The sequence below is a fragment of the Callithrix jacchus genome, chromosome 5 (genome assembly GCF_049354715.1).
Source record: "Callithrix jacchus isolate 240 chromosome 5, calJac240_pri, whole genome shotgun sequence".
Classification (NCBI taxonomy): Eukaryota; Metazoa; Chordata; class Mammalia; order Primates; family Cebidae; genus Callithrix; species Callithrix jacchus.
The window spans coordinates 71,626,254-71,753,549 of record NC_133506.1 but is presented as its reverse complement, the minus strand read 5'-3'; the positions used below and the strand labels follow the sequence as shown (position 1 = coordinate 71,753,549).

The 127,296-nt window shown below is 51.2% G+C and overlaps 4 protein-coding genes, 2 long non-coding RNA genes, 1 other non-coding gene and 1 pseudogene across 10 annotated transcripts; 6 read left to right on the top strand and 2 right to left on the bottom strand.

The window, feature by feature from the left end:
- Positions 1 to 3,346: 3,346 nt before the first annotated feature.
- MSL1 (MSL complex subunit 1) lies at positions 3,347 to 19,060 on the bottom strand. 3 transcript variants are annotated; one of them, XM_035299689.3, is made up of 10 exons: positions 18,292 to 19,060; positions 17,672 to 17,767; positions 14,653 to 14,876; positions 11,748 to 12,130; positions 9,794 to 9,841; positions 9,277 to 9,341; positions 7,957 to 8,024; positions 7,412 to 7,536; positions 6,870 to 6,942; positions 3,347 to 5,864 (listed from the first exon to the last, which is right to left on the bottom strand). In XM_035299689.3, exons 3-10 carry the CDS (start codon positions 14,853 to 14,855, stop codon positions 5,774 to 5,776), a joined length of 1,056 nt encoding a protein of 351 aa, XP_035155580.1. In that variant the 5' UTR covers positions 14,856 to 14,876; positions 17,672 to 17,767; positions 18,292 to 19,060; the 3' UTR covers positions 3,347 to 5,773. The 3 variants fall into 3 exon arrangements, with proteins under 3 accessions (XP_035155580.1, XP_035155578.1, XP_035155579.1); XM_035299687.3 differs by having other exon boundaries at positions 17,672 to 19,060; XM_035299688.3 differs by lacking the exon at positions 9,794 to 9,841 and having other exon boundaries at positions 17,672 to 19,060.
- A 14,258-nt stretch (positions 19,061 to 33,318) lies between these two features.
- Positions 33,319 to 35,224, top strand: LOC144582555 (uncharacterized). Its single transcript, XR_013535491.1, has 2 exons — positions 33,319 to 33,772; positions 34,604 to 35,224. It is a non-coding gene; the product is annotated as an uncharacterized LOC144582555 (long non-coding RNA).
- A 6,564-nt stretch (positions 35,225 to 41,788) lies between these two features.
- Positions 41,789 to 49,568, top strand: NR1D1 (nuclear receptor subfamily 1 group D member 1). Its single transcript, XM_035299684.2, has 8 exons — positions 41,789 to 42,355; positions 45,019 to 45,357; positions 45,632 to 45,720; positions 45,824 to 45,968; positions 46,322 to 46,965; positions 47,267 to 47,452; positions 48,240 to 48,450; positions 49,079 to 49,568. Exons 1-8 carry the CDS (start codon positions 42,325 to 42,327, stop codon positions 49,276 to 49,278), a joined length of 1,845 nt encoding a protein of 614 aa, XP_035155575.1. The 5' UTR covers positions 41,789 to 42,324; the 3' UTR covers positions 49,279 to 49,568.
- On the bottom strand, positions 48,495 to 81,219 carry THRA (thyroid hormone receptor alpha). The gene is made up of 9 exons (XM_035299685.3): positions 81,088 to 81,219; positions 68,920 to 69,272; positions 66,174 to 66,241; positions 65,504 to 65,604; positions 58,664 to 58,811; positions 57,824 to 58,029; positions 55,525 to 55,671; positions 53,825 to 54,083; positions 48,495 to 53,165 (listed from the first exon to the last, which is right to left on the bottom strand). The coding sequence occupies exons 2-9, from the start codon at positions 68,970 to 68,972 to the stop codon at positions 52,915 to 52,917; spliced, it is 1,233 nt and encodes a 410-aa protein (XP_035155576.1). The 5' UTR covers positions 68,973 to 69,272; positions 81,088 to 81,219; the 3' UTR covers positions 48,495 to 52,914.
- Positions 56,433 to 56,993, top strand: LOC118153695 (large ribosomal subunit protein eL21 pseudogene; annotated as a pseudogene). Its single transcript, XR_013535486.1, has one exon. The product of XR_013535486.1 is annotated as a large ribosomal subunit protein eL21 pseudogene (transcript).
- LOC144582556 (uncharacterized) lies at positions 72,090 to 76,619 on the top strand. The gene is made up of 2 exons (XR_013535492.1): positions 72,090 to 72,312; positions 75,410 to 76,619. It is a non-coding gene; the product is annotated as an uncharacterized LOC144582556 (long non-coding RNA).
- An 8,703-nt stretch (positions 81,220 to 89,922) lies between the features above and the next one.
- On the top strand, positions 89,923 to 121,974 carry LOC128931980 (mediator of RNA polymerase II transcription subunit 24). The gene is given in 28 exon segments (XM_078372742.1): positions 89,923 to 89,970; positions 90,677 to 90,857; positions 90,946 to 91,028; positions 102,768 to 102,806; positions 103,127 to 103,200; positions 103,562 to 103,794; positions 103,939 to 103,995; positions 105,457 to 105,568; positions 105,709 to 105,859; positions 106,138 to 106,251; positions 107,121 to 107,159; positions 108,821 to 108,903; positions 109,196 to 109,282; positions 110,587 to 110,698; positions 111,480 to 111,622; positions 112,476 to 112,513; positions 112,961 to 113,043; positions 113,393 to 113,571; positions 113,684 to 113,783; positions 114,396 to 114,571; positions 117,557 to 117,821; positions 118,125 to 118,306; positions 118,428 to 118,518; positions 118,800 to 118,818; positions 118,821 to 118,898; positions 120,814 to 120,894; positions 121,168 to 121,316; positions 121,453 to 121,974. Coding segments are annotated over 27 exon segments (3,015 nt in total). The 5' UTR covers positions 89,923 to 89,970; positions 90,677 to 90,727; the 3' UTR covers positions 121,570 to 121,974.
- On the top strand, positions 112,792 to 112,895 carry LOC128932304 (small nucleolar RNA SNORD124). The gene has a single exon (XR_008481948.1). It is a non-coding gene; the product is annotated as a small nucleolar RNA SNORD124 (small nucleolar RNA).
- Positions 121,975 to 127,296: the final 5,322 nt, after the last annotated feature.

Sequence of the window (127,296 nt, the reverse complement as noted above, 5' to 3'; positions counted from 1 at the left end):
TTTTGTTTCGTTTTGTTTTTTGAGACGGTCTCTGTTGCACAGGCTGGAGTGCAGTGGCGCGATCACGGCTCACTGCAGCCATGACCTCCCAGGTTCAGGTGACCTCCCTGCCTCAGCTGCCTTAGTAGCTGGGACTACAGGCACACACTACCACACTGGCTAATTTTTCTATTTTTTTGGAGCGTTAGGGATCTCACTCTTGCCCAGGCCGGTCTCGAGCTCCTTACTGGGCTCAAGCGATCTTCTCGTCTCAGCCTCCCAAAATGCTGGGATTGATTACAGGCATGAGCTACTGCTCTTGACCCTTAACAGAATTTTAGAACCTATTTATTTATTTATTTTTGAGACGGAGTTTCGCTCTTGTTACCCAGGCTGGAGTGCAATGGCGCAATCTCGGCTAATGGCAACCTCCGCCTCCTGGGTTCAGGCAATTCTCCTGCCTCAGCCTCCTGAGTAGCTGGGATTACAGGCGCGCGCCACCATGCCCAGCTAATTTTTTGTATTTTTAGTAGAGACGGGGTTTCACCATGTTGACCAGAATGGTCTCGATCTTGTGATCCACCCGCCTCGGCCTCCCAAAGTGCTGGGATTACAGGTTTGAGCCACCGCGCCCAGCCTAGAACCTATTTAAAAAGAAATGGTCAGTAGGAACCGATGCTGATTCAAAATCCTGACATTTCATTCTTAAGGTTTATGGCAGTGCTTTTATTTTGGCAAGGAATTTGTCACCAACGAAAAGAATCAGTATATTTTCTTTGGATCATTATAAGGATATACAAAGTGCATGAGTTTTTAGTGCACCTACAGGAGTGCACCTTAATAATATATGTATCAAACAAAGGCCACTAGCCAGGCACGGTGGCTCACGCTGTAATCCCAGCACTTTGGGAGGCTGAGGTAGGTGGATCACAAGGTCAGGAGTTCGAGACCAGGCTGGCCAACATATCAAAACCCCAACTAAAAATACCAAAATACTAAAATTAGCCAGGCATGGTGGTGCGTGCCTGTAGTCCCAGCTACTCAGGAGGCTGAGGCAAGAGACTCGCTTGAACCCGGGATGCAGAGGTTGTGGTGAGTCGAGATCATATTGCACTCCAGCCTGGGCAACAGAGCAAGACTCTGTCTCAAAAAAAAAAAAGGCCACTATGGCATAGGATTCTTTACTGAGTAAAATTTTTATGAACAACATGGTTAAGGATTCTGATGTTTATCAGATTTATAGACAACATGAAACTGGAATTATTTACAAATGCCTTCAGAGATTAAATGAGAATTCAGACAATCTCAGGTAATTAGACAGGTAGTCAAACATGACAACTTATAAGTCCAGCTCCAAAAGCCAACTGCCTGACTTCAAAATGGAGGATATATGATTTAATAAGTGTTAAAGAAAAAGACCTGGAGGATCTTATTGATCATGAGCTAAATTGGTCAAATAAGGCTGCCAAGTTCAGTGTCTAAATAAGGAAAATGATAGTCTGCCACTTTGTCCTTCAGTTGTTTGGTCTGGGTCCAATTTTTAAATGGAAATGGGTAAATTGTTCACTCCTCTAGAGGGAACTGAAAAACCAGAATATTTTCTTTCAAGGAACAATTGTAAGATCGCTGAATGTTTAGCATGAAGAGAAGACTTGGGATACCCACAGCAGTCTTTAACCAGGGACTATGAACAAAAGGAGGGATTTGTCTTTTTGTCATCATCCTAGAAGGCAAAGCAAAACCATTCAGTTTGAGTTACAAGAAGTTAGATTTTGTCAACAAGCAAGAATTTTCAAACACTTAGGGGAAAAATGTATGTAGAAAAACAGTGTTGAAGCAGAAGCTGGAATTCACTTGTCTGGAATGTTATCAAGGGAAAATCACGTACCAGGGGTCACACTAGATGACCTCTAAGGTCTTTCGAACTCTAACTTAGACATCTTAACTTATAGGGACCACATATCCTATAATCTCGTTTCTAAAATTGTTAATTATGCTTTTTTTTTTTTTTTTGAGATAGAGTCTTCCTCTGTCACCCAGGCTGGAGTGCAATGATGTGATCTCGGCTGACTGCAACCTCCCAAGTTCAAGTGATTCTCCTGCCTTAGCCTCCCGAGTAGCTTGGATTTTTTATTTTTAGTAGAGACAGGGTTTCACCATGTTGGCCAGGCTGGTCCTGAATTCCTGACCTCAGGTGATCCACCCACCTCAGCCTCCCAGAGTGCTGGGATTACAGGTGTGAGCCACGAGACTAGCCCCCTTTTCTTTTTTTTGAATCGGAGTTCCGCTGTTATTACCCAGACTGGAGTGCAATGGCACGATCTCAGCTCAACACAACCTCCGTCTCCTGGGTTCAAGCAATTCTCCTGCCTCAGTCTCCCGAGTAGCTGGGACTACAGGCGCACACCACCATGCCCAGCTAATTTTTGTATTTTTAGTAGAGACGGGTTTTCACCTTGCTGACCAGGATGGTCTCGATCTCTTGACCTCGTGATCCACCCACCCCAGCCTCCCAAAGTGTTGGGATTATAGGCGTGAGCCACCGCGCCCGGCCTTTTTTTTTAAAAAAAAAACACGAGTCTTACTGTCACCAAGGGTGGATGTAGTGGCTTGATCTCAGCTCACTGCAACTTCCACTTCCCAGGTTCAAGAGATTTTCCTACCTCAGCCTCCCAAGCAGCTGTGAATACAGGTGCCTGCCACCACACCTGGCTAATTTTTTGTATTTTTAGTAGAGATGGGCTTTCATGATGTTGGCCAGGCTGGTCTCAAACTCCTGACCTCAGGTGATCCTCCTGCCTCAGCCTCCCAAAGTGCTGGGATTACAGGTAGGAGCCACCGTGCCTGGCTTTTTTTTTTTTTTTTTTTGAGACAGAGTCTTGCTGTAACCCAGGCTGGATGCAGTGGCTTGAGCTCAATTTACTGCAACTTCTACTTCCCAGGTTCAAAAGATTCTCCTGCCTCAGCCTCCCAAGTAGCTGGGATTACAGGTATGTGCCACCATGCCTGGCTAATTTTTGTATTTTTAGTAGAGACAGGGTTTTACCTTGTTGGCTAGCCTGGTCCTGAACTTCTAACCTCAAGTGATCTGCCCGCCTCAGCCTCCCAAAGTGTTGGGATTACAGGCATGAGCCACTGCAACCAGCCAAGTTGCTAATTATACTTAAGGAAGCACACTGGATAAAGAAGGATGAAACATACATTCTACTTATACACAAATGGAAGTGAGTACCTTATATAAAAGGGAAAATAATGTTATTCTTTATTATTATGAAAATGGATTTCTTTTTCCAATGGTTCAAATATACAAGCAGAATTGTTTAACGTTTGCTAATAAATATAATAAATTGAAGCAGAAGTTCAAAAATTAACAGCCACAATAGTTTATTTACAATTGAACTCTTTATAAGATATTTACAAGACAACCAATTTTACACATCAGAAATGGTATCAAAAGTTATGAATTACAACACAGACAATATGAAATGGGCATAAAACAAAGTTGAAGTAGACAGACAAGCAATTTCTTTTTTTTTTTTTAATTTATTAACACTAGCTTAAACTTTGTTAAAGAAAAACAAACAACTATGTTTTAGGAGAACTGCAGGGCCTTCAGTTGAAGATTGAATTCACAGTGTTGTATCCCATGTAGGGAAAAATAAGACTAATTTTCCCCCCACACTCTAACACACTGTAATTTTGCTCTTGGAACATTACTAATCTACTCTCCAACCTCCTTCTCAACAAAGTCAAATCAAAGGAGAATTAACCTAGAAGAGGGGGCAATAAAGTAAGAGGTCCTCAGGGAGAGGGAGAACCAAGGAAATAGAATCTCCTTCAGTCTGGCCAGATAGCACCTCGTAGATTCCTCTCAGTCTAGTTCAAGTCAGAAATTGGGGAGTCCCCTGGGTAGGGTACAAATATAATGGTTAAATTTGCTAACTCGTATCCAAAATTAGGAATCTAATACATGCTGAAATCAAGAAGAAACCGAGAGGGATCAAAAAACAAAGTCGAGAAACACTGATTGGGTGGGTCTTTTTTCTTTTTGGACACGTTATGAAGAAATATAACATAGGTCAGAATAAGAAAACTGAACAGCCTGCCACATTAAAATGATGAACAAAGAAAATCTGGCCTAGTTTTTCTAGAAATCTCCTTCTCCTTAAGGTGTGGGATGACAGCCCCTACTGGAATTAAGTCCTACTTCTCTCTACATCCTTGCTGCAACGAAGTTTACAACAGGTTCCCTTATAGAGAGCCCACTCTCCTAAGCAGATGGAGTTACAAATGAAAACCCATAGCCACACACACATACACAAAAGGAGAAATAAGAGCAGCAAGATCATCCAAGAATACTCCATGTGCTGCCAGAATAATTCCTTTAAAAGTCAAATCCAGGAAGCACAGATCAATATCTCACAAAAAGCTTTAGCAGTGGGAGGCCCCTGAGGAACTTTTCTTCTCTTCCCACAATGGTATCCCATTCTCTCTCATGCTCCACTGATGGGCCGGCCACACACCCTACATACCTTGGCTTCTCCTCTAAAAGTGCTAATAATCTGGGGACATATTCTCTTCAATGATAAAAGTCCCTACTGTCTAGGAGATTAGACCCCTACTTGTTTTCACACAATAGTCCTGAAGACTAAAGAAAGGCAATTCCTATATATTTGAGACCAGAGGTCTTGGCTCTATTTTCCTTTCAGATAGTTAATAGGGATCTTACACTGAGACCAAAGTGGCCTGAGAGTGCTAGCCTGATATTTTAACAAAACAGGGGAGGGGAGAGGACCAAGATGGCACACATACAAATCTCTTTTTACAAAGTGAATGGAGAAGCTCATTAGATACATCTGTTTGTTTCAAGATGTAGACATTTGCCAGCCAAAGGAAGGACCTATTTCCACTCTCCTCCTATCCTCCCTAAGTCTCTACTTGATCATCAAGAGCTCAACTAGCAGGATGAAGCCCAATCAAGGAATACTTGAGAAGTGATGTGATACAAGGACATCTATACAGGTTTGGGCATGCCATCCAAAATGTTAACTGCTTTTGTTTACAGCTGTAACTTGTTCTGAAACTAACCACCCCCATTTTCTTTTCTAAAGATTTTGTTTTTTTGAGGGGTAGGGAAACAAATTCAGTACCCATTCACTGAGAAAACAATCACAGTCAAACATCCCTTCCCACATGGCTATATCACAGAATAGTTTCAAGAAAACAACTATCTTTTCAGACAGTTATCTACCAGCTCTTCGATGTCTTTTCTACTCTGTGAAGATGACCTGCTTCATCGCTTCACTTGTCATTACTTATCTGGTCCTAAAGCTCATGGTGAGGTTTTCTGTTTTATTTTCGGGTAAAAACCACTATACCCACTATAAGGAGGGTGTACCAGGGAGAGGAGAGTGCCATGCAGGCACAGCTCTAAAGGAAGGGGTTGCTTCATCTTCCACATGTCTAATGAAGAAAGCCCTTTTACCCCATTAACATAGGCAAATGTATGGAAACAGACACCTGAAACTTCTGAATCTGCCATCCTATAGATTTAGCTTGAGAGTCCATTTCCCAAAAAAGGGAAAAGAAATCCCAGTCACCCTCCATAACTCACAATTAGCTGAATGCAAGTCTTTTTGTGAAATCAGAGTGATGAAAACAAAGTCAAGGGAGTATGAAAGGGTATTATCAGCGAGTGATAACATGTGAGGACAAAGGTCACATATACAGGTCTCTGCCACTCTCTGGAATGGCATGCTACAACTATCTGAGGACAGGGTTCTTGCCAGCACAGCTATTTCCTACACGTCCGGTGAGGCGTTTGCTTCTTCTGGATCTCCAACCTGCATCTGCTACGCTCATCCAACCAGGGTAGCTCAAAATTCCTGGCAAAAAAAAAAAGCGAGGAAATCAACTTGGAAGACTAGAAAGGATTCAGTGTGGATGTGATAGCAACTACAAAAGTCACTATGCCCCTTACCACTCCTATCCCTGACTAGTTTGGAGTATCTTTTCTGTCTCAAAGCCAGAGCAAGTGTGTACCATTAAAGTGATGGAATCATCTATTTCTTTCTTTTTTTTTTTTGAGACGGAGTTTCGCTTTTGTTACCCAGGCTGGAGTGCAATGGTGCAATCTCGGCTCACCGCAACCTCCGCCTCCTGGGTTCAGGCAACTCTCCTGCCTCAGCCTCCTCAGTAGCTGGGATTACAGGCATGCGCCACCATGCCCAGCTAATTTTTTGTATCTTTAGTAGAGACAGGGTTTCACCATTTTGACCAGGATGGTCTTGATCTCTTGACCTCGTGATCCACCTGCCTCGGCCTCCCAAAGTGCTGGGATTACAGGCTTGAACCACCGCGCCCGGCCGGAATCATCTATTTCTAATTCAAAAAGCAATCCTTTCAATTATTGGCGTGGGAATCTTTATTTATTTATTTATTTTAGATGGAGACTCGCTCTGTTGCCCAGGCTGGAGTGCAGTGGCGTGATTCTTGGCTCACTGCAACCTCCACCTCCCGAGTTCAAGCGATTCTTCTGCCTCAGCCTCCTGAGTAGCTGGGACTACAGGCACATGCCACACCTGGCTAATTTTTGCATTTTTAGTAGAGACGAGGTTTCACCATATTGGCCAGGCTGGTCTCCAACTCCTGACCTCATGATTCACCTGCCTCAGCCTCCCAGTGTACTAGAATTACAGGCAAGAGTTACCGGGCCCAGCCTTCTTGGGAGTCTTATCATTGCAAAAGCCAGTTGTCCAGGTAGCCTCATTTTTGTCAGAGACCCATTGCTATCCCTAAGCCACCTGGTTCCACCTCATATCTAGGCTTCCATGAAGTCTGAAAGGGATGTGCAAGTTACTTGGAAAGGGAGAAAAAAAAGTTATACTTACTGTGGAATTAATTTTGGTAATGGTCGTCCAAATGCTACAACAGGCAAGAAGGGGGTAATCATCAGACTTTCAACTATGGGAGAAAGTCAAATGGGAGCTTATTAGTAATCCAGATGAGAAATGTCTAGAAACTATATCTGCTCTAAAATACACTTCATTCATTCTGAGCAAGTTGTACCCTGGAGCCTTGCACCCTCCTTCTTCTTTGAAAAACCTACTTTTTTTTTTTGAGACGGAGTTTCGCTCTTGTTACCCAGGCTGGAGTGCAATGGCGCGACCTCGGATCACCACAACCTCCGCCTCCTGGGTTCAGGCAATTCTCCTGCCTCAGCCTCCTGAGTAGCTGGGATTACAGGCACGCGCCACCATGCCCAGCTAATTTTTTATATTTTTAGTAGAAACAGGGTTTCACCGTGTTGACCAGAATGGTCTCGATCTCTTGACCTTGTGATCCACCTGCCCCGGCCTCCCAAAGTGCTGGGATTACAGGCGTGAGCCACTGCGCCCGGCCAAACCTACTCTTTTAGATGGACAAAACTTACCATCATCTGGCTCAGGGAAAAATGAGGTAACCTCAGGCTCAGATTCCTGAATTCCTTTCTTTTTATACATTCTGAGCTGCAGTCGCTGTAAAATTCTTTGTTCCCTGATCCTCTGAATATCCCATCTGGGAAAAACAAGACAAACAAACCCAACATTACTGTTTACCCAAAACCTGCTCTGTAAAAGCAACTCACACAATCCAGATGCTAGGAAGACCCTTGCTGACTCCTCTTGACAGAGTAAAGAGAAACGACTGCCTGGTTAAGGGAGAGCTGTTTAGGTCTACCATGTAGATCATGTGTTGGTGTTCCACAGAAAGTAGAGCTGAGGAAGGTCATACACAAAGAAAAAGAGGCCAAATATGTTTACCTACAACAACTACCATTTCCAACTAAGATATTCAACCAACCGGTGAGCCAGTAATGTTAAGAGTCTTAAGCATTCCAAGATTCTCCATAGCATGAAAGAAGGAGGTCAGGTTCCCTGATCTCTGTCCTAGGTCCTAGGGCTCAGTTGTTCCCAGGATGGACATCTCTGGCCTTACCTTTTCCTTCTCTTCTCATCCAGCTCCAGTTTTGCATGCCGCTTTGAAAACACACTGTCATCCAGGTTCTGTGTAAAGTAAAGCAGCTGATAAGCTATTTATCACCATATATTAGTTACACACATATACTAATTTCCAGCTTCCAGGAATGTATAACATCCTTCACCTTCCAGTTCTACTTGAGTCTGTGGGTTCCATGGATAGCATGGGAACCTCCTGGTAACAGAATCCACAAAACACATACTCCTTTCCCCATCTACACCCTTTTAGAATCTCCAAATTTCAAAATCATTTCCATAACTTTCCAAGGTAAACATCATATCAAACCCCTAGACTGCCATAAACCCTCCCCGCCTCCATACTTTGTAAAAGTCTGACTTTAATCAAAACTTTAGGCCAGGTGAGGTGGCTCACACCTGTAATCTCAATACTTTGAAAGGCCGAGGCAGGGGGATCACTTGAGGTCTGGAGCTCGAGACCAGCCTGACCACCATGGAGAAACCCCATATTTACTGAAAAATACAAAATTAACTGGACATGGTGGTGCATGCCTGTAGGCTAGCTACTTGGGAGGCTGAGGCAGAATTGCTTGAACCTGGGAGGCAAGGTTGCAGTGAGCCAAGATCACACCATTGCATCCCAGCCTGGGCAACAAGAGAGAGACTCTGTCTCAAAAAAAAAAAAAAAAAATCAAAACTTCACGAGTCAAATAAGCTTGGAATACATAATTTTATGGCGGAGGCGTATATGCTTTCTTTCCTTTTTTTTTTTTTTTTTTGCAATGGAGTTTCGCTGTGTTGCCCAGGCTGGAGTGCAGTGGCGCCATCTTGGCTCACCGCAACCTCTGGCTCCCAGGTTCAAGCAATTCTCCCTGTCTCAGCCTCCCAAGTAGCTGGGATTACAGGCATGTGCCACCACGCCTGGCTAAATTTTGTATTTTTAGTAGAGATGGGGTTTCACTATGTTGGCCAGGCTGATCTCTAATTCCTGACCTCAGGTGATCCGCCTGCCTTAGCCTCCCAAAGTGTTAGGATTATAGGTGTGAGCCACCTCACCCAGCCCTAACCTTTGTACTTAGCATAAACTCTGCCTTTGTTTTGAACATTACCTGGCTATTTCTTTTTTAAAAATCACTTAACGACTCTGGACTTCGGTTTTTTTATCTATAAAATGAAGGAGCTGGACTAGATAATTTCTCAAGTTCCCATCTGGCCTTAAAATTCTATTAATTCATGCATAGTACTATGACATTTTCAAAATTATACCCTCATTTTTATTTAATCTCTAACTCTCTTCAATTGACTGCTCTTGGTTACCTACCTCCAAAAGGTCTGAAGGATTTGGGTCCCTTAGAGGCTCTACTGAGTGGTCCCTCCAAGAAGGAACTGGAAAAAAAAAAGAGAGAAAAAGAAAGGGAGGAGGGGTGGAACCACCCTTAAATCCAAAGTTGCACAACTATTCACTAGGATAAGAGGTCTCTTCCCAGATGAGACAAAGTTACCAAGTGATAGGAATCCATTCTATGGCCTCCCTGAAGCCATATTCAGTGTGCTTGCTATGGTATAAAAGAACCTAAAATGCCATTGCAGTCTGCCAAATGCAGGATCACAAAAAACCCTAAGCCAATACCTGACAATTCATATAATGGATGCTATTGCAGTTCCTGAAAAACAACTGAAATGTGTTGTCATTTTGAAGTCTATAGTAATGTAATCAGTCATACGCCAAGAAATCTCACTCTCCCACATCCAGCTGCTGGGGAACATAGCTCCCAACCATCCACCACCCCACCAACCCCCACCCCAGGCCCAGCCAGCACAAGTCCTATTCTACTCACCAGCCAAGACTGAAGTTTCTCCTGCAACACTTGATGGCATCAGACACCCTAAATAATGCAGGAAAGAAGAATAATCTCAGTGTAAAAAGAAAAAAAGCCCATACCCCAAATGGAGGAAAGGATCATCACTGAAGTTCTCACTAGGAAGCCATTTTGTTTTTTGAGTTGTTCTTTTGAGAATTTCTCTCTGGGGGAGGGGAAGAGGGAACAACAGACAAAAGAAAAGAAAATAAGCCCACCACTTTTTTTTTTTACACTGAGACGACTTCTTTTCTTCATTATTTAGGGTGGTTTCCCTGCAACAGTTGATGGCCAAGGATATCAAACCTTAAACTCAGAACATGGCAGGTGAGTAAAAGTTGACCCTATTTTTCAAATACAAGATCAGTGTTCTCAAAACTTACATATTTAGTCTTCTTAAACAGCTCCCTCCTCCCTCCAAACAAACTACCTTGCTGGTCCAGCCTGAACAACATGCACAAAGACTTTGGCTCCCCTAGAACAAGCCATTGAGCCTTCCTCTTGAGATAGGGGCATCAAGAATAAGGATTCCCACGTTTATTCACAACTCAGGCTCCTCAAGGGGCTGGGGTCTCCCCAGTCAGACTCCTTTGTTTCACTATGCCCACAATCTCAGAGGTGTTTGAAATTGTCTGTACTAGGGAAGACAGGATTTTCAAAAATAGCCAGTCACACAGAACAGCTCTGGACCAAGCCATTACCCAATCCCAGATGGGAAGTTGCTTCATGGTTTCAAGTTGTTACGCAGCATTGCCATGGCAGCAAAAAGGTTAACCATTAAGGAAGAACCTGTTCAACTGACTGAACCAACAAAAAATCTGAACCTAGATCAGGATCCTGATCTATCTCATGTACTTAAGTGTGAGGCCTAATAGATTTTCGATAATTAAGACGACTAATCTAGCTTTCCCACTTAATTTTGTCACCAAAACAGCCAAACAAAGCCTGGAGAACGCACTTGTATCACGGAATGGATTTCTATCCCAATCCTGCTAGGCAAGACACAGTGGTAGAAACTTGGGACTACGGCTCTATCCTAGAAGGCCTCCCCAACCATTACCCCAGAGTAACCGCAGTGACTGACATAGACTACTAATATTACATGATTGAAGGCACATTCCAGTTACTGGTTGATGTAGAAGATAGGGGAGCGTCTCTGTGTGGAAGCCATAAAGAAAAAAAGGGAATGAAGACCAAGGTCCCACACCCCATACCATCCCCAAGCAGCTCAGATATCCCAAGATAGTCCTTATTGTTTGAAAAATAGTTTGTAGACCATTTTATTTAAATATATGAACAACCAATGGGCTACTGCAATCCAAGTAAACTCTTCACATTTTAGAACCTTTGTGAAGTATAGTAAGATAAAGAAAGAATGTTGGTCTTTGGCAGATTCCTCCTGCCCCCCAGACCGGGACATAGAGATACAGATAAATGTTTATATAGTTAAAGATCGGAGGCCCAGGTGAAAATTCCCCACCCCAAGCTGGCTCCCCAACCCAAAAATTACCATTGGCCCCTGAGAACACCCAAAGACCACCCTCCCAGATTTCACACAATATCAATTGCAGGAACAGTCGTGCATGGCAAAGTATAAGTTCTATGCATTTCACAGCACAGAAAACCCTTCTTTCAGAGGGCATGCAAGTTGCCGGAGATTACACCCCCAAGTCTGGTGCTCTTGTGATGAGCAACTTACTGGCAAACACATCTCCCAGTGTTGTAAGCAGGCAAATACATTGAGCACATTTTGCTGTAATTCCATCTATTTGCAATGCCTGCACAGTGTCTGTCTCTGGCTGTTAACTTACTCATTCTTGACAGAACTCTGCTTTATTGATTGCACTTTTTAAAAAATGCCAAAGGCATTTTCACACTTGTTAGCTTGACCGCCACCACTAGGGTATAAGAGCAAGTGTTCTCTATGCCTTACTTGCTACAGTCTCCTCCTTCTTTGGAGAGGATTCCCGTAATGGTAACGGTGATGGGGGAGGCTGGTGCCAACGACACAAATACATTTCTGTGGTGGAAAGGTACGGCAAATCTTCTATCTCACTTGAGAAGGCTTTCTCCTTGGGATGGGCGCTGGGTCCCTTTTGGGGAGTGGAGAGTCTTGGTGGGGTGTCCACTGAAGACCGGGGCTTTTCTGGGGTTTCTTGGCTCCTCAATTCACGTTTATAAACAGTTTCAGATAAGGAACCACAGGGTTCCTCTTTAATAGGTGAGTGCTTAGGAGTTTTTGTTTTGACTTTTGAAAATTCAGGAGCCAGCTTTTTAACAGGAGTCTTTCTTTCTGTACTTCCAAATGGGGATTTCCTATTAGATAGGGAAGAAAACATTATAAAATTTATTGACACTTGAATAAAATCTAATTTGAACACATTCTGGAGCAAAAGAATAAGCTGGTTCTTTTGCCCCAAAATGACCAGGTACCTAAATCTCTGGTGCTCATTTGGCAGTCATGAGCAGGAACAGCCCTGGTTTAATAGGATATATAATGGGCCCTTAGTAAATGTTGTTTTGTTTTGTTTTGAGTTTCACTCTTGTTGCCCAGGCTGGAGTGCAGTGGCACGATCTTGGCTCACCGCAACCTCCACCTCCCAGGTTCAAGCGATTCTCCTGCCTCAGCCTCCCAAGTAGCTGGGATTACAGGCATGCACCACCATGCCCGGCTAATTTTTTATTTTTAGTAACGATGGGGTTTCACCATGTTGTTCAGGCTGGGCTCAAACCCCCAACCTTAGGTGATCCACTCACCTCAGCTTCCCAAAGTGCTGGGATTACAGGTGTGAGCCACTGTGCCCAGCCAGTAAATGTTTGTTGAACAAGTGAGTTTCCATGCTTAAGAATGTTCAAGCTCCGCCAGGTGCAGTGGCTCACACCTGTAATCCAAGTACTTTGGGAGGCCGAGGCAGGCAGATCACTTGAGGTCAGGAGTTTCAGACCAGCCTCGCCAACATGGTGAAACCCCATCTCTATTAAAAAAAATACAAAAATTAGCCAGGTGTGGTGGCACATGCCTGTAATCCCAGCTACTTGGGAGGCTGAAGCAGGAGAATCACTTGAACCCAGGAGGCGGTGGTTGCAGTAAACTGAGATCACGCCACTGCACTCCAGCCTGGGTGACAAAGTGAGACTCTGTCTCATAAAAAAAAAGACTATTCAAGGTCTTTTAGCCAACATTAGGTACTACATTAGGTGCCACTCATTAGGTAATACCTATTTCCTGTAGCTCAGAAATCAGTCTCTTTCCTTTTCCCCCAACTCTGAACCATGTTAATTACAATCTTTATTTCCTTTTTCTTGCTGTCTGCTGGCATTCTCTAACCTCTTTCTTCCTCCCTTCTTCTCCTACCACATCCCAAGAAAGTCATCTCCTTTCTAAATTTTATATTTCTTTTTCAAGATTGATTTCCTACTTAGAGTTTCACAATGCTAACCCAGAATAATCTTTAATATCCCTGAATCTTACAAAACTTAGTTTAATGTCTGTAATCCCAGCACTCTGGGAGGCTGATGTGGGAAGATAGCTTGTGCCCAGAAGTTTGAGACCAACCTGGGCAAAGTGAGAGCCTGTCTCTACAAAAAGAAAAAGAAAGCCAGGCATGGTGGTGAGTACCTATGGTTCCAGCTACGTGGGAGGCTGAAGTAAGAGGATCACTTGAGCCAAGGAGGTGGAAGCTGCAGTGAGCCATGTTTGTGCCACTTGCACTTCAGCCTGGGTGACAGAGAGAGACCCTATCTCAAACAAATGAACAAACAAAAAGCCTTAGTTTTTATCAGGTGTTGTACATCTACATATTTTACCACATTTGAATTCCGAGTTTTCAAAATTTATGCCCATCCTTACAGTTGGACTTAATTTGAGTCCAAAGACAGTTCTATTTTACCTTTTTTAAAAAAATTGAAACAGGGTTTTACTTTGTCACCCAGGCTGGAGTGCAGTGGTGCAATAACAGCTCACTGTAGCCTCAACCTCCTGGGCTCAAGGCATCCTCCCACCTCAACCTCTTGAGTAGCTGAGACTACAGGTGCCTAACTCCAGACCCAGATAACTTTTGGATTTTTTGTAAAAATGCTGCCCACTATGTTCCCCAGGCTCATCTCAAACTCTTGGGCACAAGCGATTCCTCCCTCCCCACCTTTTCCTCTCAAAGGGATTATAGGCATGAGCCACGACACCTGGACTCTATTTTACTTTCTTATGTCTACCAGTGCCCAGCACAATAAAGGAGTTTAACACTTCCTAACTTGAAGTGAATTGCTATAGTTTTCTTTAAGAAACCCAGCTGTTACACTTGTTGCCCATTCTCTTTATGATATAAGCTGCATTTGGTAATTATTACTGTGACCAAAATATTCCTAAACAGACATTTATAGTCTGCATAAGAATGTTTCAAGATAGTTTCTCAGCATAGAAGACTTCTTGTTTTTTTTGAGACAGAATCTCGCTCTGTCACCCAGGCTAGAGTACAATGGCATGATCAAGGCTCACTACAATCTCTGCCTCCTAGGTTCAAGTGATTCTTGTGCCTCAGCCTCCCGAGTAGCTGGGACTACAGGCATTGGCCACCAGGTCTGGCTGATTTTTTTTTGTATTTTTAGTAGAGACAGGGTTTCACCAAGTTGGCCAGGCTGGTCTCAAACTCCTGACCTCAAGTGATCCGCCCACCTTGGCCTCCCAAAGTGCTAGGATTACAGGAGTGAGCCACCTTGCCCAGCCAGCATAGAAGACTTCTAAAGCAAGTTATGATTGCTATAATCAATTCATAAATCCCAATCCCCTATTCTCAATCACTAGTAACAAATGTCCTCATCAAACAAAGTTACCAGCACACCTTTTGTGTCCCTTTCCACTCCGCCCACATGAGAAAGGCTTGGGAGGCAAAGTCTGGGATGTCTCGGAAAGCTCCGGCTGGCACTCCAGTTTAATTTTCTCAGATAGCTCTGTTTCCTCTCTCTCTTCTGTTTCATAGCCCTGAAACAGCTTGTGCCTTTCTTTCTCATTATCCTTCTTTACCAGCTGCATCCGCCTTTCCATACGTTCAATCCGAGCAAGGAGCTAAAAGAGAGAGTAGCAAAATGCAGACTTAACACACAAAAAATTAAACACACAGATACTTAGCCCCATTTAGGAAACAGTAGTCTTCTGCCTCTTTCTGTGGACCACATCACATCAACTCAACTTTTTAAATAGGCAGACAGTAATCTGAACAGTTTTCCTTAAACAAAATAGAGAAAACAAGGTATATGGTTTAATTTTAAGGGCTAATCTAGATGGGAAGAGGCATGGGGGAATTTGTAATTCATTCTTCTGTAAGGAGATCCTCTCCACCGGGAGGGGCCATAACATGTCTTTTAATGGCATGGTGTCTGCTACTGCTACCCATGTGGCTCCAAGTTGGTTTGGGAATTTCTAGAATTAACTGTATACATGTTTTTTTAACTGTATACATTTTTTTTTTTTTTTTTTTTTTTTGAGACAGAGTTTCACTCTTGTAGCCCAGACTGGAGAGCAATGGCTCATTGCAACATCTGCCTCCCAGGTTCAAGCAATTCCCCTGCCTCAGCCTCCTGCCACCATGCCTGGCTAATGTTTGTATTTTTAGTAGAGAGGGGTTTCACCATGTTGGTCAGGCTGCTCTTTAACTGCTGACCTCAAGCGATCCGCCCATCTCAGCCTCCCAAAGTGCTTGGATTACAGGAATGAGCCACCTTGCCCAGCCTACATGTCCTTTTAAGAAGCCCTAAGATTGTCCAAATTCTATCCTCTCTACTTCTACTCTAAAACTCTATATACAACAGCAAAGTGCAAACAGTACATTGGGAAGGAATTAAGAGCTCATACAGTGCCACTCGGGATGGTGGTGTTATTTGAAAGGGGTGTGTGTGGGGGGTACTTTTAAAGCAATGAACATTTCATTTGGAAAACAGAAATCAGTATCCATAAATTCCAACAATCATGACATATACACATTGCTTTATATCTGAGGTGACACCAAAAATACCTATTCATCTAAGTATTTATTAAAATCAAAGTTCCTTTTAGTTAAAAGGAAGGACTATAAAACTAAACAGAAAATGGAAGTCTATTATTATTGAAAACTTTGTATTAGTTTTGAGAAAAGGTGTTGTGCTCCTTATACTCTATATTTCAAGAATTTTACCTGGGTTAGACAGTGATATGAATGCTGCCTTCATTACACTCATTGCATAGATTTCAGACAAGGCCAAACAACAACTGGAATAAGTGAAACAAGCTTAAACAACATTAAAATTGCAATATACAACAGAAGCAGTGAGTACCAAGTTCAGACTGACACTCTATCCTTAACTCACCCCACTTTTCCTGACTAGGAAAGCCTGCAAAGGGGCCATTACTTCAGGAACTGAGCAGAAACCTCCACAATCAGCAGAGAACCCTTCTGTCAGCCATACTCTCATTTCATCTCCTTACATATATTTTGATTCACAGCCCTTAACCACCGTTTGTGGGTGACATTTCCTTGATTTCTTCTCCTTCACTGGTTCTTCTCTTCCCACCCCCCCAATACAAGGATATGATGTGTTGTAATTACGGTACCATCACACCCCTAGACTGCAGTACAGTAGCTGAGCAGTGCCACCTCCATGTTGAGTAACTTCCACAAATCAACACCATGAGATATTTTAATGAGACCTGCCCCAGCTCCCAATCCACCTTGCAGAATGCATTCTCCAATAAAACAGCCATTCGATGCGATTCATTTGGAAAGCAAACAAAATGAATAGCCCTCTGCTCCCTTGCTCAGCTCTTAGTGCACACGACGCCAGAGAGAGAGAAAGAGGAGAGAGAGAGAGATGGAGATGGGGGGGGGAGAGAGAGAGGGAAAGGGAGGGAGGGAAGAGGGGGGAGAGAGAGAGAGGGAGGGAGAGACTGCTGCAGCCTGAACACAACAATTGTAGAAACCATGTTTATTTTTAGGCAGCTGTAAGGTATGCTAGCACAGTAACACCCCCACCGCAGCTTCCCTCATATCTGAAGGAATATGTTTTAACGCGGAGGTGCCCTTAACTACTGCTGCAGTAAAAACAAGCCTGTGTCCTCAAGCTCCTCAGAAGTAAAGAAATAATAAACGACTTTCCTACTTCCTAAGATTCTAAAATAAGGATGGGGAGGTCTAATTAATACATTTAATAAGCTTACTTTTCCCTGATGCCCTCAAATCTTCCAGCTTCAAACACCATGCTTATACAAGGGACCTGGTCAGTGTGTCATGTATTAGAACTCAGGTTCCTATTAAAAACTGTCTGAAATCAAAGGCAATGATTCTCTTAATATCATTTAAGAAAACTAAAATAGGATTCCATGTAAATCACCTCTACCCCTGTCCCCACTAAAAGGCCTACTGCCCTCCTATCTAAAGATGCTGCAGCCGTGGTGGGAGCAACAGCTGCTCGCTACAGCCCTCTCCTCCGCCGTGCATTTCTATAACGCAATCGCTCTTTAATTTAACCCTTCCATAAGTTAGGCCACAACACCTACTCCCCACCCTTTCATTTTTAACCCCTCACAAATCAGGTCTTTTCCCACTCTAAACGTCTTTCCCACACGTCTGGGGCTGTCATTTTAAATTAACCCTTTGGCAACTGAAACCCCTCCCCCTCCCCCGGGAGGTTGCTCTTTAGCCCTTCCTTCCAACCCAATGTGTCTGTGAGCCTGGCTCCCGGAGACACAACGCCTAAGATACTCCTTTGCTGGTGGCCAACCTCCTTTACCCCTAACCCGGGGGTGCCTTAACCTCCTACAGCCCCCTTCCCCCCGAGCATGCGCACAACTCGCTCCTCAGCCCGAAAGCGGATTAACCCCTCCCGTACCGTGTCTCTCTCAGACTTCAGCTCCTCTATCTCCTTTTCCTTGGCCTGCAGCTGCTGCTGTTGCTGTTCGATGAGGTCCAATTGCAGCAGAAGGATCTGTTTGAGGCAGGCGGCCTGACTGGAGGCTCCCGAGCCACCACCACCCCCGAGAGGGCTCTTCCTCATACTCTTCCATCTGCCCTCGCTGGCCGCCAGGGTCCCGGCGGTGGCGGTGGGCGCGAGGGGTGGCGGCCCGGGTAGAGGTAGTGGTGGGGGTCCCGCCGGGTCCGAGGCGGTGGCAGCGGGGGAGGCCGCCCCACCCTTGTCCCCAGCCCAGGGCGTAGGCTCTTTGGCCGCCGCCACGAGAGAGCCCGTCTGAATGGGTAGCACTGCCTGATACTTGGGCCGGGGGCTGCAGCCGGCTCCGGCAGCGGCGGGCTCCCCCCCAATGCCGGCTTGCTTGGTGGCTGGGGGCGGACAGGGCAAGGGCACCGAACCGCCCCAGCTCTCTTCCTGCTGCCCCGGGGCCGCCCCGGCCGGGAGTAACAAGCCCCGGCCCTTGCCGCCGCAGCCGGCTGGGGAAGGTGCGGGGCTCCCGCCCTGGGAGGAGGCCAGCGGGGGCCCCGGCTCCTTGAGCTTACGGTGCCGGGGGAGGAAGTGGGCTTCGGCCGCCCCGGGCTCGTCCTCGGGCCCGCCCAGCGCCGCAGCCCGCTCGTAGTCCAGTCGCTGCTCAGGGTTGCCGCCGGCAGGGGCCGCGGCCGCCTTGAACACCGCGGATCTCATGGTCATAGTGGTCCGGAGCAGGAGGGGGTGGGGAAGGGGCGAGGTGCGGGGGGTCGAGGACGGAGCGGGGGAGGGGAGTTTGGCGGGCTCGCCTCAGCAGAGCTGCAGCAGGCCTCCGCTAGCGCGGCTCCTCCGGGGCCCGGGCGCCATCCCGCCGGCGTGCGGAGACGTGGAGGCCGCGGCTGAGGCCCGCCGCCGGCCCATGGGGGCCTCGCCGCCGCCTCTGCTGCCGCCGCCGCCGCCTTCGCCTCAGAGGCAGGAGCTCGCACCCAGACGCCCCCGAGCTCATCCCCGGAGCTCGCTTCGGCCCCCCCTGGCCCGGCCGGGCCCGCCTCGTCTCCCCACCCTGCACCCCCCTTCCCCGCCCCGGCCCCCCGCCCCGGAGCTCGCCTCAGCCGCCCCGAGCCTCCATTTTCCCCCCCTCCTCCTCAGGAGGGGGTGGAGGGCTGGGTCCGCCCAAAGCCCTCCTACTCCGGGAGGGGGGGGTCTGTCGCCTCCCCTGGGGGTCTCCGCGGCTCGGGGTCCCCCTCCCCCACAGTCACCCCCGGCGCCTCAGCGTTTCCCTTTAAAAAAACGGAGCCGCTGGTAGCCGCCACCGCCGCAGCCGCCGCCGACCGGAGGACGCATGCGCGGGGAGGGGAGCGGGTGGGAGTGCACCGGGAGCCTAGAGAAGGGAGGCGGGCTGCGCTATTGTGAAAGGGGCTGCAGCCGCCTAGAGGGGGGCAGGGAAGGGGCGCGGGGGCCGGGGGCCGGCGAAGGGAGGCCGGGGCTGAGGGGCGAGGACGGAGGAGCGCGCGGAGGAGCGCGGCGAAGGTGGGCTGCCGAGGGAGGGGCAAGCCGGGGAGGGTCATGAGGGGGAAGAAGGGCGAGGGCGGCCGCGGGGAGAAGGGGAAAGCGGAGGCTCCCCGGGATAAAGAAGCGAGAGAGAATGGAGTTGAGAGGAAGGAAGGGGGGTGCAGGCGGCCTATGTGGCCTCTGTGGGAGCGTCCAGAGTGCTCCAAGTCCCCGGCCTGCTCCGGGCGGCCCCTTCCCTGGGCACCTTGGCAATGTGCCTGACCCACGCCGGAGGGGGCCCCGCGGCCCTGCACCCTCCTGGACCAGTCAGGATCCGGGCTCCTCTTTGAGCCCGCGGGTGTTTGATGGGGATAGAAGTCTAATCCCTCTACCCCCTCTCCTCCCCAGCAGTCCCACGCGGGTATAGAAGAGAATGAAGTTCTTTGTCTCTAAGGAATCCAAACCAGAAACGGAGGGACCTCTTCTTCCCAGAGGGAGGAAAATCCATGATGTCTGCTGCCTAGGGAGCTATTGCCACCGCCTCCTTGGGATGAAGTATTGCCAGCTACCGACAGTTTCTTCCCAACGGCCATCTTCCCAGCCTTCTTAAAGGACTCCTAGCATCTTCGGGAGGCTGCTGAAGGACTGAAGCAAAGGAAATCTCTGAAGGAATTTAGCCCTTGAAAGGGAGTAGGGATACTTAGGGTGTTCTATGTTGAGCGCTTCTATCTCTCCAAGTTCATGTATGTGTGTCTTTACGTCCAAGCAATTGAGCCAACAAGTCTTCAAAGAACTCCTCGTTTAAAAAAAAAAAAAAATTTTTTTTTTTTCTGATGCAGAGTCTCGGTCTGACGCCCAGGCTGGAGTGCAGTGATGCAATCTTGGCTCACTGCAACCTCCGCCTCCCGGGGTCAAGCGAATCTCCTGCCTCAGCCTCCTGAGTAGAGTAGTTGGGATTACAGGTGCCTATCACCACACTGTACTAATTTTTTGTATTTTTAGTAGAGACCAGGTTTTACCATGTTGGCCAGGCTAGTCTCCAACGCCTGACCTCAAGTGATCTGCCTGCGTCAGCCTCCCAAAGTCCTAGGATTACAGATCTGAGCCACCGAGGCCGACCCAAAAAACTTTGAAATAGTCTTTTTTTTTTTTAGACTAAATTTTGCTCTTGTTGCCCAGGCTAGGGTGCACTGGCGTGATCTTGACTCACCACACCTCTGCCTCCTAGTTTCAAGTTATTCTTGAGCTGCCTCAGCCTCCAGCTTCCAGAGCAGCTGAGATTACAGGCATGTGTCACCATGTCCAGCTAATTTTGTATTTTTAGTAAATACGGGGTTTCACCATGTTCATCAAGCTGGTCTCAAACACCCAACCTCTGGTGATCTGCCTGCCCCGATCTCCCAAAGTGCTGGGATTACAGGTGTGAGCCACTGTACCTGGCCCTGAAATGGTCTTAATTGCTTGTTTTTCTTTTCTGGCTGAGGTGTGCTTTTTAAAATATGGAGATGGAGAAGACTGACATCCTCTGGCCTGATGTGAAAACCTCTCATTAAAACTGTGTCTCTGCTTTGTGGGCCCAATGCATGAAACACTGGAAATTTTATTTATTTTATTTTTTTGAGATGGAGTTCCGCTTGTTACCCAGGCTGGAGTGCAATGGTGCGATCTCGGCTCACCGCAACCTCCGCCTCCTGGGTTCAAGCAATTCTCCTGCCTCAGCCTCCCGAGTAGCTGGGACTACAGGCGCGCACCACCATGCCCAGCTAATTTTTTTGTTGTATTTTTAGTAGAGACGGGGTTTCATCATGTTGACCAGGATGGTCTCGATCTCTTGACCTCGTGATCCACCCGCCTCGGCCTCCCAACGTGCTGGGATTATAGGCATGAGCCACCGCGCCCGGCCGATACTGGAAATTTTAAACAAATGGGTATGAGTGTATTGAAGCCAAGAGAGCCCAGCCCTCTTCCACCAGACTGTGGCCTCAGATCAGCAAGGGAAGTATTGAGCTTAGGGATACCAAGGAATGGAGTAGGCAGGGATGAGAGGGCACATGGAATATGGTGAGCTTTTTCCATGCCAAGGCTTTCTCGTGTATTTGTGGCACTTAGTCTTGCTGCGTCACCAAGGCTAGCGTATGGTGGCACAATTATGGTTCACTGCAGCCTCAACCTCCTGGGCTGAAGCAGTCCTTCCATCTCAGTGTCCTGAGTAGCTGGGACAACAGGCATGGGCTGCCACATGACTAACTTATTATTTTTTGTAGAGACAGGGTCTCCTTTGTTGCCCAGGCTGGTCTTGAACTCCTGGGCTCAAAGTGATCCTCCCACCTTGGACTCCCACGGTGGTGGGATTATAGGAGGGAGCCACTGTGCCCAGCCCTCAGTGTCAAGACTTTCTGCACCATCTCTATACTGACAGCTCCCTAATTTATATTTCTTTCTGATCTCATTCCCTAACTCTAGAATCATATATCCAATTATCTAATATACATATACAATTATCTAATATACATAATATACAGTTGGAGGTCTAATAGGCATTTCAAACTTATATCTAAGAATCAAGCTCCCGAATTCCTTCCACCCAAATCCCATTTCTACAGTCTTCCTCTCTTTGTCACCCCATATGTGATTAGTCAGCCAATCCTATTGCCTTTCAAAATACATGTCCCAAATCCCACACCTTCTCAACACGTCCACAACTTCCACTTCGACTGACGCCATATAATCCTATCTCACTTTTTTTCTTTCTTTCTTTTTCTTTTTTCTTTTTTCTTTTTTTTTTTTTTTTTGAGACGGAGTTTCGCTCTTGTTACCCAGGCTGGAGTGCAATGGCGCTATCTCGGCTCACCGCAACCTCCGCCTCCTGGGTTCAGGCAATTCTCCTGCCTCAGCCTCCTGAGTTGCTGGGATTACAAGCATGTGCCACTATGTCCAGCTAATTTTTTGTATTTTTAGTAGAGACGGGGTTTCACCATGTTGACCAGGATGGTCTCGATCTCTTGACCTCGTGATCCACCCACCTCAGCCTCCCAAAGTGCTGGGATTACAGGCTTGAGCCACTGTGCCCGGCCTATCTCACTTTTTTAAATTGCAGTAACTTTGTAATTGATTTCTCAGTTTCAATCTTTGTCTTCCCCCACTTAAGTCTACTCAGCAGCCACAGTGATCCTGGTAAGATGGGAGTGAGATCGGATTTTTCTCCACTCAGAACTCTCTGGTGGCCTCCATCTCACTTGGAGTAAAAGTAAAATCATAAGGCTTGTAGGACCTGGTTCTCAGTACTGCTCTCTGACTTCAGCTCCTACTGTAACTCTGTTGGCTATTCCTTCTACTTAGATCCCTCCTCCTCCAGATATCTACATGGCTTCCTCACTTACCTCCTTCAGCTCTTGACTGTATGTCAGCTGAGACCTCTGGCCACCCTGTGTATACTGTATACACACAGCCTTTTCCAAACTGCCGCTTCCCTTTTTCTGCTTAATTTTTCTCCTTAGCACTTATTACCTGTAATTTACCTTATTACCTTATCCTTCCCCACTGCAATGTAAATTTCATGGTTTTGGGGGCTTTGCGTTTTGAGATGGAGTCTCACTCTGTTACCCAGGCTGGAGTGCAGTGGTGCGATCTTGGCTCACCGCAAACTTTGCCTCCCAGGTTCTAGTGATTCTCCTGCCTCAGATGCCCGAGTAGCTGGAATCACAGGTGTGCACCATTACACCTGGTTAATTTCTGTATTTTTAGTAGAGATGGGGTTTCACCATGTTGGCCAGGCTGGTCTCAAACTCTTGACTTCAAGTGATCTGCATGCCTCGACCTCTCAAAGTCCTGGTTTTATAGGCGTGAGCCACCACGCCTGGCTGCTTCATGTTTTGTTACTGCTGTATCCTCAGCACCTAGAACCATACCTGCCACAAAGTAGCATTTAATAAACATTGGTTAAATTAGTAAATAAGCTGTTTAGATATATTAAGAGAAAGCATCTACCTTTGACCTTTAGCTTGACTGAGAGTGGCAGTTATATTAAAAAAAATAGGGCAGGGTGTGGTGGCTCACACCTGTAATCTCAACACTGGGAGACCAAGGCAGGAGGATCACCTGTGGCCAGGAGTTTGGGACCAGCCTGGGAAACAGTGAGACCCTGTCTCTGCCAAAAATTTTAAAATTATTTCTGGGCACTGTGGCTCACCTGTAATCTTAGCACTTTGGGAGGCTAAGGCACACAGATTACTTGAGGTCAGAAGTTTGAGACCAGCCTGGCCAACACAGTAAAAACCCCCCATCTCTACTAAAAATATAAAAATTAGCCAGGCGTAGTGGCACGTGCCTGTAATCCCAGCTATTCGGGAGGCTGAGATAGGTGAATCACTTGAACCCGGGAGGCAGAAGTTGCAGCAAGCCAAGATCAAGCCACTGCACTCCAGCATGAGTAACAGAGTGAGACTCAGTCTGGAAAAAAAAAAAAAAAAAAAAGCCAAGCATAGTGGTGCATGCCTGTAGTCCTAGCTACTTAAGAGGCTAAGGTGGGGGGACTATTTGAGCCCAGGAGGCTGAGGTTATAGTGAGCTATGATCACACTACTGATCTCCAGGCTGGTTGATAGAGCAACACTCTATCTCTTAAAAAAAAAAAAGTGAAATCTAGAGAAGAATAAATTTGGGAACAAATGTGAACATACTATCTGGAGGAAATTAAGGAGGAAGTGATAACTAGGTGGGCCTTGGAGGTTGAGATCATAGGCCATTTCAGGCAGAGGTAAGAACATTGCAAAGGCATGGCATGAAAGGATGTAATTGGGCCGGGCTGGGTGTATGATAGCTCATGCCTATAATCGCAGGATGTTGGGAGGCCGAGACAGGCGGATCACCTGAGGTCAGGAGTTCGGGACCAGCCTGGCCAACATGGTGAAACCCCGTCTCTACTGAAAATACAAAAATTAGCTGGGTGCAGTGGTGTGCACCTGTAGTCCCTGCTACTAGGGAGGCTGAGGCAGGAAAATCACTTGAACCCAGAAGGTGGAGGTTGCAGTGAGCCAAGACTGCACCACTGCACTCCAGCCTGGATGACAAGAGTGTAACTCCATTTCAAAAAAAAAAAAGGATGTAATTGTAGAAAACGAGAGAAGTTCGCTGGAGTGTAGTTCTAGATAGTGGGGGATATAAGGGATAAGACACATTGAGGCCAGATTATGAAGGTCTGAAGGCCCAGTTAAGGAGTGTATTTTTTTTTTTTTTTTTTGAGATGCAGTTTTGCTCTTGTTGCCCACCTAGAGTGCAATGGCATGATCTCAGCTCACTGCAACCTCTGCCTCCTGGGTTCAAGCGATTCTCCTGCCTCAGCCTCCTGAGTAGCTGGAATTACAGGCATGCACCACCACACTCCACTAATTTTGTATTTTTAGTAGAGATGGGGTTTCTCCATGTTGGTCAGGCTGTTCTTGAAATCCCGACCTCAGGTGATCCACCCACTTCAGCCTCCCAAAGTGCTGGGATTGTGGGCGTGAGCCACTGCACCCGGCAAGGAATGTATAATTTATCAGCCTTGGTGAAACATCAGAGGATTTCCACCAAAGCATAGAATGATTAGGTTTGTGTATCTGGAAAGGTAACTTCAATATTTGTGTCTCTGCAACAAAAGCAGGAGGCCAACTTAAAGACTGTTAGTGCAGGTGTGAGATGATGAGTAGTAAAGATACTAGTGGCATGGAGATATAGAGGGAATAACAGGAGGAAATTCAGCTGTTAAGAGCAAAGGTTCTGATGTGAAACTGCAAACAGCAATCACAGTTCTCCCATTTAGTGGCTGTCTGTTATTTAATTTCTACTTCAGTTTGCTTATCTGTTAAATGACTATACTGATACCTTACTTCACAGGGTTATTGTGAGGATTAAATGAGATAATCCATGTAAAATGTTTATCATAGCATGTGGCATCTGGTAATGCTTGATAATGTAGTTATCACATTATTACTAATTGGCAGGATTTGTTGATCAATATAAAGGGCACTGAGGGAGAAGGAGGGCTTTCCCATTAAATTTCTAAGATTAACCAGATGGCAATTCCATGAATAAATCACATGTTTTCTTCTTCTCTAGCCCAACTGTGGTTCCAGACCAGCACCTTCAGTATCACCTGGAAACTTGTTAGATATGCAAATTATTGGCTTCCCACCCTAGACCTAATGAATAAGAAACTTTGGGGTGAGATATAGTAGGTGGTGTTTCAATAAACTCTCCAGGTGATTCTGATGCACTTTAAGTTTGAGAACCACTGCTTGGGACTCTACAACAGGGATTGGCTGACTTTTTTTTTTTTTTTTTAATCTGGGTATGGCTATGTTGCCCAGGCTGGAGTGCAGCAGCTATTCACAGACATGATCATACTGAACTGCAGCCTTGAACTCCCAGGCTCAAGTGATGCTCCCACCTCAGCGTCTTGAGTCACAGGGACTACAAGTATACGCCACAATGCCTGGCTAATTTTTACTTTTTTTTTTAGCCAGAGTTTCACTCTTGTTGCCCAGGATGGAGTGCAGTCCCACGATCTCAGCTCGTCACAACCTCCACCTCCTTGGTTCAAGCAATTCTGCTGACTTCAGCCTCCCGAGTAGCTGGGCTTACAGGTGCCCACCACCACGCCTGGCTAATTTTGTATTTTTAACAGAAGCGGGGCTTCTCCACATTGGTCAGGTTGGTCTCAGATTCCTGACCTCAGGTGATCCGCCCGCCTTGGCCTCCCAAAATGCTGGGATTACAGGTGTGAGCCACGGCGCCCAGCCTCGTTTTGTATAGATGGGGGCTCACCATGTTGCTCAGGCTGGTCTCAAACTCATGGGCTCAAGTGATCTGTTCACTTTGGCCTATCAAAGTGCTGGGACAGGCATGAGCCACTGGCCTTGGCCCTAACTTTTTTTTTTCCTGGAAACTTTACAGCTCTAAAATCCAAAGTCTAGGATTTCACTGCTCCAGACTAAGTAAACATGCTTTTCCCTACCAAAGCCAAGGCTGGAATTTTTGGATTGGAAGTCTGGTCTTGATCTCAGGTCATAGGATGACCTGGCTAAACCACCAGAAAAGTGAAACCTGAGAAGACGTCTTCTAAGAAGAAAAAGAATTCTTGCTTCCAAACCATTAGGTTTTAAGCTGTGGTGATCCCTGAACTAAGAAATACAAAGAAGGGGTGGGTGTGGTGGCTCAAGCCTGTAATCCCAGCACTTTGGGAGGCCAAGGCAGGCGGATCACCTGAGGTCAGGAGTTTGAGCCCAGCCTGACCAACATGGAGAAACCCCATCTCTACTAAAAATACAAACTTAGCCAGTGTGATGGTGCATGCCTGTAATCCCAGCTACTCAGGAGGCTAAGGCAGGAGAATTGCTTGAACCCTGGAGGCAGAGGTTGCAGTGAGCTGAGATTGTGCCATTGCACTCCAGCCTGGGCAGCAAGAGTGAAACTCCATCTCAAAAAAAAAAAAAAAGAAATACAAAGAAGAGAGCTCTCAAAGGCCTTCGGGGGCAAATTGGAGTTGCCAACTGTGAAGGAGCCTAGGAAAACTGTTTAGGACCTGTAAATCAAGTCCTTAAGTCTTTTTTTTTTTTTTCTTTTTTGAGCCGAAGCCTTGCTCTGTCACCCAGCTTGGAGTACAGTGGTGCAGTCTCGGCTCACTGCAACCTCCGCCTCCCAAGGAGCTGGGATTACAGGTGCCTGACACAATGCCTGGCTAATTCTTTCTTATATTTTTAATAGAAATGGGATTTCACTATTTTGGCCAGGTTGGTCTTGAACTCCTGACCTCAGATGATCTGCCCGCCTTGGCCTCCCAAAGTGCTGGTATATTACAGTCACTATGTCGGGATTTAGCCACTGTATCGGCCTCCCTAAGCAATTCTGTCCCTAATGAGATAACCATTCTTTTTGCCCTCTGCCTAGGATATGGAAAGAGTTAAAGCCAACACTTTCACCGTCCCTCTAAGGCCTATAGAATGGCAGATTTCCACTTCTATGACCTACATTCTTTGAAGGGAATGCCTATGTTGTGGAAAGAAGATGCAGCAAACCTTTTTACTTGACTGGGCTTGGTTTTCTCAGACCAAAAAAGAAAATGGAAATAGATCATCTCTAAGGTCCTTTGCAGCTTTATGACTGTATCAAGCTATGTTTTCCAGCCAACAGTGGGGCAGAACTAGGTAGTAAAAGGAGGAGACTCGTTTTGGCTTCTCCCCAGGGAAAGAGGGTTCATCTGGACGGTTTCCTGAAGCTCTCAGAAAGGTAAATAGAAACTGTAGTTGCGTGGCTGGTATTAACCCAGTCCTGTGCACCAAAAGGACACCACGGTTGGAGAGGCCACCTTTGCCTTCTCTGAGATGATACGGGATGGGAAACCAGTATGAAGCCACAGAGGCTTCCAACTCTGCAGCCCGGCCTGGCTCAGCTCTTTCAGGGAGAAACCCTGCCCTGCGTTGTGCAAGCAGGATGCTAGTGTGCTGCTCTCCTGCTCCCTGTCTCAGGGGCCTCTCAGAGTGTAGGATACACCCTCCTTGCCTTCCCTCCTGCCCCCCCCCCCTTAAAAATCACAACTCAAATTTGGGTATTTTTCTCCTGCTAGCCCCGCCAAAATTTTCAGCACGTTCCGCCCACTCCACGTGGATCTCCCTTCCCTGTCCCAGCAGCCCCTGCGAGAACCCTCACCCCCAACATGTGACCAATTGTTATGTTTCCTTCCTGAGGCACCCTTTGAGCTGGCACCAGCTAACGACTGAACAAAAGTGCCCCCTTCAGGGTGACTGGGGCAGCAGTTTGAGGGGAGGAAAGCTGATGAGGGCTTAAGTACAATAGGGAATGCAGCTGCCTCTGCTTAAAATGATTTAATATCCATATAGTTCCCTGGCTAATAACTAAAGATTACACAGTCAAACGATGAGACGATTGCAAGAGAAGAGTGTCATCAAAGAAAACTACCTTGGGATGGAGTTGGATAAAGTTTTCATTTCCAGCTGCAAAGTTGGTTACCTCTACTCCAACTCCATTTCCGTGGAGTTCTTCATGATGTTGGCAGAGTGCTCAGATCCTCTCATTCCAGACAAGAGCCAAGAATACCCTAATTATGGACTGGGTGATGGGAACAGGGCCTCCTCTGGGTGGGTGAGCTGCTTTTGCTCACTACCACCACCCTCTTCCCCAGCAACACTCTAGTTGTCTATGAGCTCGGATTCCTCGAGCTGACATAAATTGTTTCCAAAATGGAATATCTCCCTCTCTTCCCATTGGGGAACATTTTCCCTGGATGGGAAGAGCCCCAGGAGATCATGCTGGAGGAAGGAGTAGGGCAGGCAGCAAAAATTAGTCCAGTGGGAAGCCTTGGCACATGGAACAAGGGGGCTAACCAGGGAAAGTTAGAAAATAGGTCAAAGGAAGCCACACTAATTTCCTTGAAAAAAAGTCTAACCTAAGCTTTGTCCGTTTCTCACCTCCCTCCTATTCCCTACAGGACATGAAGGGTTGGAGGATTGGGTAGGGAACTGAGGGTGAGGAAACATTCAAGGTTGGAGGCTAACTTGGGGAAGGAGTTATGGGCAAGGCTCAGAGAAGGAAGAGTAAGACTAAGTAGTGCAGGTAGGGAAGGGTATATTTAATATCAGAATTATTGTGGGGCTGTTTTTCCAAGGTCATATGGGTCGTGAATAGTGGATTGTCCAGAAGCTACAAGCCTGGGAGCCCTAGAAGAGGGACCTCGTTGTAGCCAAGAAGCACACTACCCAGGGGCATGTTAAACAGTAATTTGTGGAAGAGAATGGGAGGAGTCCTGGGGCACCTATTTTCTTTTTCTTTTGTGTGTGTTTGTATGTGTGTGAATTTCAACTTTTATTTTAGATTCAGGGAGTACCTATGCAGGTTTGTTACAAGGGTATATTGTGTAATGCTGAAGTTTGGGGTATGACTGAACCTGTCACCCAGGTAGTGAGCATAGTAGCCAATAGGTAGTTTTTCAATCCTTGCTAGGGCACCTGTTTTCAAGGGAAACAGCCCAAAAGCGATCGAACTAGAATGTTGAGGACTCTAGCCAGGACATTTGCTCTCCTATAACTCAGCTTCTGTCAGTACTCCCATTACCAGGTGCTATTTCCAGAGTCCTGGGCTTAGGGAGAAGGCAAGGGAGGGGCAGAGGTGGAGAGGCAGAGGGAGACCAGATGGGCTCCTCCCCCAGCACAACTGCAATTCCAACTTTTAGCCACTCAGGGGCTCCCAAGCTCAACCACAACCCCAGAGTAAGGGAGGGAGATGGAGTTAACAAGCCTCCAGAGGACAGCTTGGGTCATCAGGGATGACCCTGAGCAGAGGGGTGACCCAGGAGTCATCTGCTCTGAGGCTGCAAGCCCTTCACAAGCCAATGAGAAGGCCTCTAGCCTCAACCTTTCTCTCTAAAAGGGACTTAGAGCACTGAGAAATCACTCCCCACCTCTTACTCTCACCCCCTTCTCTGTGGTCATTTCCTTCTCTGGTGTTTCCTTCCCCTACCCCATCCTCATGGTAGGAACCATCCCCCAGCCTGTCAGAGTCCTGAGGAATGTTTTCGCCTTGGCTGAGTGCCAAGCTGTGGACTTCCTGGGCTTTGGGGTGGGGCTTGGCCAAGGGGAAGCCCTCAGGACCCAAGAGCCACTCAGTTCTGCACGGTCTGCCCGCTTTCTCTCTCTCTCTCTGTTAAGCAAAAGGCTCATCCATCACTCTGTGTCACCACCGCCTCATTTCCTCCCCCGACAATAGGATTTCCTTGCCAGGGCAAAACACACAATCTGGAAGCAGTGGTCATCCTAAACACTGTGGCTTATAGTGGGAGAAAGGGAAAGCACCTATTTCAGAAACTGCCTTCCCCGTTCCAGAAGGCCGATAGCTGGAAGAGGGGATTCAGTTGCCAGGGTCCTGAGGTAAGGACTTTATAAATGGTAATTAATCTCAGGAGCTCCTTCTGGATCCTTCTCAGAACCCTGAGTCTAAAGAAGTACAGGGTCTCTATATAGTTAAGCCTGGGATTAAGTGGATTTCTGCATATCTTACCTTATACAACCTTCATTTCCCTGAAATAAATCAGCTGAAATCTGAACTCACTCGTCCACATCATCTTTCCAATCCCCTGCAGCAGACTGGTGTAGCAAGAATAGGGAGCAGGCAGAAACCACTCCCAAATCTCATAAATAGAGACTGGGCCTGTCGGGGACCACTGGCTCCTTTCCAAGGGGTCACTGCTCAGGTGTACATTTGAGAGATGACAGTCTTCTGATCTATTGCCCACAAAAAGCCCTCAAATGACAACGTGAGAACATATAGTCCTGTGGCATCCCCTGCCTCAGGGTCCAGTCCCTCAACGCCACTTTTGCAGCCTGTCTGCCTGATGTCATCATCTGTAGACCTGTGCTAGATTCCCAAGTTCCTATCTTGAAACCTCAGCCCCCGCACCCAGGGCCTAGGGGAGAGCCAATGTGGGTCACTGCAGCTGAGCCTGCAGGGCTGTCTGCTCCTTGAGCCTAGAGCCTTTCAGACACAGAGAGAAAGCCTTGAAGAGAAACAAAAGAAAGGGCTCTGTGAGAATCAGAAGAAAGCTTATTCCTCAAAAAATGAAGCAGGGAGAGCTCGGGAGTCAACTGCTAGACTGAGACAGTAACAGGAGTTCTGCTCCTGAGAACTGCCTGTGATGGAGAGAAGGCCTGAGGAGAGGGGTGGGGCATGGCTCCCATCCCTCCCCACCCCCACCCCCCATTTGCCTGTGTAAGGGAACCCTTTGGATCTGGTGTCTGTCCCTCATTCTCCACTCTCTTTCCAGACTCAGGTTACATTCTCAGGAGCCTTTGTGATTTGCCTTAGGGACCCTTTGTTTCCTCTGGTCACAGTTTCTGGGTCTCAGGAAGGTGGAGTAGATCAGGGATGACCCCGCCCTCCTCCCCTATTGAAAGACTTTTCCTGCTTGTTATCTGCTAAACTCATTTTACCCAGGGAACTTCCAACCTTCTGGGACCTCATTCCTTCTCTTGGTCTCCCTACCCTGGCATCTGAGATCTCAAGGAGTGAGTATTTGTGTGTGCCTGTGTGCATGGTCCTCATATTCTTTTAGTTACTCATAGGGAGTCAAGAGCCTATGGCTGTAACTAACTTGGGGTCCCCATGGCCAGCAAAAATAGGTAAGGGCCTAATTTCTACCTCCAGCCTCAAACAAAGCCACAATCATTTGTTCAAATAGGAGCCTTGGGACAGGAAAAGAAGTAAGATGGAGGAAGGATAAACAAATATAATTCTAACCTTTTCTTTCATTCTTCCCTCACCCAGTACCTTCCACTCCTCTTTGAGATCTCAGCTACTCATTATTCTACTACTCTTGTGCCATGTGCCTGCATTTCCAGAATCTGCACACAGGAAGCACTCAATAAATCCTTTTTATGTTGGGTCAAACTAAATCTGATTATGCTCTATGGCTGGACTTTGAGATGAAGCAGCACAAAGGGGGAAGGCTGATATGTCCCATACTTTTTTTTTTTGACACGGAGTTTCGCTCTTGTTACCCAGGCTAGAGTGCAATGGCGCAATCTCGGCTCACCACAACCTCCGCCTCCTGGGTTCAGACAATTCTCCTACCTCAGCCTCCTGAGTAGCTGGGATTACAGGCACGCGCCGCCATGCCCAGCTAATTTTTTTGTATTTTTAGTTGAGAAGGGGTTTCGATCTGTTGACCTCGGGATCCACCCGCCTCGGCCTCCCAAAGTGCTGGGATTACAGGCTTGAGCCATCGCGCCCGGCCTTTTTTTTTTTTTTTTTTTTGATACAGGGTCTTACTCTGTCACCCAGGCTGGAGTGCAGTGGTGCAACCTTGGCTAACTGTAACCTCCACCTCCCAGTTCAAGCAATTCTCCTGCCTCAGCCTCCCGAATAGCTGAGATTACAGGCACATACCCCACCTGGCTGATTTTTGTATATTTTGGTAGAGACGGGGTTTCACCATGTTGACTAGGCTGGTCTCAAACTCCTGGCCTCAAGTAATCCACCTGCCTTGGCCTCCCAAAGTGCTGGGATTACAGACATGAGCCACCACACCCAGCCTACATGTCCGCAGATCTTGGGCTAGATTCTCCTAGAGGACTGATTGCTAGGTACCAAAGACCTAGAACAGTAGGTCTCAGGCTTCCCAGAATCCCAAGGGCCTTGTTAAAACTCAGATTGCTGGGCATTGCTCCCAGAGCTTCTGATTCAATTGGCCTGGGAATTTGCATTTCTAACAGGTTCCCAGGTGATCCTGACCCCTTTGCTGTTCTTGAGAACCACTGTCTTAGAGAACCCCAGTTCACTGTGAGGACCTGATTGGTTCTTTTTTTTTTTTTTTTTTTTCTGTTTCACTCTGTTGCCCAGGCTGGAGTGCAGTGGCCTGATCTTGGCTCACTACAACCTCCGCCTCCAGGGTTCAAGGGATTCTCATGCCTCAGCCTCCCAAGTAGCTGGGATTACAGACGACCGCTGCCATGCCTGGCTAATATTTTTGTATTTTCAGTAGAGACAGCGTTTCACCATTTTGGTCAGGCTAGTCTCAAATGCCTGACCTCAAATGATCTGCCCGCCTTGGCCTCCCAAAGTGTTGGGATGACATGGTTCCAATTTTATGTAGTTTAGGTGGAAGGAATGGGTGAGGACTGTGAGAACCTGGCTCAGCTCTCCACCCTAAGGGGTACACAGATCTTAGAAAGAGAGGGCAAGGGCAAGTGTAAGTTGGACTCGAACTGATTATCCATTCTGTCTCTTTTTAAATAGTCCACTGATTCCATCCTTATTGAAAGTCACTTCCCCAAAACATGTTTTGCAGCAGCAACAGGAGCACCAGGAATTTCCTGTGACTAGGCAGCGCCAGTGCCGGGAGGGGTGGAGGCTCTCTGAGCGAGCGCCTTCCCTTGGCTCGGGCAGGGCCACGTGCCCCACCCCCTCGCTCGCACATGTCTCCACCGCCACCGCCGCAGCAGCCGGGCTGTTTATGAGCGAGTTGTTGTGGTAGAAATGGAGCAGGCTGCACATGCTCAGGCCATGTGACCCGGCAGCCCGCGTGAGCCTCGAGCCGGCACAAATACACTGGGCCCCTTCCTCCATGGGCCAGAAAAACAGGCTGCAAGATGAGGAAGGAGGGAAAGGGCTCGGGCCTCCCTTCTTGTCTCCTTGCGCTTTATCCTGCTTCTGTCTCCTTTTGTCTCTCCTGAGCCACCAGCGGAGCAAACACCCAGGAAGGAAACATGGTCTCCCCAGGCAGCCCCTTGGTGTTTACACAACTGGGAACCCTAAGCCTCAAAAGAACAAAGGACCTTCGCAATCCAAGAACACAGAACGGCCCACCTCAGCCTCATGGTGATGTGTTGATGTCAGCCCAGAGTCAAGACTTGGCTTCCCCTGGGCTCCCCCAATTAGACTACCCTGTTCCCTCTTTCTAGGAAGGAGGATGCCACACACACACGCAGCAACTGCCCACTCCAGGATTAGAACAAGGACAATTCAGAGATTTGTGTGTTTGGGGACATGAAGCAAAGGTTCTGCAGCAATGGTCTTTGAGGTTAGTGGACAGGAAAGGGAAAGTCCCTCTGCTACTTGGGGATGGGGAAGAGCAGAGGGCTGGAGGAAACCTATAAGGGCTTTCCCACTAACCCCTGTGCAGCTGGAGGACAAACAAACTGTGCAAAAGGCATATTCGGCCTCCATCCTTCATTGAAGTGCCCCATTCAATCTGCCTGACCCTCTAAATCCCACGGGTCCTTCTCTGGGCACTCTAACCACAGACCCCCATTTCTGGCCCGCTGCTCCTGCCCCGAGTCGTGACCCCATTTCTAAGCTGTGGTGCCTCTTGCTGGGATATGAGGCTCTGCTGGAGTCAGGGGGACAGTAGGTTAGCAGGAACAAGCAAATGAAATGAGCACGACCCACATTTCCTCATCGCACCAAAACTTCGCAGATCCTGCATTGCAGAGCTAGCGCTTTTTTTTTTTTAATCTCCACTGGGCCCTACACACGTCTGCATTTTTGCAACCAGCACAGATTTTTTTTTCCAGGGTGCAAACTGCGCATTCTAATGAGCCAAAGCTCCTTCCTGTGGCATTGAAAATCTCTTTGGCAAATTGCTTCTTCCCCGATTACCCTCCCCCAATTTAGAAGAGGGGGAGGGATCCCAAATTTGTGAAGTCGCATCCTCTCTCTCTCCTTCTCCTGACCCCCTCCCCCAAGATACCGCAGTCTTTCCAGCCCAACTAACAGCTGCAGACCAGGGGAGAGGAGTGGGAGGAGGGAAAGTGAGCCTTGTTCCTTCTTTCCACTCAGGCTGAGCTGGCGGGGCGGGGGTTGCTTTTTTCCTGGGCAGCCCACTGCAACCCCCCTTTTCTCCCCATCCCAGCCAGTGTTTATGTAAGCCTCCCAGAAGCTACACAAGGCCCCTAATGCCTGCCCAGGCCGAAGCTCCTCCGAGGTCCATCCTGTTCACGAGGACTGTCATGAGCCTCTGGCCTCCCCAGGCAGCTGCATGGTGATCTGCAGAGGCCCAAAGAATGGAGAGACACTGGATAAGGAGAGGGTTTGAGATGGAGGCAAACCTGGAAAACCACCTCTCCTTTGCCCCACCCTCCCCCCATTCTCCCTGCATCTGAGTTCTACAGAGGCTCAAGGACAGCCAATGGGCAGGTGCAGGGGCCTGGAAGATGATACCACTGTGGCTCCAGCAGCATGGCAAAGATCGAACAGGAGGCCTTGGCATAGCATGTACTGGATGCCAGAAAAAGGGTCATCTGGGGCTTAGTCTCCATTGCCAAGGACAATCCATGCCGCCTCTAGGATCCTGTGATGTGGGTGGGATCCTGGGCTCTGAGTGGGGGACCTTCCTTCAGGTTCTCCAAAGCATCTGCCGAAGAAGCATTGGCCCAGGACAGTGGCTTTCGGAAAGGCTGGTTTTAGAGGCACATATTGTTCAAGCAGGTAAATGGGGAAGTGGGATGCTGTTTCCTTAAAGCTTTGGATACAACTTTTGTCAGTCCTTGGTGGCCTTCCACCCTCTCTCTCAACCAATCCCTTTTTTTTTTTTTCTTTTCTGAGACGGAGTTTTGCTCTTGTTATCCAGGCTTGAGTGCAATGGCACGATCTCGGCTCACTGTAACCTCCACTTCCCGGGTTCAAGTGATTCTCCCGCCTCAGCCTCCTGAGTAGCTGGGATTACGGGCATGAACCACCAAACCTGGCTAATTTTGTATTTAGAGACAGGGTTTCTCCATGTTGGTCAGGTTGGTCTCGAACTCCCAACCTCAGGTGATCCACCTGCCTCGGCCTCTCAAAGTGCTGGGATTACAGATGTGAGCCACCGAGCCTGGCCAATCAATCTTCTTAATACAACCCCTGGAAGGAAGCACCATGGGACTTCAAAGGGCCCTCACCTACCTGCCCCACTCTCCTCACCACCACCAGCAGCAGACGGCAGAGTCAGAGGGTTTGGGTAGAGAAGAGTTTTCAGATGCCTGCTTCTGCTAGTCACCTCTATAGCAGTCTGTGGTTTGTGCACCCTGTTCCTGCCCCTTCTACTTTTAGAACCAGATGAGGGAAATGTAGGATGGGAAGTGGGAAGAGTTTAGGGGAAGAGGAAATGTGACTGGGGTTAAAAGAGAGATTCTGGAAGGCTGAGGTACTCTCCGGGACAAGAACAAGGGGTGCTTCGGGCTTCTGTTCTTGGTGATACATCCCACTTCCAAGCATCACCATTGCTTGGGAAACACCAGGATCAGTTTGCTGCTCAGATATTCCCTGAGGGCACTAGTAATCACTCTCTAGGAGGGGCAGTCTTGCTAGTAGAATTTCATCTTCAGGCCTGGGGTTGACTCTCCAGCATTGCCATTTCTTTTTTTAAAATTTTTTGAGACAGAGTCTTGCTCTGTCACCCAGGCTGGAGTGCACTGGTGCTATCTTGGCTCACTGCAACCCCTGCTTCCCAGGTTCAAGCGATTCTCCTGCCTCAGCTTCCCGAGTAGCTGGGAGTACAGGCACGTGCCACCACACCCAGCTAATTTTTGTATTTTTAGTAGAGACGGGGTTTCACCATATTAACCAGATTGGTCTGGAATCCCTGACCTTGTGATCCGCCCGCCTCAGCCTTTCAAAGCCACGATTACAGGCGTGAGCCACTTGGAGGTCGCATTGCCATTTTCACTGTGACATTGATAGTGGTAGTTCCAAGAGATAGTCGGAGGAGGGCTTTAGCCCCTCCAGTAATCTCCATCAGTGCCATCATCCTTTTTTTTTTTTTTTTTTTGAGATGGAGTTTCGCTCTTATTACCCAGGCTGGAGTGCAATGGCGCAATCCCGACTCACCACAACCTCCGCCTCCTGGGTTAAGGCAATTCTCTTACCTCAGCCTCCCGAGTAGCCGGGACCACAGGCACGCGCTACCGTGCCCAGATAATTTTTTGTATTTTTAGTAGAGATGAGGTTTCACCAGGTTGACCAGGATGGTCTCGATCTCCTGACCTCGTGATCCGCCCGCCTCGGCCTCCCAAGGTGCTGGGATTACAGGCTTGAGCCACCACGCCCGGCCCAGTGCCATTATTCTTTGATGTGACATCTTCTTAGTCTTAAGTGCTATGCAAATACAGCTTCAAGACTAAACACTAGACTTTCTGGCACCCTGGACAAGTTAATAAACTTCTCTACGTCTCAGTTTCCCCATCTCTAAAATAAGAATGATACCTACAGCATAGGGTTGTTGCGAATTTTTTTTTTTTTTTTTTTTGAGACAGAGTTTCGCTTTTGTTACCCAGGCAGGAGTGCAATGGCACGATCTCGGCTCACCGCAACCTCCGCCTCCTGGGTTCAGGCAGTTCTCCTGCCTCAGCCTCCTGAGTAGCTGGGATTACAGGCACGCGCCACCCTGCCCAGCTAATTTTTTGTATCTTTAGTAGAGACGGGGTTTCACCATTTTGACCAGGATGGTCTCGATCTCTTGACCTTGTGATCTGCCCGCCTCGGCCTCCCAAAGTGCTGGGATTACAGGCGTGAGCCACCGAGCCCGGCTGTTGCGAATATTAAATGAGATAATGTGTATAAAGCACTTTGCACAGTGCCTGGCATACGGTTGCTACTTAATACATATTTATGGCTTCCTTTCCTTAGAAAAAGCCGTAGTGAGGCAAAGATAGAAACTGAGGCAAAACATATCCATGGAACCCAGCCCTGGCTCATGCCTTGCCTTTTCTTTCTCCATTCCCCTCCCCCACCCAAAAGCAAGTTAGCTCGGACATTGTCCTTCCTGTGGCATGTTCTTGAAGCTCTCCCCAACACATTGAGGCTTTGGGTGGGGTAGGGAAAGAGAGCTGCCTTTTAGAGACAAGGAAAAGGATTTAGGAGGACAGGGCATGAGTCTCTCCTGGGCACATGGCTGGTTCCCTGACTCAGGGGCATCCCCAGTATTTCTGTACCAGGGTTTCAGGGTTGCATCACCTGGGCAGACAGGTTTCTACTCTGGGCAATGGTTCCTTGGTGAGAAAGGAGGGGGATGGGAAGGCACCTACAGAAGTCTGACCTGTTTCCAGCAAGGACCCACCCTCAGTCAGTCAGTCAGTCAGTCAAACAGTTGCCCAAGATAGAGCCACCCAGAATTTGCACAGGGTGTTGCCCTGTTACCCAGAACCACCTACTGGCAGAGAGAAAAGATCTCAGATCAAACACGCACACCCACACACAAACATGCAGTCTCACAGTCATACAGTCACACACACACGTGCACACATACAGAACTCTGACCAGAGCTTAATGTTCTCAATACCTTTCCTTCCTCTCCTCTGTGTCTGCTGTCCTCTGTAGCCCAAAGAAATCAAGGAAAATTAAAGACATGGAAACACACAGGCAGGATCCAACACTGCCCCTGATGGGAATCTTCGTCCCCAGAATCCCAGAGTCAGGAATCCATGTGGAAGTGTGTGCAGAACCAGGGTAGTGCCTTGCTGTACCAGGCTGTGAATATGTATTTATTTTACCTGGATCCAATCTGAGTACCATTTATAAAGAGTTCAGGCCGGGCGCAGTGGCTCAAGCCTGTAATCCCAGCACTTTGGGAGGCCGAGGAGGGTGGATCACGAGGTCAAGAGATCGAGACCATCCTGGTCAACATGGTGAAACCCCGTCTCTACTAAAAGTACAAAAGATTAGCTGGGCACGGTGGTGCGTGCCTGTAATCCCAGCAACTTGGGAGAGAAAGGTTGTGTTGAGATGCACCTGTTGTCTTAAGGTCAAGGTTGAGGTCAAAGAGAAGCCAAGATTCTTCTTGGTGGCTTTGGGTCTGATAGTTTCTGCCTTTTTCCCAGCAGCTGCTGACAGAGAAAGGAGCAGGGTACACAGACTGACTAGAAGCTTCTGGAGCCAAGGGAGAACCTGCCTTTTCCTTCTGTACCCCTCTCACCAGCTGAGAAGAAAGACCCCCGAATTACTTCTTAGTCAGAGAGAAAAGGAGGGGTCCTATAAAAAGTGTAGAGGTACTCCAGCCTGGGCAACAAGAGCAAAACTCTGTCTCAAAAAACAAAAAAAAAAAAAAGTGCAGAGGAAGGAAGGAGTGGGGGAGTAAGGTGCCCTCTCCCTCCCAGCCTCTGCCTTCATACCACACACAGACTGCAGAAAAAAAACAGCTTTTTGCCAAGAGTAGGGTCAGGCTGACTGAATTTCAGCTCTCTCTACCTCCTCTCCCTCTTCCTTCTGACTGGTTGCAGCAGGGAAGGAGTTTTGACCCGGCCCCACCTCCTAGAGGAACAAACACCCAGCAAGTACACAGGGGTAGGCAGGACCACCATAGCAGCAAACAGAGCTGTGTGAGTTGAGGACGACCCAGGGCAAGTAAAGGGAGGGTGCTAGTGGTGGTGCTGGTCTGTGGGGAGCTAGATGCATGCGGGGGGTCCTGATTTTGAGTCCAGCCCTGACAGATGCCTGGGCTCTGGCCCTGGCTTTGATGGAGTTAAGGTCACAGAGAGCAGGCAAGAGCAGGACATGGCAACTCACCTCTTAGCTTTCCCTCCGGAGCCCAGAGGGCAGAGGGAGAGGGGGTGGAAGCCGAAACCAAGTTTTCCTGAAAAGCCTCTTTCTTTCTTTGTTTTAGCCCCTCCCAGTCCCTCCTACGCTCTGCTGCAGCTTCCTAACTCTGAGCCAAAGGGCCAGAGAAGAGCCCACTGCCCTCTCTCTCCCACTTTTCTTGGGCACAGGGGAATAAAGCTAAAGCCTAGCCTGTTCTAGGAAGCTCATCTTCTACAGGGAGTCAGAGGCTGAGTGGTCAAGCTCTTGTAGTCAACCTCACTGTCCTCACTACCCAGTTTACTCCTGTGCCCATATTCTTTTTTTTTTTTGAGACAGAGTTTTGCCCTTGTTGCCCAGGCTGGAGTGCATTGGCGTAATCTCGGCTCACTATAATCCCTGCCTCCCTGATTCAAGTGATTCTTCTGCCTCAGCCTCCTGAGTAGCTAGGAGTACAGGCGTGTGCCACCAAGCCCAGGTAATTTTGTATTTGTAGTAGAGATGGGATTTCTCCATGTTGGTCAGTCTGGTCTTAACCTCAGGTTATCTGCCTGCCTTGGCCTCCCAAAGTGTTGGGATTACAGGTGTGAGCCACCACACCCGGCCTTTTATTTTTTTTTTTGAAATGGAGTCTCACTCTGTTGCCCAGGCTGGAGTGCAGGGGCAGCGATCTTGACTCACTGCAACTTCTCCCTCCTAGGTTCAAGCGATTCTCCTGCTTCAGCTTCTGAGTAGCTGGGACTACAGACATGCACCACCACACCCAGCTAATTTTTTTTGCATTTTTAGTAGAGGGGGGGGTTTCATCATGTTGGTCAGGCTGGTCTTGAACTCCTAACCTCAGGTGATCTGCCCACCTCAGCCTTGCAAAATGCCGGAATTACAGGAGTGAGTCACCATGCCTGGCCTCCCATATTCTTTTTCTCTACTTTTTTGGTGGAGTTCATGTTTCCCAGGCATCCATCAGTACCATCACAGGAGCTGCTTGTGGAGAAGGGCTTCCTATTTGAAGAAAACCCTCCCTAGAAGCACTGGGACTGGGAAGGAATTAGCAGGAGCAGCAGGTGGCTCAGGCTCCCTCTCCCTTAGCTGCTTGAAGAAGCTTCCATCCCCCCCATGCCCCAAGCCCTCTAACATGATAGACATCCTCTACTTGAGATCTGTTATTACTCATAGGACAGTTGCTGCTCTGAAGGGAAATGCTGGCTGTTTCTTTTCTTTTGGAGATGGAGTCTCACTCTGTGCCCCAGGCTGGAGTGCAATGGCGCAATCTTGGCTCACTGCAACCTTGATCTCCTGAGTTCTAGTGATTCTCATGCCTCAACCTCCCCAGTAGCTGGGATTACAGACACCCGCCACCATGTCTGGCTAATTTTTGTATTTTTAGTAGAGGTGGGAGTTCATCATGTTGATCAGGCTGGTCTGGATCTCTTGACCTTAGGTGATCCACCTGCCTCAGCCTCCCAAAGTGCTGGGATTACAGGCATGAGCCACCATGCCTGGCAATACTGGCTGTTTCTAACCCCTGTTCAGTGTTTCGCTTATTTTTATCTACCCACCTCCCTATTCAGGGTGGGCAGATGAAACTAGCAAGGGACTTCTGACCTTGGGCCAGTCACTTCTCCTAAGTCTCATGTTCCCCACTCATAAAAAGAGGGAGGCTTAAAATGATCCTCATGTTCTCCTCTGAGTGGTAATCTTCCGTGGAATTCAAATTCTACCCTCCAGCACGGAGGGGCGGGAGTGTCACTCTGCCCCCAGCCCCTACCTTCTCTCTTTCCCATTACTTTAGGACCTCAAAGCACTTTCACTATTAAGTTCCCCCGTTGCCCTTTTTATTTCCCAAAGGGAAATGACTCACCCCAAAGTCAACTGGAGTGGGTGGAGTGGTGTCATACAAGCAAACAGGGAGTCCCTACAGACGTCCCTACCTCTGTGGCAGCTCCTTCCCCCAGAGGTGTTCTCTCTAAGGGGAACAGAAGGGAAAAGGGGTCATATTTCCTTTCCTTCTCTGAACTTTGTCCCGAAGCAGACAGCAGCCTGAACTCCTGGCTCCAGGAAAATCTCCCTCCCCGGCTTCTCTCTCCTCAGTCACCAGTAACCTCAGGACGAGGTCAGTCCCGCAATCACGTGAAGCCCTCACGTTTGCAAGGTTTGCAGAAAGGGCCTCTTAGCTTTGATCTCCCAGAGAGCAGCCAAGCTTGCCAGTCCCTCCCCAGAAATTCACATGCCCCTGCCATACAGGCTTTCTAAACACGCCACCCTGACTCTTCAGCGCACCCCACCCTACTCCACTCTCAGCTCCTCCCCGGTCCCGGCAAACGCTGTGCAAGGCAGAAAGGGGAAAGCATGCAGTCCGCCCACTTTGTCAGTGGACTACAAATCCCGACAGTCTTGTCGCTGCGCAGGCGCACGGAGCTCAACGTGCCGGCTGTTGGAAAAGTGTGTCACTGGGGCACGAGGCGCTCCCTAGGATCACATGGTACCTGCTCCAGTGCCGCGTGCGGCCCGGGAACCCTGGGCTGCTGGCGCCTGCGCAGAGCCCTCTGTCCCAGGGAAAGGCTCGGGCAAAAGGCGGCTGAGATTGGCAGAGTGAAATATTACTGCCGAGGGAACGTAGCAGGGCACACGTCTCGCCTCTTTGCGAATCGGTGCCCCGTTTCTCCTCATCACCTACTTACTTCCTGGTTGCAACCTCACTCCCTCTGGGACTTTTGCACCGGGAGCTCCAGATTCGCTACCCCGCAGTGCTGCGGAGCCGCCAGGCAGAGGCACCCCGTGCACTGCAGAGACCTGACCCTCCTTGCTACCTTCTAGCCAGAACTACTGCAGGCTGATTCCCCCTACACACTCTCTCTGCTCTTCCCATGCAAAGCAGAACTCGGTTGCCTCAACGTCCAACCCTTCTGCAGGGCTGCAGTTCGGCCGCCCCAAGACCTTGCTGCAGGGTGCTTCAGATCCTGATCTTGAGTTGCGGGGTCGGCTCTCCGCCCTTAGCCAGTGCCCAGCGGGCAACAGCGGCGATCGCAACCTCTAGTTTGACTCAAGGTCCAGTTTGAATGACCGCTCTCAGCCGGTGAAGACATGACGACCCTGGACTCCAACAACAACACAGGTACTGAGATTCCTTTACTATCCATCTTCTTTTCTCTGTCACTGTCTTCCCATCTGCATCTACGCCTTATAACAAGAGGAACTTTGTGAAGGACCGGGGACTCCCTCGGCCCAGAGATTTGCTAACATGCTGCGGGGCTTTAGTGTGGGATTTCCAAAGCGGGTTGTTCGGGCTGGGAATGCTCCCAGAAACGCCCCATCACCACCCCTCAGAGTCCCAAAGCTCCCTTGAGCCTCGAATCCCGTGGTGGGAGGAAATGGAGAAGGGGTACGGTGGTGAAGCGAAGAATTTAGGGAGACTGGGAGCTTTAGGACAGTGCCCCGAAATGGCTCCATCTGTCCACTACCTGCAGCTGTGGTATGCCTGGCCTCAGAAAACGGACCCCCTTCCCTCTTGTCTTCCCCTTCCTCTAGTTCCTGCAGGCGCGAGGTAATCTGAGAAGCAGTGGCGCGATCAGGGCTCAGGGAAGGAGGGGCTAGGGGAATCGGTCGGATCTCACTGGGGAATCCTCAGTGACAGGAGAGAGCGACACTTGAGGAGTCCGGAGCGTGGTGCCCAGCCCGAGGGAGGGCACCTACAGGGCCCCGGCCGCTGGGAGGGCTCACATGGCTCTAGAGCCGGGCCCACGTGCTGCGTTTGTTTTCATTCAGCAGAAGCTGTAGCCGCCACCCCATTGGTCGTTGCCTCCCGGCCTCGTTACATAATGAGCTCCGCCCCCCCGGTCGCCTCGGCAACGCGTGTTCCCTTCTGTCCTCCCCTAGGTTGTCCCAGCCCTGCTAGCGTTCGGGGTCCTGCCCAAGACCGGGTCGCCGGGGAGGGGCGGGGAGGAGGGGGGGTTACTGCTCTCGATTGACGGGAAGCGGGGAGGGCGGGGCCTCGAGTTCCGGGGTTCCTCGTTGGGGAGCCACGTGCGAGAGGCACACGTGGAGCGGGGACGTGAGGCCGGCTGAGGGCCCAGCTCCCGCCCTGCCCCGCCCCGCCGGGATCTGGGTGAAGCTGGGCTGACTCACCGCCCCCGCCTGCCTCCTTTTCCGGTCCGCCTGCCCGGCCGGCTCCCCACCATGACCAAATCAGAGTAACATGGAGCCATCCCTGACCTTTCATGGCCTTGTGCTTACCTTCCTTAAGGAGACCTCACCCCAACCATTGTCACTCCTTTCCTCTTCACTGTATTTGCACCTACTTCACTGTACTGCATTTAGACTCAGCTTCCCCACATTCCAAATTCTCAGTTCCCCAAGATTCTCTTTCCTTAGTTCTGCGAGCACTGTCTTACCCTGATCTCCACCAAAAAAGCTGCAGTTTGCCTACTAAGGGCTCCCCAAAGCAGTTGCACCCCACAATCATAGCTGAATTGATGCTGTCCTCTCTCTTCTCACAAAAAGGAAAACTGAGACCCAAAGAGGGGAGTTGATGTCCTCTAGGTCACAAAACAAATTGATAGTGATGGGTCTAGACCTAGACTCTTTTGAGTGTGCCCCTCACTTTCAAGTTGGAAGCGGAAGCCTCTGCATGAAGGTCTCACTCCCTTTTGGGGGATGGGTGAACTAGGTCAACTTCATTTACCACCAACTAATGATTCCATCCCCCACCTCGGCCCTGAAACTGTGGGAGCTGGTGTGTTGTGCAACTATTTTCCAAGGAGCTGGGTTCACCCTGACCAACCTTGAGCTATTTTAGGGCCACCCTGCCCAGTTTAGTGTGTGTCAGTGGGTGAGCAAGACATGTGCCTCTGCAGACAGTGGCATGGTGTGTGTCAGCTCACACGTGTCCTGGAATCCTCCCTTCTCCCACCCCGCCCATGGCAGGCCAATCTAGGTGTTTGGCAGAGGTGTGGCAGGCAGGTCACCTTTTTCTCCTGCTAATACCACGGGAGCACAGCCACCTGGTTGGCAATGTAACCAGAGGGTCAAAGTCCCTGAGTGGCTAGAGAGCCAAAGTCATTACCAGGCTGAGGTCTGAAGGGGGAATTTTAGAGCCCTAGGCTGGACAACTTGTACTTCCACCTCCTGGAACTCGCACCGCTAAGTCCTTTCTGGACACAGAGATAGAGTCCACTGTGACTCACTCTCTTACAGGCCAGGGGAACCAGGCTGGGCAGATTCCTTCCCTTCAGTTCCCTCAGAGAATATATCTCCCAGACTAGGGGGAATGTGACCGTCTTTCTTTTGTAAGACCTCCACTGTCTTTACTGTTGACTAGATATTCCTCCATGGTCCATGGTCTCATCCCAGGAATGATCTTAGTGTTAAAATCAGCAGCTGGGTTTTTGTTTTTTTGTTTTTGGAGGACTGGGCACTGTGAATGGTGCTCAGCTGCTCATCCCATCCCCTGATCTTCCACTGACAACTAAGTCATTAGCTGCAGTCGATATCCCAAGGAAGGCATATAGGGAAGTTGGGCAAGTATGGGAGATGCCATAGGGGTCAAGCCTCACACTCAAAGCAGGAGCTGCACGTGTCCTGCAAAGGGTCATGGGTGTTGCTTTGCCATGCTGTGTCTACTGTGTGTTGGGAAATTGCTTATTAACTTCAAGATTAGGGGCTCTATATGGTGAACTGAGTGGCCAGCAGTTTTGGGGAGACAGGTGGGGATGAGCCCAGTGGCACCCTAGGTCCGAGACATGGCAGCTGACACCCCCTTTCCTTTTGTTCTCCCTCCAGGTGGTGTCATCAGCTACATCGGTTCCAGTGGCTCCTCCCCGAGCCGAACCAGCCCTGAATCCCTATATAGTGACAACTCCAATGGCAGCTTCCAGCCCCTGACTCAAGGCTGCCCCACCTACTTCCCACCGTCCCCCACTGGCTCCCTCACCCATGACCCAGCTCGCTCCTTTGGGTCGGTTCCACCCAGCCTGAGTGATGAGGGCTCCCCTTCTTCCTCATCTTCCTCGTCATCCTCCTCCTCCTCCTTCTATAATGGGAGCCCCCCAGGGAGTCTACAAGTGGCCATGGAGGACAGCAGCCGAGTGTCCCCCAGCAAGAGCACCAGCAACATCACCAGTGAGTACCTTTCCAGCTGACTCGTAAGGGAAGCAGGCCCAGGTAGATTGGGAATGGGTTTTCCCGTGACACAGGTCTCACCAGGGCCTACTGTGGCTTTAGGGATTTCTCCTAGAGTAGCACCAGCCCCTCTTCAGTCCAGTCTAGTCACTCTCTTGACACTGGAGTTCCTCCTTAGCTTTTCCCTCTTGGGATCTCCCACCCAGAAAGCCTCCATACCTCTGGCCGTTCAGCCTGGCCTCTCCTGCTCACCTGCTGCCTGTCTCTTCCACAGAGCTGAATGGCATGGTGCTACTGTGTAAAGTGTGTGGGGATGTTGCCTCGGGCTTCCACTACGGAGTGCATGCCTGTGAGGGCTGCAAGGTGAGGCGGGCTGGGGGTAAGGGCAGGGGCAGGTGGCCCCCTTCCCCAGAACACAGAGGTGCAGCCATGATGGAGGTGGTGACTAACCACCCCTGCCCTCCAGGGCTTTTTCCGTCGGAGCATCCAGCAGAACATCCAGTACAAGAGGTGTCTGAAGAATGAGAATTGCTCCATCGTCCGCATCAATCGCAACCGCTGCCAGCAGTGTCGCTTCAAGAAGTGTCTCTCCGTGGGCATGTCTCGAGATGGTAAGGCAGCATCCCCACATCCTCCCGCTTCCTTCCACCCAAAGTTTCTGAATTAGTCCCTCCCTTTTAAAAAGTCCCAAATGGAGACACATCATACTATGAATCACATTTGCACGGGGGATGTCCATCCTTCATCTGCTTGGGTCAACATAAACTTCTATCCCATTGGTCCCTTGGGTCACCTCCTACCAGCAATCCCTCCTTGGGAAACCCCCTTGTTGGGTGCGGCCTTGCTGGTTTTAGTTTTGCTGTGAAACCCCAAGCCTTCAGGGCCTTGCCCTTTCAGGAGGAAGGAAGGAAGAGAAACACGTGAGTGTGGTTGAGAACTTCCTGACACTGTTATCCTGTCTCAGCTGTGCGTTTTGGGCGCATCCCCAAACGAGAGAAGCAGCGGATGCTTGCTGAGATGCAGAGTGCCATGAACCTGGCCAACAACCAGTTGAGCAGCCAGTGCCCGCTGGAGACTTCACCCACCCAGCACCCCACCACAGGCCCCATGGGCCCCTCACCACCCCCTGCTCCGGTCCCCTCATCCCTGGTGGGCTTCTCTCAGTTCCCACAACAGCTGACGCCTCCCAGATCCCCCAGCCCTGAGCCCACAGTGGAGGATGTGATATCCCAGGTGGCCCGGGCCCATCGAGAGATCTTCACCTATGCCCACGACAAGCTGGGCAGCTCTCCTGGCAACTTCAATGCCAACCATGCATCAGGTAGCTCTCCAGCCACCACCCCACATCACTGGGAAAGTCAAGGCTGTCCACCTGCCCCCGATGACAATAACACCTTGGCCACCCAGCGTCATAATGAGGCCCTAAATGGTCTACGCCAGGCCCCCTCCTCCTACCCTCCCACCTGGCCTCCTGGCCCTGCACACCACAGCTGCCACCAGTCCAATAGCAATGGGCACCGTCTATGCCCCACCCACGTGTATGCAGCCCCAGAAGGCAAGGCACCTGCCAACAATCCTCGGCAGGGCAACTCCAAGAATGTTCTTCTGGTAAGAGCATGGGGGCGGGTGGGCGAATTAAGAAGGTCGGGAGGACCTGGCAGAACGGACTTAGCACAGGGCAGTTGCGTGTTCCTGGAGGCTGAGTGTGGGGACTTCCTCTTCCCAGGAGAGAATGTCTTGTCTTGCATGGGCTCTGCCTGGGAACCCCTGATCACTGCTTTATCTGAAAGACCCATCCTCCAGGGCCAAGCCCCTAGTCCAGGCAGAATCTGGGGTCCAGCTCAGCTTGGGGAGTCCAACTCACCCAGCCTGGCTGACACTCCCTTCCCTCAATCCCTTCCTCCCCCAGGCATGTCCCATGAACATGTACCCACATGGACGCAGTGGGCGAACGGTACAGGAGATCTGGGAGGATTTCTCCATGAGCTTCACGCCTGCTGTACGGGAGGTGGTAGAGTTTGCCAAGCACATCCCTGGCTTCCGTGACCTTTCTCAGCATGACCAAGTCACTCTGCTTAAGGCTGGCACCTTCGAGGTGAGTGACCGTTTATGCTTCCTGCTCTTGTTTGTTTTGAGATGGAGTTTGGCTCTTGTCACCCAGGCTGAGCGCAATAGTGCAATCTCCACCTCCTGGGTTCAAGTGATTCTCCTGCCTCAGCCTTCCGAGGAGCTGGGATTACAGGTGCCCGCCACTGTGCCTGGCTAATTTTTGTCTTTTTGGTAGAGACAGGGTTTCGCCATGTTGGCCAGGCTGGACTTGAGCTTCTGACCTCGTGATCCACCCACCCTGCCCTCCCAAAGTGCTGGGATTACAGGCATGAGCCACTGTGCCTGGCCACTTCCTGCTTTTGACCTTGGGAAGGATCCAGCAGAAAGCCTTGGTTTCTGGGGTGGGCTGGACCTCTGAAAGGTTTTGGAACCCAGTATCTTTGTCCTTATAGCCTCTGATTGGTGGAAGGGGCTGAGCTGCTGCTGCTGCTGCTGCTGCTGCTGCTGCCTCTGGATAGCTGGGACTTCTGTCATCTCAGCTGGAATTTAATCACAATCCATTACACTGAAGCACCCATTCTAGACAAGAGCAGGTTAATGTTGGTGAATGCCTTGCAATGTCACAGGTAGTGACAAAGTTGACACTCAGATTCAGGCTGATTAGATCCCAAAGCCATCCACTTGGGCTCCCTCATTGCCCATTCAGAAACAAGCCCCACTCTACTGAGAAATGGAAGGCAGCACCACTAATAAACCCTTTGGCAAACTACAGGGGCGATTTGGTCAGCGTTCCTCCCACTCTACCCAGGATGACTGTTCCTCCACCCCACCAGGTGCTGATGGTGCGCTTTGCATCATTGTTCAACGTGAAGGACCAGACAGTGATGTTCTTAAGCCGCACCACCTACAGCCTGCAGGAGCTCGGTGCCATGGGCATGGGAGACCTGCTCAATGCCATGTTCGACTTCAGCGAGAAGCTCAACTCCCTGGCGCTTACTGAGGAGGAGCTGGGCCTCTTCACCGCGGTGGTGCTTGTCTCTGCAGGTAGGTCAAGCTCTCACCTGACCCGGGGGAGGAGGCAGACGCAGTTCAATTCAACACACCTTTTATGGAGTACCTACTCTATGCCAGGCCCTGCACCGGGCACTGGGGATACAGACATGATTCAGACACAGTCTAGCTTGGGAAACAGACTCATGCCCGACTAATTATAAAACAGTGAGATAAGTGTCACAGTAGAAGCATGAACCAAGGAAGCACAGACAACTATTTCTGCCTGGGGGAGCTGGAGAAGGAGGTGACACTTGAGTGGGGCCTCAAAGGACAAGTAAGATGTTGCCAGGCAGAGAAAGGGGGAAGGGCATCCCAGGCAGAGGGAACTACAGAGCAAAAAGCAAGGGAGCCGGGCCATGTTCGGCCTGTTCGGGAAGGGAAGGTGCTCTTACGGGATGGGAGGTGACCAGCCCTCCTGAGCCCACACTCCCAGCATTTGGGCCCCTCCTGCTCTTGGGGCAGAGGCCTGGGAGAAGGTGTGGCGCTCCTCCTCCTTCCCCATCGGCCCTCTGGGGGGCTTCAGGGAGAGGCTGCATTGCCTGCCAGGTCCTCGCAGACCTCCGGTTCCTCCTCCGAGGAGCTCGGGGAGTCCGCCTCACTGCTGTCGTCTTCCCCACAGACCGCTCGGGCATGGAGAATTCCGCTTCGGTGGAGCAGCTCCAGGAGACGCTGCTGCGGGCTCTTCGGGCTCTGGTGCTGAAGAACCGGCCCTTGGAGACTTCCCGCTTCACCAAGCTGCTGCTCAAGCTGCCGGACCTGCGGACCCTGAACAACATGCATTCCGAGAAGCTGCTGTCCTTCCGGGTGGACGCCCAGTGACCCGCCCGGCCGGCCTTCTGCCGCTGCCCCCTTGTACAGAATCGAACTCTGCACTTCTCTCTCCTTTACGAGACGAAAAGGAAAAGCAAACCAGAATCTTATTTATATTGTTATAAAATATTCCAAGACGAGCCTCTGGCCCCCTGAGCCTTCTTGTAAATACCTGCCTCCCTCCCCCATCACTGAACTTCCCCTCCTCCCCTATTTAAACCACTCTCTCTCCCGCACAGCCCTCCCCTGGCCCCCTGATTTGTTCTGTTCCTGTCTCAAATCCAATAGTTCACAGCTGAGCTGGCTTCTGTGGTGTGTGCTCGTTTGGGGGGTGGGGTGGAAATACTGCCAAGGCTGGGGGGGGCCACCTCTCCATCTGGTCAGTTTGTGGGGTGGGTACTCTGCCAGCAGATGGGAGGATATAGGGAAACAGCACACAAGTCTAAGGGGGGTGCCCAAGGGGGTTATTTTCATCATATATTTATTACATAAATATATAGTAAAATAGACGAGCAACAATTACCATAAAAATATCTTTCTTTAAAATCCTGACCCAAAACACAACGGGGTGAAAAATCGCACATAACAGACATACTGATTGTCAACGTGGGGCGGGAGGAGGAGCCCCTCAAGTCACACCTACCGGTCCCACCCCTCCCTGGGGAAGAGACCTACCTCCTTCCCTGTTTCTGGCCACAGCCCCCCTCCCTCCAGCCCAGCACCAGCTTCTCATACATTCAGTAGTGCCTCTGGGCAGTGTCCCCCTCCCCCTGCCCAGGAGTTTCCAGGGCAGGAGTTACTGTCCTCCTTATGGACGGTGTCTCTGTCACACGCCCTGCCCTCTCCCAGCCCTGCAGACCCGCCACCAGGAGAAGGGGTAGGGGATCCTCCCCCACCCTCCCCAAGTCTGAGCAGGGAGGAGGCTGGATGAGGTATGTGTGTTATGAGTGATGGGAGGGGCAATACTGAGATAGAGAGGCAGGTGGTGGGGGCAGGGTAGTGGTCATGGCTCTGGCACCCCCTTGTCCTGGCCTGGCCTGGCCCCCTCGTCCTATTCCCAGCAACCCGCCCTCCCACCGATACTATACCTGCTGCTCCACCCTGCCTGCCCTAGTGCCTGGGCCAGTACTGAGGGAGGCATGCTGAGCACCCACGTCAAGGCCATCCCCCTCATTAGCACCAATGGCCCCCAGGAGAGGGCCCTGTCCCCCACTTCCACAGCAGGGACTGGGACAGCTGCCTCTCTAGAGCAGGTGCATAGCACTCCTGAGTCGCCCTGGCTCCTCCCCTACCACATGTACTCACTCACACATTCACACAGAGGAACGCACGCATACACCCCACATCATCAAGGGGGAGGGGAGGGGTCTGGGGAGGAGGGAATCACAGCTCATATGATTGGGGAGGGTGGGGGAGTCCCAAGTGCCTGTAAGAGGCCAAGGCTCTTCAAGGCCTTTTCTCTGCCGTGTCCATGGCTGAGAATGGGGATGGAGGGGTTGGGGTGGGGATGGAGGGATGGGGAAGACAGCAGACAGGTCAGGAATTCCACTGGGCCCCCAGGCGTGGGAAGAAGGTACAAGAGGGCCTACCCATGGGACTGGAGTAATACAGGAATCAGCACTCCAGGAGAGAGAGGGGGAGAGAGAGAGAGAGAGAGAGAGAGAGAGAGAGAGAGGATAGAGACAAAGACAGCAGGGCAGTCTGGGCCCCAGCAGGGTGGGACAGGCACATGCACAGGTGACAGCGGGTGCTCCTCCAGGCCCTCCACCCCTTTTGGAACACCTGAATGATGGGGGAAGGACAGTGCCCTGGCAGACAGCATAGCAGTGCCTTCCCATGTGCGTGTGTGTGTATGTAGGTGTGTGTGTAGGGGGCTGTGGCAGGCTGAGAGTCAGGGTGGGGTGGCAGGTTCCCCACTGCTTAAGACATTTTTGCCCCAATAGTGCAAAGCGCAGGAAGCCCTGGCACCCCTCCCCCCACCCCCTGCCCCAATCCCCATGGCTTCCGGGGGCATCTATGTCCACCCATCCATCCCTGCCGACATGCAGCCCTGAGCCCAGCACCCTCTGGTCTGCTCTGTCCCACCCCCACCTCCTGCTCCCATGGGAGGACCACCTCCTCTCTCCCTCTCTCCCCTGAGGAGTGGGCAGCAGCCACAGGGACGGGGAGAAGGGGAGCTCACCCAAGTGCAGACCAACAGAGCACCCTCACCAGGAGGGTGGGAGGGGCTCAAGCCAAAGTCCCTGAATTAGAGAAAAGAAGAGGGGAACAGATCCCAGGGCAGAGGGGCAGCTGGCCAAAAGAGCTTGAAAGAAAAAGGAGCACCAACCACCTCCTCCCCTGTGGCCCTGACTAAATGTCACTTATCTAAACACCCCCATTTGGGTGTCTGCCCACCCAGAGTTAGTGCAGTGAGTGGGGGAGAAGGAGGGCAGAGGTTAGAGAGAGCCCAGAAGACAGGGGAAACAGGGAAACAGAGTGCCTAAGGGGGCGGGGAGCTCTGGGAGATGCTCACGCACAGCCCCCTGCCCCCCCACCCCTCCCCCACCAATGCAGCAGCATCCGGTTTCTGGCTAATACTGCAGGATATGAGGAGGGTAGGAGCTGGAGCCACAGTTTTTCCTGGGTGGGTGCCAAGGTTTAGAAGGAGGAGGTGGACAGGGAGAGGCCCCTAGGGCTGGGCACTTAAAGGGGAGCTGTGAGGGTGGCAGGGCAGGCTGGTGAGGGGCCAGCTGGCATCCAGCGTGAGAGGTAGATGGAACTCAGCGGGCACGAGTGGCAGAAAGCAGAGGATGTACTAGGGTTGGGGGGTGCCAAAGGGGCACAGAGGGCGGGGCTCGGCAAGGGGGTGGCCAGGACCCTGTTGTGTTAACTCACAGCTCTGATCGGCAGCCCTACCCTTGGGGCTCTGGTGTGGGGCATTTCTGTCTGATGTGGGGGGAGGAGGGGCAGCTCTCAAAGTGCATGGGGTGGTAAGGGGGGGGTCCCTCCCCTCTGGTCAGCCTCAATTAATAACTTAATATCATCTCTCTCTATCGCTCGCTCTCTCTTTTCTGTATATTTCTGCCTAGTTTTCTTCATTTGTCTTTTCCCCTTGCTTGGTTTTCAAAGTGCAGTTAGAATAACTATAAATTTTAACCTCCGGGGGAGGAGCCAAGCTAAGCCGGTCTTTGTACCCAGGCACCTGGGGAAGTAGGGTGGCCCTCAGCCTGGAGGGGAGACCTAGGCCAAGGAACTGGGTGGGGGCTCGCTCTTGTGTGTGTGTGTGCAGGGGGTGAGTTGAGGGCATCTTCCCCCAGGCCACTTCCTCCTTCCCCTACGGTCAAGATGGCTTGTCCCACCTCAGCCCCCCTGCGCTTCCCCTACCTTCTGAGAGGACGGGGTCCTGGGAACTGCAGGATGCGGTCCCCAGCCTCCCACACTGTCCTTTCCATAGCAAGTTCATTTGTTTGCCCTGTCCCAGGGCTGGAGGTCTGAGGAGGGACCTGGGCAGTGCGGGTGTGTGTGTGGGAGCTGAATCTATCCAAGGACGAGAGGAAGGAGAGAAGAGGTGTGTGTGGGGGGGTCTCCCTCAGCCCCCAGCTCTGCCCCTTCTCTCCAGGCTCCTCCCCACCAGCTCCGCACACCCTCTGGCCGCCTGAGGCTTTAGACTTCCTGATCCTCAAAGACCTCGAGGAAGAGTGGGGGGAAGAGTTCGGTGGGGCACTCGACTTTCATGTGGAGGAAGCGGCTGGCGTGGCAGGCCCCAATCATGCGGAGGTCAGTCACCTTCATCAGCAGCTTGGGCCAGAAGTGCGGAATGTTGTGTTTGCGGTGGTTGACGTAGTGCTCGAATGCCAGCAGGTACGCCTCCTGACTCTTCTCGATCTTGTCCACACACAGCAGGCCCGAGCGGTCTGTGGGGAAAGAGGGGTGTGAGGGGCGAGGGGCTGGCCCAGGGCCTGGAGATGGGGAGGGCGAGGTGTAGGGGGGCGGGAAGAAAGGACTAGAGGGGAGACAGAGGCAGAGAGACTGGGGGAGGTGAGGGGAGAAGCTCACGAAGGGACGTGGGCAGGAAAAGCATAGGGCGGAGGTGGCTGGGGAGTGGAGAGGGGTAGGGGGGCTAGGTAGATGGGGTAACATGACAACAGAGGGCCTGGGGCTGGGGCAGAGAGGACTGGGGTTGGTGGTCAGAGAGGTGGGGTGTGGAGGGGGTAGGGAGGGGACTCCAGATGGGTTTGGGAGACAGAGGAGGGATGGGGGATGGAAGATGGCAGAAAACAAAGCAGGGAGTGTGGAACCAAGGGAAATGTGAGTGACAGAGGACAGAGGCAGAGAGAAGGATGGAGGCAAAGGCAGGAAAAGGCACAGAGCAGGGATGGGGAGGCAAAGGACCAGCCTGGGAAACGAGTGAGGAGTGGGTGACAGAGCAAGGGATAGGGGACAGGGGATGGTTTGGGTGACAGAGATTTAGCCTGGAAGAAGATTCAGGAGGGAGTTGAGTACCAGGTGGGGCTCCAGCCAATCTCTGGGACCCCTGGAAGCTTCTGAGCCCTCCCGGCCAATCAGCAGGTACCTGTTGACATTAGCAGCACAGCCTGCAGCAGAGCCACTTCCGTGTCATCCAGGTTAAAGGCAGAGAGTGACTTGCCCAGTTCAAAGATGGCGTCGGAGACTACGCCCAGGCCACCATTCTTGAGCTGCTCCCGCTTGACGGCCATCTCCCCACTCAGCGTCAGTGTGTCGCTCTCAGGGTCATAGCGGACAGCTGCCCGCAGGGACATGATCTCCATGCAGCACCCCTTCAGGAGGATGATCTGGTCTTCGCAAGGCAGCTGTGGAGCAGCAGGGCCACAGGAGCACTCAGCACACCCCTCCCCGCGTCCCTGAGTCTCCATGGAGTGTCCTCCAGGGGCCGTGAGGCTGGTGAGGCCCATATCGACCTCAGCCAATAGCATGGACTCTGAACAGCTGACCCTGTGTTAGGCCACGTGCATGCACTATTTCATTTAAGCCTCACAATTATATGTGTGAGGCCGGGTGCAGTGGCTCGCATTTGTAATCCCAGCACTTTGGAAGGCCAAGGCAGGCAAATAACTTGAGGTCAGGAGTTTGAGACTAGCCTGGCCAGCATACATGGTAAAACCCTATCTCTACTAAAAATACAAAATTAGTCAGGTGTGGTAGCATACACCTGTAGTCACAGCTACTCAGGAGGCTAAGGCAGGAGAATCACCTGAACCCAGGAGGTGGAGGTTGCAGTGAGCCAAGATAGCGTCACTGCATTCCAGCCTGGGCAACAGAACCAGATTCCATTTCAAAAAAGAAAAAATAAATAAATTATGCCTGTGAGTTAGCACCCATCATCACGCCCAGCCCACACTAGATGGGAACACTGAGGCGCAGGGGATGGAGGTAACTTGTCCCAGGTCACAGGGCTGGTAGGGCAGCCCGTTTCCAGCACTAGTGCTCTGGAAAATGAGAACTTTCAGATTGCCTGGAGCTGGGTGGCCGCATAGATTTGAGGGATGAGGGGCTGCAGAGAGGGGCACTTGCAGCCAGCTGGTTTCTTAGAGCAGCTAGACCTTGGTGTGTGTCTCTGTGTGTGTTGTGTGTATGGGAGTGCTGGGAGGGTGTGTGTCTATGTATTTGTGTATGTGTCTGTGTGCTAGGTGTGTGTCTCCACGTGTGTGCCTGTGTGCTGTGTGTGAATGTGTGTGTGTGTGGCTGTGTATGTATCTGTGTGTCTGCGCTGAGTGTGTGTCTGTGTGTCAGTGTGCTAGGTGTGTGTCTGTGTGCTAGGTGTGTATCTGTGTATGCATCTGTGTGTGTGCCTGTGTGCTGTGTGTTTGTGTCTGTGTGTGTCTGTGTCTGTGCTAGGGGTGTGTGTATGTGTCTGTGTGCTGGGTGTATGTATCTGTGTGTGTGTATGCTGGGTGTGTCTGTGTGTGTGCCTGTGTGCTGGGTATGTGTCTATGTGTGTATGTGTTTGTGCATGTGTCTGTGCTAGGTGTGTGTGTGTGTGTATGTCTGTGTATGCATTTGTGTGCTAGGTGTGTGTGTGTCTATGTTGTGTCTGTGTGCTGCGTGTGTGTGTATCTGTGTGTGTGTGTGTGTGTGTGTGTATGTATCTGTACGTGTGCCTGTGTGCTGGGTATGTGTTGATGTACAGGAATTGCTCCTTGTCCAGAGAACCTCAGATGAGCTTGTACTGGGTGACCAGGGGAGCAGGTTTCCCTCCAGCACACGATGTCTCTCCTCCCTGCTGCCACTCACCTCGGAGAACATGGGCAGTTTTTTGGCAAAGTCCACCACACGGGTGATGGCTGGGGTGATGATCTTGGTAAACTCGCTGAAGGCTTCCAGGTCCACCTTGTCTCCATCCGGCATGGAGACAATGGGTGACTGGCCAATGTCCTCAGGCTAGAGAGAAAGACAGGGGTCAGCTGGGGCCGCAGCCCCCTTTCAGCCGCTAACTGAGGCCCCCCTGCCCACCAGGGGGAGCTCCAAGGCAGCTTGGGGAAGAGGGGCCATCAGTGCCTGAGTCCCAGCCCCAAAGCTTTTTCCTTCACCTAGAGCAGAGCCAGAGCTCCAAGTCAGCTGATAATACCAATGGCAATAACAGTAGTAGCAGCTACAATGGCTGAATACTTAATATGTGATCAGGCATCAGGCTGCATGCTTTATATGCCTTATCTCATTTCATCCTGACCGCAATCCTAAAAGGAATAATTATGATAATCACCATTTCACAGATGTGGAAACTGTGCATGGGGCAGCTAAGTAATAAGGCGAAAGTCCTATGACTAGCAGGTGGTAGGACCAGGGTTTGAACTCAGGCAGTCTGACTCCTGACTGCCACGTTGCTTGGAATCAGTGCACCCTTAACAGTTCACTGTGCCACCCCTGACATGCTCCACCAGGAACCAGGAGCCAGGACCCAGGTTTCTGCCTTCCTTCACCATACAGAGCCAACTGTCCATCTCCTGCCAAACTGACCATTTCTTTTTGAGACAGGGTATTGCTCGGTTTTCTGGGCTGGAGTGTAGTGGTATGATGATGGCTTACTGCAGCCTTGACCTCCCGTGCTTAGTGGATCCTCCTGCCTCAGCCTCCTGAGTAGCTGGGACTACAGGCATGTACCACCACACCCAGCTAATTTAAAAATTATTCGCCTTTTGGCCGGAACCGCCATCTTCCAGTAATTCGCCAAAATGACGAACACAAAGGGAAAGAGGAGAGGCACTCGATACATGTTCTCTAGGCCTTTTCGAAAACATGGAGTTGTTCCTTTGGCCACATATATGCGAATCTATAAGAAAGGTGATATTGTAGACATCAAGGGAATGGGTACTGTTCAAAAAGGAATGCCCCACAAATGTTATCATGGCAAAACTGGAAGAGTCTACGATGTTACCCAGCATGCTGTTGGCATTGTTGTAAACAAACAAGTTAAGGGCAAGATTCTTGCCAAGAGAATTAATGTGCGTATTGAGCACATCAAGCACTCTAAGAGCCGAGATAGCTTCCTAAAACATGTGAAGGAAAATGATCAGAAAAAGAAGGAAGCCAAAGAGAAAGGTACCTGGGTCCAACTGAAGCGACAGCCTGCTCCACCCAGAGAAGCACACTTTGTGAGAACCAATGGGAAGGAGCCTGAGCTGCTGGAACCTATTCCCTATGAATTCATGGCATAATAGGTGTTAAAAAAAAATAAAAGACTTCTGGACTGTATATAAAAAAAAAATTATTCATAGAGGCCAAGCATGGTGGCTCACACCTGTAATCCCAGCACTTTGGGAGGCTGAGGTGGGTGGATCACTTGAGGTAAGGAGTTCAAGACCACCTTGGCCAACATGGTGAAACCCCTGTCTCTACTAAAAATATAAAAATTAGCCAGGCATGGTGACGGACACCTGTGATCTCAGCTACTTGAGAGACAGGTGGGAGAATTGCTTGAACCCGGGAGGCGGAGGTTACAGTGAGCCGAGATCATGCCACTGCACTCTAGCCTGGGCAATAGAGTGAGATTCTTTATTGAGAAAAAAAATTACTTGTACAGGTGGGTTCTCCGTATGTTTCCCAGACTGGTCTTGAACTCCTGGGCTCAAGCGATCCTCCCACCTTGGTCTCACAAATTGCTGGGATTATAGCCATAAGCCACTGCATCTGGTCCTGACTAATCATTTACTTAGCATCTAACTTTACCAGGGCCTAACACAATGCCTGGCACCCAGCAGGTGCTCAAAAATACTGTGACATGACTGTATCCTTACCCTTTCCTCCCAGTCATTATGGACAGAAAAAAGAAGAGAGGTCACCCCTGCTCCCTGGAAATTCGATGAGGAAGGTAAGGCCCTGTCCTCATGGAGCTCCCGATTGGTTGGAGTAGGCAGGGTCCAGACAGCAAGGACACAAACACAAGTGTATAAAATTTGGACAGCAAAGGTGTGAAGAGGATAAATTTTGAGTTGGATTACACTAAGAAGACTTCCTGGAGGTGGCAAGACTCTGAGCTCACTCTCCTCTCCCTGCCACCTGGCTGCTGCTCTCCACATGCCCCCTTTCTCCTTACCAAGAATTTCCGCTTCTGCTTCCAATGGCTGCCCTGGGCATTGGTGCTGCGATGGGCCTCTGTGGCGACGTGGATCAGATCCCACTCTTCAGGAGTGGGCTCTGGTCGCTGCTGCAATGATCGGATCATCTCCTCCTTCCGCCGCCGCTCCCGGTTCTGCTCAATCAGCTTACGCTTGGCCACCCGCTTTGAGTCATCTAGAACCACTGTGAACAGAGAGGTACACAGTCCTATGCATGGCACCCTCCATACCCTCTCCATAATGCTCCCAGAATCTACTCTTCTTAGAGTACAGGTTGGGGAAACTGAGAGCCTTGGAGGCTAAGTGACTTCCCAAATCACCTAGCAATTGGGCGGCATGAATCATGATTAACCCCCGGGACCATGTCAACAGCAGTTTGGGCTGATCCAGATGAATATCATGTTCTGGTCTAACAGGTTATGGTGATGGTGGTTACCACAAGATCCTGCCACCCAATCCCCAGCCAATGGAAGATGCCCTGTCTCATCTAGAAGTAGGATGCCTTCCCTGGGAGTCAAGAGCAATGTGCTACGGTGGGTGCCCAGGAGCTCCTCCTACCAAGCGAGTTCCTCTCTTAAGGCCCTCAAGTGTTATAAGGCAGGTAGGCACTGCAGCCCACACAGGGATCCTGTTGCCTTTTCTGCAGGAAAGAGGGCAGCAGAGACCAAGACACTTAAACATTCTGCCCTCAGCCTGACCTGGACTGGACTGCCACTCTGCCCTGTGGGCCCTGAGGTACCCTGGAAGGGAGCTGCCCTCCCGGAACTCATCCTCAGCCCAGGCCACCTGGCTCTATTTGCGCCACCCGGGCCCCTTACAGTCCATGGCCATGCCCACGGCGATGCACTTCTTGAAGCGGCACAGCTGGCACTGATTGCGGGTGATCTTGTCAATGACACAGCAGCTGTCATATTTGCAGGAATAGGTGGGATGGAGGTTCTTCTGGATTGTGCGGCGAAAGAAGCCCTGGGGTGGGGGGAGATGGAGCAGGCTGTGATCATGACATGACTTCCCCTTCCTGAACCAACCATGAAGTTTACTGGGGGTCAGGGGTGGAGAGCAAGGAAGGCAAGATCAGTGAAGGGACCTGACATCCTCTTGATAACATGAGTCCAGGATTATTGGGCTTGAGGACCTGAGAAATACATGCCCTCAGCCCCCAGGCTGCTGAGGGGTTGGGGGTGTCTGCGTAGTAGTGGTGGCAGAGGTAGGAATGATGACCACAGCAGGCAGCTTTGAACCTGGGATAATATGAGGTGTTATGGGTCCTTAAGGAATAGCAGCTTTGGAAATCCAAGGAAAACCTAATTTTCCATCTTGCTAAATGACTCTAAAAACAACTTATCTTTACTAAGTGACTGACATTGACCAAAAACTGGCCCTAAAACAATTCTCCTATATGTTGCCTGTTGCCCATGCAGGTGGAATTCATAAAACAGGGGGACCAAAAAAGTCGAGGAAAAGGTACTGAGTATGAACTCTAGCAGGGGAAGAGAAAAATTTCAATTCTACATATTGGGATTCACCTTAATTATTTTAGACAGACATAATTTTATTATTTTCGTTCTTGTTGCCCAGGCTGGAGTGCAATGGCGTGATCTCGGCTCACCACAACCTCTGCCTCCGGGGTTCAAGCGATTCTCCTGCCTCAGCCTCCCTAGTAGCTGGGATTACAGGCATGCATCACCACACCCAGCTAATTTTGCATTTTTAGTAGAGACGGGGTTTTTCTTTTTCTTTTTTTTTTCTTTTTCTTTCTTCTTTTTCTGAGACAGGGTATTTCTACGTTGGTCAGGCTGGTCTTGAACTCCCGACCCTGGTGATCTGCCTGCCTCAGCCTCCTAAAGTGCTGGGATTATAGGCATGTGCCACCACGTCCAGCTAATTTTGTATTTTTAGTACAACGGGGTTTTTCCATGTTGGTCAAGCTGGTCTTGAACTCCCGACCCCAGGTGGTCTGCCCGCCTCAGCCTCCTAAGGTGCTGGGATTACAGGCATGAACCACTGCACCCAGCCAGGATTCACCTTTATATTAAAGGAAAAACCTCAAAAATCAAGATGATTGCAATAATATGAAGAGTTAATATTTGTTCATATTTATGTCAGTCACTTAGTAAAGATAAGCCTTGCCTGATGGGCGCAATGACTCACACCTATAATCCTAGCACTTTGGGAGGTTGAGGCAGGCAGATCACTTGAGGCCAGGAGTTCAAGATTGAGATGGGCCTGTCCAACATGGTGAAATTCCATCTCTACTAAAAATACAAAAATTGGCCAAGCATGGTGGTGTGTGCCTATAGTCCCAGCTACTCTGGATGCTGAGGTGGGAGGATTGCTTGAGCCCAGGATGTCAAGGCTGCAGTGAGCTATGATCGCACCACTGCACTCCAGCCTGGGTGATAGAGACCTCATTTTAAAAAAATAACAGAAACAAAAACCCAAAAGATAAGCCTTGTCTTTCATGGAACACCACAATGAACCCTCAGGACAATCCTATGAGGTAGGAATTGTTACCGCCTCCACTTTGCAGACTAGCAAATTGCTTGGTGAGACGAAGCAATTTGCCCAAAGTCATGTGGCCAGTGGGCAGCAGGGTCAGAACTGGGCCTCAGGTATGGGACACCAAGGTCCAAGCTCTCAGATTCCAGAGGCTATTAAAATCAGCAAAGGTGGCCAGGTGCGGTGGCTAACATCTGTAATCCCGGCACTTTGGGAGGCTGAGGCGGGTGGATCACGAGGTCAGGAGTTCGATACCAGCCTGGCCAACATGATGACACCCTGTCTCTACTAAAAATACAAAAATTAACTGGGTGTGGTAGTGGGTGCCTGTAATCCCTGCTACTTGGAAGGCTGAGTCTCTGTCTCCTGGGAGAATTGCTTGAACCCAGGAGGCAGAAGTTGCAGTGAGCCCAGATCATGCCACAGGACTCCAGCCTGGGTAATAGAACAAATTTTTTTTTTTTTTTTTTTTTTTTTTGAGACAGAGTCTCACTCTGTCACCAGGTGCCAGGCTGGAGTGCAGTGGTGTGATCTCGGCTCACTACAACCTCCGCCTCCCAGTTCAAGCAATTCTCCTGCCTCAGCCTCCTAAGCAGCGGGGATTACAGGTGCTTGCCACCACACCCAGCTAATTTTTTGTATTTTTAGTAGAGACGGGGTTTCACCATGTTGGCCAGGACGGTCTTGATCTCTTGACCTCATGATCTGCCCGCCTCAGCCTCCAAAAGTGCTGGGATTACAGGCTTGAGCCACCATGCCTGGCCAAGATTTTATATTTAAAAAAAAAATCGCCAAAGGCACCTACCAAAGATACAGATTCCTGGGCCTCACTCTAGAACTACAAAATCCAGCTATCCAGGGGTGGGGCCAAGGCATCTCTGTCTTTTCAGGGTGCTTCCCTGGGACTCAGACGTTCATGACGGTAAAAGATCCTTGCTCCATGCTACACTGTATTGCTTCCAGAAGGATTGTATTCCTTCTGCTAGGGAACTCTAAACCCCTTGTGGTCTCGGTTTGGCTGACACCAAGAAAGAAACTTCAAGCCTTAACTTGTTTTTAATTTTCTTAAAACCCCACCCACAGTCCCCCAACTTTTTTTTTCTAAGACAGGGTCTTGCTCTGTCGCCCAGGCTGGAGTACAGTGGCATAATCACAGCTCACAGCAGCTTCAACCTCCCAGCCTCAAGTGATCCTTCTTCCTCAGCTGCCTGAGTAGCTGGGACCACAGGTGTGCACCACCATGCCTGGCTACTTTTTAAATTTTTTTGTAGGAACAGGATCTCATTATGTTGCCGAGGCTGCTCTTAAACTCCTGGGCTCAAGCAATCCTCCCACCTTGGCCTCCTAAAGCGCTGGGATTATAGGCATGAGCCACCATCCTGGGCCTTTAATATATAAATAATTGTTTCTTTTTTCCTTTTTTAGACAGAGTCTCACTCTGTCGCCGAGGCTGGAGTGCAGTGACATGATCTTGGCTCTCACTGCAACCTCTGTCTCTCAGGTTCAAGAGATTCTCCTGCCTCAGCCTTCCAAGTAGCTGGGATTACATGTGTGCATCACCACACCCAGCAATTTTTTTTTAAAGATGTAGTCCCATTCTGTTCCCCAGGCTGGGGTGCAATGGGGCAATCTCAGCTTACTGCAACCTCCGACTCCTGGGTTTAAGCAATTCTCTTGCCTCGGCCTCCCGGGTAGCTGGGATTACAGGTGACCGCCACAATGCCCAGATAATTAAAAAAATTTTTTTAGCAGAGACGGGTTTCTCCATGTTGGCCAGGCTGGTCTCAAACTCCTGACCTCAGGTGATCCACTTATCTCAGCCTCCCAAAGTGCTGGGATTACAGGCATGAGCCATCATTCCCGGCCACAGTCGGCTAATTTTTGTATTTTTAGTAGAGACAGGGTTTTACCATGTTGGCCAGGCTGGTCTCCAATTCCTGACCTCACTCATTCATTCATTTGCTCATTCATAATCCCTCCTCTGCCACTCACAGGAAAATTGCCTAACTTCTCTGGGCCTCAGTTTCTTCATCTATAAAATGGGATAATCACCAGGCACGGTGGCTCATGCCTGTAATCCTACCACTTTCGGAGGCCAAGGTGGGTGGATCACCTGAGGTTGGGAGTTTGAGACCAGCCTGACCAACATGGAGAAACCCCATCTCTATTAAAAATACAAAGTTAGCCAGGCATGGTGGCACATGCCTATAATCCCAGCTACTCATGAGGCTGAGGCAGGAGAATCACTTGAATGTGGGAGGTGGAGGTTGTGGTGAGCGGAGATCGTGCCATTGCACTCCAGCCTGGGCAACAAGAGGGAAACTCCATCTCAAAATAAATAAATAAAATAAAATAAAATGAGGATAATCATTCTATCTACCTTACAGGATTGCTGAGAGAATTAAATGAGATAATTCACTTGAAGTGTTTAAAACAGTGCTGTGGGGTGCAGTAACCTCAGGTGATCTGCCTGCCTCAGACTCCCAAAGTATCGGAATTTAAATAATTCTGTTCCTTGGAAGGCCTTGCATTTTTAGGAGGTGATCCTGGAAACGCTATCCAGGCTGAAATGATCAAGGTGACATCTAATCAGGTCTCCCAAACACTTTGGCAGGCAAACGCAGGAAGATCACCTGAGATCAGGAGTGCGAGACCAGCCTGGCCAACATAGTGAAACCCCATCTCTACTAAAATTATAAATATTAGCAAGGCTTGGTGGTGCATGCCTGTAATTCCAGCTACTTGGTAGGCTGAGGCAGGGAGAATTGCTTGAACCCAGCAGGCAGAGGTTGCAGTGAGTCAAGATCATGCCATTGTACCCCAACCTGGGCAACACAGCAAGACTCTCTCAAAAATAACGACAAACAACAATTAGGCCTCCCAAAGTCTATGACCTTGTCCCCTTTGACAGGAAGAACCTGCTGTCCTCTTCTTCTCTGTGCTCCCACTATGCCCCCATCACTGGCTCTCACTCTTTTAGGTGCATTGGAAACACCCCAGGATTCTGTTAAAAGGAAAGTTCCTGGACTCCACCACAAAAGGGTTCTGAGTGAGTAAGAGTAAGATGAAGCCTGGGAATCTGCATTTTAACTAGTACTGCAGGTGGTCCATGAACCACATTCTGAAAAACACTGATGGGCCAGGTGCAGTGGCTCACGCCTGTATTCCCAGCACTTTAGAGGCTGAGGAGGGTAGATCATGAGGTCAGGAGTTCGAGAGCAGCCTAACATTGTGAAAACCTGTCTCTACTAAAAATACAAAAGTTAGCTGGGCATAGTGGCACACACCTATAATCCCAGCTACTCGGGAGGCTGAGGCAGGAGAATCACTTGAACCCAGGAAGTAGAGGTTGCAGTGAGCTGACACCTTGCCATTAAACTCCAGCCTGGGTGACAACTCTGTCTCACACACAAAAAAAGAAAAAAGAAAAACACTGATTTTTGTTTCAAGTCTGTCTCTCTCTGACAGGCTGTGAGCAGCTTGAGGGCAGGGTACGTACTACACTCTCACACCTAATAATATACTGAACGAATAGGCAATAGCTTGCATTTATCAAATGCTTCTATGTGCATGGCACTATTTATTTATTTGAGACTTTTTTTTTTTTTTTGAGACGGAGTTTCACTCTTGTAACCCAGGCTGGAGTGCAGTGGCGTGATCTTGGCTCACCGCAACCTCCGCCTCCCGGGTTCAAATGATTCTCCTGCCTCCGCCTCATGAATAGCCAGGACTACATGCACGCACCACCACACTCAGCTAATTTTTTTATATTTTTAGTAGAGACAGGGTTTCACCATGTTAGCCAGGATGGTCTCCATCTCTTGACCTCATGATTCTCCCACTTTGGCCTCCCAAAGTACTGGGATTACAAGTGTGAGCCACCACACCCAGTCTGTTTTATTTACTTATTTATTTATTGAGATGGAGTTTCACTCTTGTTGCCCAGATTGGAGTGCAATGGTACAATCTCAGTTTACTGCAACCTCCATCTCCTGGGTTCAAGCAATTCTCCTGCTTCACCCTCCCGAGTATCTGGGAATACAGGCATGCACCACCACGCCCAGCTAATTTTGTATTTTTAGTAGAGATGGGGTTTTTCCATGTTGGTCAGGCTGGTCTCAAACTCCCGACCTCTGGTGATCCACCCGCCTCGGCCTCCTAAAGTGCTGGGATTACAGGTGTGAGCTGCCGCACACAGCAATAGGGAGAGTTATCTTTTATGTTTTCTTTTATTTTGAGACAGAGTCTTGCTCTGTCACCTAGACTGGAGTGCAGTAGCACCATCACAATTCACTGCAGCCTTAACTTTTTGGGTTCAAGCAATCCTCCCACCTCAGCCTCTTGAGTAGCTGGGACTATAGGCATGCACCACCACACCTAGCTAATTTCTTTAATTTTTATTTTGTAAAGACAGGGTCTTGCTATGTTGCCCAGGCTGGTCTCAAACTCCTGGGATCAAGGGATGCTCCCACCTTGACCTTCCTCCCAAAGGACTGGGATTTTTAGGCGTGAGCCACGGCATCCAGTGTTACTGTTTTAAACACTTCAAGTGAATTATCCCATTTAATTTTCCCAACAATGCTAGAAGGTAGATGGAATGATTATCCTTATTTTATAGATGAAGAAACTGAGGCTAAGAAAAGCTAGGCAATTTTCTTGTGAGTGGCAGAGGAGGGATTATGAATGAATGAGTAGCAGAAGAGAAAGTGGCCAGGCGCAGTGGCTCACTCCTATAATCCCAGCACTTTGGGAGGCCAAGGCAGGTGGATCACCTGAGGTCAAGAGTTCAAGACCAACCTGGCCAACATGGTGAAACCCCGTCTCTACTAAAAATCCAAAAAAATTAGCTGGGTCTGGTGGCACATGCCTGTAATCCCAGCTACTTGGGAGGCCGAGGTAGGGGAATTGTTTGAACCCGGTAGGTGGAGGTGGCAGTGAGCTGAGATCATGCTACTGCACTTCAGCCTGGGTGACAAGAGTGAAATTCCATCTCAAAAAAAAAAAAAAAAAAAAAAAAGAAGTGATGACCTAACAGGTGGGCTTTAGGTGACATATTGACATATTTATAGATTTTGTCTGTCGTGCCAGGTTCTGAGAGACTTAAAGGGAGTAAGATGGGGCTCAGGTGGCAGGGGAGGGGCAGGAGGTGGCTTCCATACCTTGCAGCCCTCACAAGTGATACAGCGGTAGTGATAACCAGTTGCCTTGTCCCCACACACGACACACTGCTCGTCTTTGTCCAGGTAACTAGGGATATACCCTGGGAGGAAGGAAAGGATGGAGGAAGGCAGGCATGGCTTGCAGTCCCAGCACAGAGGCCCTCACACTTTTCCCCTTCCCTCAACTTTTTGTTTTTGGCCCCTCTCCTAGACCAGCCTCCCTGGTAGAATCCTAGAGAGACACTGGGGGTGAACTTGCCCATCCTCTGCCCTAAGAGTATGAAGAATCTCAGGTCTTCTGATTGCCCATTCAGGGCTTTCTTCTTGCTCTATCTACAAGGCAGAGGATGGTGGGGAGGGAAAAATAAGTGTCAGCAGCTCACTGGGGAGGGGAAAGCCCCTCAGTCCTTCAGCTCAGGTCCTGATTCCAGTGGGGCCTCAGATGAGGGTGTTAGGGAAGGAGGGAAGAGGCCTTCATGATCTAATACACCCTCAAAAGCAGGGTACATCCCCCATCACCTTTCTCACCCCAGACAAGGCCATCCCAAGCCCTCTAGGAGGCTCCCCGCAGGGAACACAGGAGCTGCTGGGACACGTCCAGGTCCGGAGGAGGCCTGGCCAGGTTTGGTGGGGTCGGGTGTGGAGAAGGGGCACGCATGGCCAGCCTCACCTGACATGCTGGTTTTCAGGGAACATTGGCCGTTCTTTCTTTTTCTCTTTCCATCTGGTGACCTGGCACTGGATGGGGGTAAAGTGGATAGAATCACAGAGCAGTCTTTGGGCAACCCCCTTCTCCTCCGAGAGGCTTATACAATCCCCCCAGGCCTGATTCTTTCCATTTTGTGTCCTCATTCTACCTCCCTCGACCCCCCTGGGTCAGCTGACAATGCTTAAAAGGGTCCAGCTATCTGGAAGCTGCAGGAGAGAAAGATAAGGGGCTTGGCTGCAGCACAAACCTGCTCTAGAGCCCCAACACACACACGTTCACCCGCCAGAAGACCCGAAGCACACCTGAAGCTCCCATCATCCACGGGACATCCTCATCTTGTAGTACATGATAAATACGCTGGAAGAATTCTCAGGATATGCTTAGAGCTACGTAACCTATAGAACACACACATACATATGCAACATAACACTGGCGCGGATGAATAACCATGCAGCCTTCGCCATAAACCCAAGTATAGTAAGTATGCGCCAGGGCTGACATATCTGTGTAATTTCCGGGGCATTGTTTTTTTGTTTTTTTTTTTAATTGAGATGGAGTTTCGCTCTTGCTACCCAGGCTGGAGTGCAATGGTGCAATCTCGGCTCACCGCAACCTCCGCCTCCTGGGTTCAGGCAATTCTCCTGCCTCAGCCTCCTGAGTAGCTGGGACTACAGGCATGTGCCGCCACGCCCAGCTAATTTTTTGTATTTTTAGTAGAGACGGGGTTTCACCACGTTGACCAGGATGGTCTTGATCTCTTGACCTCGTGATCCACCCACCTCGGCCTCCCAAAGTGCTGGGATTACAGGCGTGAGCCACCGCGCCCGGCCTCCAGGGCATTCTTAATGTGCTATACGACCTCCAGGATATGCCCATGTGTTACGCAGCCCTCTGCACAGGCACCTCATGAACTCACCCCCATCCCTCCCGTGTGCAGGTGTTGCTTGAGTTCCACGTCATACACACATGCTAAGTAACCCACAGCAATGGAAAACACTAGAGCCACCCTCTGCACAGCCTACATTTAACAGAGCAGCAAGCTGAGGCCCCACTTGTGCCTGGTGACACCATGAGCTGGAGTCAGCCATGCCTGAGCCCCTCTGTGCAAAGTATTATCAGCAACCCTCAGCCACTGCACATATATGTTGCCAGCTCTCCACACAAACGTTACATAACCTCGGCGCACACAGGTTATGTAAGCTGTCTACATGCATGCAAGGATTGCATAACCTCCGCACCCACCCTGCCTGTGGCATGTTGCAGGCCCCTTCCTCCTGGAGCCGGATACAGCTCCCAACACACTGACACAGTGACCTTGGCCAGGGTCACAGTCACAGACAGCCCTGTGCTCCACGCCCCCTGGGGATTACTCCTGTCTAGTTCCTACGAGGCTGAAAGGTCAGGTCTCCCTCCCGTCTTCCAGAGGGTTGGCTGCAGGGGAACTCAGGCCACCTAGGCCCCAGTGGAGCTGGTGTCTTCAGCAGTTACCACCAGACTCACAGCCTCTGAGTGCAGTCCTAGAGATAGCCACAAGGTGGCGCATAGACATGGGGGAGGGGAGGGTGATGGGGGAGGGGCTGCAGTCTTAGGGGACTAGGGACTGGCATTCCTGCCTTTCTCCAAGCCTTAGGAGCAGACTTTTCCAGACCCACGGAAGCCTAAGCTGGGAGATACAGGGGCTGCAAGTGACAGCCCCACAGCAACAGGCCAGATTGTCCTCAGAGTCCTTCCCGGGATAAGGCTTTGGGGCAGGGGGGCTACCCCATGCCTTGCCCAGCTGTGAGCTCCATCTGCTTCCTCTACCCTCCAGGGACACAGTTGTGGGCCTTAGGGCTTTGCCTGGCCAGGCCTTTGGCTTCCTGGCTCGGGATCTGATCTCCTAGGCAACAGCCAGCCACACTGCTCCCCGGAGCACCCCTACACCCACCCTCTCCCTGGCCATAGGCACAGGCTGTACCCAGCTCCCGGGGCACCGTGCCAACTGGGACAGAGTTCTGTGCCACTTGGAGCTGATGGAGAAGGCAGAGACCCTCTGGGCTCCTCAAGGGCAATGCAGATCATAGGTAACCAGTCCTAGATGTATGCACAGGGCTGACACTTCACCCACGTGGAAGCAAAACCGTCATGGTTGGCATGCACTTCCACTTTCTGGGAGGAGCCCCAATGCAGTGCCCGCCCTTGATCATGAACAAGGAAGAGCTTGTGGGGCTCCCAATAGATTCCAAATATAAGTGTGGGCTGTGACCAATAGTTGTTGGTGCATGTGCCCTGAAATATCATAGTACGTGAACCACAGCTTGCGGACAACACACTTGTGGTCAGATGGTAAACGGGCTGGTAGGGAGAGGAAGAAAATGGCAAGGTTGTTTGGATCCCATAGGCTCAAGGTGAGGGAAGCAATGGTGGAGGAGACATTGGGGGCATCTGAGACTACCCAGCTGTCTAGGGAGGGGCCCCTTACGTGCTCCCTGTAATTACTCTGCTCCGTATCACTCCTGCTTCAAAATGGGCATCTCTCAATCCAAGTGCCTAATTCCCTGTCACATCTGAATATGACCTCATCTGCCAGACAGAGGTAGGCGGAAGGCTTGCTGGCCTCACGTCCATCCTGCAGAGGTGCTTAAAGGTGGTGCCTAAAGGAGACCTCAGCCAGGTGCCCATGCCTGCTGCTTAGGAGTCAGCACAACTTAGTTGCTGAACCCATTACCTGTTCTCCTCTGGGTCTGACCCACACTCCACCTTGCTTGGCTTCTGTTCCATTCACTTCAATTCCATCCAGGATGCCCTCCAGCACGCCAAGAGACTGGGGTGGGCACACTGGCCCCCCAGGCACAAACACAGGCCACCCACCCCCTGCCACCCAGGCCCTAGGGCACAGCACCCATGATACCCGCCTCAGCACTTGGCCTTTCACACCATGCCCTGTGCCCCAAGGTGGGGGGCGGGCGGTGAGAGGGGCCAGGGAGTGGCAGGTGGGAGGGTTGGGGGCAAGCTGGGTATGTGGGTCCCGGGATGTGGGCTCGGGGAGTAGCTTTGGAGTCTTGTCCTGTTCGGAGATCCCTGTGGAGAGAAGAGAGAGGCAGGGGTAAGAAGGTGTCACAGTGGGAGGGTGGGTAGGATCCCTTTGGTTGCAACATTGGAGGTTCTGGGGGCCCACGACAAGACAGCAATGGGCAGGAAGGGCAGCCACAGAGAGGGGACCGGTAAAACTCCTTGGATCACAGGTACAGCAGGAGAGATTGGAGATCCACCTTCTAAGCCCCAGACATAGGAAGAAATGGAGAGAATAAGATCATTCATGTACTAGGTAACATGTCTCAATCTTCATATTTAGACAAATGCCTGGCCCTTAATGAGCAGCTTTTTTTTTTTTTTTGAGACGGAGTTTCGATTGTTACCCAGGCTGGAGTGCAATGGCGCAATCTCGGCTCACCGCAACCTCCACCTCCTGGGTTCAGGCAATTCTCCTGCCTAAGCCTCCTGAGTAGCTTGGATTACAGGCACGTGCCATCGTGCCCAGCTAATTTTTTGTATTTTTTGTAGAGACGGGGTTTCACCATGTCCAGCATGGTCTCGATCGCTTGACCTCATGATCTACCCACCTCGGCCTCCCAAAGTGCTGGGATTACAGGTGTGACTTTTTTTTTTTTTTAGACAGAGTCTTGCTCTGTCATTCAGGCTGGGGTAAGAGTGCAGTGGTGTGATCTCAGCTCACTGCAACCTCTGCCTCCCAGTTCAAGCAATTCTCCTGCCTCAGCCTCTGTAGCTGGGATTACAGATGCGTGCCACCACGCCCGGCTAATTTTTGTATATTTAGTAGAGATGGGGTTTTACCATGTTTGTCAGGCCAGTCTCGAACTTCTGACCTTGTGATCCACTAGCCTCGGCCTCCCAAAGTGCTGGGATTACAGATGTGGGTCACCACACCCGGCCAGTGAGCATCTATTAAACATTAGCTATTGTTACCACTCCTTTAGTCAAGTTTTCCCAAAATTCCTCTGTATTACAGGGTAAGAGGGGACCAGAGACAAGCAGTTTTCAGCACAGGCAGGGGGTATCTATGAAGGAAGGGTAGGGCACAGGGCGGCACACAGCGAGCGTGAATGCCCATCTTAGTGCCTTCACAGAGAGACATGTTGAAAGCCGTGGGAACTGACCTCCCATGCTGCTGGTCAAGTTATGATCCCCAACTCTGGCTCCTCAGGGACTCCAGAGCTTCCCATACAAGGTCTCAAATCCCACTTCCCAGGAGGAGGATCAGACTTCTCAGTTGGTTTAGCTGAGCTGCCATTGACCAAGATGGCAAGGAGGAAAGGAAAGGAAACTAACACATGTTAACTAGAGAGATAATATGTGCCCTCCAAAGTGGGCACAAGAACTTCACAGATGGGGAAACTGAGTCTCAGAAAGCTTGGTCATTCACTCAAGTTCACACAGCTAGTAAGCAGGTGGCTGTGGGATACACCTGACAGCCTGGCCCTAATGCTCACCTTGTTCTGCTACCTAGAGTCCAGGGCAGTGCCAAGCCAGACCCACCATTCCCACCAAACTGCACCTCTGACCTGGGTTGCAGTCCTATGGCTTACTGTCCGTGTGTACACAGGCAGGTGTGGCAGGTAGGAGGGAGACAAAGGGTACAGCTCCCTAACATATGACCTCAACCTCTGTCACATGGCTACTGCATAGGAGACCTCACCCCTCGGCCCCATGGCCCCACCCCCAGGAGCTGATAAGGAGCCAGGGTAGCAAGAGAAGGGAACGATAAGTCAAGGGACTGGGCAGGGCTGGCAGCAGGATGGGGCCTTCGCACCCAGGCAAACCGACAGTGCGGGGAGCATGGGCATTGCACAGAAAAGTGGCCTGTGCTGCCTCGGATACCCACCACAGACCAGGACTGGGCACTGGGGGCTGGACAGGAGACTGGGGTTGGGGTGTGTGAGCAGGGAGCCTTAGCCCAGGGAACCGTCAAGAAAGTAGGTCAAGTTTTTCTTGGCTTGTGGAGAAATTCCTGTTATAAATTTATAATGGCGTAGCCAGCCCTAAGGGGTGGAGGTAGGGGAGGAGAAGGGGTGGGTGGGGAAGCCCAGGGGCTGGACACTGGGGCCTGATGCTCTCAGTCAGACAGTGAGGGGCAGGGGGCAAGGGCTGCTGCGGGGGTGGGGATGGACAATAGAGGACGGTCCTCTGATTCCATGTTCATGAAAACATAGTCCTCTGATTCCATGTTCATGCAGCCTAGTGAGACTGCCTGCATCTGTCTGTCTGTGTCTGAATGTCTCTCTCTGGGTCTGGGTGTCTCTGTTCTCCGCGCCCCCCCCAGGCTGTGCCTCGGTGCTTGGCACACCCTGGCTGCGGTGCTGCCCCCGCCTGTCTCCTGCCCTCCTGGCACACTGCCACCACTTGTTTACAGAAGCTGGAAAAATCCACTCGCCAGCCGGAGGCCCAAGGGCCCCCAGGAAGGGAGGAGGCAGGAACAGGAGTGAGCATGAGAGGGGGCAGCCCCGGGGAGCAGACCCTGAGGGCAGCCGAGGAGGACCAGTGTATGCAGGCACAGGCACTGGCTGCTGTGGGCTGGGCAGGGAACACCAGCGGCAGCCACATGGCATGAGCAGCTCCTGCCTCAGGCCAGGGCTCCTGAGGGCCTCCCCCATAGGCTCCCGCCACTTACCAGTTGCTACATTGCAGACTTGGGGCAGTGCCAACCTAAGCCACCATGTTTATTTCCCCTTCCCTCTCCCCTGTCCAGCCTTAACTCCAAATGTGTCTGAGAATTGCCAACGGCCTGCACGTGCCTGCTGGGGGGAGGGGCAGGCTCGCTCTCTGCCCCACCCCTCGGTGCTGAACTGAATGGTGCCCCGGTGCTGGTCGGTACTGCCCAGGCTACAGTCAGCCCCCGGTATTGGGCAGAGGAGCAATGTGCTGTCCTAGCTGCTAGGGCACCCTCATCGGGTATCCAGCAAGAGGCTGGAACCCCTGGGGACTCCTTGACATCTCTCCAGGATGCCCCTGGGCCTCTGGGGTGATACAGAGGTGAGGCAGAGGACCCAGCACCCGAGGAGACACACACCACATGAGTCTATGCTAGCCGCGGCAGAAAAAGGTCAGTGGATAAGGGCCATGGGGGAGGGGTACCCACCCTCTCTCCCCTCCTCCAGAGTCCAGCTTAATGCCCCAAACTCCTTTCTGGCATCCCCTCGGTGGAGGTGTGGGTGGCTCTGCCCCAAGGAGGCCGAGAGGGCAGAGCTACGGGACTCTGTGCCCAAGCTGTACAGCAGGACAGCAACACCCACCTGTCGACTGGCCTGGCCACCCACTTCCTCCTGGTGAGATAAGAGCTGCCGGGTGGCAGTGTGGGCAAGGTGCCCATGGAGGGGAAGCATTTCATTAAGCTTAAGTGCTTCTGCCACGGGGGGACAGGGACACGGGGCCAATGCGGCATCCACGGGCACCAAGCCAGGTTCCCACTGCCTGGCCATCCCACTTTGCAGTCCTGTGAATCTGAGGACACCCCCAAAGGACTCCTGCGGCTGCCAGAGGGGAGTTTCTGTTCCTAGGATCTAGCCCCCAATACTATCCCAATTAACCCTCCTGCATATCTGCTCTGGGCTTTGGCCTCACCTTTCTGGGGCCCCTGAACTTTGTTCTTAGCGCTCTGAAGAAAACCCAGCCCTCCTCGCCAGCCACAGAGACACTTACACATAGGGGGGCTGAGAAAAGGATGTAAAAAGGAGGGGTGGGGAGAAGAGGGAAGGAGGGAGGAGGGGGAAGAACAAAGAGATAGGACAGGGCTGGGGTCTGGGATAGAGCTAGGGGTGACAAGGCAGAAGAGGGAGAGGAAGAAAGGGGAGCCAGAGATGGGGGATGGGGAGAAGGGGTGAGGTAGAAAGGAGGACAGATACAGGGAAGAGAGACACATGAAGGAGGAGAGACAAAGAGAAAGGTAACAAAGAAAGATGGGTGGGGGGGCTTCGTACCCTCCCTAAGTCCCACCCCATGCAGGCAGGGGGGAGAGGGGAGTAGGAATGGTTTCCACGGTGACAGCTGGTTCTTGGTGGCCTGGCATGTGGGCTATTAATAGTGCCGTGGGTAGGTTCACACCTCCCTCTCCCCTTCCCCTCTGCCTGCTGCTAGGGTGGGGGGAGATCCCTCCCCCACCACCCACTCCGGATCACCCAGCCTCCCACCATGGGAGCCAGGAAGGGCAATGCCAAGGGGCCGGGGCTGCCACTGTGGCCCAGACACACAAATGGGCATGCATGGGCACAGGCATCTGTGGGCAGCACTGCCCCCATGCCAGCATGGGCATCACAGGCAGCCACCCACACGGAAGGGCTCTGGGGGTCTGTGGTGGCAGCAGCGCTGCAGCAGTGACACTTGCCCCTGTGTTGAGGGCAGAGGCCTCTCCAGGGCCAGGACCCTCTCTCCCTTCCCACACCCCCTGTTCTATTCTCAGGTGTGGATTGAGCAGGGCTGCCCCACCCAACTCTGTTATCCTAGTGCCAGGAAGGAGAGGAGGAGTGAAGGCGGGAAGGAAGGTACTATTTGGCAGGTGTGATGTGGAGAGGAGTACACACAGACTCAGAGCACCAGCCTGGCGGGCATGGGGAGATGGGAGGAGGGGAGGCGGCACCCCTGGGTGAGCTCTCTCTCACTGGGCCCCCAGGAGACAGGTTCTGGAGCTGGGGGGCCGTGACTCATCACCTAGCCACTGTGGGGCCTTAGAGGCTAGAGAATGGGAGATGGGGTGGGGATCCTCATAAGGGGGAGACTGGTTACTTAAACAAAGGCTCCTCCCTACCCCCCCAAAAGAATATAACAGGAAACCCCCCTGCAGGTCAAAGACAGAAAGACATAAACAGCAGCCTTGACTTGGGCCAGATGCCCAGTATTAACATCAAAGAGTGTGCTTCCTACCCGGCTCCCCCATAGCCTCACCCACCTGCTGCTCTCCTCTCCCTCCTCCTCCCCAGGCCAGCTCCAGTAGGGCATCAAGGTGGGTGCCCAGGTCTGGAGGTCTCCTCCCAGGTGACATCCATCCCCCATGACCACCAGTGGGTGGTCATGCCCACACCCATGCTGGAGAACTCAGCCCTCCTTATCAGCCCAACTCCCCTCGGGAACGGAGGCAGGAGATCCAAGTAGCCAAGAAAGCAGAAGCAGGAGCACCCCCAAGCTGGGCACGGCACATTCTCCCCACCCTCCCCCCAGCAGCCTGTGGGTAATTGGAGCTGGGAGCTGGGGCAGCTGAATGCTGGAGGCACGAATGTCACGGGGCCAAGGCACTTGCTGCAGATGGCACCATGGGTACAAGGCTTGGGGTTCTCCGCCTCACTCCCTCCTCTAAGGCAGTAGAGGAAGTTGCCTGCATGCTCTGGGGAGCATGGCCCAGGAGAGTGGGGGAATGGTGGAGGGGGAAAGAAAGGCAGGGATGTCCACCCAGGCACCCCAGAGGAAGGAGCTAGCCCCTACCCAAGCAGAACTGGCAGAGGCAGAGAGAGACAGAGACAGAGAGACAAGGAGAGAAAGGGAGGAGGGAGGGAATAGGGAAGGAGGGAGGAACAGGGAGGGAGGAGAGAAAGATTGAGAGTATGTGAGAGAGAGAGGGAGGGAAAGAGGGAGGGAAAGGGGGGAAGGGGGAGAGAAAAAGAGGGAGACAGAAGAGGGAGGGAGGGAGGGGGGAAGAGAGAGAGAGAGGGAGGGAAAGAGCGCGCGTGAATGCAGCTGAGTCTCCGGCACACACACGGACACGTGCAGACACACACACTCACTCCGCATGCGCAGAGCCACAGGGCTCTGGGTACCGTTCCAGGAGATATTCAGAGCCCTCCCCAGCCCACACATGCACAAAAACACTCTCACATGGATGCGTGCACAACACACCCACTCAATGATGTGTACAAAAATGCTGAAAGACCAAAGCCTTGGTTCCCCTGTTCCCCCACCCCCATGCCTGGTAAAAGAGAAAAAGAAACAGGCAGCTGGGGCTCTGGGAGCCGAGAGTCGATCTCTTCCTTAGTAGAGGAAGAGAAGAGGAGGAAGGTGGGCCAGGGGCTTGGTCCAAACATTCTGCTCTTGGCCACTGCTGAGGGGCATGGCTGTGCCTTTGGTACCAACCTTTAACCCCCACCCCCAAAACAGGGAAGGGTAGTATTTCCTGGGTACCGGTAACACCCATCTTGCTTCCCTTGTCTACCCAGCAAACTTGTGACCCTTGCTATGACCCCAGCTTTGGCCTGCCAAGTGACACCAAGGTGGAACTACATGTGCCCCTACCACACACCAGTTCCAGATGATTCAGCAAGAGACTGAGAACTGTCTCTGGTTCCAGGTGGCCTGTGTATACCCCACTCTGGCATGCGCCAGGCCCTGGGAAGAAAGGAGAAGCCACAGGCATTGCTCACCAAGCCAGGAGGCAACATGGATTCAACACGGGGGTCATCCCACTTGCGTTACATGCCCTCCCCCTGAGTGAGACAGGAACCACTGTCTCTAGATAATGCAAACCCAGGCCCAAAGTCATACGACTAGTGAATGTCAAAGCCAGGTCTCCCAACCCCCAGCCAGTGCTCTTTCCACCATGGTCATGCTTGCCTCCCGCCCCAAGGGTACAAAAGTCCCCCAAAGTCCCCTAGACACCTCTGCAGTCATGAGAACCAGAGTCGGGTTTTTTTTGTTTTTTTTTTGAGACAGAGTTTCCCTCTTGTTGCCCAGGCTGGAATGCAGCAGTGCAATCTCAGCTCACTGCAATCTCCGCCTTCAGGATTCAAGCAATTCTCCTGCCTCAGCCTCCCGAGTAGCTGGGATTACAGGGATGCACCACCACGCCTGGCTAATTTTGTATTTTTTAGTAGAGATGGGATTTTTCCATGTTAGTCAGGCTGGTCTTGAACTCCTGACCTCAGGTGATCTGCCCTCCTGGGCCTCCCAAAGTGCTGGGATTATAGGCGTGAGCCACCATGCCCAGCTGGGGTTTTGTTTTTTTTTTTAGAGGATGTGGTGGGTGGGGTCTCACTCACTCTGTTGTTCAGGCTGGAGTGCAGTGGCACAATCACAGCTCACTGCAGCCTTAACCTTCTAGGCTTAAGTGATCCTCTGGCCTCAGCCTCCCAAATAGCAGGTAACATAGTCACGCATCACCATGCCTGGCTAATTTTTTAAAGTTTTTTTTAGAGATGGGGTCTCACTATGTTGACTGGCTGATCGTGAACTACTGGGCTCAGGTGATCCTCCTGCCTTGGCCTCCCAAAGTATTGGGATTACAAGTGTGAGCCACGTCGCCCAGCCAAGAACTAGAGTTGCGACTGGATCCCACTCCAAAGGATCTCCATCACCCCTACAGGGTATCCTCCTGTTGTCCCTGCTTCACTTTGAAGGGCATGGCTAAATAAAAGAGGTTTGGAGAGGGGATCCTGATCACCAGACGCTCAAAGGGAAAGAGGCAACCCAGGGCAAAGGGTGGATCTCAAGATGCTGTGCCCACCAAAATGAGTGCCTCAGTTTCTCTCTGCCACCACCTTTCACATTAAGGCCCACTCCATGGAGGGGAGGGGAATCTGGTGTTTATTAACCAGGGCTGGGTCCTGGTTGATCAATGCTGGGACCTCAGGAGGGAAGAAGGGCACTGCCTCCTCTTTGAGCCCACACAAAAGAAAGAGAGGGGATGGCTTTCCTTGTTCTCTCTCCCCCACCCCCAGAGCTCAGCCTCTGAACAGAGATGCAGTGACGCCCAAAGATTTATGCACGTGTCCCTAGCTGAAGGGGTGTGTCCCAGGCTGAGGGGCCAACAGATCCTTTTAAGCTGAAGGGTGAGGGGCAAAGGAGGATGGGGCAGAGGGGGCCTCCTTTGGCCTCTTTCTCATACACTCCAGGTTGCAAAAATTTGTCTGGGAGGAAACGATTACAAGAGGGTGAGAAGGCTGGAAATTAGTGACCCACTGCCTCAGGCCCTAGTCTCACTGAAGTCTAGAAGAGTCAATTCTCCATCAAGCTTCTCTAAGAAACCTGGGAGACCCCAGGCCCCACAGCCTTCCTTCTTTCTTTCTTTTTTTTTTTTTTGAGACAGTCTCACTCTGTCACCCAGGCTGGAGTGCAATGGTGTGGTCTTGGCTCACTGCAATCTCCGCCTCCCAGGTTCAGGCAATTCTCTGGCCTCAGCCTCCTGAGTAGCTGGGACTACAGGTGCATGCCACCACACCCAGCTAATTTTTTTTTTTTTTAGTAGAGATGGGGTTTCACTATGTTGGCCAGGCTGGTCTTGAACTCCTGACCTTGTGATCTGCCCATCTTGGCCTCTAACAGTACTGGGATTATAGCCATGAGTCACCACACCCGGCCTCAGGCCCACAGCTTTCTTCATCCATCACAACAGCTCACACAATACAGTTTGTTATTAACTAGGCACTTTTTAAAGCATTTTTCCTCAAAAAAGCTAAATGAGGTAGACATGATCATCCCCAATTTACAGATAAGGCAACGGGGAAGTTAAATGTCTTGCTCAAAGTCACACATCCAGTGAGTGAGAGCTGGGATTCAGACCCAAGCATTCCATCATCATCACCATCATCATCCCTATTCCTAACTGTGATGGCATATCACCTGCTTGAGGGATAATGCCTTGTTCTTTAATCCAGCGACGTGTTCCCTGAGACCAAGCTTTGGTCTTTGCCCCGAGGGCTCTGTCAGTGCCTCCACCTCCAAATAGGCCAAGGCTAGAGGGAGCATGGCCAGAAGTGCTTGGTGCCCCCGGGCCCTGTGCCTCCTACCCGAGTTCCTCCTCGTCAAATGCCCTCTCCGGAAGAGGTTCCCCTTCTAGGCTGGAACCTGCACTCATGGGTGGGAGGGCCTCGCTCAGCCCACACTTAGTCTGGGCAGCTGTGCCCTCAGAACCAGGCCCTGAGGCTGGGAAAAGAGGACACAGCTGTTGGGCATCTCTGAGGTGCGCCTCAGCTGCCAGGGGTGTGGAGAAAGGTCACTGTGAGCCCTGCCACGGACCCAACTCAGGAGGGTCCTGCCAGCTCCTGCCACTGCCCATGGGGTGGTTCTTTTCCAGCTTGGGCCAGTGTCTGGGGAGCCTTGTCACTGACTTGTTTAGGAGCTGCTAGCTGGCTGCAGCCTGCATCCTGAGGGTGCCCACAGAACTGGTCTGGCTGCCCGAGGGGCAGCATGGGCAGTGGCTGTCCCCCCTCCCTTTCCCCATTCCCAGTCCCTAAAACTTGCTGGCCACAGCTGCAGCAGTAAGGAAGTGCAGGAAGTCCTGAGCAGCCAGCTGAGCCCACCCCCCTGGCCCCCCACACCAACCTTAAGCTGACCCCAGAGGCTGCCTGGTGTAGCGGGTGGGGGGGTGGGGGGGCAGAGGGGCGGAGATTGGGTATTAACAACGGGAAAAGTATGAAGAACATCACTGCCAGTCCCCAGCTCTGAGACAAGGACAGGGGTAGACAGGGGTAGCGACAGGATGAGAGAGAGTTACAGACTGGCAGAGAAGGGGAGAGAGAAAGAGAGAGAGAGAGAGAGAATCAGACACTGCAAGACAGAGCAACAGAAAGAGAGAGTTAGAGAGAAATTCCAAGTCAAAAATACACATCACTCATGCAGACAGTCGCCAGCCGATGGCCTCTTAAGGAAAGCTTCCAAGTTTGGGTAGCAGGGTCCAGGTGACAAGAGGGGCGGCCAGACTCAAGGTGGGATGCAGGAACTCAGCTGGGGGTGACTGAGTGTTCCCAGGAAAGGCCCGGGCAAATGACTCAGAGCATGGGCAGTTTGATATCCCTGAGCTTTTCGGGATGAGTGCAGCTCTCCCCTCACCCAGAAGTCAAGAGAATCCCAGCTTCTAGAAGTCCCTGGACATGCTCTGAGCCCCATACTCGGCCTTCTGGAACCCCCCTGCACCCTCCGTCTTTGCTCTTGTTTCTCTGACCCTCCAAAAGAAAATAAAAGTAAAAAAAAAGCCCATTCCCACAGAGTGGCTGGGCCTAGAGGAAGAAGGCAGGAAGAAGCTGAAAGGGAAAAGTCTGTGATTGTGTGCATCTAGGTGTGTGCTTGGCTGCACAGGCTACAGTTGTGTGCATCTGGAATTATGTGGACACGACTGTTTGTGTGGACCTGGGCCCTGTGAACTCATTCTGTACCTGAGTTCAGGGGCCCATGTGCAAATGAGTGCACCTGTGTCCGCAGGTTCCACAGTCAATCAACTAACAAGTAGTTACAAAGCAGCCATTGTGCTAGGCTCTGGGTGCGATCCGGAGCTCTTCAAATGATTCTCCCAGGTCTCCAAGAGCTCACTGTCTAGTAGGGTTGGTATGTCAAGCAACAGAGACCAAAAACATGTCATCGGGAATGCATGCTTTGCACCATTACGCAGCAACACCTTTTCATACAGCCAAATTTAATTTTCTTGGGAGCAAGGGTTTTCTTGTCTACAGAACCTCAGAGCTCCACAGTAAGAGTCCAGGAAAATACTTGTTGCTAAGTTGTGTATACATGTGTTGATGTATAACTGTGTTTGCATCTGACTGAGTGACAGCTACTGTCACGGCAAGCAATGATGACTGTGTGACTGGGCTTATGTGAGCACGTGTGTGCCTGTGAGTGACAGGGTCTTTTGTAATTGTGCGGCTGTGTGCAATTGCTCTGTGTGCATGCATGCATGTGACAGTGACTTTTTCTGTGTGGGTGACAGCAACTCCTCCTTGCCCGTGTGTGACAGCCTCTCCGTGTGACCCTGTGCGTAGGTATGTGCCATGGGTCGGTCTCCATGCTTTTGGTCTCCCGTGGGTATGTCCCACCCCCTGAGCTCCAGGGTGCAGCAGCAGCCTGCCTCTTCCCTTGTCCCCATGTGGGTGTGTCCAGCAGCTCCTGTCCTTGAGTCCGCCTGGGTGTCCCTGGGTATGCCTGTGGCTGTCTGTGTGGACATATCTCTGTGTCTGCGTGTCACTTTTGCTTTCCCCCCATCTTGGACAACAGCCCCCTTCATCCCCTCCCCCTCTTGGAGATGAAGCCAGCACTGAGGGGCAGGCTCCCATCTCACTGGCTTTCCTTCTGTGTCCCCCACCCCCACCTCTGGACCGGTGGCTCTTTCAATTGCCCCTGTCATCCCCCCAGGCCTTTCTTTCACGCTGGGCAAGGGAGGGCCCCAGATGGAGAAGGGGAACCAGAGACACGTTGCAAGGGGAGGGAAAAAGGTGGGGTACACACACACAGGTCCATTTCTCCCTCTCCTCCCCAGCCAGCAACTCTCCTAATCATCTAGGCACCATCAAGTGCACCCCCTCCACACACACATTCCCCCCAGCAGCAGCGTTTTTGCAATTAGAGTGTTGCAACCAGACAGCCATGCTCCACTGGAAGGCGGGTGAAGGGGGGTAACTTCCCTCTCCCTGGACCCATGCAAGCCCACCCCCGCCACCGCACTCATACTGCCCTCCGCAGCTGGAGGCAGCTTTGCAAAGGCTACTCGGCCTCAAAGGCTAGGGGTGGGGGCTGGGGGGGGCAGGCCTCCGACGCACCGTAAACAAACCGCGGAGCGGCGGGCGGGGGAGCTCCGGCGGCCGGCAACGGGGCTTGGCCCGGGAATGCGCAGCAGGCTGGCCGGACAGAGGCCGGGCGGGACGTCGAGGGGGAGGCCCGGACGCCATCTCCGCCTGCAAACCCCCGGGCCCACCGACCTCCAAGCAACACCTCCCTTCCCCAGGGCGTCAGCTGCAAGCTCCTGGGCTCGTGACAGGGTCACTGGGGCGCCGGGAAAGGCTGAGGCTGACAGCGGGTACGCCCTGGGCGACCCTGGCCCGCCTGGGAGCTGGCCACGGAGCCCCGCGGCTTTGCATAATCAATCGCGAGGCATTTGCATATTAATGCCCCCTCGCTCCCTCCTCCTTACCTCGGCGTGGCGCGCTGGACCGGGCTGGGCAGCGACGCGGGGGTCTCAGCGCCCAGTGCCGTGGGCGTCCATGGGGGGCCGGTGGGGCCCGGGCCGCCCGCCTCCTGCGCCCGGGTGTGAGTGCGAGTGAACGCGGGGGGGGGGCGGGGGGCGAGTGTGGCGGCCCCGCGGCTCCTCCGGCAGAGGCGGCGGCCGCTCTGGCTCCTCCCTCCCCCGCCCCGCTCCGGCTGGGGCTCGGGCTCCGCGCGCCCGGCCGGCTCGCGGCTGCTCCCTGCAGGCCGCCTCGCCACCGCCCGCCCCCGCCCCCCGCCCCCTGCCGCGCCCCGGGACCCCCGCCAGCGGCCCGGCAGCCCCTCGGCCGCCCCTGCCCCGCCCCGCTCGGACTCACCCTCCCCCGCCGGGCGGCTCCCGCAGGAGTGGGTACTTGGTGACATATTTTGGAAGAGATGTCATTAAAAAATAGCCTTTGCTTGCCGGGAGAATTGGGGGTTTTCGGGTTTGCACCATGGGGTGGGGAAGAAAGTACCGAGGAGCCGCCTGCACCTTACACATGAGGAGAAAGCCTAAACACCAAACGCTTGCAGGTGTAGAGTTTGTTTAGGAGTTCGGGTCCCTTCTCCGCCAGTAACTCACTGTGTGACCTTGACAAACCACCACTGCTGTCGGGGCAGAGCTTCCTCAAGCTTCAGCCGCGAAGGCTGGGCAGATCACCCCTGACGTCCTTTTAACTTCAATCATCCTGTGTTTTTAATCCTTGTGTGGGCTCAGTACCTCCCTCCCCTCTCATTTCTAACATCGATACCGATCCACTGCCTCCCCTTTCCAACATCACCCTTCTCCATATAGGCTCTTTCTATTCTCTGTCACCAGCCATTTCCCCAACAATCTGCTCCCTCTCCTCACCTCGGGGAGGGGACAAGATTTGCCATACCCCCTCAATTCCTAGCTCCTGGGTGGTGGTATTTCCCCCCGTGTTTGCTCCCACCAAAATCCAAATGGTACCAGAGTCAATCTAAGGAAGCCGGTGGGCTGCATACAAATGGACCCCCTAATCCAACCCAAAGGAGAGGTTTCCACTGTGCCAGCCCCACCCCCAGCACACATACACACACACGCAACACACACACACACAACACACACACACACACGCATCTGCAATTCATGGACATAAAACCAACCCAGTGACGCCAGAGCCCCTTTCATCTCGGGATCTCCCAGTTCCAGGCCAAGCCCTAATTACCCCAGCACGCCCCTGGCCCCGCCGGTTCCCCTGCTGTCATTAGCCCAGTTTTACCAGTGGGGGCCACAGCCTTCCCACGGCTCTCAGGGTGGGGCCCTGCTACACAGTCTGCTCTTGGAGAGGGGTGTGTGTTTGTGTGTGAGCGTGTGTGTCAGGGGGAGCTGCTCAGCTACTGGCCCAGGTTATACTGGATAGAATCACTTGCCGAGTGTGGGATCCTGACCCACAGCTTATCCAAGCTGGGCTGCCCTTGCTCATGTCTCAGTCTCAGCCTCCTGCATCCTCAGTGCTGTTGGAGCCACTTCTTTCACAGGGGATACTGGAGTTTGTAATGCTTGGCGGAGGGGAGGGTACCTCTCTGGGGGTCCCTGGAACCATGGAGATGAGAAAAGCAGCTGGGATGAAATCTATGGCATGCAGAGTGCAGCGGTGGTGTTGAGGGCATTGCCATAGGTGAAGGGAGCCTGTGAGGTGCAGTGGCAGCTAGAAGGGGGAGTTGAGGCAGCAGCGTGCAGTGTCTCCACGAGGTAAGCGAACCTGTGTTCAGTCTGGGCTCACGGGAGACAAGCAACAGCTGCAGTGTGGGGCAGGAGGCTGCAGCGTGCAGAGTCAGTGCAGTGAGCAGAATGAGGTGCACTGAGGGTGGCTGCCTGCCGGTGGGTGCCACCTCCTCGGTGATCAGGTTTGGCCGAAACCCTGGGGTGCACGGCTACAGTGTATAGTGCTTGGGGTCTGTGCTCTACCCTGTGTGGAACTAGTCCGTTGGGATTGGGCTGCTTAAGGAGCTGGGAGGGAATCCTGATGCATGAGATACATTTATACTCTGCATCACAAAGACAGAACTAGGAGGCAGTGGGGAGGGCCAGCAGTCATCTGGATTGGGGCTGGAGTGATGGAGTCCAGAGGCGGAGGAGGAAGGTGCTGTGGTTTTGTCTCCCTTCCATCCTGGCTTTCCCCACCATATCTCTCTTTGATGCAAGGCCCTATAATATTGTGTGGGGGAAGACTTTCTGAAATCCTAGATCCAAAGCCATATAAAATGATGTGCCTTCTGATTCACTTTTTTTTTCCTGAAGGGCAGAGTAAGGCACTCAAAGACAAGGGTTTACCATTTCCATCTTCTCCCCCACTCCTTTTTTTTTTTTTTTTTTTTTTGAGATGGAGTTTTTCTCTTGTTGCCCAGGCTGGAGTGCAATGCTGTGATCTTGGTTCACTGCAACCTTCGCCTCCCAGGTTCAAGCGATTCTCCCGCCTCAGCGTCCCTGTAGCTGGGACTACAGGCATGTGCCACCATGCCAGCTAATTCTGTATTTTTTTTAGTAGAGACGGGGTTTCTCCATGTTGGTTAGGCTGGTCTCGAACTACTGACCTCAGGTTATCCATCCGCCTTGGTCTCCCAAAGTGCTGGGATTACAGGTGTGAGCCACCATGCCCAGCCCCCATCTTCTCCTTTAAAAAATTTATTATTATTATTAGAGACAGAGTCTTCCTCTTTTGCCCAGGCTTGGGTGCAGTGGCACAGTCTTGGCTCACTGCAACCTCCGCCTCCTGAGTTCAAGGGATTTTCATTTCCCACCCTCCCAAGTAGCTGGGATTGTAGGCATGTGTTAGCATGCCCAGCTAATTGGTTTTTTTAATTTTTTGGTAGAGAAGGCATTTCACCATGTTGGCCAGGCTGGTCTTGAACTCCTGGCCTCAAGTGATCCTCCTGCCTTGGCCTCCTAAAGTGCTGGGATTACAGGCGCGAGCCACCGTACCGGCCACCCCTATCTTCTCTTTACCTCTCTCTCTTTCCTGGGCTCCCAGTATGGACTGGTGACAGATCTGGGCAGGACAAAGTGAAGGGCACACTGCCTTCAAAGCAGGCCTCTGCCCAGGTGCCAGGATCCAGTCCAGGTCTGGGCTTAGAACCCCTGTCCCTGTGTTGCATCCTCTGTCTTCCCACCCCACTCACCCTGCCCACCCATTTCTTGAAGCTGCTAGCTCTTCTTAGATTCAGTTCATCCTCGGCTCTGGCTCTGTCCTTGTCATGAAACCCCCCATCAGGGCTGTCCCCTCCCATTCTCCATCTCTGCTTCAGCGCATTCCCCGAATCTATCAGAAGGGTAGGGGTGGCATGAATAAGGATGGATAGACTCTCCAAGGGGATATGTCTGATGGCCCCTGCAGCTGAGATTTCCGTTGCCAAGGAGGTAGCAGAAACAGCCTGTTCTCTGGGCTCCCATCAGAACAGCCATGTCCAGGCTCCTCCCTCTCTTCCCCCCTCTCTCCCTCCCTTCCTTCCAGACTATTGCTAGGAAGCACCCCAAGATTTCTTGAGGATACGACCTCTAGGAAACAAGGTAACCAGATATCTTTCTGAAGAGGTTTTTTTTCAAAGTCTGGCAGCTAAGACCCCACACAGCATCTTCTACCCCTGCCCAGAAGCCTTACACATCTCTAGCAGTTTGGGGAAACAGGAGACAGTCCCCTCTACCAGCCACCCTGGAACAAGCTCTGTGGCCTGGCCTCAGTAATTCCCCTCCTCTAGGTCAGCCTTGACCTCCTGGGCCTAGGTCAGCAAGTGATGGCACGTCCAGCATACACCTCTAGACTCTGCAGATAGAGCTGAACTTACTGGGGGTGCTCTGGAAAGACAGCAGAGGAAACTGAGGCTCCACCAGCCAAGAGAACTCAAAGCTCAGATGTTTCTCCCTCTGAGGGATTTCCCAATCAAGAAGAGTGGTGGAAATGGAGGAAAGAAAGTTGGAGAGCAGACTGGGCAAGGTGGCTCATATTACCAGTACTTTGGGAGGCTGAGATGGTAGGATCTCTTCAGGTCAGGAGTTCAAGACCAGCCTGGGCAACATAATGAGACCCCCCCCATCTTAAAAAAAAAAAAAAAACCCACAAATGATCTGGGTGTGGTGGCGTGCACTGCACCTTCAGTCCTGGCTACTTGGGAGGCTGAGGCAGGTGAGAGATTGGGAAATTAGCAAATAATTACCCTGGTAAGAGAAAGTGACCATTTAATTTTCCCTTTTGTCCCATCAGGTGCCCTTGCTATGGGTCACAAAAGAGGGAGCCAGGGAAGAGACCAGGACTGGCTGAGCCTTGCTTTTGGTAGCTGAGGTAAGAAATGGAAAAAGAAGCTGACACCTTTTCCAGGCTGTCTTTCAGGGTTTCTCCTACCTTTATTCATTCATCTGACACTTTTTTTTTTAAGCATTTAATACGTGCGAAGTATTAGATTCCCCAAATGCTCCCAGCTTCTGGTTTCACTTTGCCTTATAGTCTTCTCATCCCGTCTTTGCCAGCAGGAGAGAGGAGAGGAGGGGGAGCAAGGAAGTCTCCCTTGCTATCAGAGTTTGGGGCTTACCTTTCTGCAGCTATCGCCCTCCAGTTAAAGGAGAGGATGGGGCAGTATGATATGGAAGCCAAAAGTAGAAAGTAGAGCAGCTCTCAGGGCCTGGAGGGAGGGGCGATACAAAGGAAATGGCAGGCTCACCTCGCTACTCAGCCACTGTCTGGTCCAGGCCTCAGGATCACAGGCCTCTCTTCTCTGTGCGAGGAATATGGAGAAGGAAGGCCATCCTTCCGGGTGTTAGAGGGGAAGCCACTCCAAGAGTTGATTCAAATTCTGCCTTTCACTCTCCAGGGGCAGTGGGAAGACAGAGACAGCGCCTGTGGGGGACAGGCGCTGTGGGTGGAAGTGACACCCTGAGCTGAGTCCCTGAGGTGCAGCCACCTTGCAGCCTCTTTTCCATCACCCCATCCCCCAGATAGATAGAAAGCAGGGATTTTGCTTTGGTGACTGGTATGGGGAGGAAACTGGTTTGGAGCCAGCTGTGTATGAGTGTGTGGGAGTGACTGTCTTTCTTTTCCCATCCACCTGCTGCCCATAGTGGGGGGACCCAGGCAAGCTTCCAGAGAAAAATGTTCCACTTCGGGAAAAGGAATGACTCAGTTTCCCTATGGAGAGAAGGGAGGCTGACACCCTCAGTGCCTTGTATGCTTACCAACGATTTCAATGTTTCTGGGTTTTTGGGTCTGGACTCTTGCCACTTTTCCTTATACTGTTTTCTAGCCTAGATAGATAAGGAATGTCCCCTTCCCCTTGGGTACCCAGAATCCTGTTTCTCGCTGCCTCTTACCTCACTCTGGCCTAGCTACTTTTCTGACACTTCTCCAGGTGTTGCCATGTCACTCTGACTGGTTGACTTCCACCTGCCCCTGTTCTCTCTCTAGCCAGGGTAGCCAACAAGATGAAGAAAGAGCTTGGGGCTCGGGGCTAGGACAGCAGAGGTGGAAGCTCAGCCCCTGTCCCTGTTGGGAGGGAATGAACAGCCAAAGAAAGTGGGGGAAGTAGGAAGGGGCTTTGAGATGGGCCGGGGGGCTATTTGTTGTACACCCAAAGGAAATGTTAGCATCTCTCTTTTCACTCTTTGGAGGATTATCATGGGGTCCTGTGCTTGCAGTGAGCCAGACAGCTCAAGGGGGTCCCTAGGAAGATATTGTGGTATGGAAGGAAGAGGTGGTATAGGAAAGGCTGCCTCTCATGTTTACAGACTAGAGAGGCAGGAAGGTCAAAGTGGAGAAATTAAAAATGGTCCTTGCCCAGAGCTAAGGGAGTCCTTGTACATACGTCCAGCCTTCGGGGAAACCTTGCCAAGCCTAGAGAAAGGGCTGCTGGTGGGAGGTGGGGAGACAGAGAAGGCAGATGGCCTGACTACAAAAGCCGCCTCCCTGTCACTGCGAAGTGGGGAGGAGGTACCTCCCTAGAACGCTGCCAGGCTCTCTGCCAGAGGGAATGGTTTGAGCTCAGAATATCACCATCCTCAGGGCCCAAATAGTCCCCAGTCCTGTGTGGACTGGACCCTGCACCCACTAACTCAGCCAGGAGCAGTCACAGAGTTGACAGCTTCTCTCCAAGAGAGGCAGTTTGGGCTCTGAGGGATGGGGCAGGAGCTCCAGGATGATCCAGGAATGGCTCCAGGTGGGAGGGGGAGCCTCAGGCTGCACAAACAGACATGGAATGAGAGCAGGGGAGCAGGCGAAGGTAGAGTGAGGGCCTGGGAGAAGACAGGAAGTCAGATACGTGAGAGACTGAGGAGAAGCAGGGTTCGAGGCAGTCTCAAGTGTGAGTGGAGTAACGGGGGCCGTCTGGAAGGTGAAGGTGAGAAATCCATGTTGTCCCTTCTTCCTGCTTTAGAAGCTTTGGCAACACATGTTTGGCAGCTGTTTTGTATACACACTACACCCCAGTGATATCACTTGGGGAGGCACAAAGGGAGCTGAAGGGAGGGGTGTGGACTGAGTATATGGTGAGGGAGAAAGGCCATAGGCAATACCAACCACAGGGGACATCACCCGACCCTCCTTTAGCCACACTCTTCCCTTTGGAACAGAAGGCCTTGACTCCCTGTTTAGATCACACTCTAGACACCCAGGGTGCTGTAATTCTCTGCCCAAATGTCCACAGTTTTGCTTCCAGAGCCTTAGTGGGCTGCTCTCCCAGCTTTATCCTCCTGAGGACTGATTTTGCCACTCAGAGGGTGAGGAAAGAATGGCTGTCAGAGGCTAGGTGTGGTGGCTCACACCTGTAATAACAGCACTTTCAGAGGTGGATCACCTGAGGTCAGGAGTTCGAGACCAGCCTGGCCAACATGGTGAAACCCTGTCTAATAAAAATACAAAAATTAGCCAGGCGTGGTTGCATGCGCCTGTAATTCCAACTACATGGGAGGCTGTGGCAGGAAAATCACTTGAAACTGGGAGGTGGAAATTGCAGTGAGCTGAGATTGCACCATTGCATTTCAGCCTGGGCAACAGAGCAAGACTCTATCTCAAAAAATCAATCAATCAATCAATCAAATAAAGAATGGTTGCTGGGGAATACAGATTGAGCTTGAACTTGTCAACTACGATACTAGGATATCGGGCCTGGCTAAAGGCCTCCATGTTTATTTCTTTATTATTTTGTTAGAGCTAAGAGGCTCGTTATGTTGCCCAGGCTGGATTTGAACTCCTGAGCTCAAGTGATCCTCCTGCCTCAGCCTCTTGAGTAATATACTCTTATTCCTGGTTGTAAATATTAGGGATGACCCCAGTCCATAGTATGGGGAGGGATGAGGACTATGCATAAGGAGGCTCAGACACTGAACCCAGAGGTGGGTAACCTTTGCTTTTGGGTTTCTCAGTGGGGGAAAGAAAGGCTATGCTCAAGGCCCTGGACATAATAATTTATATACGGACCTGTGGGATAAACAAGATTTAAACAACAACAAACTTAAAAGAAAATTGAGGAGAATTGCCTGAACCCAGGAGGTGGAGGTTGCGGTGAGCCGAGATCGCGCCATTGCACTCCAGCCTGGGTAACAAGAGCGAAACTCCGTCTCAAAAAAAAGAAAGAAAGAAAGAAAGAAAATTGGGGCCCGGCACTGTGCTTTACGCCTGTAATCGCAGCCCTTTGGGAGACCAAATGGGCGGATCACTTGAGGTCAGGAGTTAGAGACCACCCTGATTAACATGGAAAAACCCTGTCTCTACTAAAAAAAAAACAAAAATTAGCCGGGCGTGGTGGTGCATGCCTGTAATCCCAGCTACTTGGGAGACTGAGGCAGGAGAATCTCTTGAACCTGGGAGGCTGAGATCTCGCCATTGCACTTCAGCCTGGGGAACAAGAAACTCCATCTTAAAAAAAAAGTTTTTGATTTACAGGAAAAAAAAAATGAAGGTGATAGAGGATCCCCCACATATTCTGCACCCAATTTTTCTTTGATTAACATCTTAGCATTAATATGATGCATTTGTAACAACTCATTAACTAATATTGGTACATTATTATTAACTGAAGTCCATGCTTTATTTAGATTTCCTTAGTTTTTATCCAGTATTCCTTTTCTCCTCCATGATCACATTCAGAAAACCACATTACATTTAATCATCAGGTCTCCTTAGCCCTCTTAGCTGTGACAGTTTCTCAGAATTCCTTTGATTTTGATCACCTTCACCTTAGTTTCCTCCTTACTTTCCCTTGTATTCATTAACTATGGAGTTCCCGGAGATTCTGGCAGGACTGTCAGATTCGGGGTGGTGATCTGTGTGCAACTAAGGCACGTCAGTGTCGCTTTTGAAATATAGGTATGGAAATGAGAATAACTCTGGTAGCCCCAGGGGCTTAGGAGAACAGAAAGAGGGCCAGAAAAAGAGAAAGATCGTATTGCTGAACGCAACACCCTTGGCCTCCACGCCACTCCCTTGTCCCCAGCCACACCCTTGCTGCACCTACTAACAAGGCTAACGAACGAAAGGGTGTCGGAATACGATGGAGAAGCCCGGTCGACAGTGACGACGTGGGCAACGTCGGGTTACGAGCGGCCTTTCGAGCTCGTCGAGTCTTTGAGTCTCTGTGGCGCCTCAGCTCCTGGATGTCCTCCCTTAACGGAGAGGAACAATGCGGGCCGACTAGCCTAGTCCCTTAGTTTCCTCGCCAGCACAGACAAATACGGTTTCCGTCCAAGGAACTACAATTCCCAGAAGACAGCGGGGCGTTCCTTGCTGCATTTCTGTTGGTTGGCATTTGTTACTCCCAGCCAATAGAAAGTGAACTTCTTGACAAGGGTCAAAATGGCGATGCCTAGGACCTAGAACTGGATTGTGTGGTAGGCTTAAATTTGGGGAGGTGGTGGATGAAAAGGAAATTGGGAGGTATAGTTACAGGGTTGGAGAAGGTGGAGTTAATGAGGGGACAAATCTAAACTTGGCGTGGTGGTGGCCGAGGGATGCATTTAGAGCTAAGGGCGTAATTAGGCAACCAGGACTGGCTTAACCCCTTGATGTCCTCCTCAGTCTTTCTATTAGTTCCTTTGATACTTTCTTCATTTATTTATTTATTTTTGAGACGGAGTTTCACTCCTGTGCCCTGGCTGGAGTGCAATGGCGCGATCTCGGCTCACCGCAACCTCCGCCTCCGGGGTTCAAGCGATTCTCCTGCCTTAGCCTCCCGAGTAGCTGGGATTACAGACGTGCGCCGCCGAGGCCCGGCTAATTTTGTATTTTTAGTAGAAATGGGGTTTCTCCATGTTGGTCAGGCTGGTGTCGAACTCCCCATCTCAGGGGATCCACCCGCCTTGGCCTCTCAAAGTGCTGGAATTACAAGTGTGAGCCACTGCGCCTGTCCCAGATACTTTCTTCTTAGTGCCCCAGTTTAAGGAAGGGTGGTTTAGGGGGAGAGAGCCTGACAGGAGCTTGCCTTTACCTCTTTTTCTTTCAAATTCCTCTACTTCACTTAAATCTTCCGCATCTTCTCCTTTCTATTTAATTTTGCCTTCCCCTGTTCTCCTTAGAACTTCGTCTCTTTTTGTTTAGCTCCATTTCTCTCACCTCAAAGCCGGCCGCCACAGGCGCCAGAGTGAAATCATGAAGGTGGTGAACCTGAAGCAAGCCATTTTGCAAGACTGGAAGGAGCGTTGGAGTGACTACCAATGGGCAATCAACATGAAGAAATTCTTTCCCAAAGGAGCCACCTGGGACATTCTCAACCTGGCATGTCTCAAGTGAACTGGAAAAAAAAGGATGGGAGGGATAAAGCCAGAGAAGTTGTAATCGCTCAGTCATTTTTGTTATTCCCCTTGCAGATGCATTATTGGAGCAGGCCATGATTGGACCATCTCCCAATCCTCTCATCTTGTCCTACCTGAAGTATGCCATTAGTTCCCAGGTAAGCTCCCTCCAAACTCCCACCAAGAAATGAGAGTTTTGGGGGTAAAAAACTTGGAGTGCGTTTGGTGCATTTGGGCCCTGGTGGTTCATGCCTGTAAACCCAGCATTATGAGAGGCCGAGGTGGGCGGATTGCTTGATCCCAGGAGTTTGAGACCAGCCTGGGTAACATGGCAAAGCCCAATCTCTACCCAAAAATATAAAAAGTTAGCCCTGTGTGGTGGCACCCCTGTAGTCCCAGCTACTTGGAAGGCTGAGGTGGGAGGATCACCTGAGCCCTGGGAGGTCAAAGCTGCAATGAGCCATGATCCTGCCGCTGCACTCCAGCCAGAGCAACAGGGTGAGACCCTGTCTCAGAAAACAAACAAAATTTAGAGTACAGTTGTGCGGTTGTCAGTCTACTCTTTCTGGATGAATTTGTTTGAATAGATCATTTCACTGAGTTTCAGTGATCTCATTAAAACAATAGTACTTCGGGCCGGGCGCGGTGGCTCACGCCTGTAATCCCAGCACTTTGGGAGGCTGAGGCGGGTGGATCACGAGGTCAAGAGATTGAGACCATCCTGGTCAACGTGGTGAAACCCCGTCTCTATTAAAAATACAAAAAATTAGCTGGGCATGGTGGCGTGCGCCTGTAATCCCAGCTACTCGGGAGGCTGAGATGGGAGAATTGCCCAAGCCCAGGAGGCGGAAGTTGCGGTGAGCCGAGATCGCACCATTGCACTCCAGCCTGGGTAACAAGAGCGAAACTCCGTCTAAAAAAAAAAAAATAGTACTTCATTTGTTATGATGAATATTACATTCATGTATTCTGCTAGGAGTGGTAGGAGGTAGCACAGGCCTGTGGCCCCACCTACTCAGAAGGCTGAGGTGGATGGATTGCTTGAGCCCAGGAGTTTGAGGCTGCAGTGAGCACTGATTGTGCCACTGAGCTCCAGCCTGGGCAACAGAACAAGACTCCATCTCTTAAAAGCAAGGACCAGGCGTGGTGGCTCACGCCTGTAATCCCAGCACTTTGGGAGGCTAAGGCAGGCAGATCACCTGAGATTAGGAGTTCAAGACTAGCCTGACCAATATGGAGAAACCCCTTCTCTCCTAAAAATACAAAATTAGCGAGATGTGGTGGCACATGCCTGTAATTCCAGCTACTCGGGAGGCTGAAGCAGGAGAATTGCTTGAACCCGGGAGGCGGAGGTTGCGATGAGCTGAGATCGTGCCATTGCACTCCAGCCTGGACAACAAGAGTGAAACTCTGTCTCAAAAAAAGAAAACAAAAAAACCCCACCACCAACAACAACCAAAAGAAAAAGGATTCCATTTACTTATTCTGTCAACAAATGTTCATGAATGCTTATACGTGCAAGACAGTTTTAGCCCCTGGGGACACAGCTGTGAACAAGACCTGATCCCGGTACACACAGAATTTAGTGGGTAATACAGACATGTAAATAAGCAGTCACTGGATGAGTTTATGATAAAGGTTAGCATAGAGTACAGATGCTCCTCAGCTGACAGTGGGGTTATGTTCTGATATACCCCTCAGAAGTTGAAAATGTACTTAATATACATAACTTGCCAAAGGTCTTATATCTACCTTAAATGTACTCAGAACACTCTAGCTTACAGTTGGGAAAAATCATCTAACACAAAGCCCGTTTAATTTATTTTTATTTTTGTTTTTTGAGAAGCCTGCCACCCAGGCTCGAGTGCAGTGGTACAACCTCGGTTCACTGCAACCTCTGCCTCCTGGTTCAAGCAATTCTCCCTGCCTCAGCCTCCTGAGTAGCTGGAATTACAGGCACTGGTCACCATGCCTGGCAAATTTTTTTGTATATTTTAGTAGAGGCGAGGTTTCACCATATTGGCCAAGCTGGTCTTGAACTCCTGACCTCAGGTGATCTGCCTGCCTTGGTCTCCCAAATTGCTGGAGTTACGGGCATGAGCCACCATGCCTGGCCCACAAAGCCTATTTTATAATGAAGTGTTGAATATCTCATGTGATTTATTTATTTTTATTTTTTGAGACAGACTTTCACTCTGTCACCCAGACTGGAGTGCAGCCGCACAGTCACGGTGCACTGTAGCCTCCAACTCTCTGGTTCAGGTGATCCTCCCATCTCAGTTTCCTGAGTAGCTGAGACTACAGGCGTGTGCCCAGCCAATTTGTGTATTTTTTGTATAGCCTGGGTTTTTCCATATTGCCCAGGCTGGTCTTGAACTCCTGGGCTCGAGCAACCTACCCTCCTTGGCCTCCCTTTGTGCTGGGATTGCAGGCATGAGCAGCCGTGCCTGGTCTCAGGTAATTTATTGGATATTGTACTGAAAATGAAAACAATTATTGTATGGCTATTTATTTTTGCATATTTAGTGGGGGTACAAGTGCAGATTTCTTTTGTGTGTGTGTGTGTGACAGTCTTTATTGTTCAGGCTGGAGTGCAGTGATGTGCACTCCTTGGCTTACTGCAACCTCCGCCTCCTTGGTCAAGTGATTCTTGTGCCTCAGCCTCCTGAGTAGCTGGGACTACAGGCACCTGCCATCACACCCAGCTAATTTTTGTATTTTTAGTAGAGATGGGGTTTTGCCATGTTGGCCAGGCTGGTCTCAAACTCCTGATCTCAGATGATCCACCTGCCTCAGCCTCACCAAGTGCTGGGATTATAGGCATGAGCCACCGTGCCTGGCCAGAAGTGCAGATTTCTTATGTGCATATATTGCATCATGGGAAATCTGGACTTTTAGTATACCCATCACTCCAACAGTGAACATTGTACCCAGTAAGTAATTTTTCAACCCTCACTCCACTCCCACCTTCCCACCTTTTATATTGTCTAGTGTCTATTAGTCCACCTGTTGTTTAGCTCCCACTTATCAGTGAGAACATGTGGTATATGACTTTCTCTTTCCTAGTTATTTCACTGAGGTTAATGGCTTCCATGTATGAGCACTTGAAGTCTAATTTTTTTCTTTTTTGAGACAGTCTTGCTCTGTCGCCCAGGTTAGAATGCAGTACTGTGATCTTGGCTCACTGCAACCTCTGCCTCCTGGATTCAAGCAATTCTCCTGCCTCAGCCTCCCGAGTACCTGGGAACAGGTGCCCATCACTCCTGACCTCATGATCCACCTGCCTTAGCCTCTCAAAGTGTTGGGATTACAGGCGTGAGCCACTGCACCCAGCCAAAGTACAATTTCTACTAAATGCGTATCTCATATCTTTTTTGAGACAAGGTCTTACACTGTGACCCAGGCTGGAGTGCGGTGGTGTGATCTCTTCTCACCGTAACCTCCACTTCCTGGGCTCAAGTGATTCTCCTGCCTCAGTCTCCTGAGTAGCTGGGAACACAAGTGCACACCACCACACCCAGCTAATTTTTGTACTTTTAGTAGAGACAGGGTTTTACCATGTTGGCCAGGCCTGGTCTTGAACTCCTGACCTCAGGTGATCCACCCACCTCGGCCTCCCAAAGTGTTGGGATTATAGGCATGAGCCACCGTGCCCAGCCTGAATGGGTATCTCTCTCTGTTTTTTTTTTTTTGGACAGAGTCTTGCTCTGTGGACCAGACTGGAGTGCAGTGGTGTGATCTCAGCTCATTGTAACCTCTGCCTCCCGGGTTCAGGCAATTCTCCTTCCTCAGCCTCCTGAGTAGCTAGGATTACAGGCACATGCCACCACGCCCAGCTAACTTTTTGTATTTTTAGTAGAGACAGGTTTCACCATGTTAGCCGGGTTGGTCTTGATCTCCTGACATTGTGATCTGCCCACCTCGGCCTCCCAAAGTGCTGGGATTACAGGCATGAACCATCGCACCTGGTCTCTTTTTTTTTTTTTTTTTTTTGAGCTGGAGTTTCACTCTTGTCCCCCAGGCTGGAGTGCAGTGGCATGATCTCAGCTCACCACAGCCTCCACCTCCTGAACTCAAACGATTCTCCTGCCTTAGCCTTCTGAGTAGCTGGGATTACAGGTGTACACCACTACACCCAGCTAATTTTTGTATTTTTAGTAGAGATGGGGTTTCACCGTGTTGACCAGGTTGGTCTCAAACTTCTGACCTTAAGTGATCCACCTGTCTCAGCCTCCCAAATTGGTGGGATTATAGGCATGAGCCACTGTGCCCATGCATATCTCTTTTTACACCATCATAAAGTTGAAAATTTGTAAGGTGAACCATTTTTAAGCTGGGAACTGTCCTTGCTATGGTAATACCTGGGAAAGGCACCCAGGTCCAGTCTGAACAGTCAAGGAAGGCTGTGTAGAGGATATGATGTTTAAACCAAGACCTGAATATTGAATAGGAGTTAGCCAGGCACATTGAGGAGAGTGTGTGTGCAAAGCAGAGAAAAGGATATGTACTGCCTGGGAGGCAAGAATCACATAATGTCGTTCAGGAACTGAAAATAATTTGGTGTGGTTAGAGAAAAGGAGTTTGTTCTCAGGACCCCTTTCTCTTTTCTTTTTTCTCCTTTTAATTTTTTTGTATTTTATGTAGAGACAGGGGTCTTGATATGTTGCCCAGACTGGTCTTGAACTCCTGGTCTCAAGTAATCCTCCCACCTTGTCCTCCTAAAGTGCTGGGATTATGAGTGTGAGTCACTGCACCTGGTCTCAGGACACCTTTACATTCTTAAACATTTCGAGATTTTTCTTAGAAGTATTTGATTGCATTTGATCTCATGCCTCCCTAAAATCTTAAAACCAAGCTGCACCCCAAACACCTTGGGCACATGTTTTCTGGACCTCCTGAAGGGCCATAATCACTCATATTTGGCTCAGAATAAATCTCTTCAAATATTAAAAAAAAATATTGGCTGGGTGTGGTGGCTCACACCTGTAATCCCGAATCCCAGCACTTTGGGAGGCCAAGGTGGGTGAATCGCTTGAGGTTAGTAGTTCAAGACCAGCCAACATGGTGAAACCCATCTCTACTAGAAATACAAAAATTAGCTGGGTGTGTGGCAGGCATCTGTAATCCCAGCTGCTTGGGAGGCTGGAGCAGGAGAATCGCTTGAATCCGGGAGGTGGAGGTTGCAGTGAGCCGAGATTGCACCACTGCACTCCAGCTTGGGCGACAGAGCTAGACTCCGTCTCAAAAAAAAACAAGTTAGCTAGGTGTGTTGGTGGGCACTACTCAGGAGGCTGAGGCATGAGAATTGCTTGAACCCTGGAGGTGGAGGTTGCAATGAGCTGAAATCACTCTACTGTACTCCTGCCTGGATGACAGAGTGAGACTCCATCTCAAAAAAAAAAAAGAAAGGTGGAATTTTCAAAAATGCTTTTGTATTCCATTGTCATGAAAGGCATTTTTTGTTTGAAGCTTATGAAGAAAATCTGGCCTCAGATATCAGATGTTTAGTTTGAAAAAGGAGTTTTTTTTTGTTTGTTTGTTTGTTTTTTGAGATGGAGTCTTGCTCACTGTGTCTCCCAGGCTAGAGTACAGTAGCATGATCTCAGCTCACTGTAACCTCTGCCTCCCGGGTTCAAGTGATTCTCCTGCCTCAGCCTCCCGAGTAGCTGGGACTACAGGTGCCTGCCATCACACCTGGCTAATTTTTGTATTTTTAGTAGAGACAGGGTTTCACCATGTTGTTCAGGCTGGTCTTGAACTCCTGACCCCATGATCTACCTGCCTTGACCTCCCAAAGTGCTGGGATTACAGGTGTGAGCCACTGCGCTGGGCCAGGAGGAGTATTTTAATAAGCTTTTCAGGTAACTGATATTTTTCTTTGATAGTATACTAAAATTCAACAGGTAATTTGAAGGCTTACCAGTGAACTTTTTATACTATTACATTGACATTCATTGGTCTCAGGTGGGGGATGGGGGCTCCCGCCTGTAATCCCAGCACTTTGGGAGGTCAGTGGATCTGACCTGAGGTCAGGAGTTTGAGACCAGCCTGGCCAACATGGTGAAATCCCTTCTCTACTGAAAATACAAAAAATTAGCCAGGCATGGTAGTGTGCGCCTGTAATCCCATCTACTCGGGAGGCTGAGGCAGGAGAATCTCTTGAACCCAGGAGGCGGAGGTTGCGGTGAGCCGAGATTGTGCCACTGCACTCCATTCTGGGAGACAGAGCAAGACTCTGTCTCAATAGAAAATAAAATGAGATGAAATTCACTAGTCTCTTTATTGCTTCTTGAGTAGATCTTTTATCTATGTATGATTTTTGTAACATCATGAATTGGTAATTTGGAAAATTCCATGACTAAGTTATATAGGTATTTCAGTTTTTGACACATTTAATTGTATAATACCATCACACGTCATGGAGCCTCCAGGACACTCCACTGTATAATTGTGAGAGAATTAGACCAAAAAGGTAAACAATATCTTAGTAGTATTTTAAAAATAGTTTTGACTTTCTAGACCCCCTGAGAGGTCTTGGGGACCCGGAGGAGTTCCTGGACTGCACCTTTAGAATTGCTAGACTGGCACTTTAAGGAGGGTGGTGGTTTAGAGAGAGAATGATAAGGTTGTAACAGACCTGTGAGTGATGCTAAGAGAATTTGGACTCTATTTTAGGGTAACAAATAGTCATTTAAAGGGTTTTAAGTGGAGGAGTCACGTGACAGGACTTCCTTAAAAATATGCCTATTTTTCCCAACTACTCAGGAGGCTGAGACAGGAGAATTGCCTGAACCCAGGAGGCGGAGGTTGCAGTGAGCCGAGATCGCGCCATTGCACTCCAACCTGGGTAACAAGAGCGAAACTCCGTCTCAAAAAAAAGCATATTTTAATTAACATAGAATAACACACAAAGATCTTAAGATCAGTTCAGTGGGTTTTAGCAGTTGTATACACCCATGTCACCAGCATCCAAAATAAGATACAGAATATTTCTGTTCTCCCAGAAAGTTCCCTTTTACCACTTTCTGTTCCACTCCCCTCTCCCACAATTGCCTGTATTTGGATTTTGTAGAAATGTAGTCAGATATAGTATACTGTCTTTTGTTTAACATAAATGTTTTTGATATTTATGTTGTACATGTTAGTAGTTCATGCTTTTTTATTTGTTTATTTTAATTTGAAACAGGGTCTGACTGTGTCACCCAGGCTGGAGTGTACAGTGGCATGATCACAGCTTATTGTAACCTCGTCCTGCTGTGCTCAAGTGATCCTCCTGCCTCAGCCTCCCAAGGAGTTGGGACTACAGGCATGCACCACCATGCCTGGCTAAGTTTTAAATTTTTTGTAAAGATGGGATCTCCCTATGTTGCCCAGGCTGGTAATTTTTGCATTTTTCTGGAGATGGGGTCTCACTTTGATGCCCAGACTGGTCTCAAACTCCTGGGCTCAAGTGATCCTCCTTTCTTGGCCTCCCAAAGTGCTGGGATTACAGATGTGATCCACCCATGCCCAGCCCCATTCCTTTTTTTTTTTTTAATTGCTGAATAGTGTGTCTCAGTTGACACATAAGATTTTTTTTTTTTTTAATTAAAAGTTTTTTAAGAGTCATGATTCTTGTTGTGTTGCCCAGGCTGGTGGCCTGGCACAATAGTGGCTCACTGCAGCTGTGACCTCCTTGGCTTGAGTGATCCTTCCGCCTCAGCCCCCCAGGTAGCTTGAACTACAGGTGCGCACCACCATACCCAACCAATTTTTGCATTTTTTGTAGAGGCAGGGTTTCGCCATGTTGCCCAGGTTCATCTTGAACTCCTGAGCTTAATTTGCCTACCCTGGCCTTACAAAGTGTTGGGATTATAGGCATGAGCCATGGAGCTCAGGCCTTACCTACTGCTGCGTGATGTTCCATGTATACTTTTTTTTTGAGATGGAGTCTTGCTGTGTTGCCCAGGCTGGAGAGCAGTGGCACCATCTTGGCTCCCTGCAACCTCCCCCAACCCACTACCCCCACACTGGGTTCAAGCGATTCTCCTGCCTTTGCCTTCCAAGTAGCTGGAATTACAGGCACACACCAACACACCTCGTCGATTTCTGTATTTTTAGCAGAGACGGTGTTTCACCATGTTAGCCAGGATCTTCTTGATCTCCTGACGTCATGATCCGCCTGCCTTGGCCTCCCAAAGTGCTGGGATTACAGGCGTGAGCCACCTCGCCTGGCCTATTTTTATTTTTTCAAGACGACGTCTCACTGTGTTACCCTGGCTGGAGTGCAGTGGTGCCATCTTGACTTACTGCAACCTCCGCCTCCCGGTTCAAGTGATTGTCCTGCCTCAGACTCCTGAGTAGCTGGGATTACAGGTGCACACCACCAGCCCGTCTAATTTTTGTATTTTTAGTAGAGATGGGCTTTCACCATGTTGGTCAGGCTGGTCTCAAACTTCTGAACTTGTGATCCTCCTGCCTTCGCCTCCCAAAGTGCTGGAATTGTAGGCTAGATACTACAGCGCGAGACTCCGTCTCAAAGAAAGAAAGAAAGAAAAAATTAGGCATAGTTGTGTGCGCCTGTAGTCTCAGCTCCTCAGGAAGCTGAGGTGGGAGGATTGCTTGAACCCTGGAGCACCATTGCTCTGTCATAGCCTGGGTGACAGAGTGAGACCCTGTCTCAAAAAACAGACAAACCAATGGAAGAGTCTTGAGTTGTGTAAACACTGATGGGAAAGGCAAGAAAGAGAAAGAGGCAGAAAGAAAAGAAGCAAAAAAAAAGAAAAAGAGGCAGAGAGAAAAGAAGAAAAAAAATGAAAAAACAAAAAAAAGAAAAAGAGGTTGAAGTAATAGAGAGAAGCAAGCATATAGGAAATACCTTTGTGACCTGTCAAGTGCTGTGCAAAATTAGTAATTTATTCTTCCTTCAGAGTCAGAGGGCTCTTTGGCCCAGTGTTATGCGAGTAGAAGGCACTCAGGAGTAGTAGGGGTGTTGAATATTCAGCAGAGCAGAGAGGATTTGAGAGCAGCTGCAGCATCGGTCGGGGGAGGGCTAGCCACCAGCGTGGTAGCCACACAGAGGCACAGAGGGTCTCTCCTGCCCTGGGGGCCTGTGGTGGTTCAGAGCTTCTACCAGTGATAGACTGATTCAGACTGGAATAGGCCAGATCCTGCTGTGTGAAACAGTTCGTCATGTGGAAAGCATTTTCGGGTCTCTGGAGTAGCAGTGGTTTATTGATACAGTTAGCAAAATTCTACTGAACAGAATTCAGACTTGGAAGACCAGAAATGCATTTTGACGAACGGCATCCCTTAGAACATACGGGATTGGGGGTTTCTCTCCTGGCATATGAGGGTCAGTGTTTAGTGGGGACATCCGGCTCCCCCTGCAGGTTGCTATCCAGCAAGGCTCAGTTCTTTGCCAAGCACTTGCTATGGGGACATCAGTTATAAATAAACAAAACACTGGCCGGAACGTTATGGTCATCCTGCCCAGGCAGGCTCCCAGCTTTCTGATAGATGTCAGACACTAGTTCTGGCCTCACAGTGTGGTGGTTCTGAACACTGCTTGTACTTAAGCCTTCCGTGTTTTGCTTCTGTTCACCCAGGAGTACTAGTGAAAGACGCCTGAAAAGAGCAGTGTATTCTGGTGATAGGGAAATCACACATAGGTGGAAAGTTTGCCATATCCAGGTGATTGAGCAGACAGCTTTCGTCTTTTTTTTTGAGACTGAGTGTCGCTCTATTGCCAGGCTGGAGTGCAGTAGCTCACTGCAACCACTGCCTCCCGGGTTTAAGCGATTCTCCTGCCTCAGCCTCCCGAGTAGCTGGGACTACAGGCACATGCCACCACGCCCAGCTAATTTTTGTATTTTTAGCAGAGACGGGGTTTCACCATGTTGGCCAGGATGGTCTCGATCTCTTGACCTAGTGATCCTCTGGGATTACAGGGGTGAGCCACTGCGCCTGGAGGTTTGTTCTCCTCCAGCAGAGACAGCCTTGGTGGTGATTGTCCTGATAGTTTCTGTCATTGTATCCTGCTTTTGTATTTTGGTATATTTTGCCACTGATTTTGAGTATACAACTGTAACCATTTTTTAGTGGTATTCTTTATATTTTATCAGCATGCTGTAATTATTTTTTTTAATATGACAAAAGATTTTCTGAAGGGTTTAATTTCAGTCAGGACAAATTATTTCTTTTGAACTAGGTCTCCAGTCTTATGATGATGATGAATAGGTTTTGCTAACAGAAATTTATTTTAAGGTAAGATTTTTCCAGAAGGCATCTAGTTAGTAGAATTCATCCAATTCAAAGTAATAAAAACGTCCTGAGGACCTATTGTATATCAGTTCCCGAGCTAAATGCTAGAGAAACAGATATAAATTCAATACCATCTCTGTTCTCTGCAAACTTACTGTTCAGGTAGTATTTCCTAAAATGTATTTTGGAAATACTGGGCACATGAGATTCCTTGGTCCAGTAGGTTTGAAGGATATTGCTTTGTTTTATCATCAGTCTACTTAGAGATTCTCATTGTATATGAGTATGTCATGGTTTAAGAAGTTCTGTGGTAAAATTCTCTGTGTATGTTTAATCTAGTGTTTCTCAAATTTATGTCACACACAAGCCCATGGTGTGTGTGTGTGTGACATTTCTTAACAGCCTGAGAACTTCTGTAACAGCATGGACTTTGTGATAGAAATGTTCTTTATCTGCACTGTCCAGTACAGAAGCCACTGGCCACCTGTGACCATGGAGCATTTGAAATGTGGCTAGTGTGACTGAGGAAATGCATTTTAAATTTTATTTAACTTTAATTAATTTACATTTAAACAGCCACATGGGGCTAGTGACTTCTCTAATGGATAGGGCAGCTGTGGAAGCTACTTTGAGTCATGCTGAGCTAAAAGTGTGTTTTTATTTATTCATTCTGCAAACATCAAGCTTATGGTGGTCACTGAGTGAAAATGTCCTTGTCCTCAAGGAGCTCCTACTTTAGTGGGGACTGCAGGGACCTGCCATGTAATGATGACTAAGGTGATTACTTGGAGCACAGAGGAAGGGGTTCAGCTTTGATGGGGAGGTTGGGCTTGATCGGGGAAGGTGTCCCGGATGGGTCCTAGAGCGTAAGTCCTGAAGAACAAGTAAGAGTTTATACAGTAAAACTTACTCCCTGTTTCCCTTCTTTTCTTTTCTTTTTTTTTTTGAGTCACAGTTTCACTGTCAGTCATGCTGGAGTGCAGTGGCACGATCTTGGCTCACTGCAGCCTCCATCTCCGAGCCTCAAGCAGTTCTCCTGCCTCAGCCTCTTGAATAGCTGGGAGTACAGGCATGTGCCACTGTACCTGGTGAATTTTTGTATATTTAGTAGAGATGGGGTTTCACCATGTTGGCCAGGCTGGTCTCGAACGCCTGACCTCAGGTAATCCGCCCTCCTCAGCCTCCCAAAGTGCTGGGATTACAGGTGTGAGCCACCACGCCCGGCCACTCCTTGTTTTAAGGTGCAGGAAATGTTTGTCTCTAGTTCTTACCCAGATGAGGCCCCTGTTCTTGCCAGAAGTTATAGGAATACAGTGACATGACTTCACTCTTGCCCATGCTTCTGCCTGCCAGCTGTCAGTTAACCCACACTTATTGAGGACAATAAGTAGCATGTGAACATGAAACGTGGAGCCTTTGAGTATCCCCCAAAATCATCTGGTTGATGGACTTATGCTGATACCATTTGCAGTGAGTCTGACAGAAGCAGGAACAGGGCAGAGCACAGTGACCTGCTTCTCCCTCCCTGGGTTGAGGACAGCCTCTTGAAGGGGTTGAGGTTCAGGTGCGCTGCAGCAAATTGAAGTAGCAGTGTTTGTTCCTCTCAGCTGCGGGAAATGAGTGGTCTAAGGATTATCTTTCTTCCTTCCCTCCAGATGGTGTCATACTCTTCTGTCCTCACAGCCATCAGTAAGGTATGACTATAGACACTCCGGAGCTAGGTGGAAGATGACAGACAAGGCCCCACCTCCTGGCGGGCGGCCCTGATTCTGTGACCCATGAGGCTGGGCAGGCAGCACATGATGCCTGTGGCCGGCATTGCTGGCCTTCCGTGGGAGGGGGGTCCCGGCAAGTAGGGGCTGGTGATTGGAAGCCAATGTCCAGCGTTGAGGATGCTGAGTCTGGAACCCAAAGTTGGAGGAGAGAGGAGGAATCCTGAATGCACTCTCTGCCTTGTGTGAGCCCTGGGGGTGAACGGGGGCGTTCCGTAGCATCTCCACGGTTCTTTCCGCAGTTTGATGACTTTTCCCGGGACCTGTGTGTCCAGGCTTTGCTGGACATCATGGACATGTTTTGTGACCGTCTGAGGTAAGGCAGGGGTAAGGGGCTCACAACGTTCCAGCCTTGTCTTAGTGCAGAGGTGAAGCTCCTAGCACACAGACCAAGACCAGCTCTGGGTTCTCACGTTTTTTCACCCCACCTGCCCATCCATGCTCACCCATCCCCTCCTTTCCTTGCTCCCTTAGGACAGATATTTCTCTGTCTGGAGTAGCTCATTTGAAATCTTGTCCAGTAGAAGCCAAAGGGGCTAAGCGTCTTCCCCAGGACTTTGTTAGCTTCTCAGCCCTAGTTCCTAGTAGGGAAGTGCAGGGACTCTGGGGAACATTGGGGTGGGTTGGATTTCAGCCATTGGAAGAACAGAGCTCTGATTTTGCATCCTTCCCGGTAGCTGTCACGGCAAAGCTGAGGAGTGCATCGGACTGTGCCGAGCCCTTCTCAGCGCCCTCCACTGGCTGCTGCGCTGCACGGCAGCCTCTGCAGAGTGGCTCCGGGAGGGGCTGGAGGCCAGCACTCCAGCAGCTGGGGAGAAGCAGCTTGCCATGTGCCTTCAGCGCCTGGAGAAAACCCTCAGCAGCACCAAGAACCGGGCCCTGCTGCACATCGCCAAACTAGAGGAGGCCTGTATGTCCCCTGATTCCCCTGAGCCCCACCTGCCACTGCTGCCATAGCCGGTCCTTTAATTGACAAGGGAGAGGCAGGATGCCACCCCACTTCTTTCCAGCAGGATCTGAAACCATCCCACTTCCTTTTTTTTCTCCCCATAAGCATTGCACACATCCCAGGGACTTGGGCAGGGTGGCACCCGAGCCAATCAACCAACAGGTATTTACTGAGCATTGTCGTACTCCCAGCACTGTGCTAGGTGCTGGGGCGGGGGGTGGGGGGGGCTATCAAAGGAGCATGTGGCAGGGTCCCTGCCCTCACCAAGCATAGCTGCTAGTGGGTAGCAAGACTAGTATGTCACAGATGTGGAAAAAACTAGAGGACAAGACAAGCACATCGTCTGTTACTGTGTTTGTCTCCATGTACTCATCGTCTGGAAGCAAATGCCTCTTGTATTTGAATATTACCTAAAATGCTCCTTGGAACACAGGCCTGTCTGCTGTTGGGCCTGTTGGACCATAGGCCTCTTGCCTCAAGTTCAGATGTTAAGTGTGAGTACTCTCCGGAGCCTGAGAACAGACAGAGCACCTGGCGGGAGGGAAGATGCCAGTATTTCCAGCAATGGGGTCCTAAGGCCATAGTCTTGCTCCTTGAAGCCCACGTGGCTTGGGACCCCCTACAGATCTCTTGTTCTCCAGGGACAAGATTGCTAGAATGGGTTACTCCCGAGACTTTAGGACCTGGTTGGAGAGCTTGTTTTAGGACTAGTGTATTTATTTCTTCCCCAAGTATGTTTTACTGCCTGTGAAAAGTCCAAAAAGACAATCATTATATAAAAATGGACTGCGTTGACAGCTTCTTACCTACCTTGACCCTTGATAAATGTTTACTGGCTGAAAATCGGATGAAGACTGAATTTTAATGGCTCTCAGGTCTTGTCTTTTTTTCCCCTTCTGTGCTCCATGGAGGTTAATGGGCTAGTTGGTGCCATTATTCATCATTTGACCCTCTGGAATTGTAACTAGGAGAAGTAACTTATAATTCAGTGCTAACTGATATGGCTTAGACCATGAGTATGGGCATTAGGAAGGAGAGAACAGTGAGTTAGACCAGTTGGGTGAGTTGCTAAAGGAACTGGGGCTTGAACAGAGGGGCTTGGAGCATGGTGGGAGTTTGAGAGAGGGTGTGTGAGAGAGGCCTTCAGCAGGGGAGGGCAGCAAGTGTGCTGCCTAGATGAGGGAGTGGTTGAGAATGGGGAGGCCATTCAGGGACCCAGCACCCCCAGGGGAGAGGGACAGCCTCGCAAGGCTGGATTTAGAATCCGCCCACTCCTCGAGTGATTTGCGGCCACACTCCCTGTTCCAGCTACTGGACTCTAACCTCCCTCTGCCTCTCTCTCCTGAGCCTGTGTGATGCCACACCTTGTGAAGTCAGCTGGCTGTGTCCCCTGGAAGTCAGGCCTTTGGAAATGGTCTCTAGGGTTTCCAACTCTAGGTGCCCACCCCTCCTCTGGAAACAGTGCATGCTGCCCTCAGGCCCCTGCCTCCCTGTTGTCCTGAGGGGAAGCCTTCCTGTGTGGTTTTGAATGCCAGAGGGGGTGCCAAAATCAAAGAGTTTGGGGCCAGGCGCTCCCTCTCCCCTGTTTCCCATCCCGTTTCTGCACTTCCTTCCGTCTGCCAGCCTCCTGGACTGCCATTGAGCATTCTCTCTTGAAACTTGGAGAGATCCTGGCCAATCTCAGCAACCCCCAGCTCTGGAGCCAGGCCGAACAGTGTGGCACCCTCATTAGGAGGTAGTGGCTCCCTGGGGGATGGTGATGGAGGGAGAGGGAGGACACGCCCTGGGGTGGGAAGATGTGGCACCTGGTGCCATCCCCTCCACCTTCACCTTTGGCCCCTGCAAATGCTGTCCCCTGTGTTTGTGACCCCTCAGCATCCCCACGATGCTGTCTGTGCATGCGGAGCAGATGCACAAGACTGGGTTCCCCACTGTCCATGCTGTGATCCTGCTCGAGGGCACCATGAACCTGACAGGCGAGACGCAGTCCCTGGTGGAGCAGCTGACGATGGTGAAGCGCATGCAGGTGAGTGACTGAGTGGTTCTCCCTTCCCCAAGGTGGGCCAGCCTTTTGGGGGTAGGAGGGAGGATTCTTCTGGCTCTGTGGGTTTCTCCTGCTCTGTGATGGATAGTGGGTGCCGGGCGTGTACACTTATGTCATTGGACCTTACACCTCTGGTTCTCAGCACAGAGCTGGGCAGTGACTGCCATGCAGTCTCTGACCCAGCCAAATCCTTGGGTGTCCATAGAGGGATGACGGGGTACAGGCACCCTCTTAGGCCTCAACCTTGGCTCTTCCCACAGCATATCCCCACCCCACTTTTTGTCCTGGAGATCTGGAAAGCTTGCTTTGTGGGGCTCATTGAGTCTCCCGAGGGTACAGAGGAGCTCAAGTGGACGGCTTTCACTTTCCTCAAGGTACCAGGGACGTGAGCCAGTCTAGGAATGGTTCTCAGGAAGAGCAGCGGCACCCTGGACCTCTGCCCTGTGTTTCTCCCTGCGGGCGCTGGGCCCAGCCTGCCAGGTATCCCAGTGCACGTTCCCATTGATCATTTTCTCTAAAAGTGCCAGGGCTATATTTAGCCCATGTGGCAAACTCTGTTGTTTCCCGCCACAGAGGTGCAGTTTAGCTTGGTCCTCAGACAGATTGGTGTGGGGCAGTGAGGGGAGCCAGGGAAAGGGGCCCCAGTCCTCCTTGAAGCTGGGGATCTACTTTTGCTTATGGCATTTTTTTTCTGAGCAGAGGTGCAGGGTCCCTGTGTCCTGTGCCTCGGCCTGGGGGCATAAGGGACCTAGGTGCCTACTGGCTGTCATTTAGCTCTTTTTTTTTTTTGAGATGGAGTTTCATTGTTGTTACCCAGACTGGAGTGCAATGGCACAATCTTGGCTCACCACAACCTCCGCCTTCTGGGTTCAAGCAATTCTTCTGCCTCAGCCTCCCGAGTAGCTGGGACTACAGGCGCGCACCACCATGCCCAGCTAATTTTTTTTTTTTTTGTATTTTTAGTAGAGACGGGGTTTCACCTTGTTGACCACAATGGTCTCGATCTCTTGACCTCGTGATCCACCTGCTTCAGCTTCCCAAAGTGCTGGGATTATAGGTGTGAGCCACAGCGCCCGGCCTTGGCTGTCATTTAGCTCTAAGTGTGCTCTCACTCCCAGGGCAGGACTGTTCCTGTCTCTTTCCTTGGAGGAGGGGGTTGCGGGGAGGTCTTCAGGGGTAGATGAAAGAGAAAAGAAACAGATCTTGCTGTTTTTCCCTCTGCCTCACCCCCTTGATTCCACAGGTTTTGGTGAAGTTGAAGAAAGACTTTCATGGGGACAAGGTGAGTTGAGGAATTGAGATGGAGTCATGGGAGCAAAAACAAGGGCAAGGGAAGGGTCCTTCAGGCCCCAACCGGGCAGTGTTCTCATGCCTGGAAGAGAGCTGGATGCATGTGTGCATGTGTGCACCTCAGTGTGTGTGTGCTTTGCTGTGTATGTGCTTTAGTGTGTGTGCTTCAGTGTGTGTGTGCTTTAGTGTGTGTATGTGCTTCACTGTGTTTCAGTGTGTGCACCTGCTTCAGCATGAGTGTGCTTCAGTGTGTGTATGTTTTAGTGTGTGTGCTTCAGTTTGCGTGTGTGCTTCAGTGTGTGCATGCGCTTCCGTGTGTGCTTTAGTGTGTGTGCGCTTCAGTGTACATGCTTGTGTGTGTGTGCTTCAGTGTGTGTGTGCTTCAGTGTGTGCGCTTTAGAGTTTGTGTGTGCTTCAGTGTGTGTGCACTTCAGTGTGTGTTCGCTTCAGTGTGTGTGTGCTTCAGTGTGTGTGTGCGCTTCAGTGTGTATGTGCGCTTCAGTGTGTGTGCGCTTCAGTGTGTGTGTGTGCTTCAGTGTGTGTGCACTTCAGTGTGTGTTCGCTTCAGTGTGTGTGTGCTTCAATGTGTGTGCGCTTCAGTGTGTGTGCGCTTCAGTGTGTGTGTGCTTCAGTGTGTATGTGCGCTTCAGTGTGTGTGCGCTTCAGTGTGTGTGTGCTTCAGTGTGTGTGTGTGCTTCAGTGTGTATGTGTGCTTCACTGTGCGTGTGCTTTAGTGTGCGTGTACTTGTGTGTTGCGCTTCAGTGTGTGCTTCAGTGTGCGTGTACTTCAGTATGTGTGTGCTTCAGTGTGTGTGTGCTTCAGTGTGCGTGCGCTTCAGTGTGTGTGCGCTTCAGTGTGTGTGCGCTTCAGTGTGTGTGTATGCTTCAGTGTGTATGTGTGCTTCAGTGTGTGTGTGCTTCAGTGTGCGTGTACTTGTGTGTGTGCGCTTCAGTGTGTGTGCTTCAGTGTGTGCTTCAGTGTGCGTGTGCTTCAGTATGTGTGTGCTTCAGTGTGTGTGTGCTTCAGTGTGCGTGCGCTTCAGTGTGTGTGTGCTTCAGTGTGTGTGTGCTTCAGTGTGTGTGTGTGCTTCAGTGTGTGTGCTTCAGTGTGTATGTGTGCTTCAGTGTGTGTGTGCTTCAGTGTGTGTGTGTGCTTCAGTGTGTATGTGTGCTTCAGTGTGTGTGTGCTTCAGTGTGCGTGTACTTCAGTGTGTGTGCGCTTCAGTATGTGTATGTGCTTCAGTGTGTGCGCCTGCTTCAGCATGAGTATGCTTCAGTGTGCGTGTGCTTCAGTTTATGTGTGTTTCAGCATGTGCACCTGTGTTAGAGTGTGTGTGTGCTTCAGTGTGTGTGCGTTCACTTCAGCGTGTGCGTGCACCCACAGCATATACCCAGGCTCCAGGCAGAAGGCAGCTAGGCAGCTCAGGCTGATGCCTCCAGCAGTCAAGCTTGCCTGAGATGATAAGGGCCGGGTGGCGCTGTGGGGAGCAGTGATGCCGCGTACTTCTCCCCAGCCAGTCGCTGGGAGCCAGCGGTGGGCAGGGCCTGCTTACAGGCTGTGTATCCAGCAGCGTGTCCTTGTGAGCCTGCACTGCAGGCTGAGGGAGGAGCAGAGGACCTGGAAACCAGGTAGACACTTCTGTCTCTTTTTAGGACTTCACTGAGGATGTCAACTGTGCTTTTGAGTTCCTGCTGAAGCTCACACCCTTGTTGGACAAAGCTGACCAGCGCTGCAAGTATGAGCTCCCCTGCTCACCCCTGCCCTACTGGAAGGTGTTCTGGGCTCTTCCCTGATCTGCGCCTGAGAAGCTTCAGGGGACTCTGTCCCCTTGTTCACTCCCCTTGGCAGGGGCAGGAAGCAGCAGCCCATAGTTGTCAAGTCCCCAGAGCCCCTCTACTGTCCCTCAGGCACTCCAGATTTTCCTCATCCTGAAAGAGGGAGGAGGATGCTCAGGGACCTGCTGCTCCCTCTGCCTCCCAGCATCCCAGCCAGGTGCACAGTTCCCTCAGCCTCTTTCTCCCTCGCAGCTGTGACTGTACAAACTTCCTGCTCCAAGAATGTGGCAAGCAGGGGCTTCTGTCTGAGGCCAGCGTGAACAACCTTATGACTAAGCGGTAAGTGTGAGCGCACCTGGGCTACCCCAAGAGCCCCTTGATCTCTTTCTTGTTACGATGGGCCTGCTGGGTGCCTTTCAACCTTCTGTCTAAAGTGTAGGCTGCAAGTGACTGGGATCATGCCTCAGGGTACAGGGAACAGGAAGGAAAAGAAGGCACCAGTGTCTTCAGACCAGAGTTTTACACTCTTAGTCACTGCTCTTTAACTCATACCCATCTTTGTGATAAAAGTAAAAACCCTAGGCCGGAGGCGGGTGGATTACTTGGAGGCTAGGAGTTCAAGACCAGCCTGGCCAACATGGCAAAACCCCATCTCTACTAAAAATACAAAAATCAGCTGGGCATGTGGTGTGCACCTGTAATCCCAGCTACTTGGGAGGCTGAGGCATGAGCATTGCTTAAACCCAGGAGGTGGAGATTGCAGTGAGCTGAGATTGCACCATTGCACTCCAGCCTCGGCAACAGAGTGAGACCTTGTCTCAAAAAAATAAATAAATAAAAATTCTGAATCTTCTTTTAATCTTAAATCTGCTTTCAGAGCATTTAAGATGAATCATAGGCTGGGCGGGGTGGCTCATGCCTTAATCCCAGCACTTTGGGAGGCTGAGGCAGGTGGATCACAAGATCAGGTGAAACCCCATCTCTACCAAAAATAGAAAAATTAGCAAGGTTTGGTGATGCGGCCTGTAATCTCAGCTACTCAGGAAGTTGAGGTAGGAGAATCACTTGAACCCAGGAGGCAGAGGTTGCAGTGAACTGAGGTCTTACCACTGCATTCCAGCCTGGGCAGTGAGCGAGACTCCGTCTCAAAAAAAAGAAAAAGACTAATGATAAATTGCCAGGTGCAGTGGCTTATGCCTGTAATCCCAGCACTTTGGGAGGCCAAGGTGGGCAGATCTCCTGAGGTTAGGAGTTTGAGACCAGACTGGCCAACATGGTGAAACCCCATCTCTACTAAAAATACAAAAAATGGCGAGGCATTGTGAGCGCCCAGCTACTCGGGAGGCTAAGGCTGCAGCCTGAGAATCGCTTGAACCTGGGAGTCAGAGGCTGCAGTGAGCTGAGATTGTTCCACTGTACTCCAGCCTGAGTGACAGAGTGAGACTGTCTCAAAAAAAAAATACTAATGATAAATCAGTGATTGCGATATTGACTATGCTTCCATAAACTTCACTCCAACCTTAGAGGTTCTTATGTGTGTCCCACCTCCTCTGTGCATTTGCTTCTGGGCTTGAACAAGGGAATGTGTCAAGAATTTCTCTCCATTCCTCTTCTCTTCCTTGTATAACTGGTGATGTCCACAGAAAAGCAAACCGGGAGCACGCACCCCAGCAGAAATCGGGAGAGAATGCCAACATCCAGCCCAACATCCAGCTGATCCTCCGGGCAGAACCCACTGTCACAAACATCCTCAAGGTGAGTATGCCCTTCCCTGGTCACCACGGTCTTTCCTCTTCCCAGTGCTCTATCTGCTTGCAGATAAATAAACAGAGGCCTCAGACCTCTGTTGCCTTTGGCTTTTACACATAGTTGCTTTGGAGGTAGTGAAAGGGGAGGCAAGGGCAGCTACCACTGAATGGTAACCCATGGGAGCTTCATTTGTACATCAGGCGCTGCAGTAAGCACTTTCTCTTAGGCTGTCTCAGGGAAACAACAGAGGCCTGGGGCGTGGTGGCTCACACCTGTAATTCCAACATTTTGGGAGGCTGAGGTAGAAGATCACTTGAGGTCAGGAGTCTGAGACCAGCCTGGCCAATGTGGTGAAACTCCATCTCCACTAAAAACACAAAATTCACCTAGTGTGATGGTGCATACCTGTAATTCCAGCTACTTGGCAGGCTGAGGCAGGAGAATCGCTGAACCTGGGAGGTGGAGATTATGGTGAGCTGAGATTGCACAACTGCTGCACTCCAGCCTGGGCAATAAAGCGAGACTCCATCTCAAAAAAAAAAAGGAAATGACAGAGAAGTTCCCAGCTGTGACCTTGCCCACCCCAACCTTACCACCTTCATACCAGTGTAGATGACAGGGATGGATCGGAGAGCAAGGATAAGTTTTAGGAACAATTTTCCAGATTGAAATCAGAAAGCTGTAGATTACATTCTAGGTTGTGGAAGAGAGAAGATGTGGCTAGGCTGTATCTTGGGTGGGAGGTCTTCAGTGTTCTTCAGGACTTGATTTCCTGTCCTGTCTCCAGACAATGGATGCAGACCACTCTAAGTCCCCGGAGGGACTGCTGGGCGTCCTGGGCCACATGCTATCCGGGAAGAGTCTGGACTTGCTACTGGCTGCTGCTGCTGCCACTGGAAAGCTGAAATCCTTCGCCCGGAAATTCATCAAGTGAGGAAGGCCAAGCTCCTGACCCCAGGGCATGCGGGGAAGCCATGCGTGTTGGCAGGAGGTAGCAGGGTAGGAGTCAGGTGCCTGGGTCTGTGTCTCGTCCAGAGACCCACGGGCCTAGGCAGAGCACCCTGGCTGGAGATCTTGTAGAAAGGACCTGTTCTCACAACCTAAGTGTTCTTTTCTCTTCAGCTGAGGATGGAGTGGATGTGTTTGGTAAAGAGATGAGGGTAAAGGTTGAGGCGTTGAACACTGGACGTGGAGGCATTCCGAGTATGCCCAGTTATTAATAAGCAGCTCTCAAATTCTGTTGCCTTTTCTGGTTGCCCTAGAATCTGACATATAGAACATGGTACCATTCAGTGAGCCGTTCTCTAGGCCATGGAAATCTTCTCACAATGGCTCACGCCTGTAATCCCAGCACTTTGGGAGGCCAAAGCGGGTGGATCACGAGGTCAAGAGATCAAGACCCTCCTGGTCAAAATGGTGAAACCCCGTCTCTACTAAAGATACAAAATATTAGCTGGGCATGGTGGTGCGTGCCTGTAATCCCAGCTACTCGGGAGGCTGAGGCAGGAGAATTGCCTGAACAAGGAGATGGAGGTTGCGGTGAGCCGAGATCGCGCCATTGCACTCCAGCCTGGGTAACAAGAGCGAAACTCTGTCTCAAAAAACAAAACAAAACAAACAAACAAACAAATAGTAATACTTTTCCTGTAGCAGCATGTCTCCTTTTAAGTTTAACCTGTAACTCAGACTCTAGCGACCACTCTCTGAGCATGTGTAGCCCCCAGCGCCCAGCTACTGCTCAGCTCGTGCTCTGGTCAATGCAACCTGTCTCCATTCCTTTCAGTTTGAATGAATTCACAACCTATGACAGCGAAGAAAGCAGTAAGTCAGCCCTGTGCATCCGCAGGCCCAGTGGGATCTGAGGAGGGGTGTGGAGGGAGAGTGTGGGAGGGAGGAGGGTGTGCGGGAGGGAGGAGGGCACCTGGGCTCAACGCGGGGAGGCTGTGCTGCCTCCTTAGAGCCATGACTGATGGAAGCTTCCACAGAGCTCAGAAGTGGGTAATGCTAGAGAAGGATTCTTCCCAGACCATCCCTGTGTCTCGTTTCCCCCACCCCTTATGACTTGGTTGGGTATGCTGGAAGAGGGTGCTGGGGGCCTTTGGTCTCAAGGAAGGGATGATGTTCCAACTGAGACTCAAGAAAAGGATTCTGAGCCTCAGAGATTTGAAGGAGCCACGTGGTCCCTTACCTTCCTAGAGACAAATCCTGATCCCCATCCACCCAGACATGGGCTCTCCCTGGTAGCTCAGCTGTCCTGTCCTTCCACAGCCAAACCGGCCTCTGTCCGGGCCATGCTGTTTGACATCTCCTTCCTCATGCTGTGCCACGTGGCCCAGACCTATGGTTCAGAGGTGAGGAAGAGGGGAGTGGCCGGGACGGGGGCTCAGGGGAAGAAGGTAACCCGGAATTCTCCCCACCTCACCACCCGCCCCGCCACAGCCTCTCAGCCAGTCGGTATTGTGGGCCTCAGAAACCAAGTGCCCACCCGGGCTGGAGTCTGCAGAGGCCCCCTTCAGCCTCATGCTACACTGACCACTAGGTGGCAGCATAGGCCCTGTCTGCCTCCGTTGGACCGGTTTGTCCCCAGTCTTCAGGCTGGGCTGGAGCAGCAACGTGACAGGAAACAGTGCAGCCCCAGGTCTAGCGCTGGCAGGCGCCGCACCCTCCACTCGGCTGGTGCCCCCTCTTCCCCTTTCCCAGGTGATTCTGTCTGAGTCGCGCTCAGGAGCTGAGGTACCCTTCTTCGAGACCTGGATGCAGACCTGCATGCCTGAGGAGGGCAAGATCCTGAACCCTGACCACCCCTGCTTCCGCCCCAACTCCACCAAAGTGGAGTCCCTGGTGGCCCTGCTCAACAACTCCTCAGAGATGAAGCTGGTGTCAATGGCCCAGGCGCCCATTCCAAGGGTGGTGGTGGGGGCACGGCCAAGACTCTCTCCCTGAGCCTGTCCCCTGCTTCCCTGTGGTGACTTCTCCCACGCACATCCACAGGCAGATGAAGTGGCACGAGGCCTGTCTCAGCATCTCAGCCACCATCTTGGAAATCCTCAATGCCTGGGAGAACGGGGTCCTGGCTTTCGAGTCCATCCAGGTAGCCCCGCCTTCCCAGCAGCCTTTGTTCCCGTGAGCCAGCCAGTGATGGCTTGTTATATTTCATGACAGCAAAAAGACCTTTAATCCAGGAGCTCATGTGTTTTGTTTGTTTGTTTTGAGATAGAGTCTTGCTTTGTTACCAGGCTGGAGGGCACTGGAGTGATCTCGGCTCACTCAACCTCTGCCTTCTGGGTTCAAGTGATTCTCCCACCTCAGCCTCCCGAGTAGCTGGGACTACAAGTGTGTGTCACTACAACTGGCTCATTTTTGTATTTTTAGTAGAAACAGGATTTCACCATGTTGGTCAGGCTGGTCTCGAATTCCTGACCTTGTGATCTGCCCGTCTCAGCCTCCCAAAGTGCTAGGATTACGGGTGTGAGTTACCACACTTGGCCCAAGGAGCTCATGTTTTGATATTGATCTTTTGTATAATCTAGTCTTAGCCACTCCCTCTGGCCCAGGTAGCTCTGGGAAAAATCAAACTCGTGGAGAGAGGTGTGGAATGTCGCTGGGGACTCCACCAGCTGCACTTAAATACCCACAGAGGCTGAGAAGGTGATGGCCCAGGAATGGGAGATAGATGGTACCCATCACCTTTCCTCTCCCCTAGAAAATCACTGATAACATCAAAGGGAAGGTGTGCAGTCTGGCGGTGTGTACGGTGGCTTGGCTTGTGGCCCATGTCCGGATGCTGGGGCTAGATGAGCGTGAGAAGTCTCTGCAGATGATTCGTCAGCTGGCAGGACCACTGTTTAGTGAGAACACCCTGCAGTTCTACAATGAAAGGTCAGTAACCCGCCCTCCCTTCTCAGGCCCAGCAGGTGTGTTGTGAGAAGTCCATCCAATAACAAGCACCCCTCTCTTCTGACCTTCGCAAACACGCTGCTCGATCACTCACTTTCCTGTTCATGCATCCACTCACCTGACTCGGTCAACACATAGTGTGTCTCTGTGGCAGAAACGTCTGTACTCCAGCACCTGCTGTGTGTCAGAAATGCAGATCCCAAACAGCTATGATCCTGCCCTCAGATTCTCAAGTTCTAGACAACTAGCTCTCCAAAGAACAAAGCTGTGTAACTGTCTAGGAACTAGAAACATGTCTGGAGATTTTACAGGCCATCCCCCACCCCCAGTTATCTTTTAGGACAGTTTCCTGCCCTGGCTCTTCAGTTTTTAATTATAAAAAGCACATAAGATTTGCCATCTTAACCATGTTTAAGTGTCCTGTTCGGTAGTGTTCAGTATATTCACACTGTTGTGTGACAAGTCTCCTCCAGAACTTTCTTCTTACGTCTCTGAAACTTTGTATCCACTGAGCAACTTCCCATTTTTTCCTCCCTCCAGCTCCTGGTAACTACCATTTTACTTTCTGCATCTAGGAATTTGACTACTTATATATATATACATATATTTTTTTTTTTTTTTTTTTGAGACGGAGTTTCGCTCTTGTTACCCAGGCTGGAGTGCAATGATGCGATCTTGGCTCACCGCAACCTCCGCCTTCTGGGTTCAGGCAATTCTCCTGCCTCAGCCTCCCGAGTAGCTGGGATTACAGGCACACGCCACCATGCCCAGCTAATTTTTTGTATTTTTAGTAGAGACAGGGTTTCACCATGTTGACCAGGATGGTCTCGATCTCTTGACCTCATGATCCACTGGCCTCTGCCTCCCAAAGTACTGGGATTACAGGCTTGAGCCACCGCGCCCAGCCTATAATTTTTTTTTTTGGGGGTGGGGACCCAGACCAGAGTGAGTTCACTGCAACCTCAAACCTCTGGGCTCAAGTGATCCTCCCACCTCAGCCTCCCGAGTAGCTGGGACTACAGGCCCACACCTGGGTAATTTTTTCTATTTTTTGTAGAAACATGTTCTTACTATCTTGCTAGGTCTTGAACTGCTGGCCTCAAGTGATCCTCTCACTGTGGACTCCCAAAGTGCTGGGGTTGCAGGCATGACTCACCAAGACCTGATGAATTTGACTACTTTTTAGATGCCTCATTTAACTGGAATCATACAGTACTTAACTTTTCGTGACCAACTGACTTCACTCACCATGATTTCCTCAAAGTTCATCCATGTAGTAGCATGTGACAGAATTTCCTTCCTCTTTAAGGCTGATTAATACTCTGTTGTGGGCTGGGTGCGGTGGCTCACGCCTGTAATCCCAGCACTTTGGAAGGCCGAGGCGGGTGGATCACTTGAGGTCAGGAGTTCAAGGCCAGCCTGGCCAACATGGTGAAACCTCATCTCTACTAAAAATACAGAAATTAGCTGGGCATGGTGGCAGGCACCTCTAATCCCACCAGCTACTTGGGAGGCTAAGACAGGAGAATTGCTTGAACTTGGGAGGCAGAGGTTGCTGTGAGCCGAGATCGCGCCACTGTACGCCAGCCTGGGTGACAGAGTGAGACGCTGTCTCAAAAAACAAAACAAAAACAAAAAGAAAGAAACCTCTGTTGTGTGGCTATACCGCATCTAGATGATCCCTTCTCTGTGACACTCGAGTTTTTTCCACCTTTGGGCTATGGTGAGTAGTGCTGCTGAGATAATGGGTGTTCACCAGCCAATATGATTTGGGTGTTACCTCGCAAGGGAGCTGTTGAGAATGTCATTTATTCATTTATTTATTTAGTTAGAGACGGAGTCTTGTTCTGTTGCCCAGGCAGGAGTGCAGTGGTGTGATCTCGGCTCACCACAACCTCTGCCTCCTGGGTTCAAGCAATTCTCTTGCCTTAGCCTCCCGAGTAGCTGGGATTACAGTCGTGTGCCACCACGCCCGGCTAATTTTTGTATTTTTAGTAGAGATGGGGTTTCGCCATGTTGGCCAGGCTGGTCTCGAACTCCTGACCTCAGACGATCCTCCCACCTCAGCATTCCAAGGTGCTGGGATTACAGGTGTGAGCCACCACGCCCAGCCTGAAGATGTCTTAATAGAGAGAAGGGAAAGCATTGAGCTGAATGAGGTTTAGGAGGGTCTGGAAAAGGACCTCTCATCTTCCTCTTGCTTCCTTCTTTTTACTTTCTTCTCTCATTTCCGTCCCCCCTCCCCCGCCCCTACCAAATAGGGAGCTTTTGCTCTGATGTAATCCATTCTAAGCTTCCTAAGTCCCATCTGGGTAAGGGATAGAGGGAAGTCTGTGACTCTATTGTGCAGGTGAGAAAAGTGGCTCTAAAAGTCATAGCAGCTTTCCCAGAGCCACCCCGCATTCCAGGAACAGTCAGCACTCGGCCAGGTCTGTATTCACATCTGAAGCCTCTTTCCTTGTGAAAATTCCTGGATATACACTTTTGTCTGCGCAGCTACCAGGGGCTGGGAGGAATCCTGTGGGGCAGCCCTTGGCCCTCTCCTGGAAGGAACTGTTTTCTTTGGGAGGAGGCCAGGGCTGGGCCGGGACCCCCAAGTGGCCCAGGGGGAAGTGATTGTGTTTATTTATGCAGCAAGTTGGCAGGGCCCGGGCCTGGGGAATGGGGGAAGTTGGAGAGTGAGGGAAGAAAAATGTAATATCTGGCTGGAGTGGCCAGGGGGAGGAAAGCCCCTGCCCAGTCCCTGTTTATAGGCTTTGTGCGCTGCAGGTGAGAGACCTGCCAGGAGCAGGGTTGGGGCCAGGTCACCTGGGGGTGTCCCCTCCCCAGCACAGAACTGGGTTAATTCCTGAGGGAGATTTCCATCACCCAAGTCCAGGGGAAAGTCTGGCGTGGGTATTTCCTCACCTCCCCTCCCCTCCCCGCCCCACAGTGGCACCTGAGCCTCAGGTCCTCTCGGCCCCCCAGGGTAGTGATCATGAACTCCATCCTGGAGCGCATGTGCGCGGATGTGCTGCAGCAGACAGCCACGCAGATCAAGTTTCCCTCCACTGGGGTGGACACGATGCCCTACTGGAACCTACTGCCCCCCAAGCGACCCATCAAGGAGGTGCTGACAGACATCTTTGCCAAGGTGCTGGAGAAGGGCTGGGTGGACAGCCGCTCCATCCACATCTTCGACACCCTGCTGCACATGGGCGGTGTCTACTGGTTCGGCAACAACCTGATTAAGGTACTTGGGCTGGAGTGGCTGTGGGCCGACGTGGGTCCTGTGCCCTGGTTCCCCACACCTGGCCTGGTCAGCCAGACTTCCCTGAGAGACTGCGGTGAGCCGGATGGCTCCCTGGGGATGCCTCGCCTTGGGGTTGCCTCCTTGGGGAGCTCTGGCCAGAGGCTGGGATTCGGCCTGAGGGGTGCAGCAGCACCTGGAGCCCCTCTGCGGGCCTTCCTGGACAGCCATGCTGGAGTAGCAGGATGTCAGCGCCTCAGATCCGGGACCCCCAGCTCCTAAACTTCCCCCGTTTCCGTGCACCAGGAGCTGCTGAAGGAGGCGTGGAAGGAGCACACACTGAGGGCAGTAGAGCTGCTCTACTCCATCTTCTGCCTGGACATGCAGCAAGTGACCCTGGTCCTGCTGGGCCACATCCTGCCTGGCCTGCTCACTGACTCCTCCAAGTGGCACAGCCTCATGGTCCCCCCGGGCACTGCTCTTGCCAAGTAGGATTCTCTTTAGAGCTTGGTACCACCCTGGGGGACCAGGCTTTGGGGAGCCCAGTCAGACACAGAAAGCCCCTGTGGCTTCTCTGACTGTCCCCCTTTTTCTGGAACCCTTTGCCAGGCTGGCCGTGAGGTGTGCCCTCAGTTCCTACTCCTCCCACAAGGGACAGGCGTCCACCCGCCAGAAGAAGAGACACCGTGAAGACATTGAGGTAGGGCCCCTCCGTTCACTTGTTCATTTCCTGAGGATTCAGCACTTCCTGAGGGAAGCAGATGTGGTGTGATTAGTCAGGGATCTTCGGGTGGCTCGTATGGCCCCAGACTGCCTGTGGGTACGAGGGGCCTGTAGGATTGTGGGAGGGCGTGAGGAGAGAGGGGCTGAGACCCTGCTGGCCGTGCTGACCTCACTCAAATTGGAGCTCCAGCTCTTTTCCTTGACAGCTGGAAACTGAGGGGTTTAGGAGTATATAACAGTGACTCTCACACCCTCTAGGATTACATCAGCCTCTTCCCCCGGCCGACGTGCAGCCTTCGAAGTTGATGCGACTGCTGAGCTCCAATGAGGATGACGCCAACGTCCTTTCGAGCCCCAGTGAGTGTGTGGGCTGGCGGCACGCTGCTCCCTTTCCTGGGTGTTCACTCCCTGATGCTGCCGCTCTGCCGCTGCCCCAGCTGGAGGCATCTTTGCAGCTGGTCAGAGAGGGTATGGCAGGGACTTGTGCTGATCTATCCCCCACGGGGGTGCTCTGTGTCCTGCCCCTGGAGAAGACGTTGCTGTTCTCGATCCCTGAGGGTTGAAGCTCCTCTGCTCAGGTCCGGCCTGGCCCATAGTTCCACCCCAGCCCCCTGCCCCCTTCCTTACCCCAGGGTTGAGGGGATGACAAGCTACCCAAGTGAGTTCACTGGCTCAGGCACAGCCTGTACCATTGACTCACCAGCTCTGACCTTCCTTCCTTTCCCCAAACATGCCTGGAGAGGCCCAGGCTGGGGCTAAGGGCTACTCCCCACCTTCCCGCCTAAAGAGCACGGCCCCACTACTTCCCTGGAGGTTATCCTTCTCACTGTCCTCTCCTCCCTGCCAGGCTTCCTGTCAAGGACTCCTTCTATGGCATTTAAATTTTCCTGTTTTCAGAGATTTCTCCTGAGCCTGGATGTTTTTCTGAAGGCTTTTAGGGACTATGGGACCAACTACACACTTGATCAGAAGAAAGATGCCAGGTCAGCCGGGCGAGGTGGCTCAAGCCTGTAATCCCAGCACTTTGGGAGGCCGAGGCGGGTGGATCACGAGGTCAATCCCAGCACTTTGGGAGGCCGAGGCGGGTGGATCACGAGGTCAAGAGATCAAGACCATCCTGGTCCAACATGGTGAAACCCCGTCTCTACTACAAATACAAAAAATTAGCTGGGCATGGTGGTGCGTGGCTGTAATCCCAGCTGCTCAGGAGGCTGAGGCAGGAGAATTGCCCGAACCCAGGAGGCGGAGGTTGCGGTGAACCGAGATCGCACCATTGCACTCCAGCCTGGGTACCAAGAGCAAAACTCCGTCTCAAAAAAACAAACAAACAGGAGAAAGATGCTAGGTCTGCCACCTATAAGCCCTGTGACCTTTAGCTCGTGACTGAGCCAGTCCCCGTCTGGGTTTCTCGTCTATAAATGGCGTGTTGTGAGGAGGAAATGCCAAGACCGGCCCCTGGCCCTGTGTGCTCACTACATGTTGGTTTTTCTCTCTCATCTCCATTGGGATCTCCCTGTATCCGAGGCTCCTCTGTGCCGTTTTTATTTTTATTTTTGAGTTGGAGTCTCTCTCTGTTGTCCAGGCTGGAGTGCAGTGGCGTGATCTCACCTCACTGCAACCTCCGCCTCCTGGGCTTAAGCAGTTCTCCTGCCTCAGCCTTCTGAGTAGCTGGGACTGCAGGTGCCTGCCACCTAGCCCGGCTAATTTTTGAATTTTTAGTAGAGATGGGGTTTCACCATATGGGTCAGGCTGGTCTCAAACTCCTGACTTCAGGTGATCCACCTGCCTTAGCCTCCCAAAGTGCTGGGATTACAGGCATGAGCCACCGTGCCCCGCCTGTTTTTTTGAGATAGGGGCTTGCTGTGTAGCTCAGGCTGAGTACAGTGGCACCATCTCGGCTCACTATAGCCTTGTTCTCCTAGGCTCAAGCAGTCTGCCTCAGCCTCCCAAAGAGCTGGGACTATGGGCTTTGGCACCACGCCCAGCTAATTTTTACACTATTTGTAGAGATGGGGTCTCGCTAGTTGCCAAGGCTGGTCTCAAACTCCTGGGCTCAAGCGATCCTCCTGCCTCAGCCTCCCAGAATGCTGGGATGACTGGAGTAAGCCATGGTGCCCAGCCTCCCTCTGTGCTCTTGATCTCAGGGTCTTCTCTGGGCTCTCCATATACCAGTTACATCCGCTGGGTGAAGTTGGGTGGGGGCGTCCCTGGGGAGCACTGCTTTTGCACTTGGCAGGCTGTTTCCCAGCGCTCCATCTGCTCCGTCCCACAGCAGACCGGTCCATGAGCAGCTCCCTGTCAGCCTCTCAGCTCCACACGGTCAACATGAGGGACCCTCTGAACCGAGTCCTGGGTGAGTCCCACCCTGCTGCTGAACCTGGGGCCTCCCGGTGCCCCTCCCTTCCCCTCATGCCCCTCGTTGCTGGCTGTCCTGGCCCCCAGGCTCCTGTCTAGTTCCCCCTTCTCCCCTCCCCAGTTGCCTTTTATATTTTCTCTCTGACCCCTTGTTTTGGGGGCATCCTCAGCACGTCCTTCTTTTCCCTTTTCAGTCCCACCTTCTCCCAGAGCCTGACCTCACCCTCTCTCATGGAACTCCCTTCTGTCACTCTCCCCCCACTCTCCACAGCCAACCTGTTCCTGCTCATCTCCTCCATCCTGGGGTCTCGAACCGCTGGCCCTCACACCCAGTTCATGCAGTGGTTCATGGAGGAGTGTGTGGACTGCCTGGAGCAGGGTGGCCGGGGCAGTGTCCTGCAGTTCTTGCCCTTCACCACTGTGAGTACTGCCCTCGCTGCTCTCCCGCGGGTGCTGGGGCCTCAGGCAGCCCTTGGTGCAGGGAGGGGCCTCTTTCTTCCTGGGACAGCACACCTGCCACCAGCCGTCCTGCAAGCAGCATCTGTCTGTCTGGCAGGTGTCGGAACTGGTGAAGGTGTCAGCCATGTCCAGCCCCAAGGTGATTCTGGCCATTACAGACCTCAGCCTGCCCCTGGGCCGCCAGGTGGCTGCTAAAGCCATTGCTGCACTTTGAGGGCCTTGGTGTGGCCACAGTGGGGGCTGGGGATGGGCCCAGCCCAGGCGCCTTCAAGGGGAACAGTGAGGAGAGATGAGGCATCGTGGCTCACATCTGCCCTACATGGTGCAAGAGCCCCCGCAGCTTCCCGTTCCTGCTCCTGACTCCTGACCTCCAGGATGTCTCCCTGTTTCTTCTTTCGAAATTTCCTCTGAGTCTGCCAGTACATGAGGAGCGTGAGCAGCCTGACCCCTCGGCCCCACGGTCACCCCGTGTTCGCCCACCCCAGTCCAGGAGCAGTCTTATCTCTGAGGAACTTTCTAGATGCAGAGTGTGTATATATGTACATGTATTTTTTTTTGGTAATACGTGAGGGAAGTCTACCTTTGTTTATTTGTAAGTAAAGCTCATGGATCCCTTTGTGACTGAGTGCTGTTCGTGTCAGTGCCATCGGGGACAGGGCACAGCATCCTCTCCCTGGACTCCCTGCTGTGGCAGGAGGGGTCTCTTTCTTCCTGGGACAGCACACCTGCCACCAGCTGTGGGAGCAGCTCACTCCTGTGGTGAGGAGGAGGAGGAGGAGAAGGAGGAAGAGGTGCTGAGGCGCAGGGCTCAGGGTCCTATGTGTGCTTGCTCAGCTGGGGAAGGGCTGGGGGAAGAACAGCTTCCCTTTCTGAGAGCCAAGTTGGCTTGCCTGCTGACTCCTCCCCCAAAGCCAGCTAGCTGTACCCTGAAAAGGGAGAGGCTTTATCCCAGGACCTCACAGTGCTGGGGCAGGGTGGCCTGCTCTTCTGTCTCCTGAACCTGGCCCAACACCGCCCACACTGACTAGCCTGGGATATGATCTGTTGCCTCCAGAAAAGGACGGGGGAGCTAGTGGGAGGCGGGGGATGAGGGGGCTGGACCTTCTTGTAACCTTTCCTTGCCTACTTCACACATCTCTGAGCCGCTAGATGGAGGACTCCGAGCTGGCAGTGGGTGCTTCTGACCCTGCTTTCCAGGAGCCACTGGCAGGGCAGGGGAGATGGGAGGGACCGAGGAGCTAAGAAGTGGCTTGGGCAGATGGTGGAAAGGTGCGGGGGGGCTGGCAGGAGCACCCCACAGGAGTCTTTGGCTGCAGGAAGGCCTCACACCTGTGGTGTGGCCTCTGGACCCCCACTCATCACAGCTCCCCACCCTCCTGGGCTGTGAGCTCAGCCCTCTTCAGCCCATGGGGCTGCCGCAAGCAGGAAGTGGCCAGCTGGGGTGAGTGCAGAGAGTGAGCCTGACAAGGAGAGAAGCTCTGATCCCAGTGGCCAACTTGAACTTGGCTTCCTCTTTGTGGGCAACTTGATGGATGGGCTCAAGTTTATGGAAGATGGTAAATGACAAGGCTGGTGTGGAAGCTCAGCGCCCCCTGGCTTCATCTCGTCTGACTGTGTCCAGCCTATTAAGCCCACCCTGACCCCAGGCTCTCTCTGTTCCCATGGTCCCGGTGCCTGTCTTCCCTACAAGGCTGTGGCTGCTCAAGTGCAGATGCCACATCTGCCTCGTTCCCTGCTGTGCCTCCAGCACTTAGCCCAGCGTCTGCACAGTGCTAACATATATACATACATGTGTATTCCATATGTCTATATATGAGTGTCAGATGAGCTCAGGAACCTTCCTCCTCCCTGCGTCTCCTCCGTGGCTCCCTCCGGTGTCTTCCACCATTCAGCCACCTCCCCAGCCTCTGGCCAGGTCCCAGTTGGACTCAAGAAGAAGAAGGAAGGACATGACTGGAGACAAACACTTTATTATCCTGAAGCTCGGTTACAATGTGACAGTGGAAAGGACGCCGGTGAGTGGGGGGTGAACAGGTGGAGGGTGACAGTCGGTCAAACTTCCTTTCACACACACGCCGGACACGATTCCTCCTGTCTGTTCCCTCCCACATTCCCAGTCCCTGTCCAGCAAGGCGAATGTCCAGGCACCTGCCAGCCTGAAAAAGTCTCAGTCCCGACCCTGGTGGGGGCAGGGCAGGTGTCCCGAGGGCACCAGAAAAATGGGCATCACACGTCAGTGATGTCTGGGCTCTCATGTGGGAAGTCAAACGTGACCCAAAAGTCTTAAAAAAAACAAGATTCCCCAGCAGATTAATAAAAACAAGGGACCCCAGGGCTATGCCTCCCAGCTCTGGCTGCCTCTGCTTGTCCAGGGACCTCACGCCCAAGGGGATGCAGGGCACGCTGTGTAGTCGGTTGAGGCCAGAGTGAGGGGTGCAAGGACCCGGATGGGGAACACTGTGTTTAAATATTAAACAGGGATTTCTTGTCTCCCACATGGGAGACCTGATACTCTCAAGGGCCCCAGGTGCGGACCCTGGGGACCAGGGCCCACTGTGGCTTGTCCCAGCACCCACTGCAGAGCCGTGCAGGGCTGGGGAGCAGTCACAGTAATAAATACTTGGTATTTGCCTATCCACCTCCCAGTCCACGGGATGGGAGGACAGGAGCTTTTTCTCACTGCTACAGGCAGGAGAATGAAACTCAGAAATGGAGGGAAGGGCACAGAGGCCTGGGGCTCCATTCTGCCCTTCCCTGTCTTTAAATATGAGGCTTAAATACTAAATAGCAATAAATACATGGGATGGGAAGGGCTTGGCTCAGGGCTGGGCAAGGTGGCGTAGAACTCGGTGCACCAACTCCAGGATGCTCTGCAGATGGGAGGCCACCAAGAGGCCTCCCACCCGGCGCTGGAAGGCAGAGGGCAAGGCTGGTGTGGCGCCTCGGGTAGGCTGCAGGACAGGGGCTGTTCCCAGCTCTTCCATCTGTGGGGGGAAAGCTGCAATCAGTGGCTGGGCCCTGCTGGGTGGGCATTATTACAAATGAGGAAACGCTGGGGGCTGACAGCACGGGCAGGGCCCATACACAGGCCCAGCTGCAGTGCCTGGAGTGCCAACATGACCTTGGGGACCCTGCCCAACAAGGCTCACCTGCTGCCAGATGGTGGTGGCAAAGTCAGCGATGTGCAGGCACAGCATGTCCAAGGCGGGGGCCAACTCGGGGGAGATCCCTTCCAGGGTCTGCAGGAGGCCCTGGTAGAGGAAGAGGCTGTGGAGCTGCCTCAAGCAGCCTGTCTGGGGGACAGAGCAGAGAGTTAGGGGGTGCTGCTGGAGACACTCCAGTCATGCCCCCAGCTTGGAGCCTGGATACCTGGGGAGCCAGGTGTGTCCCTCCTCTCCTTGCCCCCACCATTAGCCTTGTCCCCTCCTGACACTCACCAGCTGTAGGGCCTGGCTGGGGCATCTGCTCACAGAAACCTGGGGGATGCACAGAGTGCCCGAACAGCACCATCTTCTCAGGGTGGCACATCTTGTAGGTGGCACACTGGGGATGGAAGGATGCTGAGTGAGACTTCTCCTGGCCGGGTCGCCACTCCTCCTTCCCGGGTCCTCCCTTTCTCTGGTCTTTCCCCTCCCTCCACGTTCTGCCAGGCCATTTGGTCCCTCTCTGCCCTGTACCTTCACCCTGTGATCTCATAGGGGTCCTGGTCCCTTCTCCTGACAGTGATACCCACACTCCCATCCCAGCCAGCCCTCCCTAGCACTGTTCGCACCAAGCACTTCCTCCCCAAGTCCCTTCCAGCCTTCCCCAGCTCCATCTTTCCTAATACTCCCCCAAGTCCCTTCCAGAGGATGTTGACCCCATAGTTCCATCCCCCTTAGCTCTCCCCACCAGGGTTCCCTTCACAGCCCTCCCGCAAGCCTCACTCACCAGCTTCTCCTGCAGCTCCGTGCCATCGCCCTGGACCTTCTTCACTTGCTCTAAGCCCTTGAACAGGAAGCTCTGGGGCAGGGAGCTGGCAGGGCCCAGAGGGGCGGCTTCCTGCACTGTCCAGAGTGCACTGTGCCATAGCAGCAGCTGCAGGGCTGGGGACAGAGTGGGCTCAGGAGACATGCTGTCCCCTCTCGGGGACACCGGCGCCTTTAATCCCCATTCCCAGAACAGGGATCCCCAGCCCCTCTGCCATGCCAGCCTCCCTCCCATGCCAGGGCGGGCAGCTGTCCCATCCTGGACCAAGACACTCACCAGCTTCATGGAGCTCTGGGCGGCAGGTCCAGCCATGGGTCTGGGTGGGACTGGGCTGCAGGCTCTGGGTTGTTTTGGGGCCCAGCTCCAGGGGGCCTTTATACATAACCCCATGGAGGCCCGGGACTAAGGCTTAGTAATAACTTCCCAGGATTTATGCAAATTGTGTCCAAGACAATACAGGGGGGTTGGAACAAAAAGCTGTTTGCGAAAGTTTTGTGAAATTGTGGAATCTCAGCTCACGGCGACCTTTGCCTCCTGGGTTCAAGTGATTGTCCTGCCTCCTCAGCCTCCTGAGGCTGAGATTACAGGCACCTGCCACCACACCCAGCTAATTTTTATATTTTTAGTAGAGATGGGGTTTCACCATGTTGGCCAGGCTGGTCTCAAACTCCTGACTTCAAGTCATCCACCCGCCTTGGCCTCCCAAAGTGCAGGGATTATTAGGCGTGAGCCATCATGCCAAGGCATACTATTTTGTTTTTTTGTAGAGACAGGGTCTCCCTATGTTGCCCAGGCTGGTCTCAAACTACTGGCCTCAAGTGATCCTCCTGCCTGGGCCTTCTAAAGTGTTGGGATTACAGGCATGAGTCACCACACCCAGCCAGATATGTTCTTTGGAACATTATTATAGGAAACTAATGGTGCCACTACACTCCAGCCTGGGCGACAGAGGGAGAGATTCCATCTCAAAAACAAAACAAAAACAACAAATCTGCCGGATGTGGTGGCGCGTGCCTGTAGTCCCAGTTATTTGGGAGGCTGAGGCTGGAGAATGGCTTGAGCCCAGGAGTTCTGGGCTGTAGTACACTATGCCGATCGGGTGTCCGCACTAAGATCGGCATCAATATGGTGACCTCCCAGGAGCAGGGGACCACCAGGTTCCTTAAGGAGGGGTGAACCGGCCCAGGTCGGAAACAGAGCACGTCAAAACTCCCGTGCTGATCAGTAGTGGGATCACGCCTGTGAATAACCACTGCACTGCAGCCTGGGCAACATAGCAAGATCCTGTCTTTAAAAAAAAAACAACAAGGCCGGGTGCGGTGGCTCACGCCTATAATCCCAGCACTTTGGGAGGCTGAGGCGGGTGGATCACGAGGTCAAGAGAATGAGACCATCCTGGTCAACAAGGTGAAACACCATCTCTACTAAAAATACAAAAATTAGCTGGGCATGGTGGCGCGCGCCTGTAGTCCCAGCTACTCGGGAGGCTGAGGCAGGAGAATTGCTTGAACCCAGGAGGCGGAGGTTGCGGTGAGCCGAGATAGCGGCATTGCACTCCAGCCTGGGAAACGAGTGAAACTCCATCTCAAAAAAAAAAAAAAAAACATGCACACACACACACACAAACAAATTTGTGTTTACACTATATAGGCTGGGCATGGTGGCTCATGCCTGTAATCCCAGCACTTTGGGAGGCTGAGGCGGGCAGATCACCTGAGCCCAGAAGCTCAAGACCAGCTTGGGCAATAAAGCGAGATCCCATCTCTACAAAAAAATACAAAAATTATCTGGGCATGGTGGCACTTGCCTATAGTCCCAGCTACTTGGGGGGCTGGGGTGACCCGATCATAGCCCGAGCAGGTCAAGGCTACAGTGAGCTGTGATGGCGCCACCGCACTCCAGCCTGGAGGACAGAGTGAGAACCTGTCTCAAAAAAAAGTTATGCTTACGCTACACTGTAGTCTATTAAGTG

Coding starts and splice junctions, on each gene's coding strand:
- MSL1 (XM_035299687.3), bottom strand. CDS start 18,439: ATGACCATGAGATCCGCGGTGTTCAAGGCGGCCGCGGCCCCTGCCGGC. Junction 14,877..17,671: donor TGAAGTCTGAGAGAGACACG/GTACGGGAGGGG, acceptor TCTCTCTTTTAG/CTCCTTGCTCGGATTGAACG. Junction 8,025..9,276: donor ATCCTTCAGACCTTTTGGAG/GTAGGTAACCAA, acceptor TACTTTACACAG/AACCTGGATGACAGTGTGTT.
- NR1D1 (XM_035299684.2), top strand. CDS start 42,325: ATGACGACCCTGGACTCCAACAACAACACAG. Junction 42,356..45,018: donor GGACTCCAACAACAACACAG/GTACTGAGATTC, acceptor TTCTCCCTCCAG/GTGGTGTCATCAGCTACATC. Junction 45,969..46,321: donor CGTGGGCATGTCTCGAGATG/GTAAGGCAGCAT, acceptor ATCCTGTCTCAG/CTGTGCGTTTTGGGCGCATC.
- THRA (XM_035299685.3), bottom strand. CDS start 68,972: ATGGAACAGAAGCCAAGCAAGGTGGAGTGTGGGTCAGACCCAGAGGAG. Junction 66,242..68,919: donor TCAGACCCAGAGGAGAACAG/GTAATGGGTTCA, acceptor ACCCCCATCCAG/TGCCAGGTCACCAGATGGAA. Junction 58,030..58,663: donor CGTGGGCATGGCCATGGACT/GTAAGGGGCCCG, acceptor CTCTGTTCACAG/TGGTTCTAGATGACTCAAAG.